At 42.4% G+C, this 144,179-nt stretch overlaps 1 protein-coding gene across 1 annotated transcript; it reads right to left on the bottom strand.

The window, feature by feature from the left end:
- Positions 1-73,451: 73,451 nt before the first annotated feature.
- Positions 73,452-143,330, bottom strand: SMARCA1 (SNF2 related chromatin remodeling ATPase 1). Its single transcript, XM_048863274.2, has 24 exons — positions 143,158-143,330; positions 133,643-133,729; positions 128,502-128,668; positions 127,667-127,767; positions 127,452-127,552; positions 125,848-126,027; positions 120,384-120,539; positions 119,967-120,098; positions 115,856-115,924; positions 108,553-108,662; positions 107,349-107,575; positions 106,126-106,247; positions 102,453-102,605; positions 100,362-100,494; positions 99,651-99,799; positions 98,684-98,803; positions 96,576-96,686; positions 96,308-96,421; positions 91,412-91,534; positions 87,915-88,047; positions 85,999-86,117; positions 85,426-85,638; positions 74,958-75,068; positions 73,452-74,158 (listed from the first exon to the last, which is right to left on the bottom strand). Exons 1-24 carry the CDS (start codon positions 143,236-143,238, stop codon positions 74,087-74,089), a joined length of 3,084 nt encoding a protein of 1,027 aa, XP_048719231.1. The 5' UTR covers positions 143,239-143,330; the 3' UTR covers positions 73,452-74,086.
- Positions 143,331-144,179: the final 849 nt, after the last annotated feature.

Here is a 144,179-nt window from a genome sequence, read left to right as displayed (position 1 = left end):
TGACTTAATACAGCTTTGAAACTTTACCATGCAGAAGAAAAACACTGTTTTCAACCATCTTCATTTAAATGAAACAAGCACAGAAACAGTTTCCTTACCTTGTCAAATCTTTTTTTAATCTTTCCCTTTTTTTTTTTTTTTTGGAGTAGTTTACATTTCATAGAATCATAGAATATCAGGGTTGGAAGGGACCTCAGGAGGTCATCTAGTCCAACCCCTGCTCAAAGCAGAACCAATCCCCAATTTTTGCCCCAGATCCCTAACTGGCCCCCTCAAGGATTGAGCTCACAACCCTGGGTTTAGCAGGCCCATGCTCAAACCACTAAGCTATCCCTCCCCGCCCCCACCAATTTAACATACATTTAACATATACTGTACAGTACAATATTTTGGTTTAATTTATTTATTTATTTTTGCATCTGCTGGCTGATTGTGTACTTCCAGTTCCAAATGAGGTGTGTGGTTGACCAGTCACTTCGTAACTCTCAGGTCCTACTGTAATTCTTTCTCTAGCTTTCTCTGTATTTGCCACATGAAACAGCAGTATTATTTATCCATAAATTCATCCCTGCCCCTATTTCTTGGCTTTTCTTACAGGGCCAAATCCTGCAGCTCTTATTCAATCAAAACTCAATGTGACAACAGTGCATTGTCTAAAGGTTGGTGGGATGAGATTAACCCTCTCCATGGGGCTACAGGAAGGTTCAAAGTTGCCTTCTCTGAGTGGAGATATTTGCAGGGTAGCAAACCTGGGTGAGATGCTGGGGAATAAAATTAATTCCCCAGCATTTTTTAAGAAGGATGTGCTGTGGAGAGTCACGATCTGAGGTTGCAGCGAGAATCATAGTTAGAACTGATGAAAAATCATTTTTATGGAAAATTGCTGAACAGTACATTCCATTTCTGTACAACTGAAATTTTCATGAGAGAATTTTGATTTTGATGACACTTTTCCATTTCCTGTTGCTAAAACTAAAAAAATCAAATATTTCATTTCAGGTTGATTTGACCCAAATTGAAGCATTTCAGTATGTTAAACTGACCCTGAAGCATTTTTTTTCAAGTCAGTTCAACCTTAAATGGCATCTCCCTATGCTGCCATATTGTCTCAAAGGAGCTGTAGCTTGAGTGCCTGATGCTTCCATTTTCTCCTGTGAGCTGGGCTCCCTGGCTGGACTACATCTTCCATGATGCAACATGATCTCCTTTCTAACTCCTGTGCTTGGTGCATCATGGGAGCTATAGTCCAGCCAGGGAGATTGGCCAGCAGGGGAGAATGGGAGCATCAGGTACCAACTACAACTACATGTGCTGCTGCGGCACCTCAGGGAAATGCAGTTTTATTATATATTTTGGGTCAGTGCAACAAACCAAATACTTCCATTCAGGAATAGTGTAATGTTTTGTTTCACAGTTTCCAAATTAAAATTTTTTGAATGTTTAATTCTGTGGCATATTAAATATTATAATTTTTCATTCCAATTTGGGATGAAAACAAATGTTGAAATATAGGAATTTCCCAGAGGAAGGAAATTCTGATTTGCATTTGGCTCTAGTTATGAGCTATAGGAAGAAGGGTTTGAAAGGTGAAGCAAAGAGTTTTCCTTTTCTTTTTCCTTTCTGGAAGTGGGCTGAAGTACACCCAACACTTTTAGACTCTTGATTCGGATCTGGCTGAAGTCGGCCGTCTCTTATACTGCACCTTTGATTTGGCAGAAGAAAGCCCAGTGGTATGTGAGTTTGGCCCTTAAAGAAGACCTACACATTTATTCACAACAACAACACACCACAAAATGGGTTTTAGTTCCCATGTGTGTGTGTGGACTACCCTGCTCTGACAGGCCTGTCCAACTCCCACTCATGTCAATGAGGATTTTAACTTGATGAAGACTGGAGAAGTTTGCCCACAACATCATGGAATATGGGCTCACTCCAGCTCCCACTTAAATCAGCGGAAATGTCTCAAATTGGATAGGTCTTTAAAATGTGTACCCAACAGTTCTCTCTAATCAGATTGAAAGTAACATAATAATGGTTCAAATGCAAATGGGTGGCACAAACAACAGAACAATGTAATAAATATTAGAGAGAGAAATGACTAGAGCAAAATAAAGACAGATGAAAGGGGATCCAAGACAAGGCCCAAACTTTTAAATCATAGAGGTAAGAAATCCACCTCCAGACTTTTAAATCATAGAGATGTGCAGAGCAAAAGCATATGCTTTAGTTTTGTATTCTGTTTGCTGAATGAACTCTGAAATTGCCATTTCCGCTAAATAATAATGCAGAAACTCTTATCTCCAAGCACAAAGGGAAATACCAAAGTTATAACACAACTAAGATAAAAGTTGATGATGGTGGGAGTGCCAACCCCTTTTCATTTGGCAGCATTTCAACAAGATATAAGGATATCAAAAATAATGAACACATAACTAAAGCAATGTCAGAAGAAATCAGAGGAAAATTTATTTTATTTGATTTATTTTGTTACCAACTGTAATTTCCTGCCCCTTGCTAATTTCTGTAGATTTGTGCTCCATAATGGACAAGAGGAGCAGGGGAGGGAACACTTTCATTTCAATGTTCATTTTAATACAGAGTGGCTTCACGCTGACACACATCTCTCAGGACACGAGGCACTACACTGTGTCAGGAAGGTATTAAATTTCTAGTCTTGCCTTCTATACAAGAAAGAAGGGGGGTGAAAACACTACTCCGAGCCAATGGATGCATTAGTTATTGTTAGTGTTTTCAGGTTTGAGTAATAATGATGGAATGTAAGTGCAGGATGCAGTCAAACCAAACGCCATTGGAGAGTGGATTAAGAGCAAGGTGCAGCAATGACTTTGTCTGATCAGGAAGGTTGGTAATGGGTTTGCAAGAGGCTGGGCCTAATGAGGTTATCAGAAAACTGTGTACAGAGAGAAATTCCAGACCAGTCCCTTTCTGAATAGTCTCTTTCTATTCAATATATAAATTAAATCTTTCTCCTGCACATAATGTCTGATTATGGTATTTTTTTACTCAAGCCAAGACCATACATATTCCTGTGGAAACTTAGATGGAGTAAGCAGTTGTAGCTGGACAGTGGTCCCACAGGAGTGTTTGCTGTAATACATTACAGTACAGATTGCTCTCTGTTGGGGTCCAACATGTCACCTGGAGCTTCATCTCTTTAGGAACCAGCTTTGATCCTAAAAATCTGATGTGAGGTGCAATATGGCAATTAGTAGCAAGGCAGATAAAAAGGGCCTCCACAGACTTGCTGTCCCACCAAACTTCATTCATGAGTCTTTTCTGCTAGGATTGTTGTCCTGCAATGCAATCATCTTCCAAAAGTGAACCTGCCTATTAGGCTGCTTAGCTTAGGAGAGATCATATGAATTTTCACCTGTTTCACTGTACTCTGCTCTCAACTGTTCTAATATTAGTTAGATAAGTAAATTCAGATTGCAGAGCCTTGCTTTGTTTCAATTAGCAATGCATTTGTTTCTTAACAAATTAGAGCATACATTTAGTTTGCCACATACTTTTCCTGTGCCCTCTGGCAAACAGCTGTTGAAGTTCTGTCTCACCAGTTGATTAGAGTGAACCAGTGTGTGTGGGTGGTGAAAGAGAGTGAGAGAGTGCAGAGGGGGGTCAGGAATCATCTAGTCTCCAAAACCTCATGAATAACCCTAACAGCTAACAGAACAACTTCAGAGCGTCTGTCCCACCAAATCTCATCAAGAAGAATGAACAAAGAGTGCTGAGGAAAGCACCTTTGGATCTTGTCATCATTATTATGTCAGATCCATTTCTTCCGTAGCTGTTCATGTCAAAAGTTTCAGAAGAAAATGGTGGTGTGACATTTGACAGACCCTAGAATATCTTTGATATTCTGATCAAACTCGACAGCTACGACTGTTTTCTCCAGAGTAAGTGATCTTTGGAGCTCAGATACACATCACCGTATGAATGTGTGCATATGCATATATGGAAAGCTACGTGCATCACTGTAAGACTGTTTTTAGCTTTTTATATGAGTACAAACACACGCACACATATTCCTACAATGATGCATATCTGAACTCCAAAAGATAATATATATATACACACATATCATCCTACTCCAAAACCACCCATTGACATTTATAGGCGTTCACCGATACAAGCAGCATCTGGGCACCACTTTTATCTCAAGAGCAAATGTAATATCATTCCACTGTCATAGCCAGTCGCAAGCCTGGTTGAAAAAGGAGGAGGGTTGCCATCAGGCTGTCAGCCGGCCAGAAAACTTTGCCAAAGGAATCCACGAAATGAGTCCTTTATACAACCTATAAGAACTAGGGCGTTCCCTGGAAGCAAGGCGTAGCACCCTCGTCTGAATGCTACTGCAAGGGCTACTGCATTATTCTGGACAGAAACCACCCAAGACGAGAGTCCAGAAAATAAGAATGGTATCTTGGAATACAGGGATGTGAATTGGAAAAAGCACAGAGTTGACTCAGACATTGCCTAAGAAAGGAAAGGAGAGTTAGCAAGGAGTTTAAAACAAAAAAGTGTTGGAGAAGATCTCTTTAGAAGAGCGAAGGAAAAAATTCAACTCACTGGTGGAATCATACTGCAAGCAAAATTCAAGAATGTGCAAAAAGCCTGCTTGGTGATTGCCCACTGAAAACTGAACTGAAACTACCAATGCATTTTACACAGGATCCAAAGCAGCATCCAGATGGCAACAAGGACTCTGTCATGGATTCACATCAGGAAACTACAGATGAAAGGCTCCATATAATGACAATCCTCAGAACCAGGCCCCTTCCCTTCCCCTACCAATGCCGCATTACTCACTACCCATGTGTTGTCTTAAGACCAGGAAAGGAATCTTTCTGGGGTTTACTGTCCACTAGTTTTAGATGTGGCAAACTCATCATCTTGCTTACATTACAAAACAAATTACAGACCTTCAAGCAGAGTGTGTTAATCCCATAATTATCATTGCAATAACAGGTTGTTTAATGAGCTTGATAATTCTCTATTCAGCAAGGCTGCATTTGAAAAACATTTTATGCTGTTCAAATCAGACCTTCTCTGTAAGTGAGAATTACAACCGTGTGCATCAGTCCTAGTTCTCCAAACTGATGCTTTACATTTGCTGCACACCTACCCTCGGGCTATTTTTAAATGGGACAATAACCAGTAACTAGTCTGCTATATATTAATTCAGGTAAGACTGCCAGGGGGAGTAAGAGGCAAAATAAAACATCTGAGGCCTGAAAATTTTGCTCACTGAGTAGCTAAGTGGCTTAAAATCATCAGCTGAAAGGTTGACTAAAAGTCTGTGCCCAGTCAATTCCATTCTCTGTTAATGCTATTCTGCTTGCACAGAAATCCCGATCAGTCTTCAGCTGGAACACACACCACCACAGCAGAAACCACACACATGTTCTTAGGGGCTTTCTAAATTCTAAAGATGACTCAACCAGAACCAGACAAAGGCATCAGCATAATAGGTCCATACATCGGACCCCAGCCCCTTCCGTCATGTGATTGTGTCAGAATCTCACCCTTGATTAGTAAAATGCGTTTAGGCCACATGGACGCAAAGAAACACTTGGTTCAAATTTTCAAGGTTAACGGGTGCGTTGATGTTTGCCTGTCTTCGAGCAGCCTGAACAACAGTGCTGAGGTGTGACCTGCAGTATGCATCTGAGGGTACATCTACAGCAGACATACCCTTAGTGGGGTAATAGCTTCAAGACCCAGCATTCCCCAGCAGAGTGTGTGATTGGAGGATGAGAGTGCAGCGTGCCTGATCCACTCATCCCAATGCATACATCCCCGGTACTGCCACCCCTCTCTCCCTGGGAGGAGAGAGAACCCCTGCTTCTGACCCTGCAGCTTCTAAGGGGAGGGGGCTCCAGCTGCCATCACTGGAAGCACAAAGTGTCCCCTTGTTGCTGCCCTTGCTTCTCTGGGGTGGAAGTGGGGGTGGGACTGCAGGGGCAGAGCATGGGGTGCCCAGGGCTCCTGATTGCTTTCATCTGGCCCTACACTCACCACATTGCATTTCATAGATTCATAGGCCAGAAGGGACTCTTGTCTGACCTATGTGACACAGGCCACAAAACTTCCCTGTCCTCTGCATGGTACTATGCTGCATTTCACTGCACTCTTCACGCCTGTAGTGCACCTGATGGGTGCCCAGCACTCCTTTACCACTGTTCCCCGTTGTACAGCAACATGTGCAACAATTAAAAACCCTGGGATTAGATCCTCATCTGGTGTAAATCAGCATAGCTCCACTGAAGTCAATGGACCTATGCCAATTTACATCAGCTGAAGATCTGGCCTGATGTCCAAATAAACACTACTAAGCCACATAGGTAGGTAGCCTCCTAGTATACTTAAGAGGTTAAAACGTACATGCTAGCACAGAACAGGCAAAAGATATGGTTACCACTTGCTGTGAATATACGTTCATCCCAATTACACCCAGAGACTATTTCTAGCGTACTTAAGATGCTACAGAAGTGACAAACAGTAACACCAAGGAAATAATCATTACTACTTCTGGAAGTGTTTTCAGTGTGATAAATAGGAACATTATCAATAGCATTCCATTGTTCAGTCTGTTGTGTCTGACACCGGCTGGTCTGGACACTAGTGCGGACTGAGTAGCAGACTCTCCACTTTCAGTCTGTGCAGGAAAGATTCAAACCTTCATCAGCTCTCCATCAAGTCAAGCAGCAGCCTCCTTGTGGCTGAGCAGGATGGAGAAGAGCTAGGCTTGCCTCAGCTGAAAACTGCTCTTTGTAGCTCCTAAAGAGGTATTGAGGAGCTGACAGGAAGAGAACATACAAGAATGAATGCATCCGATGAAGTGAGCTATAGCTCACAAACGCTTATGCTCAAATAAATTTGTTAGTCTCTAAGGTGCCACAAGTACTCCTTTTCTTTTTGCAAATACAGACTAACACGGCTGCTACTCTGAAACCATACAAGAATAGAACGTGGAGAGGTTTCTTTTTTCATTATGTTGGGCCTGATTTTGCTCTTAGTTACACCAACCTAAATCAGGAGTCTGACCCATCTAAGTCCATGGAATTACACTGGGAAAAATCCTGTGTCAATGAGATCAAAATCAGGCTCATATACTCTGGAGGGAGATAGCCAAAACCTACCAACAGAGTATCATTTCCTTCAGACCATCAGCAGCGTTTGTATTCTAGCCTCATACATACTGTTGTTCAATATGGGCCTGAGCCAAAGTCTGTTGGAGTCAATGGATAGATGTCAAGTGATTTCCAACCGGCTTTGGAATAGACTCCTCTGAGCCCTTCATAGTCAGATGTGTAGGAGTGCAGAGCAACTAATTTAGATAATTTACATACAGTAGCCACTTGAAAGTCATATGTAGTACCTCAAATATTGTTGTAGGTTAGGTTAAACCTTAGTGAAACTAGTAGATGTGACAGCCAACCTTCATTTAAGAGAGCCATAAGAAACATTTAAGCTCCTTCGTAGCAGCTACTATCTACAACAGAGACAGAGGCAAGTAAACCTAGGAATTATGATCATGTGACCGAGGGCTTCACTGGGTATTATTTTGGGTAAGGGTTTGTGGAGGCAAGATAAGCAGGCAGAAATACACAGAGAAAGAATACTCCAGACACAGCCAGGACAAGCCCAGTGTGTGGCACTGGGAAAACCCAGAGGGAGGTTTTGGATTGGGTGCTGGTTAAAAGAGGGTGTGGGCTGGGAGGAAGGATACTGTTTCCTACTGCTTGATCCCTCGTGTGCTCAGAAGAATCATCAGAACTTCATTCATTCTTTGTAAATAAACAGGATCAAAGATACCATCATCAGTTTCTCCTCCTAACTGGAACCACCTAAAAGAGCCTGAATTTTTGGCTAGTCATTCAAGTCAAGAAGGGTAGCACTATATATTGATTTATAGCCACCTGCCTCACAGCAAAGAAAGGGCTCGTGTAGGGGCAAGGTTGCGGAAGATTGGCGAGGAGCTAAGTGGTGGACTGAGTATGTGACTGGATGTAAGCGGAGGATGCAGGCAGTTTCAATTAGCTTTGTCTGACAGACCCTGCCAAAAGATATTGTAGCATAGCTCAGCATATTTTTGACTGTAAACAAGTCAGTTTATGTAATAAGCATAAATTGTACATATAAGAATGTAGCCAGCTGTTGACCCCATGTAACCCCGAGATAAGCGCGGAGAATATAGCGCCGCAGAGGACTCCTCCCCAGCACAGTCCTGCCTGGTCAGCTGTCCCGAACGGCCAGAGTCCCTGCAGCCCCTCCGCACGTCCTAGGGGCTCCCTGCGCGGATTGGAGCGCAAGTTCTTCCTTCCTTCAGTAAGCGTAGTTTACTATTCTTAGGCCTGAGTGTCCTCCTTTTGCTGGTTTTAGAGTAGCAGCCATGTTAGTCTGCATTCGCAAAAAGAAAAGGAGTACTTGTGGCACCTTAGAGACTAACCAATTTATCCCCCCCCCAGCCCTTGCAGGCACAGCTGGAGACACTGAGGGGACACATTGTCTTTTTAACAAGCTTACGAGAAGGATTGCCTGAAAACAAGCTGCCGTTTCTCAACGCCACGGACTGGGTGTCACATTATAAATAAAATCGTTATTTGTTTACCATCAGGCCTGCCTAATTAAAAGCTTCTTGATTTAAAGAAAAAAGAATAGCCTCAGCAATTCTAAAATGAAGACGTAGTGTTCTTGGCTGGAGCAGAGTGCCAGATGGATTGTTACCAGTGTCATATAATCATCAACAGAGAGAGGTTGAATATTTAGCCTACACCTACACGCAAGACAAAACTAACATACCTACTCATATGTGGTGCTTGACCAAAGTGAGATACTTCTGGCAAACCACTAATTACTATGTGATTAAACTGAACCCCCTATCCATCAATTGGGCTTCTTTTAATGGTAGTTACTGGTAATGAGGTATCAGTACAAATTTTCAAAAGACAGATTGAAATCATAATCAGTATTTATTCTGCAGACCGTCTGGCAGGCCCTATAATCTAGTCCATAACTCTTTATAATAAATCACTTGGGTTCTCCATGTGCTGCACTGAACTTGATACCAGCAGCACAGATCAGAATACACAGCTGTGTTGACGAGAAAGAGAAACCAATAAATGAAAAATTACTAGTGGAAATTGAATCTGCTAGACGAATGCTCAGCAATAGATTAACATATGCTGCATTTGCAAAAAAAAAAATAATACTTTAACCCAAGCTTATATTAAATACTGAAATTGCTGAGTTTTTCCTCAGTGTTCTTCCTCTCCTGATGTATTGTAAGTGTGTATATTTCATTAACTGCATATATCCATGTCTCTCTAATACCTTTCAAATTCCTGGAGTCCTGTCATTTGGATTTATATTTGAAGAGGCACTTGAGGCCTAAAAAAGCAAAGAAAAAAAACTCAAAAAACAATACTAAAAGCAATGCGCTTTCACTGCCTTTGTCAGTGGAAACTTTCCTTTGAGATAATCCAAAACATAATACACTGTTTATCACATATAATTGCAAACTTCCCATCCAATTTTAATCATTTTGTTACCTTTTAAACAAGCTCGGTCTCAATTTTTGAGGGCAGAAATAAGAAAAAACATTTGCATTTCCAAAGAAGATTCATTACTCAGGATAACAGAGAATATATTGGAACTTCAGCAGAAAACACCATCCTGCTTTAAGCAGCTGCCCTTTTCAGAGATAAGATACAAGCCAATGAACCATCACAATATAGTTGTACTTAGTTTTTAAAAGGCAAAAACTAACCCTTAAACTCCTCTGCCATGTTAAATTCCTTCAAAATACAAAAATAAAATAAAGCAAACTTGTATGTAAAAAAAAAAAGAAAAAAAAGCCACACCACTTTAAATTACAGAGAAAGGTGCTAAATTGCACATTCAATCTGATGAAGTGAGCTGTAGCTCACGAAAGCTCATGCTCAAATAAATTGGTTAGTCTCTAAGGTGCCACAAGTACTCCTTTTCTTTTTGCGAATACAGACTAACACGGCTGTTCCTCTGAAACATTCAAGAGATTTACACATTTAAAAACAAAAAAAAAAACCATAAGAGCTGGTCAAAAAGATTCAAATTTCAAAAAATTTTGACAAACAAAAAGAGAATGTTTCTGCGAAAAATATTCCCATTACCCAACCAGCTCTAAAAAACATTCATAGTCCACCCATTTAACAATAAATCCAAAGGAAGTTCCAAGCTTAGGTTGCATAAGCAATTCTGACACTAACTTTAAACTAATTCACACATACAGACCACTGAACAGAAAAATTCTTAATGGTCAGTAACCTGAGATAACGCAAATCTAGGGACAGAGTTAAGGTTACTATTTAAAGGCCCACTCAAACATTCACTGAAGTCAACATTAATCACTATTATGTATAATTTGCATTGATAGCACCAAACCCAGGCTCCCATTGTGATAGGGACCATCTTTTTGTTCTTTTGTGTGGCACCTATCTCCAAGAGTTTACAATCTAAGCCCATGTTTCTCAACTGTGGTCCACCGCTTGTTCAGGGAAGGGCTGGTTTGTTTACCTGCCGCGTCCGCAGGTTCGGCCGATTGTGACTCCCACTGGCCGCGGTTCGCCACTCCAGGCCAATGGGAGCTGCAGAAAGCAGAGTGGGCCGAGGGATGTGCTGGCCGCCGCTTCCAGCAGCCCCCATTGGCCTGGAGCGGCGAACTGCGGCCAGTGGGAGCTGCGATCAGCCGAACCTGCGGACACGGCAGGTAAACAAACCGGCCCGGCGCACCAGGGGCTTTCCCTGAACAAGCGGTGGACCACAGTTGAGAACCACTGACCTAAGCATAAGATTATAGACACTAGGGCACAAGGGAACAGTGAGATGACATTTACTGGTCAGCATGAAAAGCTGTGGTCATAGCACATCAGGTGGCTAACCACTGTTGAGATTTTTGTAGGCATCAGAGCAGCAAAGAGTTTTAAGAGGAATTTGAAGGAGGATAATGAGGTGGCTTCGATGAAGAACGAGTCAACATCCTTTCACATTCCAATGCATTCATTGCATTGGTGCATCATACTGCAACTCATGCACTGGATCAACTGTCATTTTCAGATGTTCAGTTTTATGACTTTTTCGATTTTATGAATTCCTCTGTCCTCAAGTAAATAGGGGGTCTTCTATAATTGTTCTGTGGTATCAAGTTTGATAGCTTACAATATAACAAGACCAGCGTTTTGAAGGTAAGGGTATAGTTTAATGGATTTGGTGAAAGGATTATGTTCAATCTGTATTCATACATAAGCATGGTCTCCAATGATATTTGTCTATGCATCTGACGAAGTGGGCATTCACCCACGAAAGCTTATGCTCCAATACGTCTGTTAGCCTACAAGGTGCCAGAGGACTCTTTGCCGCTTTTACAGATCCAGACTAACAAGGCTACCCTGCTGATACTTGTCTAATTAAGGTCGCATGGAATTATTTTGCTCAGTAGGAATGTGGAATTTCCCTGGAAAAAATTACTTTGGCCTAAAATGAGCACCTAAGGGCCAGATCCTGCAAACACTTACACACAGCAGACTCAAATCAGTTAACTATCAATATTCATATCCTGTGATCCATAATGAAAGAGTATGGTATATTGGATTATTGCTCAGATCTCTCATTAATATCGTATTATGGGGGAAAGGCTCCAATAAAAGAAGTTTATGGAGGAGATGGTATGATGGGATAACATGATTTTGGCAATTAATTGATCTTTAAAAATATTCATGGTAAATAGGTCCAATGGCCTGTGATGGGATGCTAGCTGGGGTGGGATCGGAGTTACTACAGAGAATTCTTTCCTGGGTATCTGGCTGGTGAATCTTGCCCATGTGCTCAGGGTTTAGCTGATCACCATATTTGGGGTTGGGAAGGAATTTTCCTCCAGGGCAGACTGGAAGAGGTTTTTCGCCTTCCTCTGTAGCGTGGGGCACGGGTCACTTGCTGGGGGATTCTCTGCACCTTGAAGTCTTTAAACCACGATTTGAGGACTTCAATAGCTCAGACATAGGTGAGAGGTTTTTCGTAGGAGTGGGTGGGTGAGATTCTGTGGCCTGCCTTGTGCAGGAGGTCGGACTAGATGATCATAATGGTCCCTTCTGACCTCAGTATATATCTATGCTTAACTTACTTTTGAATAGCCTCGCTGAGCCAATGGGACTACTCACATACTTTCAGCTAAGCACACATTTAAACTCCTGTGCTCAATCAGGGCTGGAGTGCTCAGCATGTTGCAGGATCTAAACCTACGTCAGCTACCCAAGGCACCTATAAAGTCTGAGCCTTAACTACAAAATCAACCATAAACCACTTCCACTAAAATTCTTCAATGCTGTTTTGGTGCATTATTTCTTGTAATAACATGGCCCAGCATAACTCAGTCCAACTTTATCAAAGTCAGACTACTTTCTTTGTCAGAGAATCATTAGCCATAGCTCATGCAGTGTTTGTCCTTGCAAAGTATCTGCTATAGCAAGGCTTGCAATGCATTTTTTAGAAGATTACTTTGTTAAAGTAATATCTGCTAACTACAACACATGCATTATACAGTGTAACAGCTATACAGATTTAATAAGACTATACAGATAAGCCGTTTAATGATCCATAGTGTTAAATGAAAACGACAGGTTTTCAAAATGCAAACCTTACGGCTCAAGGCACCTATTATTTACTCTCACATTTAGCAGCATCCTACCAAGAAGTACCAACATTCTCATTAGATTGTTTTATATTTATTTCTCTGCATCTGCAACTTCACTGAAGTAAAATTGCCTGGTTCTCCTAAGACTTTCATTACCTCAAAGAGAGAAAGAAGGAGAAAGATCAGCCCAGGCTGCAAAGTCTGGATCCAATCCGAACTTCCCCCAAAGTTCAGGGGTGGTTGAAAGACAGACCAGGAGATGAAAAAGCGCTATAAAATTGCAGTGTAGACATTCAGGGTGGGGCTGAAGCCCAGGCTCTGGGACCCTCCCACTTTGCACGGGTCTCAGAGCCCAGTCTCCAGCCCAAGTCTAATGTCTACACTGCAATTTTATAGCCCTGCATCCTGAGTGCTGCGAGTCAAAGTCAGCTGACAGGGGCTAAAAGAAGTTCCCCATAGAGTTGCTAACTTTCTAATCACACAAAACTGAACACCCTTGCCCTGTCCCCTGCTCTGAGGCCCTTCCTCTGCCCCACCCTTCTCTGAGGCCCTGCCCCCCTCACTCCAGCCCTCCTCCCTCTATCACTCGTTCTCCCCCACCCTCACTCACTTTCACTGGGCTGGGGAAGAGGTTTGGGGTGCGGGAGGGGGTGCGGGCTTCAGCTGAGGTTGCAGGCTCTAGGGTAGGGCCAGGGATGAGGGGTTTCAGGTACAGGAGGGAACTCCAGGCTGGGGCCGAGGGGTTTGGAGTACGGGAGGGGGCTCAAGGCTGGGGCAGGGGGTTGGGGTGAGGGCTCTGGGAGGGAATTAAGGTGCTAGAGGGGGTTCCAACCTGGAGCAGGGGGTTGGGGTGTGGAAGGGGGTTCAGGGTGTGGGTTCTTGCTGGTCAGCGATTACCTCAGGTGGCTCCCAAAAGTGGCCAGCATATCCGGCTCCTAGGCAGCGGAGCCAAGGGGCTCTGGGCGCTGCCTGTGCCCACAGGCGCCGCCCCCACAGTTCCCATTGGTCATGGTTCCCCAGCCAATGGGAGCTGCAGAGCTGGTGCTTGGGGCCGTGGCAGCCCCTGTGGCTGCCCCTGCGTCTAGGAGCTGGACATGCTGGCCACTTCCGGCAGTTCTGCTGTGCCGCCAACCGGACTTTTTGTGGCAGTGCTGAGTGGAGCCGTCAGCGTCCCTTTTCGACCAGGTGTTCCGATCGAAAACTGGATGCCTGACAACCCTAATTTCCCAATAGGCATTTAATCCAGTTGACTAGTTGCTTGACGCAGCTGGAGCAAGGCAAATAAGCCAGAGCAGGGACCAGTATCTGGCCCATATAATTTTTGTCTCCAACATAAGAGAGTTGCAAACATTTCTCTTGCTCCAACCGTCTGAACTTGGAAGTAGTGAGAGAGGATAGTAATTCCCACCGCAGCTGGATAAACCCTCCCTGTCGCAGCTGTAACCAGACATACACGAAGGAATAACATTGATCAAAGTGGAATAATATTTAGACCAGAATGTCAGTTTCAGGCACAAATAGACATAGTGTGGAAGCATCTGCTCCATCAGTTAGAATTTTCCAATAAACTATTATGAAGACTGACACCTTGGAAGTAATTAAGTATTAGATATTTGTAAGTAATTACCGCAGCAACAACATAAAACGTGCTCATTTTCAGAATGAGGAACTATCAGAAGCTCCTGTTGTTGTGCAAGGTTTAATGATTCATAACAGTTCTGACACCAATGATTATTTTGATTACTCGAGGTTTGCAACTTTCCAAACAAACTAATAGAGGCAAAAAAATTGTTTACAGTCTAGAGTAAATTCCATCATTTTAACTTTTCTCAAGTCACGTGGAACATCCTAGAGAGAGAGCGAAGTGGAAAAACACACTGATGATATAAGAGACTCAGATGAACAAGCATATTTCAGCAAAAGTCTATTCTAAATGTGCATTAAAGTGCAATTAGGCTCCAAACAAGTAGCTATGTAAAAATGTCACCTTTTTAAACAGACCTGTTCCCTGTGTGTGTTAGGAGCCCTATCTGCTGACTTTACAGGTGAAAACAAGCTTTTATTCCAGTTAACCCCAGAGACTGATCTGAATTTGGTTCCACCCCTCTCACCACATAAACGTCCAAACTGATCCAAGATTAGATTACAGAATCTTTTTGATTAAGTAAAGGATGTGCAGCTTGACGTTCACATCCCAGGGGGAGTTTGCAAGGCAAGCAGCTAGAAGTGGCAGGTGTAATTCCGTTCTCACTTACACGGCTGTCAATCAGGAATAGCCCCATTCAAGCCTTTGGAATGCCAGTGCCGTAAAACGAATGTGAGGTGATAATCTGGCCCATACTCCTTTGCACAAAAACAGGAAATGTTATCTGGAAGTCACCAAGAGAGAAACAATTGGACCCAGCAGTGTAATTTTTACAGGTGTCCTTTTTATTTTGTTGTATAATTGTCCTGCTAAGCGACTATAGATAATTTATGAGGTGGTTGCAGGACATCACAAACACATGGATTCTTCGGATTATGATTATACACTGATGAAGGGGTTTGCACAAAAAGCACGTCTGTGCCGGTGCCATTTGTGAGATGAATGGCCACACAGAATTTCAGCATTGCTGCACACTGTGACTATTCCAGAATTCAGAGCAGCAGCAGAGACCAAACTCAGATCTTCCATCTCCAAAAAGCACAGGCTTCTGCCATTGGAACTAAGGAGGACCTCCATCATGTCTAGCAGTATTAGCATTAAAGCAATTCTGATCCCTTCTAGTCAAGGATACCGGTTTGCGCACTGGTATATTACTGCACCTGGGGGGGAAATCCCTCCTGCACCAAACTAGTAGAAGGGAGAACATTAAGTTTAAAGAATCCTCTTGAATGACAGTGCAAAGGAATTAGCGGCTGTGCCCATGGGCATGAGCATGGCTTCATAACTAGAGCTGGGCAGGAAACATTTTACCCATCTAGCTCGAACTTTTAAGAGTTCAACAAATTTTTCCAGCCCTGAATTGGGAGGGCGGGGGGAGGAATGTCTAGATCTCAGAAATGTTCACAAACCAAAAAAGTCAGAAAACACTTCAGATTGGGTCACCTGAAAACTTTCCAGTTCAATAATTTCAAAATATGTTGATTTGGACTTTTTCATTTTAATTTTTACCTGTTATTATTAATTAAATTAGAACATGAAAAGTCATTTTGAACGGACAAATGGAACTTTTTCATTTCACTTAAAATTGTCAAAACAGGACAATTTCGAAATTTTCTCCAAAAGGAGAAATGTGTTGAATCTGACCCTTTCCTGCAAACAGTTTTGGTTTCAACAAATGGGCGTTTTCCAAAGGAAAAATGTTTTGTCAAAAAATTCCTGACCAGCTCCACTCAGAATGGTGCTTCCCCGAGGATACACGGAGAATCTTAACCACGTCAGTGGATCTCAGCGCATACTTTTGCGATACCTGCCCCTTTAAGTAATTAAGTAATGTGCAATTTGATGCCTGTTTTGCTGGCAGGTAATCATCATGAGATCTGAGCACCTCTTCCAAACTAGTATCATCATTCTTTTTCTCCCCCTTCCAAGTAATAGAGAGGAACATCCAGCCCCTATATAGCATCCTTCCATCCCCATTAGCAGACAATTACTATAGGCAGCAAATGAGAGAATAATGATTTGTCATTTATTTTAACATACTTCCTGGTAGTAGTTGGTTTTTTTTTTAAACTTACCATCTGTGCTTATGCCATGATAACAAGGCTGGTGTTCACAAAACACCGCTGTTTCTTTAAAGGCCCAGAACTGATTTAAAATCTAAGTTTATCTAAATTCATTCCCATAGCTGAGAATATCACCTCCAGCTACTGGTAAACATTCCTTGGGAGCTAGCAGGTGCTAGTGAGTTGGACTGCAATCTCTAAACCTGTAAAAGACAATCTCTCCAAGATTGCTGGGTGCATGAATGCTTTCTGCAGAAGTCTGTGTAAAATGCACCAGTAATACTGAGCTCCTTTTACAATTAAGACATAATGAGGCCCAAGGAGATTTTAGTATCAATAGATTAAAAGTAATGGCTGGATTCGAGACGCATTCTCAGGGAGAGTGCTCGTGTTTGTTTTAACCTTCTTTTTAAAATCCCCTGACTCTAATAATGGTGCATTTTTCCTTAGCTACTTTTTTATTTGCATTTACTCATGAAATGTGTTAGCATCTGCAATACAAGGCAAAAAATTATGAGAAAATGGATGAAAGTTTGGGATTAGGGTGGGAGTGAATTCTCTCTCGATAAACATTTGAAACCTGCAGCTAAACTCTGCTTAGGAGGGAAATTCAAAGTTTTTATTAAAGATCTGTTTGGTGCTCTTTGTCAGCACATACTCTAGACAGAAGTCTGAGATTACCATCATGCTGAAATAAGCAGTCTAGTCATTTAAAAGGGACCAGATGCCTCTCTTCAGAGAGGAACGCTAAGGACGTTTCCCAAATATATTTTCAGCAGAAACAAACCCAGATTACACTAGCAGGGGGTGGATTAATTTAGTCTTCTTCAAATGGAATCACCATTAAAGATAATGACTTTTAAAAATACATACAAAACTCAATGACATTTTCTTGGCTAGCGATAGCTCTCTGTGCTCAGAAATACGGAGGTTTTTTCTAATTCTGGAGTAGGCAGGGACTTGCATGCTAACTTTAAAAGTCATCATTCTTCAAGGACATGACAAACTAGGGCCTAATTTCCTACTTCTATCTCTGACTGATGAGGAGTTTCATTAATTAAACCCTTTGTGACCCTAAATGGAAAGGTTGGGTTATCACATGAGAGAGAGAAATAATAATATCTAGTGACCAGGTAGTGAATAAGAAACTCTGAATGAGATTTTTTTTTATTAATTCTGTGTTTGAAGTTTCATTCCATCCTAAAGTCAAACAGAAAACATGAACCTACCAAAATGTGGAAATAAGCTTGAATTATGTTTCAAACGGTTTTGTTCATATGCGGTGCAGTGTCCCCAAATTTCTTATTAAGCCACTGAGGCATTGTTCCATTTGTTAGATTATTTTAAATTACTCAGAATTGTTACATTTCTGGTGGAGTTATTTGGACTTGAAAAGGCACCTTTATTTACCTCATTTATCATGTACGGGAGCATTCTGCTGAAGTGTGGAGGTAAACAACTTTAAATAGCTTGTCTTTGCAGCTTGGAATGCAGTCATCTTGTCTATCTTGTCCACAAGTTTTGGGGAAAAAAGCAGATTTAAATGGTACCAATTACAGGTTTATCTGTATTTCAATCTGAATTAATAATTTACCATTAAGATCAGCAATAAAGAAATAGGGGGAAGATTATAAATATTCATTCATCTTCAGTGGCTTGCAGGTTTTTAGCAAAAACATTAATAGAGATCAAAAAAACAGAAAACAAAAATATAAATGATCCAGTCATCAGGAATGAAAAAAGCTGCTTTCCAAATACATCTGACAATACTGTACCCTCATTAGTCTGGTGTATTTACAGAAATTCTTACTGTGGAGAAAAATAATTTTCCTGGTGTTAAACAATAAATTTATGGCAGTGCCTTGCAGAACGAATAGTGTTTGCATGCTGCAGTATTTTTTTAAAAAGTCCTGGTCACATTCCCTCACTTTGCTACTCCAGTTTTAGGCTGGGGTAATTCCATTGATTTCAGTATGTAGCTTTTCCTTAAAATTCAGTCTGAGTGAAATTTCACTTCCATGCAGGCAGCAAACACAAGGCCTGTGTGTAATTCACTGTTCGGGCACTCAGATACTAGGGTGATGGGTGATTGGTGGTCGTATAAAATCCTTAGGATATTACCACCCTAGTATTTGAGTGCCTAATACAGTGAGTGTTGCTGGTTCCCTTCTGTACAGAGCCAGGGCCTTTAGCTCAAGCTGTAGAAACTCATGCTTCTAACTCCAAAGGTCCTTGGTTTCAACTCTCATCACTAAAGCTGGGTAGGAGGAACCAGATTTTCCACTGTGCAGGAAATTGTGCGATTTAGAAAAAAAAAATATCCATTCCAAAACAGAACAAAAACATTTGACATTTCTCACAGAATTAAATTCTGAAAAAGTTTCATTTTGAATCAACTGAAACATTTCATTAAAATCGAGATGTTTCATTCCAATTTCTACTTTTTTTTAAAACTTTCACATGTTTTATACAAAACAATGAATTTCATTTAGAAAGTCATTTTGAAAGAAAGACATGGAATTGTTCCATTCTGAAAATATCAAACTGTTACGTTATTGCAATGCTGCACCTGGAGGCTTGTTCAAAATGAAACTGTCCAAATCAAGATGGGTTTTAAATATTTCAATTCAAACAAAAATGACATTTTTCATCAAAAAATTGTGTAATCAAGACATTTCCAACCAGCTCTAATGGTCACAACCTTCATCATGGTCTCTATGGTACAGCCCCACTGCAATTTTATAGCCCCACCACCAGAGCCTCGTGAGCCTGATTCTGCTGACCTGGACCTGGCCTGGGTCTTTTACTGCAGCCTACACATACCCTAAGTCCTCTCCTCTGTTATCCAAGCACTGCCTTGTGCCATTTCTCTGCACAGGACTGAATTTCACCCTCTTTGCTGCAATGTACAAGGTGCTGCTAGAAGACACAGCTTTTTAAAACAAAAAACAAATTTTCCCCCAAATAATCCGTTAAACTGCATTATTATTGTTTGTGAGAAAATGTGTGTTCATGTAAGAGAAGGGCTAACTGGGACTAACGCTGCTATGAGTTGGGCTCAGGGCTGTCTCACCCCCTCCCCCCCACCCCCCGACCACCAACAGTTCTGCAATACTCCTCAATCCCTCCTAGTCCAGGTCTAGCCCTCCACACACTCAACCAGCAGCGTTCCCTGCTGTCCAATCCTGTCCCTCAAAAGTTGCCAAGGCAGCAAGTCTTCAGTTGTGGACCTCTCCTTAGCAGAAACTAAATCAAGCAATAGGGCTGCTATCACTTCCTTTGAGGAGTCTAGTTGATCTCACCATTAATAGTTCTTTCCTGATATTCAGCCGCTTCCTCACTTCCTTAAGTTTTATCCCATTAGTCATCATTATAACCCCTTGCACCACTCTAGACAATTCCTCACCCAGTTGCCTTTCTGTATTCCTGTTGCTTTTGATACCCCATTTCTACTCTCCAGGTTGCCCTCCTCCACCTTCACTTTTGTTTTTTTTCCCCGTACAAGTTCTGGACCTGATCCTGGTCCTGTGAACAAGGGATTCAGTGCAGTATAGCTAGTTCTGGTTTTGGTCCCGAGAAGACACATGCTTCAGATTCTCATCTGAAAGATGGCGTGTTTCTCTACGGCAGTGTTTCTCAACCAGTGGTTCGTGTACCCTGCGGGTATGAAGAGGTCTTCCGGGGGGCACAGCAACTCATCTAGACATTTGTCTAGTTTTACAACAGGCTACATAAAATGCACTAGCAAAGTAAGTACAAAATAAAATTTCATACAGACAACTTGTTTATACTGCTCTATATACACTGAAATGTAAATATAATATTTATATTCCAATTGATTTATTTTATAACTATATGGTAAAAATGAGAACATAAGCAATTTTTCAGTAATAGAGTGCTGTGACACTTCCGTATTTTTATGTCTGATTTTGTAAGCAAGTAGTTTTTAAGTGAGGTGAAACTTGGGGGGATGTAAGACAAATCAGACTCCTGAAAGGGGTACAGTGGTCCAGAAAAGTTGAGAGCCACTGATCTAAGGTACTTATATGGCCCCTGTTATTGTAATGTTAGAGCGTGACATAATCTTGAATGGATTTATCCTCAGAACATCCCTGTGAGATAGGGAAGTGCTATTATCACCATTTCACAGATGGAGAACTGAGGCTTGGAGCAGGAAGTGACTTGCCTGAAGTCACTCAGGAAATCTGTGGCAAAGTGGAGAACTGAACTTAGATCTCCAGAAACCCAGCACAGTGCCCTTAACTGGACCATCCTTCATGGGCCAGATCCCTCCAGACTTTTGGAAAATGCAGATCTAAAGTTCAGCTTGTACTCATATCTAATAATGTCCCTTTGCTGGGACTGAAATAAGGCAACAATACTGGAATGATTTAACCTGTGAGGAGAAACTGCTTTCCTGCTTCTGCACAAACTGCATTCTGCCCTCTGCATTGCAACAGTCCATCAGAGTTGACTGTCAGCCTTTAGATTATCATAGAATCATAGAAGATTAAGGCTGGAAGAGACTTCAGGAGGTCATCTAGTCCATCCCCTGCTCAAAGCAGGACCAACACCAACTAAACCATCCCAGCCAGGGCTTTGTCAAGCCGGGCCTTAAAAACTGCCAAGGATGGAGATTCCACCACCTCCCTAGGTGTAACCCATTCCAGTGCTTCACCACCTCCTAGCCCTGGTCTACACTAGGACTTTAGGTCGAATTTAGCAGTGTTAAATTGATGTAAACCTGCACCCGTCCACACGATGAAGCCCTTTATTTCGACTTAAAGGGCTCTTAAAATCTATTTCCTTACTCTACCCCTGACAAGTGGATTAGCACTTAAATCGGCCTTGCCAGCTTGAATTTGGGGTACTGTGGACACAATTCGACGGTATTGGCCTCCGGGAGCTATCCCAGAGTGCTCCATTGTGACCGCTTTGGACAGCACTCTCAACTCAGATGCACTGGCCAGGTAGACAGGAAAAGAACCGCGAACTTTTGAATCTCATTTCCTGTTTGGCCAGCGTGGCAAGCTGCAGGAGACCATGCAGAGCTCATCAGCATAGGTGACCATGATGGAGTCCCAGAATCGCAAAAGAGCTCCAGCATGGACCGAACGGGAGGTACGGGATCTGATCGCTGTTTGGGGAGAGGAATCCGGCTATTTTAGCCGTGTTGTTTGACTCCTTCAATGGAGATGGAGGCAACATGGAAGCAGGTTTTGGGGACGAAGAAGATGAGGAGGAGGAGGAGGAGGAGGAGGTTGTAGATAGCTCACAGCAAGCAAGCGGAGAAATCGGTTTTCCTGACAGCCAGGAACTGTTTCTCACACTGGACCTGGAGCCAGTACCCCAGAACCCACCCAAGGCTGCTTCCTGGACCCGGCAGGCGGAGAAGGGACCTCCGGTGAGTGTACCTTTTAAAATACTATACATGGTTTAAAAGCAAGCATGTGAAAGGATTACTTTGCCCTGGCATTCGCGGCTCTCCTGGATGTACTCCCAAAGCCTTTGCAAAAAGTTTCTGGGGAGGGCAGCCTTATTGCGTCCTTCATGGTAGGACACTTTACCACTCCAGGCCAGTAACACGTACTCGGGAATCATTGTAGAACAAAGCATTGCAGTGTATGTTTGCTGGCGTTCAAACAACATCCGTTCTTTATCTCTCTGTGTTATCCTCAAGAGAGTGAGATATAATTCATGGTCACCTGGTTGAAATAGAGTGCTTTTCTTCAGGGGACACTCAGAGGGGCCTGTTCCTGCTGGGCTGTTTGGCTGTGGCTAAACAGAAATGTTCCCCGCTGTTAGCCACGGGGAGGGGGGAGGGTTGAGGGGGTAGCCACGCGGTGGGGGGAGGCAAAATGTGACCTTGTAATGAAAGCACATGTGCTATGTATGTAATGTTAACAGCAAGGTTTACCCTGAAAGAGTGTAGCCACTGTTTTATAAAATGTGTCTTTTTAAATACCGCTGTCCCTTTTTTTTTCTCCACCAGCTGCATGTGTTTCAATGATCACAGGATCTTCTCCTTCCCAGAGGCTAGTGAAGATTAGAAAGAAAAAAAAACGCACTCGAGATGAAATGTTCTCTGAGCTCATGCTGTCCTCCCGCACTGACAGAGCACAGACGAATGCGTGGAGGCAGACAATGTCAGAGTGCAGGAAAGCACAGAATGACCGGGAGGAGAGGTGGCGGGCTGAAGAGAGTAAGTGGCGGGCTGAAGAGAGTAAGTGGCAGGCTGAAGACAGGGCTGAAGCTCAAATGTGGCGGCAGCGTGATGAGAGGAGGCAGGATTCAATGCTGAGGCTGCTGGAGGACCAAACCAGTATGCTCCAGTGTATGGTTGAGCTGCAGCAAAGGCAGCTGGAGCACAGACTGCCACTACAGCCCCTGTGTAACCAACCGCCCTCCTCCCCAAGTTCCATAGCCTCCACACCCAGACGCCCAAGAACGCAGTGGGGGGGGGCCACCGGCCAACCAGTCACTCCGCCACAGAGGATTGCCCAAAAAAAAAAAGGCTGGCATTCAATAAATTTTAAAGTTGTAAACTTTTAAAGTGCTGTGTGGCATTGTCCTTCCCTCCTCCACCACCCCTCCTGGGCTATCTTGGTAGTCATCCCCCTATTTGTGTGATGAATGACTAAAGAATGCATGAATGTGAAGCAACAATGACTTTATTGCCTCTGCAAGCGGTGATTGAAGGGAGGAGGGGAGGGTGGTTAGCTTACAGAGAAGTAGAGTGAACCAAGGGGCGGGGGATTTCATCAAGGAGAAACAAACAGAACTTTCACACCGTAGCCTGGCCAGTCATGAAACTGGTTTTCAAGGCTTCTCTGATGCGTACCGCGCCCTCCTGTGCTCTTCTAACCGCCCTGGTGTCTGGCTGCGCATAATCAGCAGCCAGGCGATTTGCCTCAACCTCCTACCCCGCCATAAACGTCTCCCCCTTACTCTCACAGATATTGTGGAAGACACAGCAAGCAGTAATAAAAGTGGGAATATTGGTTTCCCTGTGGTCTAAGCGAGTCAGTAAACTGCGCCAGCGTGCCTTTAAAAGTCCAAATGCACATTCTACCACCATTCTGCACTTGCTCAGCCTGTAGTTGAACAGCTCCTTACTACTGTCCAGGCTGCCTGTGTACGGCTTCATGAGCCATGGCATTAAGGAGTAGGCTGGGTCCCCAAGGATACATATAGGCATTTCAACATCCCCAACAGTTATTTTCTGGTCTGGGAATAAAGTCCCTTCCTGCAGCTTTTGAAACAGACCAGAGTTCCTGAAGATGCAAGCGTCATGTACCTTTCCCGGCCATCCCACGTTGATGTTGGTGAAACGTCCCTTGTGATCCACCAGAGCTTGCAGCACTATTGAAAAGTACCCCTTGCGGTTTATGTACTCGGCGGCTTGGTGCTCCGGTGCCAAGATAGGGATATGGGTTCCATCTATGGCCCCACCACAGTTAGGGAATCCCATTGCCGCAAAGCCATCCACTATGACCTACACATTTCCCAGGGTCACTACCCTTGATATCAGCAGATCTTTGATTGCGTGGGCTACTTCCATCACAGCAGCCCCAACAGTAGATTTGCCCACTCCAAATTGATTCCCAACTGACCGGTAGCTGTCTGGTGTTGCAAGCTTCCACAGGGCTATTGCCACTCGCTTCTCAACTGTGAGGGCTGCTCTCATCTTGGTATTCATGCGCTTCAGGGCAGGGGAAAGCAAGTCACAAAGTTCCATGAAAGTGCCCTTACGCATGCGAAAGTTTCGCAGCCACTGGGAATCGTCCCAGACCTGCAACACTATGCGGTCCCACCAGTCTGTGCTTGTTTCCCGAGCCCAGAATCGGCGTTCCACAGCATGAACCTGCCCCATTAGCACCATGATGCATGCACTGGCAGGGCCCATGCTTTCAGAGAAATCTGTGTCCATGTCCTGATCACTCATGTGACCGCGCTGACGTCGCCTCCTCGCCCGGTATCGCTTTGCCAGGTTCTGGTGCTGCATATATTGCTGGATAATGCGTGTGGTGTTTAATGTGCTCCTAATTGCCAAAGTGAGCTGAGCGGCCTCCATGCTTGCCTTGGTATGGCGTCTGCACAGAAAAAAGGCGCGGAACGATTGTCTGCCGTTGCTCTGATGGAGGGAGGGGCGACTGACGACACGGCTTACAGGGTTGGCTTCAGGGAGCTAAAATCAACAAAGGGGGTGGCTTTACATCAAGGAGTATTTCAGGCAGGACTTCACGGAGGGTTCCAATAAGAAATGGTGCACCTAAGTTATTTTTCTTATTGGAACAAGGAGGTTAGCCTGGCCTCTGATTGATACATGGCTAGATTTACCTCACTGCACCTTCTCTGTGAGTGACTACAGTGTGACCTAGAGGAATGAGTCCCCTAGACAGGGGAGGGGGGGAAGCAAATGAGTACAAAACAAATCTGGTCTATTTCTTGTTTTGATCCACTCCATCTATCTTTTACATCTTTGGCTGGCAGCAGAAGGCGCAGAAGGACTGCATGCCATCCACCTCTCATGGCTGCTCGGCAGAAGATGGTACAGTACGACTGCTAGCCATCCTCATCTCTTGCCTGCCCGGCAGAAGATGGTACAATACGACTGCTAGCCATCCTCATCTCTTGCCTGCCCGGCAGAAGATGGTACAGTACGACTGCTAGCAATCCGTATCGCCTGCCTGCTCACCATAAGACAGTTCAATAGGACTGACTGCAGGACTAAAGAAAATGACCTGGTCAAGTCACTCCAAATTTAGTCCCTGCGCCCATGTCTGCCCAGGTGCTCCCAGCCGACGTGGCCAGGAGCACCTCGGACACGACGATGACGGCTACCAGTCATATTGCACCGTCTGCTGCCAGAAGACAATGGGTTGCTGCTACTATGTAGCAATGCCGTACTGTGTCTGCCAGCACCCAGGAGACATACGGTGACGGTTACCTGAGCGGGCTCCATGCTTGCCGTGGTATGGCGTCTGCACAGGTAACTCAGGAAAAAAGGCGCGAAATGATTGTCTGCCCTTGCTTTCACGGAGGGAGGGAGGGAACGGGGGCCTGACGATATGTACCCAGAACCACCCGCGACAATGTTTTAGCCCCATCAGGCATTGGGATCTCAACCCAGAATTCCAATGGGCAGTGGAGACTGCGGGAACTGTGGGATAGCTACCCACAGTACAACACTCCGGAAGTCGACTCTAGCCTCGGTACTGTGGAAGCGCTCTGCCGAGTTAATGCACTTAATACACTTAGAGCATTTCCTGTGGGGACACACACACTCGAATATATAAAACCAATTTCTAAAAAACTGACTTCTATAAATTCGACCTTATTCTGTAGTGTAGACATACCCCTATTGAAATAGTGTTTCCCAATACCCAACCTAGACCTCCCCCACTGCAACTTGAGACCATTGCTCCTTGTTCCATCATCTGCCACCACTGAGAACAGCCGAGCTCCATCCTCTTTGGAACCCCCCTTCAGGTAGTTGAAGGCTGCTATCAAATCCCCCCTCACTCTTCTCTTCTGCAGATTAAACATGTAGCTCACTGTACTGGCGTTTCTACATTACACAGGACTATCGGAACTTAGCCTGCCTATTCAGTCAAATAATCATTACAACTTCCCTTCTGTACAACATGAGGCCAGCCAGCTCCATTCCAGTCCTCACCCTAATAGAAATACACTCATCACCAGACAGAAATTCCAGAGCAATCACAAACCTTCTAGCAGACCTTTGCTCCACACACATACTGCAGCAAGCTCATCTAAGGGTACACAACCTACAGATCAACATACCATCGATCTAGAGTCTTTAAAGATTTCAGTCTTTGCTAATATCTTTAGACTGAACATAGATTCTTTACTTAAAGAGCAAGGGTTATGAAAAAAATATTTTTTGCTAAACAATCTCTAGCACCATATTATTTTGGAGATTATATTATATGTTATACAAGATATTCCATTCTGCATCAGGGAATGCTTATTAATTTGGAAAAAGTAGTGACTTTGCTAAATATACTGCCAAACGACATATTCTAGCCCAGAACACTACCATATACCAATAAAAGCAATCTGTTGCCAGGATAAGAAGCATCTACACCAGGGGTCTCCAAACTACGGCCCACAGCTTTGATTTGTCCGGCCGCGCAACCAATATTGCATCGGGCGGCGGGACCCTGGAACAATGGAGTGTGGACTATTTCATTATCGATCAGGTAGTAAAGCATTGTATTTAATATGTAAAAAAACTATCACAGTGCTAAAAGAATACAACATTCGTAGACATTATGAAACCAAGCACTTGTCAAACTACTCTCAATTTACGGGAAAGCTACGTCCAGATAAATTAGAATCCATGAAACGTGGCTTATCGTCACAACAGTTTATATTTAAGAAGAAGAAAACCGAGAATGAAGCTGCAACAAGAGCCAGCTTCCGAGTGGCACACCTATTAGCAAAACGAGGAAAACCATTTACTGATAGCGAGCTAGTTAAAATATGTATGATTCAAGCAGCTGAAGAAATATGCCCAGGAAAAGTAGATTTACGTAAGACAATTAGTTTTTTGGCAAACACAGTTGCTCATAGAATCGAGGACATTGGCAGTAATATAATTTTCCAGATGAATGAAATGAATGAATGGGGTCTTTGAGAGAAAAGGTGGGGGAGTTGATATCTTCTATTGGACCAACTTCGGTTGGTGAAAGTGACAAGCTTTTGAGCCACACAGACCTGAAGAGTGGTTTTCCCTCGCACTTGATGAGTCAACCAATGTTTCCGATACTTCACAGCTGCTGTTGTTTATTCGCGGGGTTGGCAGTAATTTTGAAGTTCCGGAGGAACTAGTTTCTGTGCATAGTATGCATCGAACAACCACAGGTGAAGAGATTTTCAAAGAAGTTGAAGTGTCACTTTCTCAGTACAACCTGCAATGGAAACAACTGAAGTGCGTTACAACCGATGGAGGTAGAAACATGTGCGGTTCAAAAAAAAAAAAAAAAAAAGGGTTGGTTGGACAAATCTACAAAGCTTGTGAAAGTGCGGGCTGTCCCAAGCCTATGATTCTTCATTGCATTCTTCATCAGCAAGCATCATGCGGGAAATATTTGGATTTGTCGTGTGTTATGGAACCCGTAGTTTCAACAGTGAATTTCATTCGCTCGCATGTACTTAACCATCGTCAGTTCCAAGCATTTCTGGTGGAAATAGAATCAGATTTGCCCTACCACACTTCAGTTAAATGGCTTAGCTGTGGAAAGGTTTTGTCACAATTTTTCGAGCTTAGAACTGAAATTGAAATGTTCTTAAATAAAAAAACTTGACTTCTACCTTTACTCACAAACAGTGAATGGCTTTGGAAATTAGCTTTTTTAGTAGACTTGACCAAGCACATGAATGACTTCAATCAGACTACAAGGGGAAAATGGGCTTATCTGTGACATGTACACCCAGGTGAAAGCATTCAGGCAAAAACTAGTTATTTTTGAGTCCCAACTGATGAGGGACTGCTTTGCTCATTTTACATGTTGTGAAAAGTTCAACCAAGAAACTGAATCACGATTCCCAAATAGGTTTGCACAAGAAATCATTTCTGATCTGAAACTACAGTTCCAAGAGCGTTTCTCTGACCTTGATGTGAATGCAGGAGAAATACGGATCTTCCAAAACCCATTTGATTTCGATCTCCAAAAACTGCCACCTGAACTTCAAATGGAAGTGATTGACCTGCAATCCAATGACTTGTTGAAGGACAAATATAAGGAAAGGAGTACTTGTGGCACTTTAGAGACTAACCAATTTATTTGAGCATAAGCTTTCGTGAGCTACAGCTCACTTCATCGGTGAGCTGTAGCTCACGAAAGCTTATGCTCAAATAAATTGGTTAGTCTCTAAGGTGCCACAAGTACTCCTTTTCTTTTTGCGAATACAGACTAACACGGCTGTTACTCTGAAATATAAGGAAGGAAATCTGGTAGAGTTCTATAAATGCCTGCCAAGTAATCAATATGCTCATGTAAAAAACTTTGTCCGTGGATTAATGTCAGTGTTTGGCACTACTTATGTGTGTGAAAAAACATTTTCAGTGATGAAATATGTGAAATCCAATTGCAGATCGACCATGTCTGATGAACATGTACAATCAATTCTGATGATAGGGAACACTAACTTTGAACCACAGCTAAATGCAATTTTGTCAGAAAAACATCAGTACCATACTTCTCACTAATCCTAAAATAATATCTTTTTTTAACGATTTTGCATATATTTAATTTTTTCACAGTCACTTCGGCCCGCAAAGCCCCTTAAAAAAAATTCTAATATGGCCCTCATCTCATAAAGTTTGGAGACCCCTAGGTCTACACTAAGAGGGTTTGCCAATATAGCTCTACCAGCAAACCCTGTACAGTGCAGACAAGGCATGAGTCTTCAGGAGGGACTTGAATGCAGAAAGAACAAGAAAGAGGGGCAGACTGCAGAAAGCTACAAAAGGATCTCTCAAAACTGGGTGACTGGGCAACAAAATGGCAGATGAAATTCAATGTTGATAAATGCAAAGTAATGCACATTGGAAAACATAATCCCAACTATACATATAAAATGATAGGGTCTAAATTAGCTGTTACCACTCAAGAAAGAGATCTTGGAGTCATTGTGGATAGTTCTCTAAAAACATCCACTCAATGTCCAGCAGCAGTCAAAAAAGCAAACAAAATATTGGGAATCATTAAGAAAGGGATAGATAATAAGACAGAAAATATATTGCCTCTATATAAATCCATGGTACGCCCACATCTTGAATACTGCGTGCAGGTGGGGTCATCCCTTCTCAAAAAAGATCTACTGGATTTGGAAAAAGTTCAGAATAGGGCAACAAAAATTATTAGGGGTATGGAATGGCTGCCATATGAGGAGAGATTAATAAGATTGGGACTTTTCAGCTTGGAAAAGAGATGACTAAGGTGGGGGATATGATAGAGGTCTATAAAATCATGAGTGGTGTGGAGAAACTAAATAAGAAAGTGTTATTTACTCCTTCTCATAACACAAGAACTAGGGGCCACCAAATGAAATTAATAAGCAGCAGGTTTAAAACAAACAAAAGGAAGTATTTTTTCACACAACGCACAGTCAACCTGTGGAACTCCTTGCCAGAGGATGTTGTGAAGGCCAAGACTATAACAGAGTTTGAAAAAGATAAATTTTTTAGATAAATTCATGGAGGATAGGTCTATCAATGGCTATTAGCCAGGATGGGCAGCGATGGTGTCCCTTGCCTCTGTTTACCAGAAGCTGGGAGTGAGCAACAGGAGATTGATCACTTAATGATTACCTGTTCTGTTCATTCCCTCTGGGGCACCTGGCATTGGCCACTGTCAGAAGACAGGCTACCAGGCTAGATGGACATTTGGTCTGACCCAGTATGGCCGTTCTTATGAATTCATCACAGTTGCCTCAGTTGCAGTTTTTACTCACACTCACTCACAGAGACATCCATCCTGCGCTAGCTGGTCTATCCCAGCAGTACTGCTTACTTCTTCACACAGATTAGATGTAGCTCATATCAGTCATCCCAGCTACTAGGGGTGGACAGCAACCAATCATGCCTGCTTGTTAAAGCGGATCTGTACTAGTAGATGGTGGTGTTTATAGTAAGAGTTTGCAATTATTTCTGCAAGAAATAAAAGCTGTCTCTGGAAAGAAACTCAGAGGATCTTTACTGAAAGAGCTTATTATAAAGGCAACTTGTGTGGATGAGTAGGGAGAAAGGAAAAGACACCAGCTACTCTGGACCACAGCTGAAAATCAAAAGATTTTCAATCAAAAAGCTGGGATAAATTAAAAATAACCTCCACTTCACCCGGGTAAAATTTTATAACTCCCCCCAAAAGGTCAGTGTTTACATCACATATGTTCATTTCTTTAACAGGGACCACCATCAGCACTGCATTATAATGGCTATCAAGTACAGCAGACACTAAACTGAAGCTCAGACTTATTGCATTACAGTGGATTTTAAGTACCGCTGCTTTTCAAGGTCAGAGACGTAGGGTCAAGAACATAAAACCCACTCAACAGAAGTCTAATTCCTGAGCTGGAAAAGGCACAGATCTCTCTCCTCATCCCCAAAATAGATTCAGAAATTGAAATTAATCCCCTATTACAGCTCAGCTTCAATCAAAGTGGAAACTCTGACAGTTTTATTACCACCTTATCAAGTGACTTCATGGTAAAAACAAAACATATATATTCCTCTAAAATCCATTTATCCAGCTAGGATTCAATAGTTATATGGAGTATGTTCATTTAATTGAAACTTGTTTCCAGCGTATGATTCTAGGACTGTCTACTAATCCGGTATATTCACAGCACCACACTGAAGTGTGTGTCCTTTTATTAACACTGTCTACCTCCCACATTCACAGTCCCCGCTTCAGGTAATGTTCAGGCACTTTCCTTTACACTTTTACAAGCTCAGGAAATTACTTTTCTATTTGGTTTTGCTTCAATTTTAAACTTTATTTTTTTAGGAAATGATTCTCATCTGATGACATGTATACCTCTAGTTATGTGTCTCTGCTTCTGTATATGCTATTTAGGCCTTTTCTGTATTAGGAAAAAAATGTGCTAGCCAATAGTTTGTAAAATCCTAGTATAGACCAGGCAAGTTGTGGTTGTATCCTGGGTTCACCTCAATCAGATACACTGAGGTCAAACTACAGCTTGCCCTGTCTACACAAGGATTTTATAATGTGTTAGCAATCACACTGTAAAAACACACCTTTCGCCCTAGTGCAGACACACTCTTGGATACATTGCACCAACAGTATTTTGTTGCACCTTCCATCTGAGGATCTCAAAACACTTTACCAATATCAATTAGCTGATTAAAGAAGACACTCAGAGACCTTCTAAGAGATGTTAGTAAACCCATTGAGAAGAGTAAACAAATATTCCATCAAATTCTTTGAGTTACACTGGTGTAAATCTGGACCAGCTCATCTGATCTTTGAGACCTGTTCAGGTTTCTTTGTGATGGTGATACAGCTTTTTCCCAGACCCCATTCTCTGATGTGGGTTAGCTGGAGGTAAAAATAAAGGCGTCGGAGCCAGAAGATAACATGCTCCACCACTCCTCAGCTGATGGAAGAGAAGGGAAAATGGTCTAGTGGACAGGACACTGAACTGGGACTCAAAAGATGTGGATTCAAGTCCCAGCTCAGGCACAGACTCCCTGTATGACTGTGAACAACTCATTAGATCTTCCCTCTGCCTCAGTTTTCTATCTGTAATATGGGTATAGTGCTTCCCTATCTCAAAGGGTTTTGTGAGGCTAAATCCATTAGTGAGTGTGAGGTGCTCAGATAGTATTGTGACAAGGGACACTAAGTAAGTACCCCTAGAGATAGAACAATGCCTAGGGAACCAGCCAAACCAGTGCAAGTTACAGCAGCTTTGCCTTGCACTGACCACCTTTGCCCCCCCCCCCCCCCCACTTCACAATGCCAAGAATCCAGCTAGGGATTATGCCCACTGAGTAACTGAAAGAGTTTAACATGACTTGCTCAAGATCATGTAGTGACTGAGTCGGGGGCAGAACTGAGAACAGAACGCAGCCGCTGTAACTTTCAAATCACCTGTTCTAACCACATCTACCTCCTCTATCCTTGTCATTTTTAACATCAAAATCTGCAAGGCAACATCCTTTCTTGTTTCAGATTTGTGACAGGAACATATTTATTGCATGCAAACAACATGCACTAATTAGAGATTCTAAAAATCACACAAGTTAAAAAAGATCCTAAGGTAAATAAAATGAGGTTTTTACTAAAACCAAATTGCAAATGGAGTCACTGATGCTTATGCAAATCACTGAGCTGCTTTCCAGGTAACACTAGCCTCCAAAACATCTAGGGTACACATTTCACTTCTGAAAGCTAAGAAGCTTTTACTTTAGTATGTCGTTTCCACAATATATTATTAGTGTAAAGGATCTGATGTTTCATGTGTGTGTCTTTGTCCACTTTCAATAGCAGTGCCAAGTGCATTTATTTGGAGGACATTATTTTAATGAAGTCATTTATGCCCTTAAAATTAATATGTCAGAGCAGTTAAAGTCTAGTGACTGTAACCAAACCAAATAATGTATAATGGAGAAATGTAATGAGATAGAAAAAAATACAGCCAGAAGTCAAGGTTAAATAGCTAACTTGAAAAAAAGAGAGAGAGCGCAAAGACAACTTCAGTTATATGTCCCCTTGACATAACATAAAAGGAAACTACTATACTGTCATCATTATCCTATATACCACAGCCAGTTAGGATTTATAGCTGTCACTATACTGCACGCTGGAGGCATCCAGGAGTCACAATGATATAGGTGTAGATAAAACTTTGGCTGTTTAGTTCCAGAAGCGCAGTCCCCTAACGCTTGATCTGTAAGAGAATCCCTTTAACAGTGACAATAGTAGGGATTACATCACTGACTCTTGCCTAAGTCTGACATTACATCCAGTAACTAGATAGGGAACTCATCTAAATTCAACATGGTGCAAAGCTCATGCTTAACAGTGAGTTGTGAAGGAGTACATTTTACATACGAAGTTTATCAAGGTAAAAAATGCATTAATACTGCAGAAGTGTTCACTCTTTAGCCAATTCTCTCAGCCAATTAGAGAAGGAACAGCCCTTAATACAGCGAGTGGAAGAAAAATGTTTCATTCATCACAAAAGGAAATTATTTTTTGTTATAAGTCAGTGAAGGCTACTACTGCTTCATTTTCTTAAGCTAGGAGAGTTCTGCTTGAGCCAGTGTTTCCCAGCTTCTAATAATGGAGTGCTTCTTTCCCTCCCCCCTCAGAAAAAACTAAATCAGTCATGCCCCCTCCAGCCCTAAGTGGCAACAAAGTGAGTAACCAAAGTACATTGTGCAGATATTCATTGTGCTGTCCTCCCTTTTGCTTTGATAGCAGTGAAATAGTTAACCATGTTAACATTCAAATCAACAGCACCTGAGTTAATTCCTAGTAAAATAAATGAAGTATTTCACGCTTCAAAGCTAGTGTTTCAGGCACTCTGCAAACTCAGGTCATGCTCTGAAGGGCTTCTTTGCTACTGTAACAGCTAAAGACTAACAACAAAAAGAAAGCTGGGACCCTGGAGAACAACTGAAAACTATTCATGCCCCCTATTCCTGCTCCAGCAAACCATGCAGTCAGACTCCTCCTTTAATGCGTATAATAATATAATATGTTACTGAGCCACTAGCTGTCTCTGTGTGCTATACAGAGCTCTAGGCTGGGCATGGACCCTGGTAAATAAAAGAGACAATGCTGGGACTAAAGCTTTGTAGAAACCTGTTCTGGTCTGTAGTTGTATTTGTTTGGCTTTTAATAAATGCCTGCCTGTTTAAGAAAGCTTGATTCCACCTATCATGCCATGACAGACTCCCACTATAGTCTATGATGTTCTGTATATGTACATGATCTATTATCTATGCAAAGCATGTTATAGGATTAGGACCTATTCATCTGTTTGTGCAACTTATTTCCCTCTGTTTCTTAGACGATTTCTTCACCATTAACACAGGACCATGTTCATTTCATAAGCACTTCAAATAAAGATACAGGTAGGGCTGTTTGCATTTGCTGAACTGAAGGCCTGACAGATTTTCACATGGTCTGTTCCTTGGAACGTAGAGTTCACTAGTGTGATCAACCTCATCTCCAATCCAATGTTACTGACACTCTCAGAGGTCTCTCTTCAAACTGGGGTAATGGCCTCCTGAGCATTCATGAAGCAAGGAAATGTAATTTAATTTGTGATTGCATAACCCAGTCACGGAAGCCAGCAAGTAGCCTGAGTTTTCATTTCTTTCATAGTAGACATTTAATTATATGATAATTACTTACAGCTTGCTGTTCAGCTTCTATTTTTATGAAATATAAATTGCACTTCACTCAGAAGTGCAAGATGAGCATTTAAAAGACTTCATTAAGTAAGTTTTAAGATTTTTCTTATGACTTTCTCTAAACTATAGAATAGAAAGTAGATGTACCTGTAAACAGAAACTTGTTTCACAGAACAACAAAGCAGAATTCCTAATGAAACACAGAAACGTGAGCTTTACAAGAAAAAAAAATTAACTTTTAACATACACTTGCTTAACAAAGTATTGCTGTCCATTCTGGTTTATGGAAAGGATAATAAGCAGGGAAGCCAATGATGCTAACTCACAATTTTATTACCAGGCTCAATATATTTGTGATTTTTCTTGAAGTCCCAGCTCCTGGAATCATGTGATTAAATTAGCCTATACACTTTCATTTTACAAAACCAAATCTCACTCATGGTTGCACAGAAAAGTTTGAAAATGTGAACCCAAAAGACTCAAAAACAAGAAGGCAAATAGGAAGAACTCAATGTGTTTGGGGTTTTATTTTTTTTTTTAAAAAATACCTCTCTTTTTTGTGCTTGCCTTGTGATTTTTGCACATTTGGGGTTGGCAGTGATGGTACGGATTCCCTGTCAGATCTCTCCAGCTATCTAGGATTAGGCCAGGTTATCAGTGTGTGGCTCTGCAACCTCCAAGGAGGGAGCTCCAAAGTGCTGCAGAAAGTCACCTTGCAGATTAGTGTAGGCGACACTCTTCCCTCTTGAGCTGGTACTAATCCAATACCCCGATAGGATGCTATGGGGGGCACTGTGTTGCCACAGGAGCTGGGACAGATTGACAATCAAGCCATAAATATATCCAAAACCCCCTTTTACTGAAGTGTTTCAGTACTTGCCATCCCAGGCAGAACTGAAAAGTCCAGAGATGTGCCAAATGAATTTATTATGTGGGAAATCTATCTACAATATTCTGAAGATCAAACAGGGACGATTTTTTTAAAATTATATTTATTGCAAACTACTGCTGCATTCACTAAACATGAAAATACAATAAGATAATAAAGCTAATGCTCACAAGCTGCATGCAAAGTTCTTAGGGATTCTGCTCCTTGGGAAAAGAAGATACGCAAATTTGCAGTGTCTTCCTTTAATTGCATCAAGCTGCCCTACAAAAGGCAATTAAGCCATCGTTCTAGAGTGCCCTGTTATTTCTGAAGGTTTATGACAAACAATTTGTAAGTACACTGACATTTAAGCCACACTTGGAGAGAAAGGCAACAAACAATCATGGGAAGTGGGAGCACTAGCTCATTTCAAGAGTCTGCAAAACATATTAGTGAAAACCCTGCCCAGCAAGGGCCAGATTCTAGTCCACTATAGTAACAGGAGGTGAAATGACCTGGATTCATATCAGTGTAATCAGATCAGAATCTGCTCCATGGTGTCTGTTGACGGGCCCATCTACACGGCAAAGTGCGGGTGTGATCGGAGGGCGCGCGAGCAGGGTAGACCCATGCAAGCTTTTGTCTAGCTCGTGTGGGTAACAATAGCAGTGGCCCAGAATTCAGCAGGGGGTAGTCACCCAAGTTCATCCCCAGCAGGCTTGCACTGTGGCAGCTAGCCCACGCTGATGCCTGCGTCACTATGTCTTCACTGCTATTGTTACCCACGCTAGCTAGATTACAGCTAGCATGGGGATGCCTACCAGCACGACCATCACACCTTCCCTGGCGCTGTAGATGTACCCTTAGTCCAAGCACCTTGCGATAAGGAGCAGTATTCGTCCATCAGCTAATACTGTCTTTCCATCTTGAACTGTCTCCATCAGCTAAAACAGATTGCAGGGGCAAACGGAGTCTCTTATTTAGCTGAAGAGAATCACTTTCTCACATTAAATATCACTCATTAGCACCGGTTAATGGCATTAGGTCCAGGCACAGAAATCTGCATAGAAATTGGCATAGCCACTCCCAATGATCATATTGATTTCCCAGTGCTTTTGCAGCAAATGCTGCTGCCTCTAAATTGATTCCTTTGGAGGTGGCTATAGATAACACAACTGTTCAACTGTGACACCAGAATATACACAGATTGAGATTCCATGGGCTTGGGAGATCTATAAACACACACAGTCTTTCATGGTAGCAAAGTATGATAAGCAGTGCTGATATTTTAAGCTTAATATTTCATACGTTCTCAAAGTCAAAGTAGCTTTTCACTTTTCTATGTTCTACAGCCCAGTCTGAATAATTGCTTAAAATACGTCATCCAACTTTTTCATCTAGCCAGTGCACTTGAAGGTCAAATAAAATGAAGGTCAAACACCACTAATTTATTGCAAGAATTGTGGCTCAGCCATTATCTGCCACCTCCCTTTGAATCTTCTGGCCTTATGTTACAATGGAGAAGAGAGACAGCATCTATGAAATGGCAGAGCATTCATAAAACCGCCATAGATGCAGGGTTTGTGGTGTGCACTCTGCAGACAAGTGTGCCCCATTCATAAAATTAATCTGCAGCTATGATGGAGAGAGATTTTTTTTGTCCTTCATCCCACTGCCTGTACTGGCAGCAACAAGCAGACATTTCTGGAGATCACACAACTGTAACTTCTGAGGCATGCCCATCATCTCAGTCCCTGAGATCTGTAGCCATCTTCAGACAGTAGGTGAGTTCCATTTAGTTTTTCACCATGACAGATTGTGGAGATATATTTTTCAAGAAGTCCCTAACCAGTGCAGTGGCTGACTTAAGCAAAACCACTCAAGTTAATATCTGGGTACAGCACAAGCACAATGCTTCCCATTTACCACCATTTGAGGTCAACAATCAATCAGATCAGAAAAACAACAGCAGTGGGTGAGAGTACATGTGATGAAATGACATTCCTGCTGCTGGAATGGACAGGAAAGTTCATCTTTATTTTATCAAGTGCACGAAGGGCATCTTGCACAGTGGCTGTGGAATAGAGCGGGACCTCCTGCCATCTCTAAAGGGTGAGGAGCCCCGGTGGGCTAGCCTATACGCCACCCTGGTCCCAAGGCCCGCCAGGGATATCAGCTGGCAGCTCCTTCATGGGGCCATGAGCACAGGCATGTACTTGGCATGGTTTACCCCTGTCCCGGATACCTGCTCCTTCTGCGGTGTGAGGGAGACTCTGGCGCATGTTTACTTAGAGTGCGCCAGGTTGCAGCCCCTATTCCAGCTCCTAACGAATATTCTGTTAAGTTTTTGGCTGCACTTTTCCCCTCACCTCCTTCTCTATGCGCTCCGTATCCGTGGCCCCACAAAGTCACAGGGCCTCCTGGGCAACCTCTTCCTGGCCTGGCTAAAACGGCCATCTATAAAACCAGGGAGAGGAGGTTGGCAGATGGAGACTCCTGTGACTGTGGGGCCTGTTTCTGATCCTCTGTCCGTTCACGTATCTGGGCAGAGTTCCTCTGGGCAGCATCCACTGGCTCCCTTGATGCCTTTGAGGAGCAGTGGGCACTGTCCGGGGTTCTCTGCTCGGTGTCCCCTTTTTTTAGAAGGCTCCCTTCTTTTAACCCTTTGACCACACTCCTGTCCCTGTTATTTCATTAGTTGTCCCCCAGAATCATTTGGTTTCCAGGTCCTGTGGATCCTCCCCTTAGGCTGGGGGGTGGGGTGGGGTCCTATAGCAGTGGGCGGGCTTCCGCCTGCCCACTTCCCAGAACCCAATAGGTACAGGCTGCAACACAGAGCCTTAACACAGTTACATAACAGCAAAGGAGGAAATTAAGAGAAGGGAGAGCAATTATATTTTCAGTTGAGATTTGAAATTAATTGGGAGGAAGTAGAAAGCTGTTCTAGATGGCAGTGTTAGAGGAGCAGGCAGAAGAGTGAAGCAACTGAGGGCCTGATCCTGAAAATCCTTAGCCATGTGTATATATTCTATGGGGCCACATTCTGATACCTTTACTTATGTTGATCAGTACCTTGCTCCATCTGGGGTCCCGCTGAAATCAGCCTAATACAGGAACTACAGTTCCCAGTTAGCTACAAGCTTTTATTGTAAATGAGAAATTCCTGCAGTTTAGGTTTTGTTATAGAACAGTCAGCTCTTGAAACTTTGTCTCCTCATCGCCCCAAAACATTTAAACAATCCAGAAAGCAATAAACTGCAGTTACCTGGAGAAAAAATATCCACTAGAAATCCTAAAAGTGCCCTGACCCAGGCTCTGGGAAGCAGAAAGTGAGAATATCTGAAAGCCAATGGGACTGGTCAACATTCTTCAAATAGGCAACATACATTTTTGGTGATATCTTGCATTTTGACCACCAAAAAAAAAAAAAAAAAAAGGAAAAATGGTAAGACTATTTCTGTGATTATTTCTTCCTGCTTTTCACCCACATAGAAGGCTAGTTGAAATTTTGGGAATTCTGATCAAAATGGTCATCAAAATTCTAAATTTCAATCAAAAAATGGGGGGGAATTAAAATTTTCACAAAGTTCTCCACCCTCCCATTTTCCATCACCTCTGAAGGCCACATGGAAGTCCCCACAGAAAGTGTGATAGCTAGATGGATAATCATGATGCCAGAAGAGTTTTTAAAACTTGACCGTTGTGTTGTAGCAGGAAGGCATACAGATACAGATGACCACCGTGATCAGGACATTCTCTTATCTGAGTTCTAGACACCTGCATGTTACTTCCTTGAGTATGACATTTGGTATAACTTTATCTTTGCTGCATATAATCATGAGCCATTACTTCTCATTATTAACCGCAGAAGACTCTTCTGTTGAATTGTTTTTCAAGCTAAGAATGTATCCATGACCTGCAACCTATTAATTACTAATCACTATTTTTCTACTCTGCCAATGATTTCTGTACCTTCTGAAATAATTTGCGTACTAATAGCTACACCAGATCATAACAGTGATCTGACACTGAACCCATATGGAAGGGTAAACATAACAGGAGTAAGAATACTCACTGGCTGGGAAGAAAGAGATGCTGGTAGCAGCAACCACTTGCAAAATGGCCACTTCATGGCTGCAGCTGCTTTGGTCTTCCAAATGTAATCCCATTGGGGTTTAGAAAGCATGGCCCCCTTTAAGTCTTTTTCCTGAGGGGGCAAGTGTGGATTGTTCCAAAAGGAGGAAGTGCTGTTGGGGGGGGCGGGGGTGTCTGGAGCTCCAGACAGAAGGGTTGCAGGAAGCAGGCCCTCACAGAGTGAAGCAGCCAAGAACCTGCCAGAAGCCTGGGAGGGACAGAGCGGCCAATTGGGGACACCCAGGACAGGAGACAGGAGGAGCACGGTGCCAGTGAGGAATCACCTGAGAAGGACAAACCGGAGCTGGACCCAGTAGCACCGCTGCTCAGAGCTGTATGGGTTTGGGGCCGTGAATACTGGGTCTGGTGATTTTGCATTGGGAATAAGGAGGGAGGCTGTTAGCTGGTTAAGCGGGGAGGTTGTCGCTCTGTTTGGCTTTGTAGAGAGTGGCAGAAGAGGGCACCGGAGAGGTTTGCCGGGGAAAATTTACCCCTGCCAAAGATGACCAGGAGCACCCAAGACTCATCACTGGACTAGAACTTTGTCTAGGACCCCTGAATTCTGTGTGCAGACACGTTGCTCAGTGTCTGCCCTTTCAGAATGTGGTGCACTCGGCCTGTGGAGCCTTGTGTTTAATGCAACCCTGTTTTACCGCACCCCCATCTTTCCCTCCCTCTTGTTTTTCTCCTTTCATCCCTCCGTAAATAAATATTTCCCTTCCTTATATTCATTGTACTCATCCAGCAGGGGTGTAAGGTCACAGTGCAGGGTTTGGAACAGGTGCCCCTGGGGTGGAAGGTACTTTCCTTGCTGTGTTCCTGAGCGCACCTTCCCTTAGCCAGAGCAGACTCCATCTTGGCCACGAGGGCGCTAAAGTTACACAAACTTAAAGGCCCAGTACCCATAAAGGCATGCTGAAAAAATGTCCCCATAAGAGAGGAACCATGCAGTGGTACAATTAGTGCAGACCAAGCAATCGCTAGGGAAGGTCCTCACTGAGAGAAGGGAGGGCTGCATTGTATAGGTACATGCCATAGCATCCCACCATATCAGCAATAAATACATTTTTAACTTCTCCTGGGAAATGCTTATTGGTATGGAATTTTTTAAGGAAAAGAAAGAGAAACTAGTGGGTCCTGTCTTCTTCTTTATCTGTGGTGAAGATAGAGAACAAAACTCTGTAAACAGAGGTTTTGGGTCAGTGGTCTCCTCAAACCACCTTTCAATAAAGTTGGACACCATGAGAAATAAGCCTTATTTTTCAAGGACCAAATGTTAATGGTTAAAGCTGGCTATCTACAGTACTTATATGGCCCCCATCCCCCAGTATCTGATTGCCTAACAATCTTTAATGTTTTTATCCCCAAAACACCTCTGAGAGGTAGGGATGTCCCATCATCCCCATTTTATAGATAGGCACAGAGGCTAAGTGACTTGCCCAAGGTCATGCAAGAAATCTGTGGCAGAACAGGGAATGGAACCCAGACTACCCAAGTCCCAGGCTAGCTTCCTAACCATTAGATAATACTTCCTTTCTAAAAATGGGGGAATTTTTCATCACCATTTCTGTGAAAAATTCATCCCTCTCCCCCCTCAAAATTTTGACCAAAAGAAGATCGCCAAATAGTCAGAATTTAGAAAAATTTCAGCCAGCTCTCGGTTGAAAGGCCTGGCCCTGTAAACACTTCCACATGAGTAATTCTACTCAGTGACATCTCTAGGAATGTTTATATGAGAAAAAACTAAGGTCCTTATTTGAAACTGATCCTTCAAACCCTTATGTATGTGCTTAACTTGAGGTACATGAGTAATCCCATTCAATCACTGGCACCATTCATAAGCTTTAAAGTTAAGCATATATCCAAGTGAAACCTTGGCAAATGCAGCTACTTATTATTATAGCAGTGTCTAAGGGCCCATCTGTACAAAACATATAGTAAGAGACGGTCCCTGACCCAAGAAGTTTATTGCTCTATGCTGCAGTTTCCCCTCTCAGCTTTTATCCATTGGACAATAAAGCCCCTTACTTAAATTCACACATAGCTGGTGTATAGAACCAAGATCAGTGTGTTAGCCACTCAATTACAGTGCCTTTCACCCAATGGATTATCCCCACAGCTCTCACCTTCCACATTCATTCCTCCAGGATGGTCTCCTGGTTTAGAGAATACAAAGGCAGAGCACATATTTTGGTGATAACTGCAAGATTTTGCAGTCTTTTCTTTCCCAGCTTCTCGCTAGCATACTGCTTCTCGAAGACTAGTCCATGAATGACAGTGTTCTGTGGAGCCTGTCCTGGTGGTGTGTGAAATGAAACACTTTGAGAACCAAGTAGTGAGGATGTTCAAATAGAGTGAAAATCTTGCAACATGCATAAAAAGGCTGCAGAGCTGTTGCTTTAATGACACCTGATGCTGCAGTTCTATTGAATTCAGCTGCTGTTCTGTGTCCAGAACAACAGCCCAATCAGGACCTCAGAGGATATGCTGTAATTTAAATCTGTAATTAAAATAAAACTCCTAAACTGCAAACTTTTATACCTCTCAATCTGTGCTTCTACCTTTTTGTCAGGTAGAGGCATTTTTAAAGCCCAGTGGAAGACATAGCACTGCTCTCCTCCCAGGAAGTTAAGTGATAAGACCTCTGATAACATCTGTGATCAGACAGGTGTACTTTGTGCTCCACTGAAGAATGTCCCATTTTTCATAGTAGGATACTGCTTGGGAACCTCATTAGAAACCAAATTACAACCTGCATCAGATTTACACTAATGTATTGACATCTACAGCACTTGTTAAATGAACCGTAAATCCAATACTCTAAAGTCATTTTCAACTGAATCAAATCAGGTTCCAGTCAAAAGAATTGCAATTGTGATATACTTAATGCCTGGCACTTTTATGATGGCTCTAGCTAGAACATTTCAGACAGAGAGAAAAATTTAAACCCAGGAACAGTGCAAACTAAATTGGACACGCTGCATGCATACTAAAAATGGTGCCAGGAGTCTAAGGACAATAATTGACTCTAATTGACTAGTTGGTAAAGCAATCCAAGCATCCACAGTTCTCTATAGTAATCTGCTTTCAATATACTTTATTTCCTTCTCTCTTAGTTAATTTATACCTTCTTATTGTAAATAGCATTTGTTTTCATTTCCTAGAATCCATGCTTTTAGCCCTTTAACTCTCTATCCCCCCACAGAAGTAATAAATCATAGAATATCAGGGTTGGAAGGGACCTCAGGAGGTTATCTAGTCCAACCCCCTGCTCAAAGCAGGACCAATCCCCAACTAAATCATCCCAGCCAGGGCTTTGTCAAGCCTGACCTTAAAAACTTCAAATTGTGTAACAAATGCAGGTCTAGTTGTGTGACTAAAATGAGAGGGTGGGAGTCATCACTGTGTAGGGCTTGTTTGCATGGGGAGTTATTCCAGAATAGTTAGTCCTGATTAACTCCATGTGTGGATGCTCTTATTCCAAAATGAAAATGCCTTATTCCAAATTATCTTAATCCACTTGAATTAACCTAATTCAGAATAAGGCACTCTTATTCTGGAATAAGAGCATCCATACCTGTAGTTAATAAGGAATAATTAATCCACTTTAAATTCATACCCTAACTTATTCTGGATTAATTTTCATGTATAGACAAGACCATAGAGTGCTCCTTGTTATTTGCTTAGGTACGGATAGGCGTTAGAACATTTTCTGTGCCTCAAAAACATAATTGTGCTTAAATTTTGTTGTTTTTTCCCATTTAACTTCTTTTCAGCTTGGCCTACAAAACCCTGAGCATGCCTGTGAGTGAAGGCAGCATGCTGTGCTGCTTTCTCTTTCCCTCAGAGGGCAAATGATTTCGCAAGAAATCTATCATAAAAGTTGTGTCCCAGATTCTTGGCTGTGCCCAAGGAGTTGTATTAATTTTGATCAAATAAATGTGCCCCAAAGGGTCATGTTAACACCATTAACTTGTCACTGTCCACCATTAATCAGCTTTAAACAAGGTTTGGGGTTTCAGAGAGACCTCAGCTTGCTTAGTATCAGGGCAAACACAGAATTAAAACCTTTTATTAAAGATCCGGAAAAGAAGGGGGGCGGGGATTTGTTGAGGTGAGCTGGAGCTATTGCTGCCATTTTTCCGCTCTCCGAAGGCCCTATGTATTTTTACTAAAAAATATAGGAAAATGGAAATTTAATTGGAAATCTACATGGCTCAGATCTCCAGCGGGCATAAATTGGCCGATTTTCACTGGCTTGAGTGGAGCTACACTGCTTTACAGCCACTGAGGATCTGGAGTCTTGATCATGATTTCAAGGATAATAGTTCTGGGTCTGGTAAATAAACTGAAAGATCTTTCTCAAGTGTCTAGCTTTCTAAATCCTGGGCAGATTATCCATGTTGACACTCCTCCTCCTGGCTTTGATCTGTGCTGTCACCATGGCATTTGCTCTCCTAAAGAGGTCTTCATTGCAAAGGTGGATGTAAAAAGGAATAAAAGGCCATGTTAAATTTATGCAGCCTGCAAAGCAGTGATGTTGATCAGTCTGAAATCAATTGGTGAGCTTCTATTAGGTGTAGAAATATCTCAGCAAAGATGGGGGAACTATCCACTGCCATCTCTTGACAGGGACCACATTGTCTGAAGTGCTGAGGTATGCTCTTGGGCTGTGCTCTCTCACTTCAGTGGTCATTTCCCACTTGTGTTTGCTACTTTTCCACATTGTAATATTGCTCTCTGACTGTCCATTGTTCCATTCCCCAAAGGCCCTAGCAGGAGGTCACTCAGACGGTAGGATTCAATATATTTCTCAGCCTGCTGACAGTTACCTGAGCTAAGGATCTACCCCAGAATGTTCTTCAATGAGTGTAGAATATTCCACACACTATGGAGCACATGCCCGGTACAGGTGGGATCAGGTGCTCGACTAGACTGAAGATTAATGATAATTACATTCACCTTGTTTTTCAACTGCATTTTCCTGATACCCTCTGAACCCTTCCCCTTTGTCTTTCTCTGTCCCACTCACTTTCAGCACAGCCAGTGCCCTTCCTCTGGGCTGTTATCAGTTGTTCTCTCCCCTTCAAACCATCATGCCAAACTGTGTTAAGTCTTATTTCAGTTACATCCGTTTTACACTTGGGTACCTACTTTGACTTCAGTGGAGTTATTCCTGATTACACTCCTGATGGAAGCAAGATCGGAATGAGGCACTAGAAGTTCACCACTGTGCTGCCTGCAGAGAGTAATTCTCCGCAGTGAGCCTATCAGATGGGGTATACGGTGGTTTTCAACCTGGGTCTGTGGATCCCTGCAGATCCCTGAAGATTTCCAAAGGGGTCCGGCCACTCCATTTGAGGGGTCCACAAATGAAAAAAGGTTGAAAACCACTGGGGCAGTATATGGGAAGATTGTACTGCCTAAATTACAGTGGATACATTAAGGACATCACTCACTAGTTTTAAACATTTTACCAGCATTAAATTCACTTGGAAAAAATGTTTAAGGGAAAGAAATTGGGCCTGATGCTCTGTTGCCTGGCACTTTGTGGTAGCCAATTACACCACAGCAAAGTGGTCGTTCTACAGCCAAGTCAGCATGACAGCCACAGTCTTGGCTGGCACACCAGGGACTGAACTGGGGACCTTCTTAACTAAACCTATAAACTGCTACAGCTTGAGCTAAAGAGTCAGTAGCTAGGCTATAACAGACTCCTCTGTGGATCGGGGATAGAGGAGACCTGTCACACACATGTACCAGGGGGTTACAGAAGTATATTACACCCACTTAGCATTCACTTTGCACAGCGTAAAGGACCAAGAAGGTGAAAGGCCGTGGCATTCCAGGAAAGCTTGTTCCATAGCATAGAAGGAAAATAGCTAGAGATTCCGCTCAGCTGTGGAGAGAGAGATACAAAAGTTATAAAGTAGTTCTGAACCAGATGCAAAAGAGTTAAGAACGGTTGGAGTGCAGCTATGCAAGCATTCGAAAGCCAGCAGCAGATCCAAAAACAACGCCAATCTTAAACTGTACAAGAAGGAAACACACAAAATATATAACAATGAAACAGGAAGGTTGTTTCAGTACAGAACTCTCCCAAAATAACAGCAGCAAACAGGCTAGTAGAAAAATGTTCTCATGGAACAGAATGTGAATAGAATCATGGCAACAGTATCTGTGCCCAGTTAAAGAGCAAACCAAGCAAAAAGCCCAGGCAGTGCTAATGTATATAGCCATTTAATCGATGCATGAGGTCATGACCCCATCTCCAAATACCTTTGAGGGAATCTTCTGCCTTTCGAATTGAAGGCTGTGCTTCAATCTATCATTTCACCTAACAGCCTTTGGTCTTCACCCAACCTAATTATGCCCAAATCCATTGTGAGGGTGGATTTGACATTGATTAAGAAAAGTTCAACAGTGTCCACCAATGATAAACAGGTTCCAGTGCATGCAGATAATCCCCTCCACTATCTCCTTCCTGCACATTGACATAGGTATTTATTTTATTATTTTAATGCACCCACCATCGTGGACTCTGGGCACGTGACAAAATAGCACAGAGATACAAGCCGCTCCCAGTTCCCATACTGCCCCAAAACACCATAAGATAACCCTCCTTCGCAATGATCCACAGTCAAACAAATATTTGATTTAAAAGATATTGGGTCTCAAGATCAGTAAACTAGGGCTCTGTTCATGAGAGCAGGTTCTGCAGCCAAGAACACTCTACTGAATAGGATGACCAGATAGATCATAATTCAATAAAGACAAGTGCAAATTACTAAACTTAGGAAGAAAAAAAAATCAAATGCACATCTACAAAATGGGGAATCCCTGGCAAAGTGATAATAGTGCTGAAATTGGGAGTTATAATGGATCACGAATTGATATGAGTCAATAATGTGATACAGTTGTGAAAAAGGCTAGTATTTTGGGGTGTAACAGCAGTGCTCTTGGTAACATACGGGAGGTATTTGTCCCTCTCTCCTCAGCACTGGTGAGGCCTCAGTTGGAGTTCTGTGTCCAATTCTGGGTGCCACACTTTGCAAAAGCTGTGGACAAACTGGAGCGACTCTAAAATGATAAAGTATCAGCGGGATAGCCATGCTAGTCTGGATCTGTAAAAGCGGCAAAGAGTCCTGTGGCACTGTCATAAATATAAAGGGAAGGGTAAACCCCTTTGAAATCCCTCCTGGCCAGGGGAAAGCTCCTCTCACCTGTAAAGGGTTAAGAAGCTAAAGGTAACCTCGCTGGCACCTGACCAAAATGACCAATGAGGAGACAAGATACTTTCAAAAGCTGGGAGGAGGGAGAGGAACAAAGGGTCTGGGTCTGTCTGTAGTCGTCTTGGCCAGGGACAGAACAGGAATGGAGTCTTAGAACTTTTAGTAAGTAATCTAGCTAGGTATGTGTTAGATTATGATTTCTTTAAATGGCTGAGAAAAGAATTGTGCTGAATAGAATAACTATTTCTGTCTGTATATCTTTTTTGTAACTTAAGGTTTTGCCTAGAGGGGTTCTCTATGTTTTTGAATCTAATTACCCTGTAAGATATCTACCATCCTGATTTTACAGGGGGGATTTCTTTATTTCTATTTACTTCTATTTTTTATTAAAAGTCTTCTTGTAAAAAACTGAATGCTTTTTCATTGTTCTCAGATCCAAGGGTTTGGGTCTGTGGTCACCTATGCAAATTGGTGAGGCTTTTTATCCAACATTTCCCAGGAAAGGGGGGGTGCAAGTGTTGGGAGGATTGTTCATTGTTCTTAAGATCCAAGGGTCTGGGTCTGTAGTCACCTAGGCAAATTGGTGAGGCTTTTTACCAAACCTTGTCCAGGAAGTGGGGTGCAAGGTTTTGGGAAGTATTTTGGGGGGAAAGACGCGTCCAAACAGCTCTTCCCCAGTAACCAGTATTAGTTTGGTGGTGGTAGCGGCCATTCCAAGGATAACGGGTGTAATATTTTGTACCTTGGGGAAGTTTTGACCTAAGCTGGTAAAGATAAGCTTAGGGGGTTTTTTCATGCAGGTCCCCACATCTGTACCCTAGAGTTCAGAGTGGGGGAGGAACCTTGACATGGTGGCACAGTGGTGGGATTAACCTGAAATCATTTGAGATCCAGTTGAGATTTTTTGAACTAGAAATACAGATTTTAAAAAGGAAATTTTTTTTTCTTTGGAAAGAAAGTCCAGAAAGCAGCTTTGAAACTGAAAGCAGCTTGGTTTCTCTCTGCTTTGTGGCCAAGCAGAGACAAAAGGGGATTATCTTGTGAATTGCAGGTTTTCTTTGCCTGGAGGCAGGGTACTTAACTCCTGCAGGGAAATCTTCCAACCCAGTGGTTTTTTTTTCTTTTCTTCCTAAAAGTAAATAGGGGGTGTGTGTTCTACCCATTTGCTTTTTCTTTGGGCTGGGTAAGCAGGTTTCCAAGTAGTTGGAGGTTTTTTGCTTTAATTTGGGCCCAGAGCAGAGACAAGGGAATTGTTTTTTTCTGTAGGCTGACAGTCACTATCAGAGAATAGGTATTCTATTCCAGCACAGCAAAATTTTACAGCCAAGTTTTGTTTGTTTATTTCTAAACCTCGGGTGTAAAGTTAGTTAAAAACAGAGAGGTTAGAATGACCAAATCCGCAGCTCGACTACAGCTGGAATTAGCCAAATTTCAGGCTGAGGAAAGACAAAGGGAACATGAAAGACAGATAGAACTCATGCAGCTGAAGAAGGAACAAGAAAGGGAGGCAGAACAACACCAAGAGGCTGCCCACAAGAGGGAAATGGAGGCAAGGAAGCATGTGGAGGAGGAGAGGGAAAAAGAGAGGAAGCATGTGGAGGAGATGGAGAGGATAAAGGCCCAGCAGAATATACCAACAAACCCTAGCAATCCTTCTCCAGGTACCACTTCCCATCCCAGAAAGTTCCCCACCTACAAGGCAGGTGATGATACTGAGGCCTTCTTAGAGAACTTCGAAAGGGCCTGCCTTGGGTACAACATCTCTACTGACCAATACATGGTAGAGCTGAGGCCGCAGCTCAGTGGACCCTTAGCTGAGGTGGCAGCTGAAATGCCTAAAGAACACATGAACAAGTATGAACTGTTTAAATCCAAGGCGAGAGTCAGAATGGGGATAACACCCGAGCAGTCTCGTCGGAGGTTCAGAGCCCTAAGGTGGAAACCAGACATGTCATTTACCCGACATGCCTACCACATTGTGAAACATTGGGATGCCTGGATATCAGGAGCAAGTGTTGAATCTCCAGTAAGTTTGCCCTTCCTAATGCAAATGGAACAATTCTTAGAGGGTGTTCCTGAGGAAATAGAAAGATACATCCTAGATGGGAAACCCAAAACTGTAATTGAGGCAGGAGAGATTGGAGCCAGATGGGTGGAGGTGGCAGAGAAGAAGACAACTGGTCGCAGTTGGAGTAGAGACCAGAAGGGACCACCCCAGACCACACCCTATTACCGGGGGCCGCCCAAAGCCCCACCTACCTCCCAAAGAACCCTCCAGACCCCTTATCGTCCCACCACCCCGTTCTCCAGCAACCCTCCTCGCCCCAGTGACCCATCAGCTGGACGATGTTTTAAATGTAACGAGCTGGGGCATGTAAAGGCCAACTGCCCCAAGAACCCCAACAGATTACAGTTCATTGCACCGGAATCACACCAGAGGTCCACAGGCCCAGATACCTCCCAGATACCCTTGGAGCGGAGGGAAACTGTGAGTGTGGGCGGGAAGAAGGTCACCGCGTGGAGGGACACCGGAGCACAAGTGTCAGCTATCCATGCTTCCTTAGTGGACCCCAATTTAATCAACCCAGAGATCCAAGTGACGATTCAACCCTTCAAGTCCAACTCTTTCAATTTGCCTACAGCCAAGTTGCCTGTCCAGTACAAGGGCTGGTCAGGAATGTGGACTTTTGCAGTCTATGATGATTATCCCATCCCCATGCTGTTGGGGGAAGACTTGGCCAATCATGTGAAGCAGGCCAAGAGGGTGGGAATGGTCACCCGCAGCCAGGCTAAACAAGCCGTGAGGCCTGGCTCTGTTCCGGAAACTTCTATCAGGACCCAGTCAGAGGTGATTGGCCTGGGGTCCAGGTCCATGTCTGCAACAGCAGTAGTGGATCCAGTCCCAGAGACCCAGACGGAACCAGTCCCAGAACCGGAACCAGCCGAACAACCAACACCAGACCCCGTGTCAGCACTGAATCCAGTACTTGCAACCTCAACACCAGAGGGCCCCACAGAACCTGAACTGGCAGCAGCCGATAACCCTACACAAGAGGCTCAGCCAGAGCCTGAATCCCAACATAGTGCACCAGCGGAGAGTGGTTCACAGTCAACAGAAACAGCTCCATCCCCTATATCGCTTCCAGAGGGACCAAGCCTAGGTCCACAATCCCATGAGGAACTGATGTCTCCAGCATCAAGGGAACAGTTCCAGACCGAACAGGAAGCAGATGAAAGCCTCCAGAGAGCTTGGACGGCGGCACGGAGCAACCCACCGCCTCTCAGCTCTTCTAATCGATCCAGGTTTGTTGTAGAAAGAGGACTTTTATACAAGGAAACTCTTTCTGGTGGACACCAGGAAGACTGGCATCCTCAGAGACAGTTGGTAGTTCCAACTAAATACCGGGCCAAGCTCTTGAGCTTAGCCCATGATCACCCTAGTGGCCATGCTGGGGTGAACAGGACCAAAGACCGTTTGGGGGGGTCATTCCACTGGGAGGGAATGGGCAAGGATGTTTCTACCTATGTCCAGTCTTGTGAGGTGTGCCAAAGAGTGGGAAAACCCCAAGACCAGGTCAAAGCCCCCCTCCAGCCACTCCCCATCATTGAAGTTCCATTTCAGCGAGTAGCTGTGGATATTCTGGGTCCTTTTCCGAAAAAGACACCCAGAGGAAAGCAGTACATACTGACTTTCATGGATTTTGCCACCTGGTGGCCGGAAGCAGTAGCTCTAAGCAACACCAGGGCTAAAAGTGTGTGTCAGGCACTAGCAGACATTTTTGCCAGGGTAGGTTGGCCCTCCGACATCCTCACAGATGCAGGGACTAATTTCCTGGCAGGAACTATGAAAAACCTTTGGGAAGCTCATGGGGTAAATCACTTGGTTGCCACTCCTTACCACCATCAAACAAATGGCATGGTGGAGAAGTTTAATGGAACTTTGGGGGCCATGATACGTAAATTCGTAAATGAGCACTCCAATGATTGGGACCTAGTGTTGCAGCAGTTGCTCTTTGCCTACAGAGCTGTACCACATCCCAGTTTAGGGTTTTCCCCATTTGAACTTGTATATGGCCGTGAGGTTAAGGGGCCATTGCAGTTGGTGAAGTAGCAATGGGAGGGATTTACACCGTCTCCAGGAACTAACATTCTGGACTTTGTAACCAACCTACAGAACACCCTCCGAACCTCTTTAGCCCTTGCTGGAGAAAACTTACAGAATGCTCAAAAAGAGCAAAAAGCCTGGTATGATAAACATGCCAGAGAGCGTTCCTTCAAAGTAGGAGACCAGGTCATGGTCTTAAAGGCGCTCCAGGCCCATAAAATGGAAGCATCGTGGGAAGGGCCATTCACGGTCCAGGAGCGCCTGGGAGCTGTTAATTATCTCATAGCATTCCCCACCTCCAACCGAAAGCCTAAGGTGTACCATATTAATTCTCTAAAGCCCTTTTATTCCAGAGAATTAAAGGTTTGTCAGTTTACAGCCCAGGGAGGAGACGACGCTGAGTGGCCTGAAGGTGTTTACTACGAAGGGAAATGTGCTGGTGGTGTGGAAGAGGTGAACCTCTCCATGACCCTTGGGCGTATGCAGCGACAGCAGATCCAGGAGCTGTGCACTAGCTACGCGCCAACGTTCTCAGCCACCCCAGGACTGACTGAACGGGCATACCACTCCATTGACACAGGTAATGCTCACCCAATTAGGGTCCAACCTTACCGGGTGTCTCCTCAAGCTAAAACTGCTATAGAACGGGAGATCCAGGATATGTTACAGATGGGGGTAATCCGCCCCTCTGAAAGTGCATGGGCATCTCCAGTGGTTCTAGTTCCCAAACCAGATGGGGAAATACGTTTTTGCGTGGACTACCGTAAGCTAAATGCTGTAACTCGCCCAGACAACTATCCAATGCCACGCACAGATGAACTATTAGAGAAACTGGGACGGGCCCAGTTCATCTCTACCTTGGACTTAACCAAGGGGTACTGGCAGGTACCGCTAGATGAATCTGCCAAGGAAAGGTCAGCCTTCATCACACATCTCGGGCTGTATGAATTTAATGTACTCCCTTTCGGGCTGCGAAATGCACCCGCCACTTTCCAAAGACTTGTAGATGGTCTCCTAGCGGGATTAGGAGAATATGCAGTCGCCTACCTTGACGACGTGGCCATATTTTCGGATTCCTGGGCAGACCACCTGGAACATCTACAAAAAGTCCTTGAGCGCATAAGGGAGGCAGGACTAACTGTTAAGGCTAAGAAGTGTCAAATAGGCCTAAACAGAGTGACTTACCTTGGACACCAGGTGGGTCAAGGAACTATCAGCCCCCTACAGGCCAAAGTGGATGCTATCCAAAAGTGGCCTGTCCCAAAGTCAAAGAAACAGGTTCAATCCTTCTTAGGCTTGGCCGGTTATTACAGACGATTTGTACCGCACTACAGCCAAATCGCTGCCCCACTGACAGACCTAACCAAAAAGAAACAGCCAAATGCTGTTCAGTGGACCGGAAAGTGTCAGAAGGCCTTTAACAAGCTTAAAGCGACACTCATGTCTGACCCTGTACTAAGGGCCCCAGACTTTGACAAACCGTTCCTAGTAACCACAGATGCATCCGAGCGTGGTGTGGGAGCAGTTTTAATGCAGAAAGGACCTGATCAAGAATTCCACCCTGTAGTGTTTCTCAGCAAAAAACTGTCTGAGAGGGAAAGCAACTGGTCAGTCACTGAAAAAGAATGTTATGCCATTGTCTATGCTCTGGAAAAGCTACGCCCATATGTTTGGGGACGGCGTTTCCACCTGCAAACCGACCATGCTGCACTGAAGTGGCTTCACACCGTCAAGGAAACTAACAAAAAACTTCTTCGGTGGAGTTTAGCTCTCCAAGATTTTGATTTCGACGTCCAACACATCTCAGGAGCTACTAACAAAGTGGCTGATGCACTCTCCCGTGAAAGTTTCCCAGAATCAACTGGTTAAAATCGTCCTTGAGATGTGGAAAATATTGTTAGTCTTTATGTACTTGGTAGTATATTTAGAGATGCATGTGTCTTATTAACTCTGTTTTTCCTAGAGCTCCAGGAAGAAATCCCAGCCAGTGTTTCACCCTAGCTGAGATTTGGGGGGCGTGTCATAAATATAAAGGGAAGGGTAAACCCCTTTGAAATCCCTCCTGGCCAGGGGAAAGCTCCTCTCACCTGTAAAGGGTTAAGAAGCTAAAGGTAACCTCGCTGGCACCTGACCAAAATGACCAATGAGGAGACAAGATACTTTCAAAAGCTGGGAGGAGGGAGAGGAACAAAGGGTCTGGGTCTGTCTGTAGTCGTCTTGGCCAGGGACAGAACAGGAATGGAGTCTTAGAACTTTTAGTAAGTAATCTAGCTAGGTATGTGTTAGATTATGATTTCTTTAAATGGCTGAGAAAAGAATTGTGCTGAATAGAATAACTATTTCTGTCTGTATATCTTTTTTGTAACTTAAGGTTTTGCCTAGAGGGGTTCTCTATGTTTTTGAATCTAATTACCCTGTAAGATATCTACCATCCTGATTTTACAGGGGGGATTTCTTTATTTCTATTTACTTCTACTTTTTATTAAAAGTCTTCTTGTACAAACTGAATGCTTTTTCATTGTTCTCAGATCCAAGGGTTTGGGTCTGTGGTCACCTATGCAAATTGGTGAGGCTTTTTATCCAACATTTCCCAGGAAAGGGGGGGTGCAAGTGTTGGGAGGATTGTTCATTGTTCTTAAGATCCAAGGGTCTGGGTCTGTAGTCACCTAGGCAAATTGGTGAGGCTTTTTACCAAACCTTGTCCAGGAAGTGGGGTGCAAGGTTTTGGGAAGTATTTTGGGGGGAAAGACGCGTCCAAACAGCTCTTCCCCAGTAACCAGTATTAGTTTGGTGGTGGTAGCGGCCATTCCAAGGATAACGGGTGTAATATTTTGTACCTTGGGGAAGTTTTGACCTAAGCTGGTAAAGATAAGCTTAGGGGGTTTTTTCATGCAGGTCCCCACATCTGTACCCTAGAGTTCAGAGTGGGGGAGGAACCTTGACAGGCACCTTATAGACTAACAGACGTATTGGCGCATAAGCTTTCATGGGTGAATACCCACTGCATGCATCCGACGAAGCGGGCATTCACCCACAAAAGCTTATGCTCCAATACGTCTGTTAGTCTATCAGGTGCCATAGGACTCTTTGCCGTTTAAAATGATAAAAAGGTTTAAAAACTTGGCCTAAGAAGAAAGATTAAAAAAAAAACTTTGGATGTTTAGCCTTGAGAAAAGACCAAGGGGGAGCTAATCACAGCCATCAAATGTGTTAAAAGCTGTTACAAAAAGGACAATGATCAATTGTTCTCCATGTCCACCGGAGGTAGAACAAGAAGTAATTGGCTTAATCTGCAGCAAGAGAGATTTAGGTTAGATATTAGGAAAAAACTTTCTAAGTGTAAGGATAGTTAAGCACAGGAATAGGCTTCCAAGGGAGGTTGTGGAATCCCCGTCACTGGAAAATGTTTAAGAACAGGTTGGACATACACCCTCTGAGGAGATGACTTCTCAAGTTCTCTTCCAGCCCTATGATTCTATCATTTTTAGGACCTTACCAGCGTAGAACCAGATGTGTATCTGATATAATAAATTGATGTGGCTCCATTGACTTTAAAGGAGCTTTGGCAATTTACACCAGCTGAGAATCTGACTCTTAATGCTGAATATCAGTCTTCTGCTGTTTTGCAGACACTACTCGAATCAGCCCATTGTCTCTGTTTTTCTGAACTCTTCCCGGACTGAATACTGAACTGTGAACCAGAGATGAGCAGACTTTACAACGGTAAGGATTACTGATGAGGTTTACTAGATTCATGAGTGAATGTGTTTGTATAGTGTCTTGAGACTGTAAAGTCAGCCTGCTTGTTTACAAGGGGGCAGGTCTTTGAGGGAATTCCAGGTCCTATAGAGTCAGAGAGAATCCCTGCTTTCTATCTCTCAGACATTATATTTGTTATTTCTTTTTTTGTTTTCCTTCATTTAACTTAAAGTTACCTAGGCTGACAGTACATGTTTGGATCTTTGCATATGAAAAACGTAATTGTGTGAGTGCAAAGAATTATTCTTACTATCATTTGAAATGATGGGTGCAAAAAAAACATTCTCAAACATTCCTTCTACATTTGAAGATTGTGTTTGCTTATGAAACAGAACATTAGTCTCGGTGGAAGATAAATTTGCTCTTTGTTGAAAGAAAGTACTCTTCACGAAGAAAGTAAATGTTCTGGAGACAGAGCTCAAGGGAAGTGGTAATGAAATATTGTATAGTGCATTTCACCTCTAGGTCACTGGTTCAAATCCAGCCCAGGTTGGTAGTAACTGAAAACTGTTAACACCTAATGGCTGTTCAATGGTCTGTGTAATATGAGTTTCTGTTGCGTCTACATTGCAACAGGCAACCTTATTGAGCCTCTTAGCTGTTAGGCCAAGGACTGAATAAGTAATGTGAGTGATGAGTCTTCTCCATTTTAGAGAGATTCTTTTCAGGATAGCATTGAGGCACGTTGGCAGGTGGGGAAACTTCCCCTTCTGCTGGCAATATTGTACCTGATCCGTGGTTAAACAGATGATTTCAGGCTTCAGAGTTTGTCAACTCACCAGCATTAAATCCCTTTTAAAATGAATGTTCAAGTAGGCACCTACCACCCAAGAACACCTGCCAGAAACAAAGCCTGATTCACTGCCAACCAGTCTTTTCCATCTCAAATTACTGTAACACTTATATCTATAAATAACTGTGTTGTTTTAAAGAAACATGTATTGTAGACTGCAGACAAGTCTGGTCACTTTCCACATGAGCTAGAAAAGACAAATGCTACCTGAAAGGGTCAGCTACAGGTAGAAACCAGAAAACAAAAACAAACAAAAAAACCCTTACGTTTTTGCTTAACATATTCCTGCAACTAACAATAATGCTGCATTAACATCTGATTCTGCATCCCATTTCACATATTGAGTCACATTTACTCACATAAGTAATCCCATTTACTTCAATATTTAGTATATTTATTGTCTGAGGTTTCCCAATTTGAGCTGGAAACCATTTTTGAGGACAGAATTCACAGTTGTCCTAGCGACCCTAGGGGAAAATAGTTGCTCTTTGTCTGGGTCCCAGCAAGGTTCAGCAACAGCCCAAAGCAGATAAAAACACCGGAGCCAAATTCTCAGGCACAGCTATATGAAACCAAGTGCAGCTAGGAGGGGACAGAAAAGGAGAGAGATTGAGATCACTAAGGTAACTAAAATCCATCTTTGTGGCTCCCTAATTCTTGGGCCACCAGATGCCAGTCTGGTCCTGAGAACTAAGTAAGAGCAGTTCAAGGCTACTCTAATTTTTCCCTGCTGTAAGGGGGCATTCAAGCAGCTAGGGTGCCCTATGCCCTAGACCCTAGCAACACCCCTTTTCACTGTGTAGAGGGACTGGGAAAGGGGGGTGGAGAGCCAACTTTGCATCAGAACAGAAAGAAAAGGAGTACATGTGGCACCTTAGAGACTAACCCATTTATTTGAGTATAAGCTTTCGTGAGCTACAGCTCACTTCATCGGATGCATACTATGGAAAATACAGCAGATGTTTGAAGCAAATACTCACCAGCAACCACATACCACACAACAGAACCACTAACCCAGGAACCTATCCTTGCAACAAAGCCCGTTGCCAACTCTGTCCACTTATCTATTCAGGGGACACCATCACAGGGCCCAATAACATCAGCCACACTATCAGAGGCTCGTTCACCTGCACATCCACCAATGTGATATATGCCATCATGTGCCAGCAATGCCCCTCTGCCATGTACATTGGTCAAACTGGACAGTCTCTACGTAAAAGAATAAATGGACACAAATCAGATGTCAAGAATTATAACATTCATAAACCAGTCGGAGAACACTTCAATCTCTCTGGTCACGTGATTACAGACATGAAAGTTGTGATATTACAACAGAAAAACTTCAAATCCAGACTCCAGCGAGAGACTGCTGAATTGGAATTCATTTGCAAATTGGATACAATTAACTTAAGCTTGAATAGAGACTGGGAGTGGCTAAGTCATTATGCAAGGTAACCTGTTTCCCCTTGTTTTCCTAACACACACCCCCACCCCTTCCTCAGACGTTTTTGTTAAACCCTGGATTTGTGCTGGAAATGGCCCACCTTGATTATCATACACATTGTAAGGAGAGTGATCACTTTACATAAAAAGAAAAGGAGTACTTGTGGCACCTTAGAGACTAACCAATTTATTTGAGCATGAGCTTTCGTGAGCTACAGCTCACTTCATCAGATGCATACCGTGGAAACTGCAGCAGACTTTCTATACACACAGAGAATATGAAACAATACCTCCTCCCACCCCACTGTCCTGCTGGTAATAGCTTATCTAAAGTGATCAACAGGTGGGCCATTTCCAGCACAAATCCAGGTTTTCTCACCCTCCACCCCCCCACACAAATTCACTCTCCTGCTGGTGCTAGCCCATCCAAAGTGACAACTCTTTACATAATCAAGTCGGGCTATTTCCTGCATAGATCCAGGTTTTCTCACATCCCCCCCACCCCCATACACACACAAACTCACTCTCCTGCTGGTAATAGCTCATCTAAACTGACCACTCGCCAAGTTTAAATCCAAGTTAAACCAGAACATCTGGGGGGGGGGGTAGGAAAAAACAAGAGGAAACATAATGACTTAGCCACTCCCAGTCTCTATTTAAGCCTAAATTAATAGTATCCAATTTGCAAATGAATTCCAATTCAGCAGTTTCTCGCTGGAGTCTGGATTTGAAGTTTTTTTGTTTTAAGATAGCGACCTTCATGTCTGTGATTGCGTGACCAGAGAGATTGAAGTGTTCTCCGACTGGTTTATGAATGTTATAATTCTTGACATCTGATTTGTGTCCATTTATTCTTTTACGTAGAGACTGTCCAGTTTGACCAATGTACATGGCAGAGGGGCATTGCTGGCACATGATGGCATATATCACATTGGTGGATGTGCAGGTGAACGAGCCTCTGATAGTGTGGCTGATGTTATTAGGCCCTGTGATGGTGTCCCCTGAATAGATATGTGGGCACAATTGGCAACGGGCTTTGTTGCAAGGATAAGTTCCTGGGTTAGTGGTTCTGTTGTGTGGTATGTGGTTGTTGGTGAGTATTTGCTTCAGGTTGCGGGGCTGTCTGTAGGCAAGGACTGGCCTGTCTCCCAAGACTTGTGAGAGTGTTGGGTCATCCTTTAGGATAGGTTGTAGATCCTTAATAATGCATTGGAGGGGTTTTAGTTGGGGGCTGAAGGTGACCGCTAGTGGCGTTCTGTTATTTTCTTTGTTAGGCCTGTCCTGTAGTAGGTAACTTCTGGGAACTCTTCTGGCTCTATCAATCTGTTTCTTTACTTCTGCAGGTGGGTATTGTAGTTGTAAGAAAGCTTGACAGAGATCTTGTAGGTGTTTGTCTCTGTCTGAGGGGTTGGAGCAAATGCGGTTGTATCGCAGAGCTTGGCTGTAGACGATGGATCGTGTGGTGTGGTCAGGGTGAAAGCTGGAGGCATGCAGGTAGGAATAGTGGTCAGTAGGTTTCCGGTATAGGGTGGTGTTTATGTGGCCATTGTTTATTAGCACTGTAGTGTCCAGGAAGTGGATCTCTTGTGTGGACTGGACCAGGCTGAGGTTGGTGGTGGGATGGAAATTGTTGAAATCATGGTGGAATTCCTCAAGGGCAGCTATTACCAGCAGGAGAGTGGGGTGGGGGGAGAGAAAACCTTTTGTAGTGATAAACACCCACTTTTTCATGATTTGTGTGTATAAAAACAAACATCTTCCGTATTTTCCACAGTATGCATCCGATGAAGTGAGCTGTAGATCACAAAAGCTTATGCTCAAATAAATTGGTTAGTCTCTAAGGTGCCACAAGTACTCCTTTTCTTTTTGCGAATACAGACTAACACGGCTGTTACTCTGAAACCTGTCATCAGAACAGAGTAAAGCAGCCATAGCTGAGGGGAAAGGTGGGGCTGGATCTAGCCCTATGTGTTTTGATGACTTGTAAACAAACTGTGTGTGGTGGATTCTGCCCCAGTGTTTTATAAAATAGACACACAGAAGTAACCCGTTGGGGAACTGATTCTGTTCTGCACTATGGACCCATAGCAATTTGTGGGATTTTATTTGGGAGCATTAACCTATACACACAAAATATGTCCGTTCTTATTCTCTGTAAACTTGTCAGATATGTGTGAAAATATGCCCAGTTAAACTACAGAGACTGATATACTGCAGCAGTAAACAGGTCATTAAATAGAAACAATAAACTCTACCCTGTAAAAATTACACCAGAGCAACACAGCCACTAGTATTTAGCAATTCGCATCCAGAGCAAACCAGTGCTTGCCGCCAAAACAATGTCTGAGCTGGAAGACACTGAGAAGATAGGCAGGGGAATTGTTAAACTACAGTTAGAGAATACACCTGGGATGGGAGAGGGAAAAGTTATTATTTTTACTATATTATTAAGATGGAAGGCTGTGCTTAAAAGTACTCTTCCTGGTGCAAGTGGTCTAGTTGGAGTGGACACAGAGACAGTGCTGCCAGTTTAGATGGGAATGAATGTATATGGGCCAGATTCTACAGCAGCAGCATAAAGCAGCCCTGGGTGCAGCAGTAAGGATTCCCCTTACACCAGTGCAGAGTATTTACATTAGAGTTTGCACTATTGTAGTGTAGCTATACTGGTACAAATAACCAGAGCATAGTTAGGCCAATAGATCTACTCGTGTATCTCAGATCCACGTGCATAGGGACACCAAAGTATCAGAGTCTATCTGCCAGGTGGAAATGAGAGGGGTTTTTCATTTTAAGATTGAGCCTTTGCATCTCCTGGGAACAGAGCGGGCTTGGCCCCCTGCAGGAGGCAGTCAGCACCACACAGGATCTGGTCCTTGGTTTGTAGGACAATTTTGCTAACATCACAGCAAAACCAGATGCTGCATACAGATAGATAAACCCCTGCATCAATGTGGATGCAGTTACAGGAATGGGGCATAAGTCTTTTTTTCTTCCCAAATTGCACAAAGTTCCTGTCTCACATGGGTATTTTAGGTTCAAAAGCAGCCACAACTTATAGAAACTTCCACCACTGCCTAGGACAGCAGCCACATGCTTCTTTACCAGACTACAAAAGGTGATCTACTACCCTGATTGTGTTAGCCTATACGGAATAAAGTAACTTTTGATAAAGTGCACCGATGGCAAAGAAAAATTGATATGATCACAGAGCTGGTATAATAGGATTTAATTCTGCTTCAGATGTGCTAGTTTTAATAAAAAAGGATTGAGCAACTCTAAAATAAATTACACTGAAAGATCAGGCTTATTGCTTGTACAGTTATGTTAACTCTTCCACAGACATTTTTAGAGACTGTATTTATGAGACCTTATGATTTTTGGAAGAAAGGTATAAAATACATCTGCAATTTTTTCCATTATTTGCAACCTTGTTACATTTTTGAGTGTCAGTTCTCAGCATTTAAATACAGTGCTCTCTAACAGAAGTAATCTAAAATGATGAGTTGTTTATGGAGTGATTTTGTTAAGCAAATTAGTGAAACAATATTTCCTTCCCTTTGAAAAGCTATAAAATTCAACGAAGGGCTTTTTTTCACATGGAATGAGGATTCATTTGTGTCTTTTTGTGACATTCACTAATTCTTCATTTGGTTCTAATTCACTAATAATTCTACTGACACGTCATCTATTCAACAGGAAAAACTGTTAATTACCCCCCTTGGGATTAGTATCTCAGATCCCAATCCTGCAAATTGTTCAGTGCCAGATCTGCCTGCAGATAAGATTATTATATTATTAATATTCCAGTACAGCCTAGAGGCCCCCAATTAGATATGGGTCCCATTGTACAAGGCACAGTACAAACACATAGTGAGACTTAGTCTCTGCCCCAAGGAAACTGTAAACGAACAGGCAAGGGAGTTGAAGAGAAAACAGAGGAACAAACAGAGGAAGTAATTTATCAAGGTCATCCAGCAGCTCAGTTGCAGAGCTGGGAATATAACCCAGCTCCCTGATTGCCAGTGCAGCGTCCTGTACACTGGAACATGCTGCCTTTGGGCCCCATATGGGCATGAGGGTGGTAAAAGCAGCTTGCAGAATCAGAGCATAAGTAAAAACTGAGGGCCAAATCCTGCCATGCCATCACTAGGTGCAGCGCCATGGATTTCATTCATATAGTTCCTCACCTTTGCCAGGGCTGTGAGATTTTCCGTAACTACACCCACAGCCAGTTGCAACAAAACCCATTTCCTGTGCATCACCGAGGATACAGTGCCAATCTTGCACATCTGCAGCCCTATGTTCTTGCCTGCTTCCATGTGGTTTTATTCAACTCAGGTGCACATGGGCCCTGGCGCTAAGATGATGGATTAGCATGTAAAGTTTTTATTTGAAGTCAAGCCTGACAATTGTATCATTTAGAGGTGGGCCCAAGACACAAAGGGCCTAATTCTCCACTTCAATTATACCAGTTTTACTACAGTGGCACTCCACTGAACTCAGGCATAAAGCTAACACAACAGAGCAGGAAATCAGGCTCACACTTGGGATCTGCACTTTCCCGGGGGGTTGACTCCAAGGTTTTGGTTCAGGCCATCAGAAATGGGTCCAGCTGCAAAGTCTGGATTCACATGCTATATCATGCCATCAGATTTTAATCAAAATACACTACTGACTTCACTGAGAAGTTCTGCTTAAAATCTCATGGTATGACGATGCTCCAGGTTTGTATCCAATTCCAAATTTTCTCAAAGTAGAGATGTGTTAGGAGCTGGGGTTTTGCTTGGCTCCATCTCGGTTATAATTGTCTTAACCTCATATGCCACTAGATTTGATAATGTACCTGTAGCAGTTGACCATTGAAGATATTGGGCCCAGCTCTCTGGTATGTCAAGTCTGCTATGTGCTGCTCCAGAAGCGCAAACTTACTTAGGCAGGTCCGATAAGGGGCTCCAGGATGTTAAACAGCTACCATACTGGAACCTATGCCATCTCCTGTGCTGGGCACATGGCCAGGATATGGCTGGGGCATCCCGCACATCTCCAGTTGTCCGTATAATCTCTTGTGATCATTGGCAGCTGGAACAATTTACAGGAGCCTGGAGACTTCTCTAAGTTTCACTGGGAACTGGACCCGCCCATAGACAGCTCCTGGACTGGTACACGGAAAAGAGGTTAAACTCCACTTTTGCACACACCCCTCCTGAGTTGCACCAATCACTCCTTAGCTGAGGCACAGGATCCAGGCCTTAACTTATTCTGAGCCTCCTGGACTCTCCCCCTTAGCATTTATTATTATGTCTGCAACTTGCACATCTGCCTCTTCCACAGCATGAAGAGCACTGAAGACTCTTAAAATCCAGAAACCCAGCTCTGATTTTATTTCGATACAATCCACTGCAACATAAAACTATCTCCAGCTTTCATTATGAAGCAGGCAGAGGAATGAGCTTCCTTGCATGGTGCTGCAATACTGTGAGGGTGCAAGAAAAAGCTGCACATGAACCAGCCAACATAGAATCAAGATACAGAAGTGTATATTATACAGCTCCAAGGCAGTAGCATGATCATATGTACCAAGAGTAATGGGACAGTCCTGGATTTTTCTGTTATGTCCTATTATTCCAGGAACTTCATTTGAGACACCTGACATCACAGGTTTTCATTTTTATCAATCATCATGTTTGCCTTTTATAACTTAATATTTTTTTTTGTTTGAAATGGATTGCTGCACTGATTCAAATGCACTGTTTACTGTTTTCCAGTTCGGTATGAAAAGTGATTGCAACAAAGAAAAAAATTAAGCATGATTACAATAATGCCTAGGAACCAGCCAAGATTGGGGTCCTATGCTGGGAGGCACTGTGCAAACGGAGCAGCACACAGTCTCTGCCCCAAAGAGCTTACAATCCCAAAGCTGAATGGGTTCAGACACTATCAAAGCTGTTCTTTTGCACAAAGTGAAAGCTAACCCCAATACTAGTGCCGTGTTTCATGACAGTACTGCCAACAAGTTTAAGTTCCTGGAGGAGTTCTGTCACTGAGAAATGTGCCCGTGTTGCCACAGAATCAGAACCTGGCAGCAAAAACACCAACACCCTTCTCTTTTGTATGACTAGTGTGTGACCCTAAGAGGTGTCACCATAAACTGTCCCAGTTTTTCTATGTTGAAAATGTGGTCACCTTCACACTGAGCCATGTTTAGGAATTCCCATTGACCTGAATATTTTCATACTCCATTGGCTGGTTCACATACACTTTTCCCTTCGATACCACTGAATCTCTGACACACATCATGAGAGCTATCTATCTAGATCAGAGATTCAGTTACAAACAGACACAGCGAGCAGCCCTTTGTGTAGGACCTGCTATTTATAACCTGCACAGACTGCTGCTGTGATTGATGTGGAATCCTCTGATCTCCAGCAAGAACACGGTCCCCATCTGACAAAACTGACTCTTGTGCTTTGTCTTTTGTTTTGATAGGTTTCCTGCCAGCTGGGCTCTCTCTCTATTTGATCAAGGGCAATACATCTTCAATCAATTAGTCTCCTTATTTTGTTTTATTTTTAAGAGCACTGAGACAGGCCAATGAAAGGGGTAAAAATACTGTAATTCCTCAACTTTTCCTTTGGCATAATAAATCCACCTCCGTGAGAGGCAGTAGCTATGTCAGTGGGAGAGGTTCTCCTGCTGACATAGCACTGTCCACACTGGCGCTTAGGTTGGTGTAACTTACATCGCTCAAGGGGGTGGCTTTCTTCACGCTCCTGAGCAACGTACATTATACTGAAGTAAGTGGTCATGCAGACCTGGCCTAAGTCGCCTTTACGCTGCTCTGGAACCTTCTCTTTGTTATGCCTCTTACACTGGTCTAAATGAGTGACTCCGCTAAGAGAGCTACTCTAGCATAAAACAGGCATAAGAACCAGGTCCATTATCTTCAGGTTGCTGTCTTAGAGCTAGAAAGCCAGACTAACTGGTACGCTGTAGCTATGTTGTGCTGCTCCGGTGATGCGAAGCAGCCATAGACCTGGCTCCTCTGGCAGAGTGAGCTGGGCTTTACATCTGCTTTAGGTAACCACAGGGGTGCAAAGCAACTGCAACACGTTATTGAATCTGGCTCTGATTCCCCACTGCCCTGCATTTCCACCTGAGCACAGTGGATACCAAATGCTACCAAATCAGAATGCTATTACACACCTGTGCAAACAACAGGACCAAATCACTAGGTTTGAATCATTGGCATGGCCAGAGCATGGCCCAGGCTTGAGGCCACTTTACACTAGTGTAAATGCCTAGCTGCGGTGCAACGTGGAGCTAGTCACAACATTTTGCAGTGAAAAAAGGGGACTTTTTCACTAAAATGTTCCCATTTTTCACCCAGTTGTCGTGCAAGACAATGTAGAATCTGGTCCCGTGTCCATATAACGAACCTTTCAGCCTTCTAGGCCCCCTAAATTATTTTTCTAGGAGAGTTTCTAAACTTACAGGCATGCCAATGAGCAATCTAGGAAATCTTGCTTTCTAAGAAAATCTTATTATTGTACCAGAGGTAAATAAGCTAACTTTGGCCTTATGTTTATATTTCTACCTTTCAGGTTTATGAGCAAATAACTTGCCCTGAATAGGCTCTGTGATACGTTTTTATGCTATTAAAAAAAACCAGAGTCAGGAAAGACTCATTTTTTTCATTTTTTGCCTTGTGCAACTCAAATCAATAATTACACCTTATTGATTCAGGACATAAATTCAGAACACTAATTTACATTGAGTACCTTAACCTAATAAAAAGGCAACAACTGTATTTGCTGAAATTGATTTCCCTTTTGTTTTCAAGAGAAAATCTGCAGACCTGTGGAATAATGCATCAATAAGTCTCAGTGCAAAAAAAGCACTTAATTATCAGCAAATATCACAAAAACTAAAAAACCTCTGAATATGAAAATAAACTATAGTCTGACCAAATTCAATGGGGTTTTTTAACACCAGAATTTCTTGTACCTCTACTAGATGTGCATTTCTGCAATGTGAATCATAGTAAGGCGAATATAAGAGTCCAGTAAAATCGCTTTGTAAGGGAAACACAGGTAAAACTTTCATAATGACAGGTTTCAGAGTAGCAGCCGTTAGTTTGTATCCGTAAAAAGAAAAGGAGTACTTGTGGCACCTTAGAGATTAACAAATTTATTAGAGCATAAGCTTTCGTGAGCTACAGCTCACTTCATCGGATGCATACGATGAGGTGAGCTGTAGCTCACGAAAGCTTATGCTCTAATAAATGTGTTAGTCTCTAAGGTGCCATAAGTACGCCTTTTCTTTTTACAGGTAAAACTATTTCAGTGATAGCTGTTTATATGGGCTGCAAAGGGTTGCTGAAATATTTTGTTTTGAAAGGGTAACCTTTTTATTTATTCACACTTTTGCAGGATTCAGAGGACATAATTACAAAAATAAGTCTTAAAAACCCAAAATTCTATAGGGGCCAACATGTTCCGGTGATATTTGTATCAGCCTCTGCTGTTGTCAAGGTTCCTTCCCCACTCTGAACTCTAGGGTACAGCTGTGGGGACCTGCATGAAAAAACCCCTAAGCTTATTTTTACCAGTTTAGGTTAAAACTTCCCCAAGGTACAAACTATTTTACCTTTTGCCCCTGGACTTTATTGCTGCCACCACCAAGCGTCTAACAAATATGTAACAGGGAAAGAGCCCGCTTGGAAACGTCTTTCCCCCCAAAATCCCCCCAATCCCTACACCCCCTTTCCTGGGGAAGGCTTGATAAAAATCCTCACCAATTTGCATAGGTGAACACAGACCCAAACCCTTGGATCTTAAGAACAATGAAAAAGCAATCAGGATCTTAAAAGAAGAATTTTAATTGAAGAAAAAGTAAAAGAATGACCTCTGTAAAATCAGGATGATAAATACTTTACAGGGTAATCAGATTCAAAACATAGAGAATCCCTCTAGGCAAAACCTTAAGTTACAAAAAGACACAAAAACAGGAATATACATTCCATTCAGCACAACTTATTTCATCAGCCATTTAAAAACAGAACAGAATCTAACGCATATCTAACTAGATTGCTCACTGATTTTTTACAGGAGTTCTGACCTGCATTCCTGCTCTGGTCCCAGAAAAAGACACACAGAGACAGAGAGAACCCTTTGTTTTCCCCCTGCTCCAGCTTTGAAAGTATCTTGTCTGCTCATTGGTCATTTTGGTCAGGTGCCAGCAAGGTTATCTTTAGCTTCTTAACCCTTTACAAGTGAAAGGGTTTTTCCTCCAGCTAGGAGGGATTTAAAGGTGGTTAGCCTTCCCTGTATATTTATGACAGCTGTAGACACAGAATCCTACCGTCAAGTGTCAATTGAGCTGACATGAATATAGAGTGAGAGAAATCACTAGAGGCTGGCTGTGGAGAAGTTTGGAGCATTTTAGAGAGGCGCCGCATCAGCTAATAACTTGAAATTGAAACTATGCACAGATCTTTGTAACAAATGAAATGCGATTCAGATTTTTGGTACAACTGCCTAGAAGAGTCGGATTCACTCCTTATGTCACATCAATCTATTTTAGGGTTTTGTATGAGCTCTGGTAAGTAGACACTGGAAGTTAGCATTCCTTAGTGAAAGCGACTTGCAGATTTTGAGGAGAAATCTGCATTGTGCTATATAGTTGCCTAGACAGAGGAATCTAGGCAAATACACAGATTATTTTAGCATTGTTGTGATGTGATGTGGGTGTTGAACATATTCCCTATGCCCAAATGCAGCAATGTCTTGAAAACCAGCCACACCCTCAGGCCTGCACTGGTAAAAGAGAAACTATAGCAGTTTACCCAAAAAAGCAAAAATGTATTTAATTGTCTAAACAAACCACCCTGGTCTGGAAGTTTAAGGGCTAGATTCTGCCTTAAGATATGAATGGGCGCATCTCTCGGTGTCTTCAACAGTAGCTGCACTTATCTGAAGCAAAGTAAATTACTTTAAATTTCAGTTGAATTTAGTGCTCTTTAAAAATACACAGAGTGAGCTCCTCAATCCACAGACCAACTAGAGCATAGACAGTCACACAGCAAGTTTCCCCACGTGTGCCCCAGCCCCGGCCTGGGGGTCAGTAATTGTTTCACAGTTTCAACCTTTTGCCTTTCTGCTCAAAATGCCAACAAAGGTACCACTTGTGCTGGCTTCTGTGTAATGAACAGGACCTGCACTGAGACCAACCCATTATTTCAGATAGGCCTCCTGCTCCTTTTGTACTTAGTATTTAAAAACAAAAGAAAAGTTGGCATTTAGGGTCTGCTCTACAGCCTATTAAAGTAAATGGAGAAATTCCCACAGACTTTAATAGGCTAGATCAGGGTGCGCAAACTTTTGTGGCTTGAGGGCCACATCAGAATATGGAAATTGTATGGTGGGCCATGAATGCTCATGAAATTGGGGGTAGGGGTGCAGGCTCCGGCTGGGGGTACAGGCTCTGGGGTGGGGCCAGAAATGAGGAGTTCAGGGTGCGGTAGGGGGCTCCGGGTTGGCGTGCAGGGGGGTGGGGGTGAGGGCTCTGGGGTACAGGAGGAGGCTCCAGGCTGGGACCGAGGAGTTCAAAGGGTGGGAGAGGGATCAGGGATGGGGCACGCTGTTGCGGCATGGGGGGGAGGGGCTTAAGATACAAGAGGGGGCTCTGGGCTGAGATTGAGACGTTCGGAGGGGGATCAGGGCTGTGGCAGGTGATCAGGGTGGCAGGTGATCGGGGTGCAGGCTCTGGGTGGCGCTTACTGCAAGCAGCTCCCGGAAGCATGTCCCCCCTCTGGTTCCGAGGCATGGCCAGGCGGCTCTGCAAGCTGCCCCATCCGCAGGCGCCACCCCTGCCACTCCCATTGGCCAGGAACCATGGCCAATGGGAGCTGCAGGGGCGGTGCCTGCAGACAGGGCAGCATGCAGAGCCGCCTGGCCACACCTCACGTACTACGGCTGCTTCCTGGGAGCTGCGCAGAGCAGGTCAAGCCTCTAACCCAGCTCCCTGGCTGGAGCGCAGCAAACCCCCGACCTCGCTCCCCTGCAGGAGCTGAGGGACGTATATGGCCCACGGCCCGTAGTTTGCCCATCCGTGCACTAGATCATGCCCTAGGGACATAAATTTTCAAACCTGGGAGCATAAAGCCAATTTTAGCACTTGAAAACCTGGTCTGTTTTCACAGATGCATTTTGATAACTATTCTTCACTTGCATGGAAGCTAAGGGGGCTCTAAGTGTTCAACACCTCTGAAAATCTGGTCACCTGTTTATCAAAATATGGATTTAGGTGCCTAAACTTAAATACCCCACTTTGGCCTTGTGAAAGGTGCTAATCAGTAGCCCCAGTCACTAAGTATTCTCCTAATTTAACAAAAGAATATAGGGTAATACCAGCTAAATTGTCAAATTTTATACACAGTGCCTAGTGGAACTACCTATTGAAATACAGATAAATATATACAGAAAGCATATGGTTTACCAATACTATCATTTACTATGTTGACGATTTTACTATAAAATGAGAATACTTTATAACCAGTCCCTCACTTTGACTGACACCTAATTAAAAATTTACTAGATTAAACTTCTTCGAAGACCCCAAATTATGTTAGAGTCAGTGCTTCAGCAAGAGAGACTAAATGCTATGATTATTTAAAACCATAGACTGATAATTTATTAAAGACATGGAAATACCCTTGGAAATTGCAAACGCTGCATGAAATCTGATGGCCATCCGTGTGTGTCATATTTTGCCTCATCTTGATATGTGAACTCGACAGTTGACAACTTTGGCTGTGAGGATTTAAGGCCTAAACTTTAGGCAAAACTCCCATTGCTGTAAAGACTGAAAGGCCAGCCCCTACATAAAAAAATAGTGTGATATTCTTAGGATTACTTTAATGAATTAAAATATCCACTGATTCAAAATAAATAAGGGTATTTACAATTTATGTAGGGGAAACATTTCCAATAGCTGGAAGTAGCAAAAATAAAAATATATTTGTAAATCCAAAAAGGCACCATGTACTGTGTCATCTTCTAAAACCTGAGTCCTTCCTTTGATTCAATGAGCTTTGGGATCAGTCCTTGAATGAGTACGATTTGCTTTCCCCTGAAAAGGTATTACTGGAGGCTAAACATGGTGTATATAATGGAACTTCGGATTTCATATAAACAAACAATATAAGATACCATAAACATTTTAGGAGACAAACCTGAATTGGAACTACTCTGTACATAGAGATATATTTGTGTCAATATTGCAGCATACTCCTCCTATTAATTCTAATATGAAAGTCTGGACATTACACGTGTACTTAAAGAATATGGTGCACATCAGAACGTATAAACTGAGTTCAGCATAAGGGCTTATCTATATAGTGCAGCAGTGCACACCACAAGGGTGTCAACTGTAGAGCACTCCTAAGTTCTGCGCTCTGACTGCCCCATGTAGACCCTGGCACACTCTAAAGGTCCTAGCTGCATGTTAACATAGCACTGGACTACATCCAACTTGCACTAGGTACCTTTTAACATGTCAGCAGGGTCCAAAAGGGACAATTGGAGAGTAACACTTTACAGCGCTCTAAAATTTACACCCTTCTGGTGAGCATTACCACACCATGGAGACAACCCTTCTGTCTTTCATCAGGAATGGGTCCCTTCTTTAGAGTTTGACTCTGCAAAACACTGAACACTCTGGCCCCAATCTGGCAAAACACTTATGTACATGCTTACCTTTAAGCATGAGTAAATTCATTAATGTCATTGTGACTATTCACATGCTTCAGTGTTTTCCTGGATGGGGACCAGAGTGCTCAGCTCCTAGCAGGAGCAAGCCCATAGTCTGTGGAAAACCAGGACCAATGTCTGTACCAATATGTATCTGTGATTTTGCGTTCTGCAGAATCCACTGCAGGCTGCAAAATTTCAGATGCCTCATCAGCATGTAAGGTCCATGTCTTTTCTATAGCTTTAGGATTATTTAGTGATCACTGAATTTACTTAAACTTTTCATTGCACTTGGACAAGCAGCAGATATCTGCAGAAAGAGCCTTTGTACAATAGACACTGACCATCTTGACAAAGCACTGCGGGAAATGAAAAATTGCCACAGCATGTTGCCCAAAGGTTACTTCCATCATGGCACTGAAGGGCTTCTGATTAATTTGCTTATACTGTACCCACTCACTCCACATTTCAAAGAGAACTGGATTCGTATTTGTCCCTCTATGTAGCATTAACACCAAATCAGACAAGCAATGCTAATTCATCACAAGAGAAACTTCCTAGCTGATAGGTACATATACTAATGCAAATTGGGATAGCAGGAATTCACAATACTATAAAATAATTATCAGTACAGAAGGATTACTATATTTTCTCTTTGTTTTGTAGTAGTACAAAAGCTTGAATTTTCACATGATGTATTTATTGGTTGGGTGACATTTTTGTTGTTGAAATCCCTAACCTAAGACCAAAATCAAAACAAATTCAAGGATTCAGTATACTCAGTTTAAAACATTAGGTCTGTTCTTTTTCCTTCCAGATATAAGTGCTGGACCTTTTCCTGTGCTCCACTCTCCATGTCACATGCATAACCTGAGCTCTAGAAGGAGCTAAACAATTGCAGCATTTATATTCCTTTCCCAAAGGAACACACACACACACTCCAGATGCCTGCTGAGTGGGAGACCTGAAGTCATTCCTGAAACTCCTCTTATGGCACTGCATCATTTCTCTATTACACCACTTATTTAATCTTATCTTAGGGCTCGGAATTTTCTAATGCGCCTCGTTAGAGCTAGATGTAATACAAGCTATTCACATTCAGTATTTTTTTTCTAAGAAAATACTAGTTAAAAGTAGGAAGATTCCTTTAATTCAGTCCATCTACATTAGAGTCCTTGCAGCACATCATTTAGATATTACTAGGTGCATATTGTGTACATCTCTACAACTACAACAAAAGAAGGAAAAAAAAAAGGATCCATTTTACTTTAATCCTGACCAGCAGCTGTTAGCAATTTTCTTTAGTTATCACTGTAGGACATGATGGATGGGGAGACTCAATTTGCTGAGGAACTAGTTTATAATACACAAGTGTTCTCAAGGACTGTGGTTCAACAGCACATTTAGTCTAACCAGGAACTACAAAATACAATAGATAACAAAGGTCCTTCCTTGGAGCAACTATCATTCTTCAGAGAAACTGCTGTCTGATCAGGAAGATCATCTCCAGAACAACTGCACGATCTTGTGCCATTCAGCTTCCTACTTTCCCCCCCAGGCCAGTCCTGACACTCTGAGCGGCATGGTAAGGGGGCGGGGAGCGGGGGCACTGGATAAGAGGTAGGGGTCCCGGGGGGCAGTCAGGGGACAGGGAGCGGTTGGATGGGACAGAGGTTCTGGGGGGTGGGAGCAGTCAGGGGATGGGGAGGCTGGATAGGCGTGGGAGTCCCAGGGGGCCTGTCAGGGGGCAAGGGTGTGGACAGGGGTTGGGGCAGTCAGGGGACAGGGAGCGGGGTCCGGGGGGAGCGTGGTTAGGGGCAGGGGGGTCCCAGGAGGGGGCTGTCAGGGGACAAGGAGCGGGGGGGTTGGATGGGTTGAGGGTTCTGAGGGGGGCAGTCAGGGGGCAGGAAGTGGGAGGGGGTTGATTGGGGGCAGGGACTAGGCTGTTTGGGGAGGCACAGCCTTCCCTATCTGGCCCTCCATGCAGTTTTGCACCCGCGATGTGGCCCTCAGACCAAAAAGTTTGCCCACCCCTGCTCTAGCATGAAAAGGTTATTTGAAAAGCTGTTCTCCTCATCTTAGAGCACTCCTCTTTTGGGGCCCATTTGGGTTACATTAGAAATATAGATTGACAACCATCGCAAAGCTGTCTTTGTTATTAACTTCTCATCATAATAGTGAGGTGATGATCTGGGCATTTTAACATCAATAAATAGATTTAAAAAATGCAAATCTTACAACATACAAGACTCAGTAATTGACTCATGTCCTGCTCCCAAACATGAATCAAACCAATAAACTTCCAAAAGATTAACCAAAATAACACATTTTATCCTGAATCATCTCAAACTCAGGTTGTGGTGGAGAGAGGTGCCGTGCCTTTGCTGACAAGGCCTTGTCATCAGCCTTGGAGAGATGAACTGACAGCAAGGGCAACCCAGTTGATGGTAACTCCCACAAAGGCATATGGGTGGAGAATCAATATCTTCACATAACTGTGTCCTGTATATCAGAACTTTACAAACCCTGAATTTGTCCCATAACCAAAAACAGGCAGTGCAGAGCCCAGAGCAGAAGTCTTTCAGCTCCACCCACTGAAGAGAGAAGCTGCTGCATTCTACACTAGCGAGTACTTAGCCCTGGTCTACACTAGGACTTTAGGTCGAATTTAGCAGCGTTAAATCGATGTAAACCTGCACCCGTCCACATGATGAAGCCCTTTTTTTCGACTTAAAGGGCTCTTAAAATCAATTTCCTTACTCTACCCCTGACAAGTGGATTAGCGCTTAAATCGGCCTTGCCGGGTCGAATTTGGGGTTCTGTGGACACGATTCGATGGTATTGGCCTCCGGGAGCTATCCCAGAGTGCTCTATTGTGACCGCTCTGGACAGCACTCTCAACTCAGATGCACAGGCCAGGTAGACAGGAAAAGAACCGCGAACTTTTGAATCTCATTTCCGGAGACTGCGGGAACTGTGGGATAGCGACCCACAGTGCAACACTCCGGAAGTCGACGCTTGCCTCGGTACTGTGGAAGCACTCCGCCGAGTTCATGCACTTAATGCACTTAGAGCATTTTCTGTGGGGACACACACACTCGAATATATAAAACAGATTTCTAAAAAACCGACTTCTATAAATTCGACCTAATTTCGTAGTGTAGACATACCCTTAGTAGTCCTCTTCTACAGTAGAGCGGAGTAAAGTACATTGCCTTAATCTAGACTTAGTTATAAAGGCAGGCCTCACTACAGCGTGATCCATATTAGAAACCAAACAGTGACAGCCTTTGGGAAATTAAAGAAAGGCAGTAGGCCCAGATCCTCAAAGATCTTTAGGTGCCTAACTTCCATTGCTCTCTGCTAATCTAGGAATGGCAAAGGAATCCAATATGACCAGAGACTGTGAGCCATCTTGAAAAAGGCCAGGCATATACCCCACAGAAAGTGTGTTCAGGACTCTTGCCCATTCATCCAAATGGAAACGCTGAAAAGGAGCTTAACCACTATTGTTTCCTAGTGCCTGATGTGTAACTAGGATAGAGGGTGCAAGCAACTGTTTTATATCATAAACAGGGTTTTTCAGCTTGATTCTGCAGCTGGACAGTGAACCAGCCCACCAACATGCAGCTGAATTACTTCATTCCTGACCAAGTCTGTAATGTAGTAACCAGTACAGCTGAGTAGAAAAGAATTACTGCAATAGACCCTGATCCAGCAAAGCACATAAGCATGCTTGTAGTCCCACAGGAATCTGTGGGATTACTAACATGCTTAAAGTTATGCGTGCTCTTAAGTACCTTGCTGAATCAGGGCCCGAGCACACAGAAAAATATTTTTTCCACATATTTTTCTGCGATGTCTTCCCTCCTAAATATTTCAGACAATTTAAATGTAATGTTGACAGCAAGCATAGATGCTAGTTTTTATCATTTTTCCAGCTCTTGATCCTATCCTAATACTCTAGAAACAAGTATCTGTTATTATGCTAATGGTCACATACTACAGAGCAGGTAGAGCGGATACACAACACAAAACAAGAAGGGTAAGAGTATACTTCTCCTCAAATCACTTTAATTCAATTTATTTTCCCACAGCCATATAAATTTAAAGTATGAAACAACAATACAGCTATAGAATCTAAGTTTTCTTTTAAAGCAGCAGCATATAAAACATATAAAAGCTAAAACCTCAGCACGAGCTTCAAAGAACAAGGACTGAGTGAATTTTGCTGAAGACATGTAATTCACAAAATACGATACACTAAAGCAGTGATTTTCAACCTTTTTTCATTTGAGGACCCCTAACAAATTTCGAATGGAGGTGTGGACCCCTTTGGAAATCTTAGACATAGTCTGCGTACCCCCCCGAAGTCCGTGGACCACAGGTTGAAACCACTGTTCTATGGTAATGACAACCTTTAAAGGACCTCTTAGTCTGGAGACCCCAAGGGGCCGCAGACCACAGATTGAAAACCACAGGACTAACGTACTGGAATGCATAAAATATAAAGCTACACATTATTTAAGTGAAGAAAGGCATTGTGTAATATACAAAATTTGCAAAAATTAAACCATGAGATTTTTCTGAGAGTACCATGAACACACAGAAGCTGGCAATTAACATTTGTAGATAGAAAGAAAAAGTGGCAGTTTTATATTTAGCATTCAGTTTCTCCACTTTACGACTTCACTTTCTTAGCATCCTTCTTCCCAGAACTCTCTGTTGCTGAATCTGCTTTTCTTTTCTGTGACTAAAGAAATAAAAACAAACAGCTTATTGTTTTTCAAATGTTGAAAAATATGAGCACATATGGTCAAATGTACTGTGAATATATTAAAAACTAGAATGACATGCCTACTCAGTCCGAAGATAGAGGCTCTAATTTACTATGCAACATATATTTCAACCATTCATATTCATAGTGCACAACAGAGGGCAAAAGAGAACCCCCCCGAAAAAGTTAAAGTTAAAATAAGCACAAAGGGCCACACTTTTTCACGATGAGCAGTACTCCACAGAGAGTTTTATTGGTTCAGTATTACACATCATGAATAAGGGTAGCAGGATTAGGCCCCTGGTTTGTGTATGTGGCTTTGCTTGTTCTATTTAATTCATCTGAAGAACTATTTAATTCATTAAATATCTCCCTCCAGTAATTAGTATTTTAGAGACTGGATAACAATGTGACATTAAAGTTTATGTAATACTATCCACTTACATCTTGTTGGGGTGTCTGGAGGGGGAATATTTTCCTCAAGGAATGCATCGCACTCAGAAGACAGGTATCTCTATGCTACCTATATGGAAACCCTTTAAAGGGAATCAAAGACTTGAAGTTCTGATCTTCAGGAGTTATTACCCACACTTCCAGGGAGACACAGATGAACACCTATGGTATCCACATAACCTCTTTCTCAGCAAACTAACAGTTTTGTTTTGGAGAAACCTGAGGTTACAGTTACCTTATTTTGCACTTCATTTCAACTAGACAAATCAATAAATGTTGAATCATGCCCCATTAAGAGGTAAGTAAATGCTGATAAATTTACCGCTGGAACTTTTGTTCCCTTTTTCTTCTTTTCAGCTCTCTCTTTTTCCTCAATTTCCATATTTTCTTTTTCTATCAATGATATGAGAGTATTGCAGCGTCTTTGGAATTCCTAAGAAGGGTAATAATCAAACATTAAATTCTGCAGCAGAGACTGCATCACTATATACACTGAAAGTCACTAGGGATTTCAAAACATCCTGAGACATTTTCAAAGGTGCTTGATTCCAACAATATGAACCAGATTATCCAAAGTGCTCAGGTCCCATCAAGAATTATGGGAGTTGCAGGGTCCTGAGCATTCTTGAATATCTGGCCACTTCATTTAAGTGCCTAAATGGGAGTGAGCAATTTTGATAACCTGGCCCTTTATTCTTTATTTAAAAGCATCTTGATACAGCAAAACGTGCCAGCCACAGCTGTGATTTGAACAGTATTTCTATAGATACCAAAGAAGTAATGTCTCCCTATGTGTCTCACATACATGAATTTGGCCGTTTCTTGCGATGTGTTCCCATATCAGCAGTATGATGCTCTGTGAGCATTAGCACAAGGGGTTATGAAATGAAAAAAATTTACTGACTTAAGCCAGTGGTAGAATATCTGAGCATGAGTACTAATTGATTATTATTAAAAAGTTTATGTAATGCCATAAATATATATGATTCTGTGCCCCCTGCTCTAAAGGACTTACAGTTTAAAACAGAGGAGGTAAATAGGAGACAAGAAACAGGACTTCATTTACAACAGCAAAGAGATTTCTGGTAAGAAGAGCAAGGAATGAAGGATTCACGACAGAAATGGTTCCAAGGAGGGATATGAAGGAAGATTTGATGGGGTGCTTCCAAGATAGGAAGCGAGAGACTGTTCCAAACTGATGAAAAACATGACATGAGCTGAAAGATGCAGGAATGAGGAAATTATGTTTGTAGGTTTTTGAAAGTGAGGTGATATGGTAAGAGACAGGAAGCCAGCTAGTTAAGTGAAGTAAGGAAGGGGCTGTTGTGGCAAGAGATTACAGTCTAAATAGCCAAAGCACAGTATTACTATCCCCATTTTACAGATCAAAGTATTTATTTCTTTTTGGCCCCTTGTCCTGCGCAGGCATCTGGTTCATGGGGGTTCCCCATACAAAAGATACTGGGGTTAAAAGGTCAAATTGCGATCTGTTAGTGAAACTTCCTTGAGGAAGTGAGGAGGACTCACACCACAGATTTGCTGACATTCCAGGGAATGGAAAGCTAGGTTCTCCTGCAGAGCCAAGTTTGCTTTTTCTCTCCATTTTCACACTGAAACCAAAAGATTCACTAAGCTAGGACCAATGTACAAAATTTAGCAAAAGGAGCAATTAAGCCAAATAACTAAAGGATTTATCTGATTTAATCTCCTGTATGTCAAAGAACATTCTGATTGTTACTGCAAATTTTCTAAAGCTTTCTGTAGACAATCCACATAGCCTTCTCCAGTACTGAACTGGGCTCCCAGATGGACAAGTTCCAGATAGATCTACAGCACTCACGTGAAGATTTATGAGACGCTGCAACAGTAAACCCAGAGAGCACACACTGAAAGCCCAGATTGAGTCTCATCAGAGATTTGGATTTTACTAGCCAATTATCTAAATATAACAGATCATGAACCCCTTGAATCCTTATGAATGGTAGCTGCTACTTTGGTTAGAATCTTTAAATTCGCAGAGCTGTGGCCAGACTGAAAGGATGGTCTGTGTGCAAAAATGGATTGGCTGTTGATCAGAACTATCAAACACAAAAAAAGATATGAGGCAGGGTATATGGAGATGTGTCTAGAAGACCTATGGATGCTAAAAAAAGCTCCCTTTTTTATAGCTGCTACTCAGACTCAAACTATTCTAAATGGAATTGTTTGTTCTTCTAAAAGTAGTTTAGCCATTTGAGATGTAAGACTGCCCTGAAGCCTCTTGAATGCTTCGGCACTAAAAATAGACAAGAAATACCTGTCTACACTTTCTCGGAGGAGCTGGATGCTCTCATTTATTGCATTTGTGGGGGACGGGGAAGAATCCGACAGATAAAGTGAAAACATTTCTTAAGCTTCACAGAGGAGAGAGAAATTCTATACTAAAGATAGCAATAATCTATTTGCCTGATGTCTCGATTTGATGACTCAAAAAAAATAAATAAAAATAAAGGTGGGGTGAGGGAGGTCATTCTGTCCCCAATGAATAAGTGGGGTAAGGGCCAATCAGAGGTTTGCATGTGCTGGAATACAGGCCTCCCAAAGATCTTCCCAGCCCAATTAGTAATTATTGTAATACATAGACCCACAAAACTTAGATTTAAAAAATTATATATGATCTTCTGACACAGCCTAAAAGTCTTCCAGGTTGGGAGTCTTGCTTGGCTTTGCTTTTAGTTTTAATATTTACTGTTGGGTTTTTTTCATCTCATCACCAGGAAGTCTGCCTCCCTGATTGGGAGCCTGATAACCCAACGTTCAGAACAGAGTTCCTGAAGGCAGCCACTCCGTGGAAAGGGAGAAGGAAGCCCATCAAGTTTCTTAACATAAGAACAGGGCATTTCCCATGGTGAATAACAGTGGTTTTTGTCCTTCCAGTGTCTACAGGGGAATCGACTTCTGTGGTTAGGCCGAGTAGAAGGGGGCCGAGGCAAATAGCAACTGCAAAGGAAATTGCTTCACTGAAGATCTTGTTGAGGTAGCTTGCCAACTCCAGATGCAAAGCAACAAGGGATACTGTCAGATGGCAGAAGAGAGGCCAACAACATTTGAGCATATCTGTGGTAACACTGAGGGTTTTACCTTTTTCCTGTGGATACTGTCAGAAGTTTGTGGGAAGCTGCTGATTTATGAAAAAGGGAGGGGAAACCCCCATTTTAGCCTCGGCGGCAGAGTCCTGGCTCCCAGCACTTTCCAAGGCGTTCTGTATCCAATAGATGGCCATTTCAGACAGAGCAATTTGTAACAACCCTCCTATATTTCTGGTGGAGGAAGGTTCTCTGTACTTGGTGGTATCTTCTGAAGCAAAAAGATTCTCCTAAGAAGAGTGCTGCTGGTCAGCTTTCATTCCTCACAGAGGAGCAGTGACTGGATCCTGTGTGCACCAAAAGTAATTACTGCTTGTGACCAGAGAGTATTTTCTTCTTATTCATCTGTTTATCAATAATATGGTGGAGTAGGGGAGAGGAATCTCATTACCTCTTGCAGAAACTAGTACTTTCTCCAAGTCCTCATATTACAGCAATGCCAAATTACCTCCAGTGGCTTATACACTTGAAAAGAAGCAGAAGATTATTGTGCTAACTATTCTAAACCATAGGAAAACAATCCAGCGCTCAAGGGACACGAGGGTGGGAGGATACTACTATCATACAATTCCCAACTACAGATAATGTCAATTTCCCTATGATCCATATAGCCTCCATTGATTCACACTCTTGGAGACTACAGAACTAAAAAGATGTCTTTATAAAAAGGACTTTTTGGCTTTATATCTGACTAAAGCCTGAATCTATAATATGAATGAAAAAATGCACCACCACCAATGACATTATGAAACCCAGTAAAAGACTATTTTAAAGTGGGAAATGATCACAAAACATTTTATCATTAAAATAATACAAAAATACTTTCTAAATAACTTAGACTGAATAAAATAGATAACATGGCAATACTCAATACCACATACAGATAAAAAGTATTAAGAAAAAGCAAAGGAGCTACAGGGCACTGTACATTAGTCCACTAACCCTTCAAATCTGAGGACCTGGATTCAAGTCTGTACTTAGATCAAGAGTGAAAGTTTATTAGTCAAATCTCTGGATGTTCACATCACTAAACCACTAGATTTTACATGACTGGCACAGGAGTAGAATTGCAATGCTATGGTATATCTGGGGAGTGGGAATATTAGCTACGGATAATTATGCACAGTCCTGCCCATTCTATGCCTGCCTCAAACCAGCATGATGAATCCCTCATTTTGAGGGCATTAAGTTCATTCACAATTTTTAAATAATACAAAGTAAGAAAAATGGGAAAAGAACTGGATCCTCATCTTAGAAATAATGTACACAAAACAGATCTACCAATCTGGGAATCCTTCTGCAATGCAGTATCTATGTAGGTATTTTGAGTTATTTTTAAAAGTATGCCAGGATACTACATTGCTTTACTGCTCTCATATGGCTGAACTAACTGGAGTACCTGCAGACCTGTTCACATGGCTTTTATTAAACAAACTCCATCATCAAGCAGGAAATACATGAAGATGAGCATTTGGGAACGGGCTTGGACCACTAGTACTTTTTCTTTCACAGCCTCTTTTGCAGTTTCTTCAGTCTACCTAGAAAAGGCAGCTAAATAATCTTTTAACATGTACAGACAACAGGAAACTTAAAAAGACTGACACTTTCAGTGCATGCCACTATGCTTCGACTGAGTACTATTTATTGAACTGATGTTTCTAGTAGATGGGTGACTACTAATATACCCCCCTTTCTATATCTATCAGTCGTCATAAAGCTTCAATACAACAAGCACAGAAAATATCAATAAACTTGGGAGACTTATTCAGAGATTAAAGACTCCACATTACATTTCCTGTGCACTGAAAATCCTAGACACTAAGACTGCCTAAGTCTGAGTGACAGAAGGTCTGAATAACTTCTCTATGAAAGTCAGGGTCAGGTGAATGACAACAGGCAAAGGAATTGCCTACCACATTTGTGTGCCTGAACCTGACTTTAACAGACGGTACAACCTCAACGTCAGACACTGAATCAAGCTCCTGCTAAGAACTGCACTGAAGTGGGATACTTCAAAGCAAAGTTCATAATCCCAAGGAGAAATCACTTCATTTGGACTACTACCCTCTTTGATACTACAATGAAGAGTGACATTCTATGGAGCTGCCAACATTAAATTGTTACCATTTAATCACTTCTACTTTGTGGGTATCTTAAACACAAACATTTACTTAATATAAACTGTTCGTCTATAAAGGCTACAAGGGGGGGAAATTAAATATCTGACTAGAAAGATATGTCAAAAAACCAGCAGAATTCATGCAATCAGAAGAAAAATCTTCTGACCACCTGTTGTTTGTTATGTGCTATCTTTGGACTACCCAACAGGCCCTGTGGAGGCATCTCTGTGGGAAGGACAGAATGGAGGGTATAAGTTGCTGCCCTCTCAGCTACTGGAGGCAGGTGGCCAAGTGGGGGCACAGGAACACATGGGGATGGGGGCAGGAGGGTGGCTGAGTGGGGGCACAAAGCCACATGAAGACAGGGTGGTGCAGGGACACATGGGGACAGGGGCAGATGTGCCTGACTGAATGGGAGATGCTAGGGGTCAGGCAGGATCTGCATGGGGGAGGCTCCCTAACAACCCCATCTCCTCCCCCCCCGCCCCACACACTCAAAAACCATACCAAAAAACCCGTTCCATACCTTTCCCACCCAACAACCCTCCAAGTTCACATCCAGTCTCCTTCCCAGCAATTACTTCCCTCTCCCTCAGCTCCTCCATTACCCAAGTCCCCCAAGCCTTTGCACTGCTTCTGAGGGGTGCGGGAATAAGTTTCTGTACTGTAGTTTAAATGAATTATTACTTAAACTTCTGTATTAAGATGTAAGGAATCTGTCAAAACACATTTCCTGAATCTTTTTTGTTGTATGTGTTGTTACAGACCTACTTGCTGACAGGGTATTTTGAAATAAAATTACCAAAATAATTGAAACTGGTGTGATTATATTGTGTTATTTTGACAAATAAAATATGCAGAATTTTAAAAGTTTTTGGCACAGAATTCCCCCAAAAGTAATACACTGACCTGTGAAAGCCACAGGTTCTGTATGTGTATGTAAAATGTACATAAGAGTTTTCCCCTTGTTAAGTTCTGTTCTCTTCGTTTATTAAGTTTTTAAACTGCAGAGATTTTTCTTTGCACTCATTTTGTTACTGAATAAAAGTCTATTATTTGGAAAATAATTCATCTTTATGAATTCACAACATATGCTACAGGATGCCTAGCAGTTTTGAAAGCACCCACTGACTCCTTAATATATAGCGTGACAACTCATAGGATCAGTGACATTGTAATAATCATAAGTGTGTAGCAAACACATAAAATTAATAGGTGCATTGACAGTGTTATATTCATACACAGCACCACACAAATTCCTAACAGGCCCCAAAATAGCTGGGCCAGGTAGAGCACAGTCCATCAGAATACATTACTGTGGCTCACTGTTAAAGTGCTCTTTCAAAGCCTACCTGAGACAGATAGCTCTGTGTTAGTGCTTCTAATAGCCCTTGTGTCTGGCTTTTCAAACTCAGTAGACAGCCACTCCATCTCCACTCCAGCAGCAGCTTTTCCCCCTTTGCTTCTGGGATATTTTAACAGGCAGCTACAACTATTGGGATTTTTTCCTCCCACTGAGATCCAGTCTTGTGAGTAAACACCACCAGCATCCCTTCAATCTACCAAGAAGCACATTTAACTCTGATTCTGCCTCTGGTGAGAGGGAAGCTGAATCTTTCCTTGGTGCTGTTTAGATGTCTGGTGTACAGCTTCATGAGCCAGGGGAGCAAAGGGTCCCCCAGGTTCACTTCAACATCACCAATATTAATTCATCAGTCATGAAAGAAAGTCTCTGCTTGTAGCTTACTGAACATTTCTCTGTTCTTAAAGATGAGAGTGTCCCTGACCAGCCAACACCGATGTCGGTGAAGCGTCCCCAGTGTTCCAACGCCTGCATAACCATAGAAAAGTAGCCCTTTCTGTTGATGCACTACGTGGCAAGGTTGTCTGATGCCAAAATAGGGATATGTATGCCATCTATTGCTCCACCACAATTCAGGATCCCCACTACAGCAAATCCATCCACTATGTCCTGCACATTGCTGAGTCACAGTCCTGCACAGCAGAAGACACACTTGCATGGCAATGGTTCCAGCAATGGAATATCCAACTCCAAACTGATTTCCCACTGACCGGTGGCAATCTGGTGTTGCAAGTTTCCACTGTGCAATCGTCACTGGCTTCTCCACTGTCAGTGCAGCTCTCATCTTGGTGTCGCTGCACTGGACGGATGTGGTGAGCTCAGACAGATAGATCCAGGAATGTAGCCTTCCGCATCTGAAAGTTCTGCAGACACTGATCATCATCCCAAGCCTACATCACAATCCGATTCCACCAGTCAGCGCTCCTTTCTCATGCCCAGGAGCAGCACTCCATCTGCAGCTGCCCAGTGAATTCCACCAACCAACCTTGAACTGACTCTCACTGTGTCCCACAGTAATCTGTCCTCCAAGAAATCCTCATGTTCCCCACTGATTCACTTCTTCTTATGCCTTTTCAAATACTGGAGGATCGTGCGTCCTGTGTTTGCAATGCTTATGACAATAGTGCCAAGCTGTGCAGGCTCCACGTTTCTGACAGCGAAGAAGGCCATTCGGAATTTTTTTTTAAAGGCATGAAAATTATGGGATATAGATGACATTATGGGATGGACACAGTTGCACTCGTGGAAGTTAACCCCTTGCTCCCAGTTACCCCCTGTGTGACTCATTTCTCCCCCACCATATGTTGCCAAAACTTCGCAAAAAACAGTGTGCTGGAGGATGGCGCGTTGAATACTGGGATACTTACTCACGGTGCACTGCACATCAATATAGCACTCCTGGTGAGTATAGGCAGTGCCAACACAAGGCGTCAAGTATGCAGGTGCAAAAGAGTTATACTAACTGCAACAGCTTTACGCCAATGTAACTTGCATTGACAAAAGTTTGTAGTGTAGCTGTGGCCTTAGAAATTGCTGATGGGAGAATCTGATTGGTCCATGCAAATAAGCTTCTGCTGGGATATTAGATGCTTCTACTAGAAAATAGAATATCCATCATGAATTTTGTCTTCAACCTCAAGCGCTCTAATATGGAATAATCCATATATTTTTATTACAGGGAGTCAAGTCTTGATGGAAAGGATCTACTGCCCGTTGCTCATTTCTTTCAAGGTCGTTTGATACTTCTTGTCCAGGTTGGAAAGCGGAAAGAATTTTATTCGTTCTTGTCATAGCTACAAAAACTAGGATTGCAACAGAGAAAGGAGGAGCACTGAACCATCACCGTTTGCACCACTGAAGATAGAGAATCTATCATGAGAGTAAAAGGGCATAGTCAAGCCAGAAAGTGTGTGGATAAGTCTGGACTATCGCCAATATTTACAGAAAACAGGCACTCTGTCAGTCCAAAGGTCTTGGACTGGCAGAGAGCTCTTCCTCTGGAGAAATGCAGAAAAAGAGATTCAGAGAACAGGCACAAATTATGGCTTGGTGAGAATAACTATGATTCAGTAGGTCATAGTATTGTCCATTCCTGAAGCACGAACACAAATAAAATGAAGAGGAAGATAATAATTACTAATCCTGTACACTTAAATAAGTCTTTGTGCAGTTAAGAAAAACTATTGTTTTACAGAAGCTCTCACTCTGTTTGTGATCTTAACCTGGGTAGGCCATCTTTGGGAATAAAGAAATGCAGCAGAATTTATATTTGTTTTCTGAAGGAAATGAATAGGAAAGAGAAGATGGAGGAAAATTAGGCTATTTATATGGAATTCAAGAGACATCTAGTGGCTGGTAAGATACAGTGAAGTTTTTCTTGGACTGATATATAAACAAGTCCTTTTCAGAATTAAACTGCCTTGCCTACCCTATTTTACACAAGTTTGGCTATAAAATGCAAAATAAAAACAAACAACAACAACACTTCAACAAAAATCAGGATTTTCATATGCAAACAGAAACTACATCACTAATGAAAGCCTAAGCATATCATCATGAGTCTGACAGAGTTTTGAGAGATTAAGAAAAATGAAAGTAATAAACATTAGAAATAATAATTACCTCTTAAAAGGTTTAGTTTAAAAATATTAGAAATTATGAATTGTCTGTAACTGGAAGGGGGCTTGCAGCCCAAACATTATCTCTGATTTTCATCTGTGTTCACAATGTATTGTTACTACTCCTTTATAGCCTGTAAGTATTATAATAGTAGAATAATCAGTTTAATAAATAATTTTGAGTTTGAAAAAGACTACTTAAACCAAAATATTCACTACATTTTGGGTCCCTCAATTTCTAACAGATACCACTCACCACATTTCCACCCCCTTGTGTGGCCACTTACTCCTATCCCCTTGAGGAGAAGAACAACAACTATAATAATAAAACCTGTGAAGTTCTGGCCTCATGCTTTACCCTCATAAAATTTACTCACAGGAGATTAACAAGCACTTAGAAATAACTTAGCTGAATAAATTAGATACCATAGATGTGACCCTGTATGTTTATAGTTTTAAAATCCAACACTACCTGAAAAGGAAATTTAAGTTAGTAAAAATGGTATCTTCTACTAGTTAATAAGGGCAGATTTGGAAGGTAATCAAGGGGCAAGGGGGATGGTTGAGGGGATGGGGAATACATGGATAGGAAATGTGCTGCTAGTTGATATGTCAACCAGACCATCTTTGCTGTTATAAGCAGCTGGGGGAGTAGACAGGAGGCATTTATGGCCTTTTTCCTACTGAAACGTGCTGCTCATTTTTGGGAGGCCATGTTCAAAGTCTTGGATGGGTATTTTATAAATAAATAAACAAACCAATTAAATTCAGTTAGAATGGCTATATTATCCAGACTGAAGAAAGAATGCAGCTGAAATGCAGGGTATTAATTTGACCGATATCTTAGTCAAATTGGTACTGTGTTTTATTTATGATCCAACTGTTCACAAACTAGTCTACTGTAATATGAGCTAGGTAAAGTGTCATGACTTTTTAAAAATGACTACATTATACAGGAGAATTCTTCTTTAATTTTACGTTTTACCTACTATAACATACACTAAGTCACCTGCCACAATAACTGTTTTTTTGTAGAAACACTCAGCTACTAGACTTTTCATAATAGTCCTGAAATACAAATACAAGAGATAAAGTATTATTAACAAAAAAATAAAATGTTATTTTATGTGTAATCAAATCGTCTTCATCTTTTGATAGCCTGTCAGCTAAATCTGAAAAGTGATTCAATTTAAGACCAGTTACAGACACACAGTTTGGATTATTTATTTTTAGTGTGGAGTGAGCAAACAACAGATTTGTAAGGGCAGTCTATCTTTGCATTAAGCTCTTTGGCTGACATGAGACTCAGACTTGCCAGGTTTTGTAATCTGTTTGTTTCAATTTCATTGTAAAGCACTGTTTAGCTGTGCTGAGAAAAAGGCCACCACATCTTATGCTAGGAACTGGTGATGAGAACATAGACCAAAATGACCATTCTCATACCTAATTGTTTCCTACACTCCAGTGTTCTGGTACAGATCCAAATTCCACATAATTCTGCTTAAAGAAACATAAAACATTATCTACAAAATCTAAGCTTCATGTAATTGATGCTTGTACATACCATAGCAGTTCTAGATTTGATAAACCAGTCAAATCTGAACTGGGGAGCATTGCGCACACACTGCCTTAGTTCTTCATAGACATTTTCTTTGTCAAAGCCCATCTTGTGTAACATGCATATCAAGAATCTATCTTCTTCTTCTGTGTAGTTTTTGCCTTTGTTCGTTCCATACTGAATACGCAGCTGATGAAAAGGGGCTTTATACCTTGCAATCTGAATGCAAAACAAAAATAAGACTTATTGGTGGATGTACAACACTAAATTAAGGCTTTACCACTTAATTGTTACAAGCAGTATGAGTTGTTTATGACAAACAATATTTTATATTTTCATTCTGCTTTTCAACCAAAAGCATTTATAAATTTTAACCACTATTCAAACTATACACAGGGATCACTTCCTCTCCCACTGAAAACTAGCCAACTTTGGTGTGGAAAATACCAACGCTACCCAAGTGTTTTCTTTCTAAAGGGAATTGAAAGACACTTCATCCAATGTTAACGGTAGGCAGAACTTAGTACGAGAAAATTAATGGTAAGACTAATTAAAAGAACAAAATTTTGCAACTGTTACTTTGGCATCCAGAGCTTTCTTGATACTGATCCTTCGTTGGATTCTTGCCTCTCCTCGTTCAATCTGAGCCATAATCCTCTCAATGTCCTGCAGTTCATTGCAACGTTCCCAAAAAACGGCTAAAGGAACAAAATATTCAATCTGTAAAATAATCTTGTCATTATGTCCTTGTTTGGATGAAGAATTCTGTAGCAAAACAGTGTAATATTAAAGAATGCAGATTTTCTGTTCCTTGATATTTGAAGATTTACCAAACACTATTTCACTAGGCTATATGAAAAACAAATTCAGACACATTCATGTTTATCAGTATCTTTAGAGGTGAGCTACAAATAACTCAAAATTATACTGACTTCAGTTTATTTACTTTAATGAGGTCTGTATGGATAAAATCCTGCACAACTTTGTATATGTAAGGGAGTACATATTACATCAATAATAGTGGAGACAAGTCTAGTGTCAGTGCAACAGTCCGCCATGTGAAGGAACCAATTTTTGGTCTTTCACTTGACCTCTGTCTTAGGTCAGCAGGCTCATATGAACTCATTCTTGGAATCCTCTAAGTCAGTGCTTCTCACGCTATCTGATGTGGGGGACCAGCATTTTTTTTTCCCAATGTACGCGCAGACCGGCAGCCGATGGTCCACGGACCACCACTTTGAGTAGCACTGAACTAAGTGACATCCGCCAACCCCAAAAAATTTAAATAAGTTCTGGAGAGACTTGAGTCCAGCCTTCTTTGACTACAGGAAGAACACTCAAATGTAAGATGTTAGGAGAGGCTGCCTGGTGAAATCGAATGGAGGGAAGCTCAAGGAAATAAAGTCAAAAACTATTGTGTACTTCGCCACAAGCTGAGGGCCTGGTTTCGTACATCAATTTATGTGATATTGACATTTTGAGGAAAAATTTCACAGAGCTGTTGACCTGCATTTTCCTCAAAGCGCTCAGTTTACTTATTTCTACTGCATATTCACTCACGTTCTGATGTTAATACCACAAATATTTATTGTTATTAATGGCTACTATATACAAGTCCAGAAAGCTACTCCAAGTTACGGCCCCAATCCTGCAAAGAATTGTGCATGTGCTTAACTTTACACAAAATAAAGCATGTTTCTTCGCAGGATCAGGATGTAAAACCAGCAAAAATCCCAGAATAGAATAAAAAAGAAATCAGATCCATCTGTATTAGTATTGGACTGGACTGAGATGTGAAACTGTGTGTGTTAAATTCATCCCTGGTGTAACCCAGTGACTTCAAAAGACTTACACGAGGGATGGATCTGGCCCTCAGATTATTTTGAGGTTTCATAATACGGGTGTTTTTGCTCTTTAAATATTTGCATGATAGTTTGGTTTTATTCGTGTGTATTGTATGGGTTGAGTAATATTAAATAATCTGTTCTTTTTGGTTTGTTTCATCCAGTTCTGACATGTGCACCTACTTTGCTTACATCAGTGTTGAAAATGTCCTGTGGGCCAAATTCAACCTTGAAGTAAATGGGCACAATTTAATTTGCTTCAACAGAACAGCATTTGTTTACAGCCTTTGTATTCGGCTGTCTATTATGTCCATATACCAACAGTAGGCAATGTCAGCTCTGTAATCACTGCCAAGAAAACGGGAGTCCCACATTGAAAAATAAACAAGTCAGCCCCTTGTACAATGACACTGTCAAATTTAGATGAAGCAAGTCATGATCTAAAAATCAGCTAGTGCAGAATAAGAATACATAAAGGTGCTTTCACAGCATAATCTGCCCCAGGACTTCACGTTTTCTTAGAGGGAACACATTCTTTTAACCTTTCACATTCTTCCAAGCTCCGAACCTTGTAATTCCAAAAGTCATATGACAAAACAGAATGGTTATATAGATATGATTGTGAAAAGATATACTTGAATTTAAACAAACCTGAATACTCTATGACTTCCTCTGGTGACTTTCCTTCCACCTCACGGGCAATATTATCTATATCATCACGTCCATATTTCTCATTAGCTTTAATAAACTGATTAAAGTCTCTTTTGTTCCAGTTTGTAAAACCCTGCAAGCAGAGAGATAAAGACGTCACTATCAGGTACAGGTGGAAATATTTTGCTAGAACTTTTCTCTTAGAATGTACCATTTTCTCCAATTGTTAATGCTTCAGTACGGTGCCACATAATTACAGTGGTTAATGGTCTTTCAGGATTTCCATAAACTTCTATTATCCAGAGTTTATTACTCAGTCAAAGATCTCTAGTGAGTTTTTGTGCATAACCCCTCATGCATCAGTAAGAACAAATTTTTTTCTTACCTGAAAATGGTATTTCTCCAAAGAAACAAGCTCAATCCACATCCTAATGGATTTTCATTTAGCTCATACTTCAACAGGCACGAGCAACAAATAAAATGACTGGAGTTTGGGGAGCACCAGTCCTGGTGCCCTTGAAAGTCACCTAACCAACCAAACCCCAAATGCAATAGCACTTATTTAGAATACTTACAAACTATAAATAAGATACATCTGGATGGAAGCAGAACTGTACCAAGAAAAGATCTCTGTTCTGACACGATGCAATCAAATGACAGTGTTATTGAGAGTTTCCAAACAGCAAGCCAGTTATGCATTGTAGAAATGGAACCAAAACTACAAAAACAGCTAAATGAGATACAGTGCACAAGATCATCATCAAAGATGATGCATTGGTTTTAGGACAGGGGCAACAAAAAGAACCAAGAATAAGCAAAAAAAACCCCACAAGTCTGAAGGGTGGTTTGTACTGCACTGCACTTGTTTAACCAGAGAAATACCATTCAGAAGAAAAAATAAAAATAAATAAATAAATTGTGGATTCTCCAAGTGAACAGGCTCAGCCTACAACTTAATGGATCTGTATAAAAACAATCCTATGATCACAATACAGGATTCTTTTTTAATCAGTGAAGCTAGTACTGATGACTACATCAGCAGAGGCATAAGTTTTTACCCTGCTGTACCTGATGAAGTTGTGAGTAGTAAACAAAAAACTGTAGCCTTGCAAATCTTTTCTAAAAAAGGTAAAAGATAAATAATAAAAGATATTACCTTTCCCACCTTGTCTCTCTAATATCCTGGGACCACACATCTACACACTGCAAACAACTAAAGCAGCATTGTTTCTCTGTCCATTAGACTGCAGCACTTTTGGTACAATATGTCCATTTCTCTACAGAGGAAAGGTTTCTAGATTATAAAACTACTACTCTTTCAGTCAAGCTCTCCTCTTCAATAATTTATTGTTAATATGTCAAATCATCAAGACCAGCATTCAGATATTAGGGAATTGGTCTCATCCAATGACAGTGTCAGGCACCTGCAGAAGCCAAACCTATCCACTGACATTTGGTCAAGATGAATGAGATTTTAGATCATGTCTTATTCTTGCCATGTGATAACATTTGCCTGTCCTGTGTGACTTTTTAAAAAATATCTTTGGTAAGAGTGGGTAGGGTAGAAACATACTGGAAACCCGCAAGACTGGGAATGCATCCGCTATATAAGTTGTGGTACCACTTTCAGATATTTAAGAGAATGGCAGTTGGATAGGAGAATCCATTGAGACCTGAGGACCCAAAAAACTTGGGGAAAATACACCTCACAGTTTGTGGGATTGTGATCAAAGATCAGAGTACAGTATTTTCAGAGATGGTATATATCATAGTATCTGTATAACAGCATGGTTCAAATATGTTAATAACTAATCTTGGTCTATTATATACTTTTTAAAAGAATGTTACACTTCCTACCATAAATGTAATGAAAAAAAATATATTGTAAAATAAATAAATAAAATAATAAAAACAAAAACTGAAGAGAGTAACATAAGTTATTGTCTATGGGCCAAATCCAGCTTCTTTTACTCACACAAACAGTTCCACTGATTTCATCAACAGCACTGACGTGAATCAGGCAACCAGGATGGCCTTAATTTAATACATAAGGTATCACAGGCAAATTAAATTTGAGAATGGAATAACCATGGGAGACGACAGCTAGAGCCTCTAACTCAAACACAGCCCCTCCACACACATTTGACGTTGTAAGTAGTAAATACATAACGGGGGAAACAGAAATTCAATCAACAGCTCTTCAATCTAGCAGACAAAGGTATAACAAGATTCAATGGCTAGACAAATGCAGACTAGAAATAAAGTGCAATTTTTTTATTTTTATTTTATTTTTTATATATATTTTTTTTAATAGTGAGGGTAATTAACCATTGGAACAACTTCCAAGGGTTGTGGTGGATTCTCCATCACTGAACATTTTAAAATTAAGATTGGATGCTTTACTATAAAATATGCTCTAATTCAAGCTCAGCTACTGGGCTTTAAACAGTAATTAATTCATGGAAGTCCTATAGCTTGTGTTATGTACGAAGTCAACTAGACCACCAGAATGGTCCCTTCTGACCTTAATATAGGACTACATCAAGAAATCTTAGGGAAGAGAACCAAGGCCATCTTTTCCAAAACACAGGCATCTCCCTGATTCTAAGAGAGGTCACATAAAAATCCCATGGTATTTAGTCCTGTGCAGAAATTAGAAAGTATCTAAAGACATTGTAGATTGTGCTGCAACTCAGATATTAATTCATGGCATCACTACTGCATACATACACCAAACAGATTAAAAGCTAGAAACCTGCGCATTGAATTCCTGAAACACTTTCCTGGTATTTAATCAAGCAAAACTAAACACATTTTAATGACACCTTTGCTTCAGTAAGGGAAAAAGAGGCACTGAGTAAGGCAGATTTGGCCCCCGATAGGGACACAAAAGCTGATGTATGGTAAAGCTACAATATTAAAGGATTCTGATTTTATTTATACTATCAGAAACCCAAGTTGGAATTACAGATATACATTACACACACTTTGGAAGTGTATTACTTGTTTAAAAGAAATATAAAACGTGCTAAAAATGTCATTACATTGCTTAATTGGATGATCAGTTTGGACTCTTTCTTCTCACTCTTTACCCTGTTTCTCCTAGCCTCTCTCTCCTTCTCTATTCTGTGGATTTGGTTTTCTTTCTTGAGTCTTTAGTCTCCTTTCCCTCTCCCACACTTGATGAGTTTCTAGTCAAATACAACTGCCAAGATGGCTGGATAAAGCAAAGCACCATTTAAATGTCTTTAGTTTAAAGCATCGCTGCATTTAGACTGGAGGGATATTTTTCACTACACCTAAACATTTTGTGCATGTGGTGTTGTTTTTTTAATTTCATAACCTTTTAATAGTTTTGTTTTACTGTATACAATACTGAATGAAAAATGTGAACTGCCATTTTTATAAACACACTGCAGTCTTCCATGTATATTTTAATAGTCATCTTTTGATGAAACGCTGTGCACTAAATACTTCAGCTACTTTTATCATTTTACTTGTGTGAGCAGCTTTTCTTTTTCTTCACTTTCTTCTGGAGTATGAGGTGCAGAGTCATCAATCTTCTTTTGTTCTTCTTTTTGTACCTGAGCTGCATTTGGGAGGTCAGGATTCCTAGGGACCTAAGATCATCAATAAAAGGATGAGCAAGGAGTAAAAGAACAGTGTTATTAAGGGTACTGTGCATACTCATATCAATCTCACTTTACAATTTACTCTATAAACACAAGTTAAGTTTGACAGGATTGATGCAGTCCTCACCATTGAGCATTTGTTACAAAAGGAAATGTTTCTGACACCTTGATATACTGGTAGAAAAAAAATTTAAAACATGCCACATAGCTACTGGAACATTTTTTTTTTTTTCAGCTGGATTTACAGTTTACAGAAATGTTGAGGTTGAAAATAATATCCTTTCAGGCAAGGTGTATATATCAAACCATAAGTCATTCATCGACATTTGCTTTTTCTTGGCTTCCAGGCTCTTGTTTTATTGAAGTGTAATGTTAAACCTCACTGGTAAGCAACCAAAGGATCTCAGTTAATTAAGTTCCTTAAGGGTGAAGCAATTCCTCTCTATGATAAGTGCTGTTAGATCCCATAAAAATGATAAAGATATATTTCTCCAGTGATTAGGAACTAAAGCAGACAATGACTTTTATAACTATTATCTTTCCACTGTGAATAGAACAATTTAAACCTTATTTTTTCCCCTATTGTTGCCTAAGAGACAAGTGTTTAAAAAAAATGTTATCGCTCATCCCTCTCACACACGAAGTCCTAATCCTGGAAAATATTAGGTCTGCTTTGCACAGTGCCAGGTCCTGTGTCAAGCACATCTTGGGCATGAACTACAAACAAGGAAAGGCACAGCTCTTAGCTGGTGTAAATTGTCACACTTCCGTTCAAGTCAGTGGAACTATGACAACGTTAACCAGCTGCATGTCTGCCCCACTGTGTAGAACAGAGGTATACGCAATATAAATGTATACGGCACCCTATTTACAAAAAGAAGTTTTGCTGATTTAAAGACAGAAGATTACAGCATTAGGTAGAGCAAGGCAGGTATCTCTTTATGTCCCTGCCCAGACTGCAGCAAGTTTTGTATTTTGACCTCTGTACTGTGTATTACATTCTGAAGCACATCAGATTTGAAATCTGATTTGAATGTGAGTGTTGACCATGCAAGCAAGAGTTTCTTCCCTTCATACTCATCACCATCAAAAAGGAGTTACACATGAATGCAGGTGAAGTTCTTAAAACATGCCTATGTGGTGGAACAGCATCTACTACCCCGCCTACCTATTAAAAAGTTCCCACCTATTGGATCCACACATGTGGACTCAGGGGCTTGTTCCCTTCTCACTGCAACACTCCAGTGTGCCCCAGTGCATCTGAAGCCAGCACAAAATCTCTTTCCTGACACAAGGAAGATCTTTCACATCTCCTCTGCAGCCACTCTACCCATGTCTTTCCTGCACAGGGTACTGCTGGAGATCTAGGGCACAGAGAACTTTGTTCTGGGCCCTTCCCTCACTGCTAAATTCCAACTGTAAAGAACAGTGCCCAGTAGTGATCTTGCATACCACATATTCTGTGATGGCAAGACACAAAGGGATAAATAAAGAATTAAATTTAAGCCTTAGCTAAGAATTTTCTCTTTTGTTGTTTTTAAGTTGAACCATAACTGCTACAGTTTGTTGTGATTGAATATGAACTTTTCTCTGATCTAACATCTAGGCAGAAGGTTGTGGCATATGAGCAATTATGCCATCTCTATGTCACCAAAAGGACATCCCTCAATGCCGATCAAGTGGTCAGCTAAGGCAAGTACTGCCTCATATTAAGCCTGCCAAACACTTCCATTATAAGACCCTATTTTCTGTTGCTTATAACTTTGCCAAACTTAACCATTCATGTTCAAATCCTCTATGCCAGGGAGCTGCCCTGGGCTACATTTTTGGGGGAAACTTCAAACAAAACTGCTGTTTTTCAGAACAAGACTAACAAAAAAAAAAAAAAAAAAAACCCACCCACATTTTAGTTGTGTGAAATTCTGGTAACCTTGTCTTTGAAAAGCTCTAGTGTCCACATACTCTGGACCAGGGACTTGAAGTTTGTCAAGTGGGCTTTGTGTCAATGTTTTAAACCAGTGAGGTTTAACATTACACTTCAATAAAACAATGTGTCAATGATGTGCTTTTTTGCTGTCCCCATGAAAACCTGGCCAAAATTATAAGGCTTTGAAAAACTGCAATTTGCACATGCTCATTTGTAGATTTTAGTAGCTGAATTTCCCAAAGATTCCATTTACCCTGGGCATGCCCCAGCTCATGGCTAAGCAGGGCTTTCCCTACAATTGCAGCTCTGGGCTGCGACAAGTTTGGTTGTAGAAGATGGAGGCTGTGTAGTGGCAGAGAGAGAATATCACAGGGAGAGAAAGGACAGTCTCATGGCTAAGGAAATTGAATGCTGCCCTGGAGAACTGGATTCTATCCCTGCTTTTACCACAGAGTTCCTATGTGATACAAGGCAAGGTGTCACAGAGGTAAATGCTTGAATATCCGTGAAGCACTCAAACACTGTAGTACTGAGCATCACAGAAAAGCCCATAAGGAAATTAATAATTCTGCCCACTGAATTCCCACATCAGAGTTTATTATATCAAAAGAACAAAGGAATAAGAAATTGAAAGAAAACTTAAGGGGAGATATGATAAAGATGTCTTAAATTAAGAATGGCATACTAAGCAAATGGGCCACTCCTTTCTGACCTCTCCTATAATTCAAAGTAGAACTATGAAATTAAAGGCAATCAAGTTGAATGGACAAAGGCAAATTTTTTTTTAATTACACAAAATTCATAAATATGTAAAAGCCACTTCTATAGGACATTATTCAACTATAGCATTGTAAGAGTCAAAATGTGATTGCACTTACATATAACAGAAACAGTTGCACAAGCTATGACAAAATTACAAACTGTATCATCCTCATACTTCTGGGCATATGGTAAGACAATAACCAGCTGAAGTCAGCAAGACATTTCTTGCTGTGGCATATTACAGTATTGCAAAAATGGCAAATTGAAGTGCATGCTGGTAGTTTTCTCACCTTACTCTAAAGAGTCCAACATAGGCTGCTAAATCTGAACACAGGATAAAGGACTAAACCTATCTTCGCTGACCTGTTCCAGTAAGGTCTATTATTAAATAGAGAAAGCTGACAATGCGTTTCCCTCCCATTCAAGCAACCAACACTATAGTTATACCATTGTGCTCCAGGTGGTTAGTGTCTCTCAAACTGTGAGGTCCACTAATCTTGAGAGACATCAATCAGGCTTAGTAAACTGAAGAGATACACTGATATTTACCTACAATGCAATTGAAGCTGACTATATAATGAGCACATGGTTAGGAAGTTTCTAATTTGTTAAAATTGCTAGGCTCATTTTAGCTAAGAACTCCGCAAACTGCTCTCTGTCAGTAGTAAATAAAAATACTTTAATTATTGCTATTTATTTTACACGGTGTGTAACTGTGGTAGGTACTTCACAACAACGAGATGACATGGTCGCTGCCCTAAAAAGAGTTTACAATCTATGCCACCTAATGTATTTTTAATTTTATTTAAACTCTAGAGGAGACTCGCATCGTATCCCCTTTTTTAAATCATATACTCAGGGAGATACAATATTATAGGCCCTCTTTACCTCGTAAGTGGAATGTTAGGGCAAATTTTAGTACGTTACCAGTGTTAAGGTTAATATACACAACTCCTTTAAGTCTTTGTATTTTGCTGGAGCGTCATTTTTCTTTAATAACTGTTACTACATTTGCCTTTCACCTGTTCTCCATGAGTTCTCAAAAATGATTGCCAATGGCTGTGGTATCACCTCCTTCCTTTAGGAACTCAGATGAATTTAATCTAGTGCTACTGATTTAAATATATTTAAGTTACCTATGTGTTCTTTTACCTGCCTCTAGTTGATATTCTAGTTTATACGTATATCACCAGCCTCATGCTTCTTTCATTCTTTTTGCTGAAAGTGTTAAGCACATGCATTGGGAAATTACCTTTTCCTCTTCTAATTGTGCTCACTCCTTATTGAACACTAGTCCTACATTTTCCTCCATACTTTTTGCTCCTAAGTAGCTTCCCCTCTCCCTTCAAACATTTTTTTAATTAAAACCAAGTTTTGGCAATACTACATCATTTTGCCTTTGTCATGTCAACATCATATTTTTTGCTATGTAATCCCATCTTCTGATTTCTCCTGCATTACATTTTTTAGATCACTTCATAATTTCATGTTCCGACTATCTTTTTCTGGACAAATCCCTTTCCTGTGTGTCTCATTTTGTCACAACTGGCCTGATTTCTGCACTAAGTTATACCTGTGTAAATAAAAGAGTAACTCCACTGAAGTCAACGGAGTCACATCAGTATAAACTAGTTAGTGCAAGTGTAAGAGAGAAGAGAATTCAGCAGCTGAACAGGGGAGGTGAAAGTCCTGCATTAGACATGAATCCAGTTGTTAGGGCTCAATTAGGGGAATCAACATTGTTGGTGTCTGTTTTAGTCTTTTCTTAGTATTAATGAAGTGGGATGGGTTTTTTGTTGTTGTTGTTGTAAAACATGAGACTGTTCTCTTGGTTACGTTTCCTGGATCTTGTTAACTCCACATCACAAGAGATCCAAGAAAATACTGAGTAATCAAACCTACAAGTCAACACAAATACAAGATTCCTAGAAAGCCTCTAAATTACCTATTAACATGACTTTAGTACTTTCATTTTCCTTAAAAATTTAGCAATTCTCACTATTACAACAAATCTGGATACACTGATGCTAATATATTTAATTCATTTGAAATAAAAGAAAAGTCATTATTACCTTATAGCCTATAGTCTTGCGATAATAAAGAATTTCTTTTTCCAGAAGCTCAAACAATCGTGGTGGAAAAAACTGGAAATCTTGAATGTTTGGCTGTTTGGGGGGTCGTGGAGCCTTTAAAAATACATATATATTACCGTTACGCAATTTTCTATTACTTTCAGTTTCCATTGTCCAGACAGTAGCAACGTTTTACACTGTAAAACACATATTGATTTTACTACAAGTTGAAAAGAGTGGTACAGATTAAAAATCAATATTCTTTTACCTTGGGAACTTTTGGTTCACTAACACGCAGGGCTTCTCTAAAATATGCATCCACTGCATAGTTTGCTTTGCGCTCTCGTTTTGGAGGCTCTATCCATTCCATCATACTCAGCTACACACAAACAAACAAATGAAACAGTTTAAATAACTCCAAATATCTTTCTGAAATCACAAAAAAGCAATTAGTCAGTTTGGGTTGAACTAATTAAGATAGTGTCCACCGATAGATGAAAAGTATTTCTATTGTGAGCATTAGTTAAAGCTTATGGTTCAACAGAATTCATGCTACTACAAGGTTCATCACTAAGAGACAAATTCTGATGAAAGCATTTTAAACAAACATACAAAGAGGATTTCACAGGGATATGGAGGTGGGGAAGAATAGGTAAGTAGCCATGTGGAGAAGACAAGGGATGTGGCCCTTCATTCCACCACTACCTCTGCCAAGACATGCTAAAAAATCTACATGGAGGGCTGTACCTATGCTTTACTTCTGGGCCTACTCTTACCTCTGGCAGCATTACTCATGCACATGCTATATTCTAAGCAGTAGTAGCTATTGAATGGAAATTTGCCAGAAACACCACAGATATCCAGCAGATAATGCCATATACTAAGGCTACAGCTCAACTCCACCCACTATTGTCTGATACACCACAGGACATAGAGAAGAGAGGTGACAATGTTGTGCTGGCTTTGCTCCTCTCCCTGTGAGTTTTAAGGGACTTTCCAGCAGACATTGTTATTTATCCCCACTGCATATGCAACTGAGAGCACGACAGAACCTTATATTAGCAAGGTGCATTTTTCTACCATATTTTCAAAAAGTTGTCAACACGGCTTCAAAGAGATCTGAAATATTAATTACCATTTTAGGCTCTGAACCTTCAATGACATCTGCCTGGACAGACTCCTGCACTTTTACAAAGCTCCACCAACGTCAGTGAAGCTCTGTGAGAAAGCAAGATTCTACCCATACCGACATCTTTGCAGTACCAGAGCCTCAGGCTGCATTCAAGAATTTGTTAGTGTATATCTCCAAATATCTATCATGGCCAAGCTCTTCAGTAATCACCAGTTTTGGCAACAAATGTGTTTGACAATGGTGAATTAACCGTAATCATACAAACAGGTTCTACAAGATCAATACCACAATTGGTACTGGTTGAGCTGCCTTGTTCCAATTCAGAATAGAAGATACCATCAGGAGTAAAATATAATGCTGAAAAGATTTCCAAAATGGTTTCCCCCACCCCCACTGTTTGGATTTGAAGGTAAGCAAGGAAGCTTAAAGGTGAGAATAAATATATGACATTATTCAACCATGGGAAGAAACTGCCTTGCTATAAAAATATATTTCCTTTGGAGCATAATTTAAATAAGTCAAGGGCCCTTATTTTTGGTTCCTGCTAAGGAGCACTCAACAAAATTCGGTAAGGGGGCACAAAGGTGGCACAAAGCCACCTCAGTCTCATACCCAACCTGCACCGGATGCCTAAGAGGCTGTTAACAACAGATGGGATTTGTGGAGGTGCAGGGAAAATTCGGTCACCAGCCACAAGGAGGGAAGAGGCAGCTGCACACACCACTGGACAATACCCTTATCCTGGGGTGATCCTCTTGTAGCCTGCTAAACAGTTGCCGGAAACCTATACACCACTGGAGTGGTGCAAAACCACCCTAATGCCCGGGAGAATCTGGCCCATGTTCTTTTGAAGTCAATGGGTGTAATTTTTATCTCAGTTACACAGGAATAAAACCAATGTAACTCCAAAGACTTCCAAGAAGAATGAGGCATAATAGAAGTTGTGCCTTAGTCAGATCTACAAGATTTGGGAAATAGCAGCTTTCATCTTCTGCAACGGATGTTTGTAAAGAGTAAGTTTTTTGATAGATGAAACTAATCAATTTTTTTTACTTTTAATAGTACCATAGATAAAGCAAAATTTTAGAAGAGCAAAGTAAAAATTTTTAAGTGAATTCCTAGCCTCTTATTTACAGCTATGGCACTCCCAATGAAATGTTTTTATGCTTGTGAAAATCTGATTCACTCATCACAATTGTAATTAAAGTAAACAAATTGCTACATGTACAAGAAAACAAAGTCACCTTTTGTTTTTCTCTATAATCTTCACCTTCAAAGTTGTATAAACTCATCTCTGTGTCCATAGTGAAGTTCCTTAAAGAGCTCTCTCCCATTTTTTGCAAACGTTCATTCATTTCAGCTGTCTAAAATAAGGCACAGAGATAAAGTTACCTTTATCAACACGTCTGAGATACTCTAAATTCTGTGTTAAGTTTCTAAAAAAAAAAAATCAGCATCACTCAGTTAAGTTTTCTCCCTTCTTTTTTACTTTCATGCATATTAGTACTCATCTTTCATGAGTAGAAGTAACCATCTCCTTCATTAGGATCTGAAGCACACATTTTATTCCAGTCCTTTGCTCTCGTGCACCGAGACTTCCTATTAAGCTAAGTTTAGTATGCTGTTATGATGTGCCCCAACATCTCCTATACATTATGCTGGTACCAAATAATTTCAACAAAATTTATGTACAACTCTTCTGAGCTGAAAAGGTTGTTCATTAGCCCACTAAGCTACCTACTGACATATATAGTTTCAAAAAGCTCTTACATCTATTAAAAAACTGTCATAGGATTTCTGACCAAAAGTTTAACAATACTCACTTCTAAAAGCTTATTTAATGAAACAACAGCGCTAAAACTAACATTAATTTATTTGGACTTGAAAAAAATAACTGCTGCTTTTGGGAGACCTTAAAAATAAAAACTTATGAAATATTAGATTGTAACATATTTAGGTAACTTACTGAGAAGCAGGAAATGAGAGCACAACTAAACAGACCTATCGCTTTTTCCCTTCCAAGATGTTTCCTATTATATAGGAGAAGCGGCAGATAGCTGCTAGTTCAATAAATTCAAATTTTGTCAGATTTTTTTTTTTTTTTGTGGATGAGCAACAAAACAAAATTTACAATTTTAAACAGGTTTGGTGATTCCTAACTCTTTTCTCTTACAATTATGTTCCAAATTCCAAATGAAACTATGCTCTCACCTTCTTTTCACCTCTTTCCAAAATAGTGGTAATATCTTCCTCTGTCAGTTCACTGTCCTTGGAAGCAAAAACATGTGTGGCTCCATGCCGGATCATCTGCAGCATTTCATCTTTTGCTAGTTTGTTAGACTGCTGATCTATGAGTCTTCCTAGCATCAGAAATACATTGAATGCTTTAAACCAAAAAGGTTAACCCTTCCCATGCCAAGCCCAACCTGAAACACCCTTTCCATCTAGTGAGGATCAGCTTCCCATTTAGCAACACAGGAAGGACAGGGGAGTCGCACACTGAGCTTCAACTGAAATTGCAATGCAATTTTACAGTTCAATATATTACAGAAATGTAAATAAATACAGTACCTACTGAACTGTAACTGTCATGGAACACATCTTTTTTTATAGCATACATATTCAGAGAAGCACCATTCAATAGCTACTTTGCTTTTACTAATTCAGTTTCTTAGAAGTAGGTGCTCTGTCCTGCACTCTTTACTCAGGCAAAACTCCCATTAATGTCAAAGAAAGCTCCATCTGAGTAAGAAGTGAAGAATCAGGCCTTTAAATGAATGCTTGCTATTTTACGTTCAATTAATATTCCACTATTACAGACATCGGGCCTGATTCTTCAATGCCTTGCATTTTGTATGGTGAACTCTGTGCAAAGTGAAAGAACCAAATTCTGTCCTCAGATGTGTATACAGTATTTGATACCTTGCTGTATAACTATAGAGTCCAGTCTCAGTTTTATCTCAGCTCTTTCTACAATCCTGTCTTCAACAGTATTGTCAGTGATAAGTCGGAATACACGAACTGGCTTCTTTTGACCAATACGGTGCGCACGATCCTAAACAAAAAAAAATAAAATAAAAAACCTCTTAGGTAACAGGAACATAGCAGCAATTTGGCTGAAATATCTTAGCACAAGCACCAGAAGAAACTGTCTAACTTCAAATTATTCTAGATTATTTTCTTGGCTTCCTACTTACTATTGAATAAGTATTATGTTTACACAACTGATTTTTTTTTAAAAGCACTATTACTGTAATATTTCTACATACTGGGAAAGATTCTGACTGATCTCAGATACACCAGTGTAGATCTAGAGCAAATGAACGTAAATCCAGAGTAATTCTGATTTCAATCAGCGTAACTGAGTATTGTATTGTATCTAATCTAGCAAATATTGTGGTGATTCAATTGAGAAAATTTACACACCACAAACAAATACGACAAGAAAACAAATATGAAGGAATTTGTTCTTCTGTTCGATTTTAAAAAAATCTGCTTTCTAATGGTCCATAAGTCATTGGTACAAGAATTCTGGATTGTGTTACACTAAATCCCTGATACTGGGAGCTGTTCAATATTTTTTTTATTTTTTCCCCAAATGCAGAAAAGGGTTGTAATAAATAATAAATTAGAGCATCATACAATACAATAGAAAAATGGCAAATCCCAACTCCCAACGCCAGAGAGATTTAGACATGTTTTTTCTACTTGTGGTTAAATAGTAGAGTGATTAGAGAACTTACAAATACCTACGATAGACTAACATAATAATTCTTTGTTCCATTGTAATATTTTACATTTGATTCCTTTTAATGCCTCCATCTCCAGCTCTTATGCTGTCCTGCATAATACTAATATAGCAGCCTTCTTCCTAAAAAAAAAAAATCTCAGAATACCTCACAAACGATGCACACGTTGCACCACAGAAATTTAGCCTACATCTGCAGCACAATGTAGTAGTCAACATGCTTCACAACAACATGGTGAAAAAGATATTTTCATTAAGAACACCAAAACAAAATCATATAGACAGCGCTATATGATCTTTAACTTCCATGTGAAACAAACTAGAGGCCTTGGTTGTAATATATCACCCAAAAGAGGATAACTTTTTTTTTTTTAAGATCAGGCTTGATCTTTTTTCCACTGATAAGATTATTCCTGGATATCTTTGTGTCCCTATACAGGGGTGGGGCACAACCCAACTGGGTAATAGCGGAACTACCCTAGCCTAGTGCACCTATAGTACTACGTTCCCAGGAAGGGCAAAAAGAGGCCGTGCTGTCCTAGAACAGAGGTAAATGCTTCACTGCACCCTGTAAAAAGGTGGCGGAGATGTTGGTCCAGCACGTGATTTTCCTGGAACAAGTCAGAATTCTGGCTAAGCCTCTTCTGATGTGGCTCGAAGACAATCTGCCCCTAAAATTGTATATGCCTTTCATCCTTTATGGAGAAGTGTTTTTACAGTCATCGAATTTTGCATTTACTGGAATGACTATTGTCAGTGTTTGTGTGGCAAAACAATACTGCTGTACTATGGTGAGGAAAGTAATTTATGAGATACAATTTCAGTATTTTTTCTTAGATGGGTATTTTTGGGGGGCAAGGAATTTGCCATTTCTTCCATAATTCAGGTTACAACAACATTTTCATCAAACTGCACACTTTTTGGAATTACCTATAAATACTAAAGCGGAAAACTCTGCAAATAGCCATTTTTACAGAAGAAGATTATTTTTCCAAAACTGCACTTTCGAACCAGAATGAGGATTTAAGGGTTCCCTCTCCCTTTTGTTAACAGATACTTGAAAATGGCATAACTCAACATGGAACTTGCTTTTCTTCCCCCCAACCCCCCCTTTAATCCACTTTAACAAATCTGTAACGCTGGAAAAGTACTACCACTATATTCCTTCATAAGCCTTTGAGTTCTATCATATGTATTATTTTATATGGATAACTGGGCGGGGGAACGGGGACGGGGACCTTGAGATGCATTAAAAGATTACTCACCATAGCCTGCAGATCCACTTGTGGATTCCAGTCTGAATCATAGAGAATAACCACATCAGCAGTTGCCAGATTAATCCCCAGACCTCCTGCCCTGGTACTGAGCATAAAAATGAATTTGCTACTGTTGGGAGCATTAAAGGTGTCTATTGCTTCCTAAAAGAAAATAGAAACTCATTAAGATAGCAGAATCCTCAAATAAGTGATTTTATTAGTGACTTTCTTTGGTGTCTATATACTATACCAACAACTTTAAAAGGCCAGGTTTGCATAGGCAAGCCAAATAATTTCTCAGTCAATATAATGAAATGTTTCATCATCATAAAAAAGTAAAGCCCCACAAGTCCTACACTGTGGCCCTGACCTTGCAATTTACAATAGACAAGCACACCACTACACACAGATGGAGCCTGAAAAGTCAGCAGGGCTCTGCACAGCCACAATAGCCTACTGCATACTGTAAAATTATAGGATTCCCTTTATGACAGGTTTCAGAGTAGCAGCCGTGTTAGTCTGTATTCGCAAAAAGAAAAGGAGTACTTGTGGCACCTTAGACACTAACCAATTTATTTGAGCATGAGCTTTCGTGAGCTACAGCTCACTTCATCGGATGCATACCGTGGAAACTGCAGCAGACATTATATACACACAGAGATCATGAAACAATACCTCCTCCCACCCCACTGTCCTGCTGGTAATAGCTTATCTAAAGTGATCATCAAGTTGGGCCATTTCCTGCATAAATCCAGGTTCTCTCACTCCCCTCCAAAAACCACACACACAAACTCACTGTCCTGCTGGTAAAAGCTCATCCAAAGTGACCACTCTCCCTACAATGTGCATGGTAATCAAGGTGGGCCATGTCCAGCACAAATCCAGGCTCTCTCACCCCCCCCAACCCCTCCCCCTTTTTTTTTCCCGGGGACACACACACACACAAACTCACTCTCCTGCTGGCAATAGCTCATCCAAACTGACCACTCTCCAAGTTTAAATCCAAGTTAAACCAGAACGTCTGGGGGAGGTAGGAAAAAACAATGGGAAATAGCCACTCCCAGTCTCTATTTAAGCCTAAATTAATAGTATCCAATTTGCAAATGAATTCCAATTCAGCAGTTTCTCGCTGGAGTCTGGAGACACACCTCTGGAACCCCGACCTGGGATATTCTATGTACTACCCAAGATCCATAAACCTGGAAATCCTGGGCGCCCCATCATCTCAGGCATTGGCACCCTGACAGCAGGATTGTCTGGCTATGTAGACTCCCTCCTCAGGCCCTACGCTACCAGCACTCCCAGCTACCTTCGAGACACCACTGACTTCCTGAGGAAACTTCAATCCATCGGTGATCTTCCTGATAACACCATCCTGGCTACTATGGATGTAGAAGCCCTCTACACCAACATTCCACACAAAGATGGACTACAAGCCGTCAAGAACACTATCCCCGATAATGTCACGGCTAACCTGGTGGCTGAACTTTGTGACTTTGTCCTTACCCATAACTATTTTACATTTGGGGACAATGTATACCTTCAGATCAGCGGCACTGCTATGGGTACCCGCATGGCCCCACAGTATGCCAACATTTTTATGGCTGATTTAGAACAACGCTTTCTCAGCTCTCGTCCCCTAAAGCCCCTACTCTACTTGCGTTTCATTGATGACATCTTCATCATCTGGACCCATGGAAAAGAAGCCCTTGAGGAATTCCACCATGATTTCAACAATTTCCATCCCACCATCAACCTCAGCCTGGTCCAGTCCACACAAGAGATCCACTTCCTGGACACTACAGTGCTAATAAACAATGGTCACATAAACACCACCCTATACCGGAAACCTACTGACTGCTATTCCTACCTACATGCCTCCAGCTTTCACCCTGACTACACCACACGATCCATCGTCTACAGCCAAGCTCTGCGATACAACCGCATTTGCTCCAACCCCTCAGACAGAGACAATCACCTACAAGATCTCTGTCAAGCTTTCTTACAATACCCACCTGCGGAAGTGAAGAAACAGATTGATAGAGCCAGAAGAGTTCCCAGAAGTTACCTACTACAGGACAGGCCTAACAAAGAAAATAACAGAATGCCACTAGCCGTCACCTTCAGCCCAACTAAAACCCCTCCAACGCATTATTAAGGATCTACAACCTATCCTGAAGGATGACCCAACACTCTCACAAATCTTGGGAAACAGGCCAGTCCTTGCCTACAGACAGCCCTGCAACCTGAAGCAAATACTCACCAACAACCACATACCACACAACAGAACCACTAACCCAGGAACCTATCCTTGCAACAAAGCCCGTTGCCAACTGTGCCCACATATCTATTCAGGGGACACCATCACAGGGCCTAATAACATCAGCCACACTATCAGAGGCTCGTTCACCTGCACATCCACCAATGTGATATATGCCATCATGTGCCAGCAATGCCCCTCTGCCATGTACATTGGTCAAACTGGACAGTCTCTACGTAAAAGAATAAATGGACACAAATCAGATGTCAAGAATTATAACATTCATAAACCAGTCGGACAACACTTCAATCTCTCTGGTCACGCAATCACAGACATGAAGGTCGCTATCTTAAAACAAAAAAACTTCAAATCCAGACTCCAGCGAGAAACTGCTGAATTGGAATTCATTTGCAAATTGGATACTATTAATTTAGGCTTAAATAGAGACTGGGAGTGGCTAAGTCATTATGCAAGGTAGCCTATTTCCCCTTGTTTTTTCCTACCCCCCCCCCCCCCCAGACGTTCTGGTTTAACTTGGATTTAAACTTGGAGAGTGGTCAGTTTGGTTGAGCTATTGCCAGCAGGAGAGTGAGTTTGTGTGTATATGGGGGTGGGGGGGGGTGAGAAAACCTGGATTTGTGCTGGAAATGGCCCACCTTGATTATCATACACATTGTAGGGAGAGTCGTCACTTTGGATGAGCTATTTCCAGCAGGATAGTGAGTTTGTGTGTGTGGTTTTTGGAGGGGGGTGAGAGAACCTGGATTTATGCAGGAAATGGCCCACCTTGATTATCATGCACATTGTGAAGAGAGTTGTCACTTTGGATGGGCTATTACCAGCAGGAGAGTGAGTTTGGGGGGGGTGGGGGTGGAGGGTGAGAAAACCTGGATTTGTGCTGGAAATGGCCCAACTTGATGATCACTTTAGATAAGCTATTACCAGCAGGACAGTGGGGTGGGAGGAGGTATTGTTTCATGATCTCTGTGTGTATATAATGTCTGCTGCAGTTTCCACGGTATGCAACCGATGAAGTGAGCTGTAGCTCACGAAAGCTCATGCTCAAATAAATTGGTTAGTCTCTAAGGTGCCACAAGTACTCCTTTTCTTTTTGAGGATTCCCTTACCAATTCCTACATTCCCAACCAATTATTGTAAGTATGTACATCAGGTTACCTATTCATTTTCAGCCCACTTTTCTATTTTTCTAAAAGTTAAACATATTCAGAGTATATTAATATTTCCTCAGATTTTCCAAAAAAAAAAAAAAAAGAGTTAATAGTACTGTAGCAGACCTTACGTTTGTCCTTAGGCAAATCTAGACTTTACTTTCAAATTGCATGCAGGTATCCAATGACAGGATTTGCCCAACTCTAAATAACTAGCTTAAATAATGAAGCAGTCCTTGCTAACACATCTCACCTCTCTTTCTTCATGAGGCGTCTGTCCATCTAGTCGGCAGTACTCATAACCACGCCACATGCAATAATCCTCCAAAATATCCAGTAAGCGGGTCATCTGGCTAAAAATGAGAACTCTGGAGCCTGACAGATTGGTACAGAAAACAAAGTAATTTTAATATAAATCTTATCACAGAACCAAACAGGAATAGTTTAAGTGCACAGAAAGAATTAATGTGAAATACAGTACCAGGTTTACATAATATTCCTCCCTAACTGATGATCAGTTTATTCAAACGGTTCTATTTTTTTTTTTTTGATAAGTTTATTGTTCAATAATTGATTTTAAACTCCTATTATGCAATTTTTTCAATAAGGGTCATTTTTACATTTATACAACAGTATCCAGATAGCAACTGAAGAAATAAAAGAACATTCTTAAAGACTGTAACAGAAACACTAGATCCCCCATATAAGAACCATTTTTCAAAAAAAGATGGAGATTACTAGCCCCCCCCCCATGTATGCACTGTGGTGAATTTACGGTTTGTTTGGGTTTTTTTAAATAGGGCTTCTACCAAAAACTTAAAATCCATTAAATTCTGCATTCTCTGCCCCACATATTGTACCGACATTCCATCAGTTAAGTGATGTTTTTTAATCAGAAAAATATCAGGCAGCAAAAACATACAGCACAACAGCACACAAAATTCCACTGTCGATATATGTAAAAGCAGTGGTGGAAGAGACCCATTATGTTTGGAGCTTGAACAAAATCTAATATACAAAAGTTTATTCAAGCCTACTACGACTCCAGCCAGTCTATGCAACCACAAAAACCAGTACTCTGAACAGGACCTGGCTTTCCAATTCTTGTCAACTCCCATGGAAGCCTATTGGCCTACAAGCCATATCAAACATTAACCTGACAGGTGGTCAGAAAGTCTGGTCTCTCCTGACATATCCCTTCTCATCTCCCAAACTGCCCGGCTCTTCATGGCTTCCTATTCCACTCTTAATTTTCTTAACTATTTTCATTTCTTTCCCTCCCATCTTACCCCTCTTCATCATTTCCTAACTGAAGTTCTCCCTTCCTCTATGCCTTGCCTGCCACTTAGAAAGTCCACAAAACCCTTTTAGTTTGTAACAAATACGACTTTGTAAGTGGGAATGATTTTTAAACTGAGCCATTTTATTTGTTATTAATACTATTCATACAGCTATTGTCCTATGGCTTCCACTCACCCTGTTCTTTGAGTTTTGCCAGCAGTTTATCCAGAGCTACCATTTTACCACTGTTATTGACAAGATGCATGTCAGTAGTATAAGGAGGTCCAGGTTCAGCACCATCAAATAGGTATGGATGGTTGCAGCACTTTCGCAACTGCATCAAAATATTCAACAGCCGCATCTTATCCATTTTCCCAGCGGAATTTAGAATGTCAATATCTTTCATCAGGATCCTTGTATACCTGAAGTTTTACAGGCAATAAATAAGAAGTTTACAGCCTCTAGTTTGTGCACATTTAAAACACAAGTAAATCTCTAAAACGTCCTGGGGTTGCTACGCTTTTTTGTTTGTTTGTTTGTTTTTTAAGCTGGATAATGACAACATCCACTGTTACATTATGTAGGATTTGACAAAAATTAGAAGGGACATAAATTCTTATGCTCCAGTATGTAAGTCAACATCTGACTAAAAAAAGTTCCCCATACAAACAGGTTATTCCATAATTATTAGCCATGAGGTTTCTTGCATTTCTTCTGAGGCATCCAGTTAAGGCCACTGTCTGTCAGCTTTTGGATTAGATGGACAACTGGGTCTGATCTTGAGAAATTCCTGTTTTCCCATCACTATGTTTGAAAGCTACATAAAAAGAAATGGATGAAAAACTTCTTTTTAAAAAAACAAAAATAACCAAAACCCTTTCTCCATTTCACACCTCTGCACAATTGCATCATGCTTCTATTTTAGATCTAGTTCTACTCCTGTTACTGTAAATACACTTTTGGCAGGTACTGGGGGAAAACATTAATGTAAGCTGCCCCCTAAAAGAAGGGCAGGAGAATCAAGTCAGCATGTTAGCACATAATTAAGATAAGCCCACCCTGCATCAACAAAAGAGTGAAACTGACTAGACACACTTTATTAAATGCACAAGTTGTTGTTTTTTTTAAAAAAACCTTGACAAAAATAGAGAAAAAAAATTTTTTTTCTCTAGTTCCTTTTAGTTTCAGTAATATTGTGGGGGTTTTTTTAACTAGCAGATACAAATATTTCTGGTGGAAATGTGCTTTTCTAATTAACCAAGTCCCTTTATATGCTGACCATACCTGTGGTAGAGACATGGCTATAAAAAAATAAAAGAAAAATATACTGAATCTGATATAAAGTACTCTATTATTAGTTATAATTTAGAGCAATTTTACATTAACGTAAATAACTCACCATTCTCTCTGCATTTTACTGAGCCCAAGGTAAATCTTTACTTCCTTTTTCGGAGGCAAGCTCTTTTCTACTTCAGCTTTTATACGACGTAACAAAAAAGGCTTCAAAACCTACAAAATAAGATGTCTGTGCAAACTATTTATAAATACAAGACTGCTTCAAATGGGAGATTAATTGGCTTGATCCTGCAGCATTTGCTCAGCTCAAATTCTGAGCAACTCATATTGCTCCCACAGTGACCCCATCAGACCGGCTCTGATGCAGCCTCCATCTGAGTAAAAAAATTAAGCTGTCCACTGGGTTCCAACAGCTAGCTAAGTTCATGCAGGGAGTGGGAAGGACTTTAGAAAGGGTGCTGTAGATTTTCCCAGAGGTACTTATTCAGAAAACTGCCACCTACATGCTCCCTATGACATTTAGGCCAGCTGATGTAGGGCAGATGACTGTCCTATCTCTCCACAGAGCAGCAAAGTGGGAACCACCCCTCCTATATCTTCAGAGATAACTTAATCACCACACAAAGTATAGAAGCACAGGTGCTAACTGTCTTAAGAAATGCTGTTGAGCAGAAGAGAGAGCTACATCAAAGTCATTTCTATAGGCCTCTCTGGATCAAGTTGTTAGGCCTGGTCTACACTACGAGTTTATGTCTGATTGAGCAGCGTTAAATCAAATTAACCCTGCACCCGTCCACACAACGAAGCCATTTTTTTCAACATAAAAGACTCTTAAAACCCATTTCGGTACCCCTCCCCAACGAGGGGATTCGCGCTGAAATCGACATCGCCGTTTCGAATTAGGGTTAATGTGGATGCAATTCGAAGGTATTGGCCTCCAGGAGCTATCCCACAGTGCACGTGACCGCTCTGGACAGCACTCTGAACTCGGATGCACTGGCCAGGTGTACAGGAAAAGCCCCAGGAACTTTTGAATCTCATTTCCTGTTTGGCCAGGCGAGCTCATCAGCACAGGTGACCATGCAGTCCCAGAATCAAAAAGAGCTCCAGCATGGACCGAACGGGAGGTACTGGATCTGATCGCTGTATGGGGAGAGGAATCCGTGCTATCAGAACTACATTCCAAAAGACGAAATGCCAAAACATTTCAAAAAAATCTCCAAGGCCATGAGGTACAGAGACTACAGCAGGGGCGCAACACAGTGCCACGTGAAACTTAAGGAGCCCAGAAAAGCGTACCAGAAAACCAAAGAATCAAATGGACGCTCCGGGACAGAGCCCCAGACATGCTGCTTCTACGCTGAGCTGCATGCAATCCTATGGGGGGCCGCCACCACTACCCCACCCCTGTCTGTGGACTCCGATGATGGGGTACTCTCCACCATGCCTGAGGATTTTGTGGACAGAAAAGATGAGGAGGAGGACAAGCTTGAGGAGAGCACACAGCACACCTTTCTCCCCGACAGCCAGGATGTTTTTATCACCCTGACTGAAATACCCTCGCAACCCAACGAAGCCGGAGAAGGGACCTCTGGTGAGTGTACCTTTTTAAATATAATACATGTTATAAAAGCAAGCGTTTTTTAATTATTAAGTAGCCCTGAGGACTTGGGATGCATTCGTGGCCAGTACAGATACTGGAAAAGTCTTAACGTGTCATAGAATCATAGAATATCAGGGTTGGAAGGGACCTCAGGAGATCATCTAGTCCAACCCCCTGCTCAAAGCAGGACCACTCCCCAATTAAATCATCCCAGCCAGGGCTTTATCAAGCCTGACCTTAAAAACTTCTAAGGAAGGAGATTCCACCACCTCCCTAGGTAACGCATTCCAGTGTTTCACCACCCTCCTAGTGAAAAAGTTTTTCCTAATATCCAAACTAAACCTCCCCCACTGCAACTTGAGACCATTACTCCTTGTTCTGTCATCTGCTACCACTGAGAACAGTCAAGAGCCATCCTCTTTGGAACCCCCTTTCAGGTAGTTGAAAGCAGCTATCAAAATCCCCCCTCGTTCTTCTCTTCCGCAGACTAAACAATCCCAGTTCCCTCAGCCTCTCCTCATAACTCATGTGTTCCAGTCCCCTAATCATTTTTGTTGCCCTCCGCTGGACTCTTTCCAATTTTTCCACATCCTTCTTGTAGTGTGGGGCCCAAAACTGGACACAGTACTCCAGATGAGGCCTCAGCAGTGTCGAATAGAGGGGAACGATCACGTCCCTCGATCTGCTGGCAATGCCCCTACTTATACATCCCAAAATGCCATTGGCCTTCTTGGCAACAAGGGCACACTGTTGACTCATATGCAACTTCTCGTCCACTGTAACCCCTAGGTCCTTTTCTGCAGAACTGCTGCCGAGCCATTCAGTCCCTAGTCTGTTGTGGTGCATGGGATTCTTCCGTCCTAAATGCAGGACTCTGCACTTGTCCTTGTTGAACCTCATCAGATTTCTTTTGGCCCAATCCTCCAATTTGTCTAGGTCCCTCTGTATCCTATCCCTACCCTCCAGCGTATCTACCTCTCCTCCCAGTTTAGTGTCATCTGCAAACTCGCTGAGGGTGCAATCCACACCATCCTCCAGATCGTTTATGAAGATATTGAACAAAACCGGCCCCAGGACCGACCCCTGGGGTACTCCACTTGATACCGGCTGCCAACTAGACATGGGAATGGAGCGAAAATCCTCTAGGGACATCTCCATGGAGCGAAAATCCTCTAGGGACATCTCCATGGAGCGAAAATCCTCTAGGGACATCTCCATGGAGCTCTCCTGGAGGTACTCTAAAAACCTTTGCAGAAGGTTTCTGGGAAGAGCAGCCTTATTCCGTCTTCCATGGTAGGACACTTTACCACACCATGCTAGTAGCAAGTAATCTGGTATCATTGCATGACAAAGCCTGGCAGCGTATGGTGCTGGTGTTTGCTGGCATTCAAGCAACACCCATTCTTTATCTCTCTCTGTTCTCTTCAGGAGAGTGATATCGTTCATGGTAACCTGATTGAAATAGGGGAATTTAATTAAGGGGAGATTCAGAGGTGGCCATTTCTACTGGGCTGTTTGCCTGTGGCTGAAAAGAAATCCTCCCCGCAGTTAGCCACGGGGCGGGGGGGGGGGGGGGGGGAAATGGCACTGAGCTGTTCGTGTTTGGCTAGCGGGGATAGCGGGGAGGGGTAAAGTGATCATCCCAGAGAATTGGGGGGGGGTTACTTTGGTTTCTGCTGCTGCACGTTAACAGGAAACCCGCAGCACTGAATGGCCAACTCAACGTGCTTTGCTTAGTATGGGAGAGGAGGGCACTGCTGTTATGAAGGTTGCAGAAGCCGAAAGACTGTGGCTTATCATGGCTGCCTGCAAGCCGAATTCTGTTGCCCGGCAGTGCGTGTGTGATCTCTAACACCAAAGCCGCAGGCACTTAATGTAAGATGCAAAATGCGACCTTGTAACAAAATCACATGTGCTATGTAATGTGAATAGTGCTGTTCACCATGAAGGAGTATAGCCATTGTTCTGTAAAACGTATCTTTTTAAATACTTCACTCCCTTTTTTTCCTCCAGCAGCTGCAAATGTTTCAAGCCTCCATTCCAAAGGCTATCTCAGATAAGGCAGCAAAAAAACCGCACGCGCAATGAAATGTTCTTTGAGCTCATGCAGTTGCCCAGCACTGACAGAGCTCAGCAGAATGCGTGGAGGGACACAATGGCAGAGTACAGGAAAGTGGCCGATGAACATGAGGAGAGATGGCGGCAGGAAGATCAGAGGAGGCATGAGGCAACGCTGGGGCTATTGTGGGATCAAACGGACATGCTCCAGTGTCTGGTGGAGGTTCATGAACGGCAGCAGGATCACAGACTGCCGCTGCAGCCCCTGTTTAACTGCCCTCCCTCCTCCCCAAGTTCCATAGCGTCCTCATCAGACGCCCAAGAACGCGGGGAGGGAGGCTCTGGGCACCAACCACTCCACCCTAGTGGACAGCCCAAGCAACAGAAGGCTGTCATTCAAGAAGTTTTGAAGTGGCCTTTTCCTTCCCTCCTACCCTCCTCCCACACCCCACCTGGGCTACCTTGTGAGTTATCTCCCTATTTTTATAATCAATTAATAAAGAATACACTTTTTTAAAAGATAGTGACTTTATTTCCTTTGCAAGCCAGCTGTGATCTAAGGGGGGAGGACAGGTGGCTTACAAGGAATTTAGAGGCAACCAAGGGGGCAGGTTTTCATCAAGGAGAAACAAACAGAACTGTCACACAGTACCCTGGCCAGTCATGAAACAGGTTTTCAAAGCTTCTCTGATGTGCAGCACTTCCTGCTGTGCTCTTCTAACTGCCGTGGTGTCTGGTTGCGTGTAATCAGCGGCCAGGCGATTTGCATCAACCTCCCACCCCGCCATAAACGTCTCCCCTTTATTCTCACAGAGATTGTGGAGCACAGAGCAAGCAGCAATAACAATGGGAATATTGGTTTCGCTGAGGTCTGAGCGAGTCAGTAAACTGTGCCAGCGACCCTTTAAACGTCCAAATGCACACTCTACCACCATTCTGCACTTGCTCAGCCTATAGTTGAACAGCTCCTTACTACTGTCCAGGCTGCCTGTGTACAGTTTCACGAGCCAGGGCATTAAGGGGTAGGCTGGGTCCCCAAGGAAAACTATAGGCATTTCAACTTCCCCAACAGTTATTTTCTGGTCTGGGAAGTAAATCCCTTCCTGCAGCCATTTAAACAGACCAGAGTTCCTGAAGACGCGGGCGTCATGAACCTTTCCCGGCCATCCCACGTTGATGTTGGTGAAACGTTCCTTGTGATCCACCAGTGCTTGCAGCACCATTGAAAAGTACCCCTTGCAATTTATGTACTGGCAGCCCTGGTGGTCCGGTCCCAAGATAGGGATATGCGTTCCGTCTATAGCCCCACCACAGTTAGGGAATCCCATTGCAGCAAAGCCATCTAGTATGACCGGCACATTTCCCAGAGTCACTACCTTTGCTAGCAGCAGCTCAATGATTGCGTTGGCTACTTGCATCACAGCAACCCCAAGTCACAGCAAGTAGATTTGCCCACTCCAAATTGATTACCAACTGACCGGTAGCTGTCTGGCGTTGCAAGCTTCCACAGGGCTATTGCCGCTCGCTTGTGAACTGTGAGGGCTGCTCTCATCCTGGTATTCTTGCGCTTCAGGGCAGGGAAAAGCAAGTCAAAGTTCCAAGAAAGTGCCTTTACGCATGCGAAAGTTTCGGAGCCACTGGGAATCATCCCAAACCTGCAACACTATGTGGTCCCACCACTCTGTGCTTGTTTCCCGGGCCCACAATCGGCATTCCACGGCATGAGCCTGCCCCAGTAACACCATGATCTCCAAATTGCTGGGGACTGCAGTTTTAGAGAAATCTGTGTTCATGTCCTCATCACCGCGCTTCTGTCGCCTCCTTGCCTGGTTTTTCAAGTGCTCGTTCTGCATAAACTGCACGATAATGCGTGAGGGGTTTACAATGGTCATAACTGCTGCAGTGAGCTGAACGGGCTCCATGCTTGCTGTGCTATTGCGTCTGCTTGGGCAGTCCAGGGAAAAGGGCGCAAAATGATTGTCTGCTGTTGCTTTCATGGAGGGAGGGAGGGTTGACTGACGACATTTACCCATAACCACCCGCGACAAATTTTTGGCCCCATCAGACACTGGGAGCTCAGCCTAGAATTCCAATGGGCAGTGGGGACTGTGGGAACTGTGGGATAGCTACCTACAGTGCACCGCTCAAAATGTTGACGCTTGCCACGGTACTGTGGATGCACACCGCCGAATTAATGTGCTTCGTATGGACGCATGCACTCGACTTCATAAAATCTGTTCCCAAAAATCGACTTCCATAAAATCTGAGTACTTTCGTAGTGTAGATATGGCCTCAGTGAGATAGTTCCTCTTTACTCCCACAGCCACAGACGGAATCTGGCCCCACATCCATCCATGTAGCCACAGGCAGGAGAAAGAATAGCAGCAATTTAAGTAGCCTTTTCTCATGGCTTAGTCAACGAGAGGGACAGGGCCAAGGGTGGACTGCCCCACAATGATCACTCCAACATTCACAGACATGCTGATGTGACTAATTTATTCTGCTGGTTCCCTTCACTAGTGCTCACTGGTGAGGCTCTACTTTATTCAGAATTATGTATCTAAGGAGTGAATAAAATGTAACGAGGGGCTTCTCTTTTCAACTAAATAGGCACATCCAAAAATACACTATTCTAAATCAGAAATACATAAGTTACTACAGCCCAGGCATTACACTGGAACTTATGCTTCCTAACGTATCAGTTCAGATCATCCCCTCAGATCAACACTGCAGATGCTGCCTCTCTCTGGACTCAAGGTCTACATTTAGAGACAGAGTGGGAACTGGACAGGTCAGGGAGAAGAGCGGGTAGGATGAGGACAAGGACAGAGTTGAGGGAAGATGAACACGGTCCTCCTCATTTTGGCTCCCAAGAGAGCCCTCAGGTTATATTATTTCCCCCTCCTCCAGAGCCTCCCCTACAGACATTTGTGTCAACTGCAATCAGAGTGAGTCTTTGGTAACTCAGCTCCAACATCAGAGTGGGGAGAAGAGGGAGGGGCACCAAGGCCCTGAGCCAGTGAAGAAGCATAAGGCCTTTGAGCGGATGACCCTTCTTTCAATTATCTGAGCCATGGGTTTTTAAACATCTAGTTACTCAGATCTAATCAAATAAAAATACCATTGTAACTGTATTAGAGCTGAACAGCAAGATTTCTTACGATAGAATTTCAACAATAGAAGTGTTGTGAACAGGGCTTTGGAGCTGTGCTCCGCACTCTAGCTCCGGGCTCCGCTCCAAAGTCCCGGTTGTGAACTCTTCCTTTTTTTTTTTTAATATCCTCTATTAATACACTAAAGAAAATTATTAAAATCTTGATTCTAAACGAACCACAATATTCACAGATAAAACTGAAATTCTGTCTTGATTTCACCCTAGTGTCAATGCAGCACGTCAGTAATTCAACATGATTAATAGTTTCAAAACTCCTTGCAATTCTTAGTTTATTTATGGATTAATAAGCTTTGATGTTTCTATTGCAAACAGTAATGTTATAAAAGATAAAAATTTGGAAAAACTAACAGAAATGCTGATAAATATTTGACATAGAAATTATGGCAGATACTACTGTAAAAACAATATAAATATATGCTAATTCTAAAATTATTGAGAATACAAATATTTATATACATTTACCACAATGCATTTTATCATAATTTGAGGAGAAATAAGAGACAAGAATTTGACTTTTGTTTTAAAGTTATTTTGTAGCAATAATATATTACCATCGCTGCTATTACTTACTGCATGAAGTCTTTCTACAAGTTTTTGATCACCAAGACAATTTTTAGTATCAAACCATGAGTCAAAGTCCTGCAGGAAAAACAAATTATTGTTAGCATGTACAGTTTCATCTTTACTTTCAATAACAGACACACATGCGAACATAAGAACAGCCATACTCGGTCAGACCAATAGTCCATATAGACCAGTATCCTCTCTCTGACAGTGGCAAGATGCTTGAGACTGAGCAGAATAAGGACAATTTCAGCAATCCATCTCCAGTCGTCTAGTCCTAGCTCCTAGCACTTGAAGGTTTTGGGATACCCAGAGTCTGGGGTCGCGTCCCTGACCAGCTTAGTTAATAGTCATTGATGGACCTATCATCCATGAACTTATCCAATTCTTTTTTTAACCCAGTTAGGTTTTTGGCTTTCACAACATCCCATGGCCACAAGTTCCACAGATTGACTATGTGTTGTGTGAAGTAGTACTTCCTTATGTTCACTTTAAACCTGCTGCCTATTAATGTCATTGGGTGACACCTGGTTCTTGAGTTACATGAAGGGCCAAACAACACACTTCCCTATTCATTTTCTCCATGTCATTCATGATTTTATAGACCTCTACTATACCCTCCCCCCAGTCTCTTTTCAAGCAAATCTCCTTACATGGAAGCTGTTCCATGCCCCTAATAATTTTTGTTGCCCTTCTCTGCACCTTTTATGAGATAAGTCCATTAGAACTGCATGCAGTATTCAAGGTGTGGACATACCATGAATTTACATAGTGGTATTATATTTTCTGTTTTATTATCTATCCCTTTCTCAAAGGTTCCTAACATTGTTAGCTTTTTTGACTGCGGCTATACATTGAACAGATATTTTCAGGGAAGTATCCATGAAGACTCCAAGATCTGTCTTGAGTGGTAACAGCTAATTGGGCTTCATCATTTTGTACATATAGCCGGGAATATGGTTTTCCAATGTGCATTACTTTGCATTTATCAATACTGAATATCGTCTGCCATTTTCTTGACCAGTCACCCAGTTTTGTAATATCCCTTTGTAACTCTTCTCAGTCAGCTTTGGACTTAACTATCCTGAGTAATTTTATATCATCCACAAGTTTGGCCACATCACAGTTCACCCCTTTTTCCAGATCATTTTATGAATATATTGAACAGCACTGGTCCTACTACAGATCCCTGGGAGACCTTGCTATTTACCTCTTTCCCTTGTGAAAGCTGACCGTTTAGTCCTATCCCTTGCCCCCCCCCCTTTTAACCAATTACAAATCTATGACAGAACTTTCCCTCTTATTCCATGCCTACTTACTTCAATTAAGATCTTTTGGTGAGGGACCTTGTCAAAGGCTTTCTGGAAGTCCAAGTAAACTACATTCACTGGATCGTCTTTGTCTACATGCTTGTTGACTACTTCAAAGAATTCTAATACATTGATAAGGTATGATTTTCCTTTACAAAAGCTGTGTTGACTCTTCCCCAATATATCATGTTCATCTACATGTCCGAAAATTCAGTTCTGTAGTATTGTTTCAACCAGTTTGTCAGGTACTGAAGTTAGGCTTACTGGCCTGTAATTGTCAGGATCACCTCTGGAGACTTTTTTTAAATTGGCATAACACTAGCTACCCTCCAGTTATATGTGACAGAGGCAGATTTAAGTAGTAGATTAAATAACACAGTTAGTAGTTCTGCAATTTCATATTTGAGTTCCTTCAGAACTTTTGGGTGGATATCATCCAGTACTGGTGACATATCACTGTTACATTTATCAATTTGTTTCAAGACTGCCTCTATTGACACCTCAATCTGGGACAGTTCCTCAGATTTGTAACCTTAAAAGAATGGCACAGGTGTGGGGATCTCCCTCACATCCTTCGCAGCAAAGACTGATGCAAGAATTCATTTAGCTTCTCCGTAACAGCCTTGTCTTTCTTGAGTGCTCCTTTAACATCTCAATCGTCCAGTGGCCCCACTGACTGTTTGGCAAGCTTCCTGCTGATAATGTACTTAAAACGAAATTTGCTGTTAGTTTGTGTCTTTTGCTAGTTGCTCTTCCAATTCTGTTTGGCCTGCCTAATTAATTGGGATGGGACCTGCTTTTGAGCAGGGGGTTGGACTAGATGACCTCCTGAGGTCCCTTCCAACCCTGATATTCTATGATTCTACTTTTACACTTGCTTTCCAGAGTTTATGCTCCTTTCTATTTTCCGCATTAGGATTGGACTTCCAATTTTTAAAAATGCATTTTTGCTGCTCATCACCTGTTTTACTCTGCTGTTTAGCCATGATGGCATTTTTTGGGTCCTCTTACTGGTTTTTATTTGGGGTATATGTTTAAATTTGAGCCTTTTAGTGTTCTTAAATAGCCTCCTCACAGTTTGCAGACATATCGCCCTTGTGACGGTCTTTTAAATTTCTGTTTAACCAGCTTCCCCTTTTTGAAGTTCTATGGGGAGGGACGAGGGGGGGGGGTGTTCCCGTTAGCATTTTTCCCCTACAAGGGTGTTAAATCTCATTACATTATTGTTGACATTCTCTCGCTGTCATGTAAAAATGAAGTCAATGGAGTTACACCAGTGAGAGAAGACACAGGCCATTGCTCTCGGCAAGTTTAACAGCATCCATAAACTTTAAAGCCAATTGAATAACTTCACTGGTAAAACATAGAACCTCTTTTTAACAGAAGTGCCTACTCTGTTCCCTCCTGGATTTTATACCAGGCCTACCACTGTAACATCTGAGTGCCTATCATAGTGCATCAAGTCAGGTTGCATAATGAAAAGCAGGGGAAGAGACAAGGAAATTGGACCATAAAAAATGAGATCAGATAGAGACATGAAGCAAGAAGAATGGAAGTAACTGAATCAAAGCAACAAGATGAGTAGAGTGACAGAAAAAAAGCAAAGGGAAGAGGTGGTGAAAGGAAAAAGTGTAAATTCCAAGTGAAAAAGCATAAAGTTTACTGTGCAAATTATATGTTCAGCGTAGACTCACAACTTGGTTTAACTCACATTTATAAGTAACAGTGATATAAGTAAGGATTAAATCAGTTTAAGTTTATCCACTTTAATTTAGCAGCATTTTACACCCACTTTGCATGGTGTAAGTGTAGCACAAGAAGCAAAATCTTAGGAAAACAGGCCCTAAAGCCTTGTCCAGACTAGGATTTAAAGGTGTTAGCTAACACATGCTACCTGAAATGTCTTAAAAGTCTAGTGTAGACAAGACAGTTTTAAAATGTGCTGGTTCACATGTGTTAACCAACATCACACCTTTAAATCCTAGTCTAGCCAAAAGCTGAGCATTTGCAGAACTGGGCCCTCAGTTTGCAAATAAACTACCAAAATGTGGATTAAAGTATTAAACAGTATTAAACTGGCATGAAAAATTCAGTCTGTTCGCTCTAAGAATAAAGAGAGAACTGTATTTTACCATATGAAACCTTTCTGCAAGGAAGAATTTCAACTGGCTCTACCCAGAATTAAAATGATAGGTAGTAGAGACACACTGTATCCATGATTTTTAAAAATATTTATCTCATATTTATATGGCACCCACTACCATAGTGTCTGAGCACCTCGTAACCTTTAATGTATTTATCTTCTCAACACCACTGGGAATTAGGGAACTGAGGCACAAAAAGACTGAGGGCTTCTCTACACTACTGCGCAGGGTTGATCTAAGATACGCAACTTCAGCTATGTGAATAGCGTAGCTGAAGTCCATGTACTTAAATCTACTTACCACAGTGATTTCACTGCGGTAAGTTGACAGCAGACACTCTCCCGTCAACTCCACTTGCGCTTCTCATGCTGGTGGAGTACCAGACTTGACAGGAGAGCGCTCAGTGATCAATTTATTGCATCTATACTAGACGTGATAAATTGACCCCCCCACTGGATCGATCGCTGCCCGCCGATCCAGCAGGTAGTGTAGACAAGCCCTAAGATTTGCCCATGGTTACACAGGAAGCCTGTGATAAAATGAAGGGATTGAATCTGCGTATCTCAAGTCCAAGGCCACTCTAACCACTGGGTAATTCATCCTCTCTGCAGGATATATCATCAGAATTATGCTAGCAAAAATATATATCAGGCCCCAGCTTACATCTGCAGAATTGAAGACATCAGGTAAAAGAAAGTTGAGTAATGCCCACAGTTCATGGAGGTTGTTCTGTAAAGGAGTTCCTGTCAGCAGCAACCTATTTGTTGTCTTGAACTCACGTACAATCTCAGAGAGCTAGGAAAAATAACAAACAGCATTTGTTATCTGTGGCTTAAACACATAAGGGACAGATTTTCAAAAATCCTGAGCACCCATCACTTCAACTGAAGTCTTTGAGAGCGCCATGTGCTCAGTACCTCTGAAATTCAAGCCCCAGAAGATCAAACTATTATTTTCAAAAAACGACCTTCAGGAAGGATTTGAATAGGACTAGAATATAATCTAACATTTAAAATCTAAAAATATTTTGCTACAAAATGCTCAAGCAAAGGTTACGAAAATACTGAAATTGAAGTTTACCTTAGATTTTTCATTCTTTATTCTGTGGGCTTCATCTATCACCAAGTATCTCCAGTTAAACTTTTTGAAAACAGATTTCTCCTTAATTACCATTTCATATGAGGTAACGCAAACATCCCACTCTCCAGGCATCATAACATCACGGATAAAAGCAGCCTAATGTAAAATAATATTAATTAATAGATATTAAGTAACAACAGCGAGCATAAACTTATCTGGAGCTCTCTGCCCCTTATGTCTGCCAATATTATTGAAACAAAAGGTTAACGAGTAAAAAAAATAAAAGATTAACCACATATGAAAAAGAATACCTGGAGTTACACTAATTCAAGTCAACAACAAAGGCTTCCAATCTATGTTTCAGGGCATAAACTGATCAGCACTGGAGTTAAGACGAAAGGCATAAATCGTCCCCATTCACCTCAGTGGGTGTTTATTCTTAAGCATAACTATGTATTTTTAAAATAAATATTTCCTATTAAGTGATCAGCAATGAAACAGTTAAATAAGACATCCCCTTCAGTGACACGTGAAGGAGTGTTTTCAACCATGTTGTATATTAAATGCCCAAATATTGGGTTAATGTAGAGCTAAGGTTGCCCAGTAATGTCTTGTGCATTTCTAGAATGTGGATGCTAAACTTAAACCCCTGAAAACCAGGAAATAAAAAGAGGTAAAGCAACACAAATGTAAACCAGGACACACCGTTAAGATACATGACATCCTGCAATGCAACTTTAGCTACCTGCAGCTTTAACTGTATCCCATGCCCCCATACACACACTTGAGGGCTGGCAATAGCCACGGTTCCATTATAGAGGTGCAAAGATTAACAAATTGCCAAGGGAAATGGAGATTCTCTCTCTCTCGCAATCTTCAGATTAAGACTGGATGCCTTTCTGGAAGATCTGCTTTAATCGAACAAGTTATTAGACTCAATTCAGAAAGAGCTGGATGAAATTCTATGGCCTGTGTTAATAAGGTCAGACTAGAAGACCTAATGGTCCCCTGTATCCTTAAAATCTGTAATACACAGCCATTAGGAAGGACTAAACATGTGCTGTGTTTGTGTTATGTTCTAGAGATCTGAATTACGACACTGTCTGCACACACTCCACCTGCATTCGCTGTAGCTGCATTTAGTGGTGGAGCGATTGGTTGGAGCTAGTATGCAAAGCTGTGACTGGTTCATGACAAGAGACGCATGTGTACCTTAAGACACCAAGCATGCCCCATTGAATTTTGGAGGTTATATCTGCAGAGGTACACAGGGTCTTCTTGTCATGGGGACTGCCAGCAGTCTGGTAGCGTACAGGGTCTCCAGGGCTTAGCCAGAGTTAAGTGAAGGCAAGGCAAAATGAATATACTGTCTCAAAAGCAATCTGCAGGACAAGAGCAAAATGGTAGTAATATTGTACAAGCATGGAGTAGTTTGTGTGGGGTAGGCTCAGTACTGGAGTACAGGCAGCTTCTGTCTAATGTCAAGCATAGCAAACTTAGTCCTGCAGTGCTCATGTGCTCTATGCCCAAGGTTTTCCGTGACATTTGTAAAGGTAGGAGTGCTAGCATGTGTGTTAGTGGCATGTTGGGGCACTGCACAAAGAGGTTGCACTGCAGGGAAGGCATGTACCTTATCTTTGTATTTCCAGGCTTTCAGAGAATTAAGTTCAGTCACACTCCGTATTCTGGAGGGGCACCAGGCACCACTGGGCAACCTTAACACTGCACTAGTGAAACTTTGGAACATTTAATTTCTCAGCAGCCCATGCCCACCCATAATTCTCCCCCCTCCTCCCCACGGTCTTCAGCTCCTTGGCCACCATTAATCCTGCCACAGAATGCACTGGCTGCATGATAGCTCCTTCACTGCCTCTGCATCATCTAATCTTTCTACCTCTCCAGCATAGCTCAGTTCTTCCTTCTCAGCCCTCTTCCCCTCAGAGTCAGATTTCCACATGGGATCTGCTGGTTAAAGAGCTAGGGAAAGGATGCAGGTACAGTGCAGGGACACTAGCATGAATCCATGGGACTTTTTTTTTGAAAGGAGGGATAGCTACGGTAGGGCACACATGCAGCCGCCCCCCCCATCACTGATCAACTCAGACCCCCTCCTTCCCACCCCGCTCTACCTTGTGCTGCTACAACACTCCCCCAACCATCACACACGCTGTACTACGACTCTCCACGTCCCCCGCAACTTCTCAGATTCTCCTAGCACTACTCGGATGCTGCTCCATCTCCTCCATCGTATCCATTGCTCTGATCATCCCCACACCTCCTGCTGATCTGAGCACCCCTATTCCAAGACCCCCCACACCTAATCATCATTCTAGGTCCCTGGCAAGCTTGGAGGGGTGATGGGGAGGTGGCATGATAGTGAGGCTGTGAAGAGTGCCTGCAGCAGATGGAGGCAGGAAGGAGCCCAAAGGTGAAGATGCAGAGTCCCTACCCCAAATCTGGGCCTAATGTATGGGGAAGGGGCTGTCCACATGCATTTGCAGCACAGGAGGCAGAGACATATATGAAACAGTCCTTCCAGTCAGTGAAACATTCTCAGCCGAATAAGAACTTCTCATAGAAGTGAATACAACCTGCAACAATAGTTTTAGAGGTATGAATTGCTCCAATTCACGAGTGGGTATTCTCATCCCCTTTCCCACAGTTTCAGCACTTGTGGGCCTCTGCCCTGCACCGAGTTTGCCTGTTCTCAGCTCCCAAGCCCTGACTCTGGTCTTAGCAGTGTGTGCTTGGAGCATGTTCAAGCATGCCTGTTCTCAGCCCCCCATTCCACCTCAGTACTGATCACATGCCATGCACTCAACATGCTTATTCTCAGCTCCCCATTCCAGTCTAATCACTGTGGGTCACATTTTGAAGTGGGGGACAGAAATAGGTGATATGAATGTGTGAAGGGTTGGGAGATACCCCATACCCAGATATAAACTCTTCTCTTTTCTGCACAGCTCTGGCCTCTCCTTTTTCTCTAGAGACAATGGCATCGGGGGAAGGGTGAAGCTGATGCCCCTTCTCCACTGCTGGACGCAGCATAAAGAAAATGATGATTTCTGGGTTAATTTGCCAGTCGGGATGCAGTGGAGGAAAGGGGAGCCATAGAGGAGGAACTGTGGGGCAGGGACCAGGTGGCTCCACTTCCCTTCCCCTTAAGTATGTCACTATAGGAGAAAGTGCTTAAGTTCCCCAGTTATGGATCTACTTTGTCACTGCTTCTGAGCTTTCAGAGATCAAGGGTCCTTTTTTGAGGACAATCCTCTATTTATCGAGGGACCTTAAAAAAAAACCACCCACACAAAATCTCTTTTTTTAGAAATCCGATTCTTTATCAAAGCTCTGTCACAAGCACAATGGTTGTGAAGGGTCATTGTCTGGTGATGTCCTGGATCCTCAGTAGCTGTGCCAGAGCACAACCCTAAGGACCAAGGGTCGGCAATGATGTAAAGCCTCCACTCTGTAGACTGCCAAACCCCACATCCCCTGCACCACTTCAACAGCACCTCCACAGCTTCAACTCCCCATATTCCTCAGGCTCTGAACGAAAAAAACTTACAAGACTACGGAAGTATTATGAACAGCTCGTTAGGGGGCTGTGTATCAGGATGTCTCTGGAACAAGTGACCCAGGACTTACTTTACTCTGAGAGACAAGGTGGGTGAGGTAATAGCTTTTAATGGACCCACCTCTGTTGATGGAAAAGAAGTTTCGAAATGCACAGAGCTTTTCCACCAGCAGAAACTGATCCATTAAAAGCTATTATCTCACCCACCTTGTGTGTCTCATACCCTGGGACCAGTACAGCTACAACACTGCAAGCAACTTGTTTTTCTTGGATCTCGCTCAGAATGATTACATTATCCCAATTACTTCCCCATCTTTCATTTTCACTCTGGTTAACTAATGTTAGTTTCTTTGAAAATACTTCTAAAGTAAAATCCGAGTCTGTGTGTAGATTTTAGAGCACTTTAAAATATTGCCCTTTTCCAGTACATGTGGGCGAGTGGGCAACACCAACTGTCACTTGCCCACATCCTGAGGATGGACAGAGGGAGTTCAAAATTCAAGAGTGACCAAACAGACAATATTATCTTTTTTATGATTTCATGATATTTCTTGGTTCGCTCTCCATTACAAACCCAGGAGGCTCTCTGAGAGCGTGCTCGCAGATCAGAGCTCAAAAGAGAATGGGCTAACCCGAGCTGCTGCAGTTTGCCAAGGGGGGGTCGGGGGGAAAACAGACTTCCCTTTTCAACAAAGTGGACTGAAGATTGTTCGGACAGAGAGGACTAAAAGTGGTCACATGGAATTGTGAGATACTTCCAGATGACTCAGGACCTGAACCAAGCAGGGCTGTGCCTATATGCAAAGCAACAGAGGGTCAAACCCTGGGTCCCTGCTTAACTCAAGCCCAGACCTCTAGCCCTTCAGGTTCCTGGGATCCTGGGTCAAAGCCCTGGGTTAGTGCAATTGCAGTGTAGACACAAGGGGAGTTAGGCTTCAGCCCGGCTCCAGCACAGGGTTACAATGAAGTGCAGACATACCTGTAGTCACTGTGGTGACAGACTGCCTGGAAACCCATAGCTTGAGCCCCAGGTATCTGTCGGTGCACAAATTAGAAGAACCAGACAATTTTTAAAAATGGTAGTTTTTAAGAGTGATTCTATCTTGGGAACCCCTTGCTCAAATGTCCCCAAATTTGGAGCATTAACTAAGCCACGCCCCATGAAGCACAGTGAATTTCAAGACAAACTAAGTCAGCACATGGATTTTAGAGCACTTGTCTTTTAAACGGTAAGCAAACTCTTAATCTTAACTACAGCAGAGCTGCTGCTGTTATAATTCACTCAATTCACTCTGTCCAGTATAGTTTTAAATTACACAAATAATGGCTCTTCCACCAGTTCCCTTCAGAGATTCTACAATCTAAATGTTTCTACTGTGCCCATCACCATGTGTTGGGTACCAGTCAAACAGAAATAAGACATCTTTCCATCTTTATTAGCCAAAGTTTTCCTCTTGTCATCATCCCATTACAATTAGGATCAAGGAATAATGGAAGCCCAGAAAAGGTGGGGAGAGCAACCACTAGAGAAAGGAGACAAAGGGAAGGTGACAACAAGGCTGAGAAGTAAAGAATATAATCAGCTGAAGGGAAAAAGGGTGTACAGAAGTTCAGTAGTCACCAGAAAAAGGTGAAATCAACAGAGGAAGGAGTTTGGCAAGTGGGATACATTGTTCATCAATTTCTTTACAGTTAAATCCCTGTCTGTTATTCTACTTTAGCATTTCCTATAACACCTATTGGCATAGCGTCTAAACTCCTCCCCACAATAAGATGGTTAAAAGCTACAGTATTTTTTCACAAGCCAAAGAAACTACTTCAAACAATTGTATTTCCTGGAACACCACTTTCTGACATGCGAAGCATAATACGTTTCAGTTGTTCACTTACTCTGGCATCCTTGTCTCCAATAAGACAAACCGCACGTAAAGATGGAACCCAGCGTTTAAATTCATTCATCCAATTGTGTAAAGTTGATTTTGGAACCAGGACCATGTGTGGTCCAGGAATGTTTCGGTAATGCTTCAGATAGCCTAGCAATGCTATTGTTTGCAAAGTTTTACCAAGACCCTACATTAGCAAAGAAAAAAAATAAAATGAAGTGTCATCTTAACATTAAGGACATCAAAACTATTTTCCAGCTATTTAATGCTGCTGCTGAAACTGCTTATAGTGAAATGCATACAGTGCAAGTCTATTCTTGAGATGAATTAAAACCCATGTTGCTTCAATGTATTACAATATCCAAATTACAATTCTGAATACAGCCATTTTGTGCACAGAACAAAATAGTTTTACTGTAAGAGTTCCACTGTATATAAATGAATTATAGGGACTTCAATGTTAAATTACAAGATGGCTCAGAGCAAAGTTTAATAAAAAATTAAAGTCCCTATAATATTATGCATCTCTTGTTTGAATTACACAAAAAACTTATTTCACCGTCAATGAAACTGCATCTATTATGATCTTTTTACTTACACAAAAAGGGTACATTAACCACATAAAGGATGGAAAGAGTAAAAAATGACCCTTTTGCAGAAGCTAGAACATAACATATCCTCTCTCCTACAGCCCAATACAATTGCCATTTTAATCAATAGAAATACTTTAATGGGAGTCAGATCAGCACCAGAGAAATCTATTCTTTCTTCTATCCACATGTGTAATGCTAACTTTAGTAACTTATGCACTTGTTAATGGGAAAGCAGATCACTGGGATAGATGGCAAACTCCAAGAGGACCTATCCAGGAAAAATGTTTGCCTCTGTAGTCAATATCCAAAATGAAGCAAGAACCAAAACAGGCATATTACGGCCCAGATCCTGTTTGCCCTAATCACAGGAGAAACTCAGTTAATAGGGACATTCATGTGATTAAAGTGAGCTGGATTTGGCCCTATATTATACATAGACTTTTGTGGTATTAAACGTTTTCCTAGAAATTGACAACTTCTATGAGGACTTGTTTTTTTAAAGATATAGTATAAAAAAGTTAATTCCATTTCACAAAATAAAATATATCAAGCACAACAATTTTTCAATACTGAAATAGAGCATCAGAAATGTCAAATGCAGAGGAAAAAAAATATTTATTTATTTAGCAGCAACAGCAGAATCCTAAGTTAGCTAACAAATTCTGTATGGCATTTTCCTTCTGGAAAGCATGAGAGAATAATTTACATTTTCATTTTTTAAGACATATTAACTGTATATAGAATAAGAACCAGAGACAACTATGCATGTGTTATGCTCCAAAATAGGCATGAGCATATAACTATGTATGCAATAACTAGTCAAAAGGGTACAAAGCGATATCCTGCTTCAATAAGTTTATTATTCCATGTATTTCTTCCTGTTAGAGGAAATTGTGCACAGAGCATGCAATTTAAACCCATGAAGAAAGTCCTTGGGCTGATGAAGGTCACATATGTACACAAAAAAGATCAAAACAGAATGATTACTCTACATAAATTCCAAAATCTTGCTGCTTACCATTTCATCTGCCAGAATTCCATTAACGCCATTCTCATACAAGGAGATCATCCAGTTCAACCCTCTAACCTGGTAATCTCTTAGCGTTCCTCCTTTCACATCTGCAAATGTAAGATTCCTCTAACTAGAAATTTTTTAATTTTATTGTGATCTACTTATGAGATCTTACTTAAATCAATCAAAACAAATAGAAAACTTCCAACATGGATACTCACATGAGGGTGACTCCTCAAATCGAACACACACATTAGATGTTTTTCGACTCTCAGATAGCAGCTCTTCATCTTCCTCTTGCTCCGTGCGTCTGTGACGATAACTGAAGAAGGAAGAAAGTTTGCACGTGAGTTTGGATTCTAAAGCTTTTCAACAGAGCTAATGGAATATACCCTGACTACATTTTTGAGAAAACAGTAAATTAGGATAGAAATCACTGTTGACCCAGCAAATCTATATTCTATCACCTGCTCTTCCACAGAACCAGTTTACCATTAAGTAATTATTCCCAGATATCCATTCCAGCTCTGAATTATTTAGGCTAAAATCCAGCCCTTTCCTCCTCAGCCATGGTTGTACTGTGCAAGAAGGAAGCAAAAATTCTGCAGGTGGCTGTGCAGGGAGTGGGGCAGAGGGGCATAAGGTACACACGGACTATGGCCACACAATCTGCCACTTGATCGGTATACCATTCAATAGACCATTGATCAGTATACCACTCAGAAGGATAAGTGAAAAGTTTCAGTTGAATGTTCAATTCCATAAATATTTGCTTGGATGACTTCTAAAAATTATTCCAATTTTAAAAAAAGCAACTTTCAAAAATAATATTTAAGTGCCTCATATAAAAAAACACCCAAATCAGGGGGAAAAGTCTCTCTCTCACACACACACTTTCACCTGTTTAGTACTACAACTTTACTTTTTCAAGGAGTTCTGGCATACTTAAGCCATAATTTTTCAACTGCAATTTAAAAGATAGATAATAAAAATATATAATTTGTTTGAAAAAGTAACTTTGAACTTTGACATAAGAATAGAGATATGAAAACATACTCCCCAGCTGAAAGTAAACTCTGTTTTTCATCTTTCTTTATCCGTGGTCGTCCCAATTTGACTTTCAATGGTGATGTTGGAGATTTCTGTGCTGCAGGCTGAATAAAATGTGCAAAAAGTTCCGTCTGCTTCAGGAGAAATTCAAATCTTTTTGCCCGATCTGTTTTCTAAGTTACAAAACAAAAAAGAAGAAATGTGCATCTTTTCCCCACCAACAATAATTTTATTTTTGTTAAAACAAGCAACTTACATACCTCAGTGCTGATCTTGCAGAGCAATCTGAGCAAGTGAACTTTGCAGGAGAACTCCATACAAATGTTACATACATGAGTGACAAAAAATTACTTTTTTTTTTTATTTACACCCAGGGATGAAATCCTGGCTCCCCCTCAAGTCAATGGCAAAACTCCTCATTTAAGTTATTGTGGTCAAGATTCCACCTGAGAAAAGTGTTTGCATTGACTAGTAATATGTTGCTGTTTCAAAAACTAAAGCAACTAATACACAATCCTGCTCCCACTGAAGTGAATGAATTTTTCTGTTGGACTTCAGTTGGAGCAGGCTCAGGCTCCAAATGTTTCTTAAGTCCATGAGTCACACCTGCTACACTGTATTTAATAGACTATAAATAACAGCTGTAACAGTTTTTAAAGAAGACAGCAACTAACACCATGCTATTTTCCTGTCAGTTCTTAAACAGTGTTTACAAAATCTTATGCATTATGTAACTTAAAACAGTTTCGTTGTGAAATCCTTTAACCTCTCAATATGTGTTTGTTTCAAATACTAAAGTAAAAACATAAATTAGTATCATAACTTTCTTAAGCAATACGTAAACTACAGAAGATTCCTCTAAAGAAGAGCTGGGTAGCTGTTAGATGCAAACAGCAGCAGTATCGGTGGCAAGATAGCAATATTCACAAATGAAGCTGAAAAGATGCTGATACATCCTTTTTGCCACAGGAGGGCAATATAAGTTTCACACAAACTCTTCAAATCTTGATGGCAAGCACAGTTTAACAATCACATAAGAACAAGTCTTTCTAAAAAACTCAATACAGATACCACTATAGTCAGTTATTATTCCCCCTTGAATTTATAGCTACTGAATTGTTTTTGTATAAAGGTCTTCATTATTGCCGGCCTACACAATTTTAGCAGTTTTCATATACATATGGTTTACTCCATTTATTTTTTTTTTTTTAAAGAGGTTATATATAAAAACACATACAATATTATTCTGCACTGCATGAACAATGTGCAAGTAGCTAGAACGCCACTTTATAGTTATCCACAAGTATTCGTTCCCAACAAATAAAATAATCAAATTCAGGTTTTTAGATGTTTGTTCCTACAGTTTCTCTTACTCACTTTATGATTTCTTTCTAAAGAGGTATGTTCCATAAACAGTACATGACACACAAAAGGCATATAAATGTACTGACCCCAAATGTATGCTTCCATTCTCCTCTCCCCAGTTCAATGAAATGTCACATTTGTGGGAGGCTGGATAACTCAATGGATGAGAAATGGGATACAGAGTATTTGCTGCTTCAAATCCAGCACAGGTCAGCAGTGATATTAGCTTGGACATTTGGGATATGCCTACACAGCCTGGGGCAACAAGCCTCCCAGCAAGGGTCAACAGACTTGGGTTTGTTGGGCTCACAAGAGCGCTCTAAAAATAGCCGTGCAGTTAGTGAAGTCGTGGCTTGGGGTGAAGCTCAGCCTTCAAGACCGAAACCCTGCCTAGGCTTCAGGGCCCAAGCTCCAGCCCAAGCCACAACTTCAACGTGCAGTCAAAGTGGTTCACCCTCATCTCAAGCTGTTTTTAGACCAATAGCAAGAGCCCCACTAACCCAATGGATCCAGGCTGGGAGGCTTGCTACTGTTGGCTGCGTGGACATACCCTTGGTGGCTTTGGAAAAATGAGCTGGTGTCACGGTTCCTTCCCCACTCTGAACTCTAGGGTACAGATGTGGGGACCTGCATGAAAGACCCCCTAAGCTTATTCTTACCAGCTTAGGTTAAAAGCTGCCACCACCAAAATGTCACACAAAGAACAGGGGAAGCACCCACTTGGAAAAGCTGCCCTCCAAAATATCCCCCCAAGCCCTACACCCCCTTTCCTGGGGAAAGCTTGATAAAAATCCTCACCAATTTGCATAGGTGAACACAGACCCAAACCCTTGGATCTTAAGAACAATGAAAAAGCAATCAGGTTCTTAAAAGAAGAATTTTAATTAAAGAAAAAGGTAAGAGAATCACCTCTGTAAAATCAGGATGATAAATACCTTACAGGGTAATCAGATTCAAAACAGAGAATCCCTCTAGGCAAAACCTTAACTTACGAAAAGAGACAAACAGGAATATACATTCCATTCAGCACAGCTTATTTATCAGCCATTTAAACAAGAGGAAATCTAACACATTTCTAGCTAGATTGCTTACTAACTTTTTACAGGAGTTCTGAAGAGCATTCCTGATCTGTTCCCAGCAAAACGCATCACACAGACAGCCAAACCCTTTGTTCCCGCCCCCCCCTCCAGCTTTGAAAGTAACTTCTCTCCTCATTGGTCATTTTGGTCAGGTGCCAGCGAGGTTATCTTAGCTTCTTAACCCTTTACAGGTGAAAGGGTTTTGCCTCTGGTCAGGAGGACTTCATCTTTCTGTATACAGAAAGATGGTTACCCTTCCCTTTATATTTATGACAGCTGGTAACAAAAGGGATCAGCTGCCTTTATAACTGTAACAACTCTTGGCCTCCTTGTTGACAGTCTCAGAGAACAGGGCAGCACAACACAACTGCAGAGCAGATGGCAGAAGAGAGGAGCAGGGCAGCGGGGCTGAGGGACTAAGGGGCAACAGCATCTTCTGTGCATGCTGCCAATGAGACAGTGCAAGTGAGACACTGACAGCACTCACAGTGCAAGTGAGACACTGACAGCGGGCGTGGCCAGCAGCAGCAGGGCAGCAAAATAGCCCAAAATACCGCAACCCACAGCTGCAAAAATAACCTGAAACTGTCAGTTAGAAAAAGCCCAACTGGGCTGGGAAACTACATACTTGGCAACCGGAGCAAGCTAAAAACTGTACAGAGATTATATTACCATCTCAACCTCTAGAGGTGGTCTCTCCAGAACAGGGTTGGGGGAGTCTGTGAGGATGATGTGGATAAACTTGTATTATTGTTGCCCATGCCTGTCCTGTGAGTAAATAGAGGTATAAACTTCTAACATACCTGAAAACGTTGCCTAAGTAGAGATGAGAAAAATCTATTACTAAGGGCTAGATTCTGCCTGCCTCCTACCACAGGGGAGGACGACACAAGGATACTCCTCTCCAGCTCGTGCAGCCTACATAAAAGCTGATCAGAATGCCTGCCTGGGTTCAGGGATCTGAGACTGCTTCCTCCCTATTGTCTTTGGGGGAGCTGTAACATGGTGCTCCAAGGTGGGGGGGGGGGGGCACGACACGACAGGAAATGAGACAGGGCCATGGCTATGCATGTTCAGCCTAACACTAACCAGAAGAGCTGGTCAGACAGGCAGAGGGCAGTAAGCTGCACCATACTACAACCTCCAGTGGAGTACCCTTGTCTGAGGGGCCAAATGAACCGCCAACGAACTCAGATAACACCACCGACAGAAGAGAGGGAAATAAAGCAATCCAAGATCAGGAGGTCTAAATCAGACTGACAGATGATGATGCTGACTGGGAACAAAGCCAGCCACACCTGATTTATAGCCAACAATTTTACAGGTTAGAGGATATTAAGGGGTGAACCCTGGAAAATAATATCACACTTCCATTGCTTTATTGTCTGACTGCTGAAAATACAGGCTATTTGATGCATATACCCTCTCTGCTTCCAAGCAGCAGAAGGGTACTATTTACGGAAGACTGGATCCAAAATACATATCCTTGCAAAACACAGGTGCTACTTTTTGGGATCAGTTATTTGTATTACCATAGCGCATTGACTTTCTTTCTAACCATTGACCTGTGCTTAGCACTTAAAATGAAGTATTCACTCAGCCAAGCAATCATTTCCTTAAGCCTCTCTGGCAGCGGATCTCTGTCCCTGTTCCTATCTAATCTGGCATTTCCGTCAAATTCCACCACTCTCTAGAAGAGCACTAATGAAAATGTAGCAGGCCATTGGTCACTGGCATCCACCAAAATCTGACCCTGTGAGTGACATTCAAGAGTGGGCCTTGTGTGTTTTGCTATGGGTTTCTCCCTTAATGTCCTGATTAGCTCTACTTTCCTGTCCAGCATTCTCTGTTCCTTAAGCCTGACCTGATGGATCACAGTTTGCAGTGTTATGTTGTGGAGGGTGCCCAGATTTAGGATTCTGTGGTGTTTTCAGAGACGTAGTGTACAAACACCAGCTTCTTGTTTTTCTCCCATTTAAGAAGTGAAAACTCTCAATTTGTGTATAAAGAATGCAGAGCTATGAAGTTATTTCCTTTGCATTCTGAAATCTGTACAAAATTTTTGCATGGACTCAGGCCACACCAAAAAAAAAAAAATTATATATGCTACTAATATCTTTTCTCTCTCTCCCAAACCTAACTCCCCTTTGTCATGTGCATTTCAGATTCTGGACCTAGTTTAAAAGTGTGCCAAGCATTTCATTTGTCCTGTCCATCCTCCACGTGCCCTTGTTAGATTCTGGATGTTCATATCCTTGTGGGTGACTATGCCCATGTGTCTCCCTAGGTCACAACACACACTGGCTGCAATCTCATGTATCCCAGCTTTCTTTCAAAAAACCCTAAGGGCTGAATACATGTCCACGTACATAGGGGTAAACAAAGTATACAGAGAGGGCAATATCTTGGATAGATTTGTGGAAAGTTAAACCCCATCCACTTAGGCTTTCAAAGTGTATACCTCAACCCTCGGCAAACAAGTCAGTTTCATGATTCACTATCTCTCAGCTTTGAAAATTTCCCTGCACATAGAGATGTACTTCGAGATCAAGAATTGTATTTAATTAATATTGTTATTCTGATTCCATTTTCCTTCCCTCCCACTGACATCCTGTCTGCAATTTCTTGTTTCCTCCCATTGTCTCTACCTAGCTCAGTAAAACAAAAAGTTAGCCATCTGTTGTGCTATGAAACCACACTTACCATCTTCTCTTCATATTCTGGATCAATTTCTTTTTCAGGTCTAGATGCCTTGGGAGGAAGTTTGAGTTGAAATGGAGGATCATTTTTCTGAAATTCAAATTTTAAATATTTATTAATATCAATACAGTGAGCTACTGAAGCCAAATTGAAAAAAGCGTGCAAACTTCAAAAACAGTATCAGAATTCTTTGTTAAAAAAAAAAAAAATCAGATCACCCACATACCAAACAAAATGGAAAATAAGCACTGAAAGAAAATGTACCATCTCACCCTAATCGGAGCTGAAATCCGTGAAGAAATAGCCAATGAAGGGCAAATATAACCAAATAAAAACCTCAGATTAGCCTTATCACTTCCTATGTATCGCCTCACAAATAATCCCTCAGTTCATCCTGGGAGTGGGAGGTTTGTTTACCCATAGGAAAGGCCATGGCTTACAAAATTGTCAGCCTGTTCCTAAATATAAAATTCCTAACTATTTACATTTTTGGCAGCTGGATCCTGATCTCCTCCCCTACCCACCCAAAAGAACAATGCAAGGTCTGAGATAAAGGCTTAACTTCTCTCCACCACACACATCAAGAAAAAGATTAAATTTCATAGATCCCCCTCCAAGGGACACACTCAGCCATATAAGGGAAAAAAGTCTGTAATTCAGGGCAAATTGTTTAAGACATGGTGATCGCAACGGCTCATTTTCATGCTTTACACAATTTGTAGATATTCACAAAAATACTGGACAATCTTTACATACACAAAACTTCTACTAACTTCAGTGAGAGTTTTGCCTGAGTAAAGACTGCAGGTTTAGAAACTAGCATGGACTTTCAACCTATTATTCAGAAAGATACAAGAATTCTTATCTGGAAGGTTTTTTCCAATTGAATGTAATCGTTTTAAAAATATGTCTTTTGCTCCTGAAACATAAGGCTCACCTGCAAAAAAAAGTTTAAGTACTAGCCTTTTTGATATCTTAAAATTAGAAAAGGTGCTTTTGAAAGGGCGTGCATCATTTCAAATAATTGTTTTAAAAAAGACTTTTACAGAAGTTATCTAAAATATTCATACTTGATGCTATATGTCCTCCACACACAGTGATCCCATTTCCCATATGTTGTACAGCTCTTAGCACAATGGAGTCCTGACCTGATTGGCCTTAAAGCACTACTGCAATATAAATGTTAAAACAATATATCTGAAGGTTTATTGTTTTTTTTAAAAAGGCTGCCAAGGTGATCCCGGCAATTACAGACCAGTAAGCCTAACTTCAGTACCTGACAAATTGGTTGAAAAAATACTAAAGGACAGAATTATCAGATGCATGGATGAACACGATTTGTTGGGGAAGAGTCAACAAAGCTTTTGTAAAAGGAAATCATGCCTCACCAATCTATTAGAGCTTTTGAGGGGGGTCAAAAACACGTGGACAAGCGTGATTCAGTGGCTTGGACTTTCAGAAAGCCTTGGACAAGGTCCCTTACCAAAGGCTCTTAAGCAAAGTAAGCTGTCAAGGGGTAAGAGGAAAGGTCCTTTCATGGATTGGTAACTGGTTAAAACATAGGAAACAAAGGATAGGACTAAATGGTCAGTTTTCAGAAAGGAAAGAGGTAAACAATGATGTCCTCCAAGAAACTGCACTGGGACCAGTGCTGTTCAACTTATTCTTAAATGATCTGGAAAAAGGGATAAACAGAGAGGTGGCAAAATTTCTAGAGGATACAAAACTAATCACTATAGTTAAGTCCAAAGCTGTCTGTGAAGAGTTACAAAGGGATCTCACAAAACCGGGGTGACTGGGCAACAAAATGGCAAATGAAATTCAATGTTGATAAATGCAGAGTAACGAATATTTGAAAACATAATCCCAACTATACAAACAATATGACAGGCTCTAAATTAGCTGTTCCACTCAAGAAAGATCTTGGACTCATTGTGAACAATTCTCTGAAAAACATCCACTCAATGTGCAGCAGCAGTCAAAAAAGCTAACAGAATGTTAGAAACCATTAGGAAAGGGATCGGTAATAGACAGACAATATCATAATGCCTCTATATCGGGGTGGGCAAACTACGGCCCACGGGCCACTTCCGGCCCACCAGGCCTTTTAATCCAGCCCTCGAGCTCCCGTGGGGGAGCAGGACCATAGGCTTGCCCCGCTCCGGTGCTCCAGACTGGGAGCAGGGTCGAGGGCTTTCCGTGCAGCTCCCAGAAGAGTGGCACATCTCCCCTAGGCTCCGGCTCCTCGGCATAGGGGCAGCCGGGGTGGGAGGGGGGCTTAGCACGCTGCCCCCGCCCCAGGCCCCGACCCCACAGCTCCCATTGGCTGGGGACCGCGGCCAATGGGAGCTGCAGTGGTGGCAGATGGGGCAGCATGCAGAACCGCCTGGCCACACCTCCACGTAGGAGCTGGAGGGGGGACATGCCACTGCTCCCAGGAGCTGCTTGAGGTAAGCACCACCTAAAGCCTGCACCCCTGACCTCCTCCCACATCCCAACCCCCTGCCCCAGCCCTGATCCCACTCTCACCCTCCAAACCCCTCGATCCTATCCCGGAGCACCCTCCTGCACCCCAAACCCTTCATCCCCAGCCCCACCCCAGAGCCTGCACCCTCAGCCAGAGCCCTCCTCCGCCTCCCCCCCTTACCAGCACGGAGCCCCCTCCCACACCCTAACCCACAATTTCATGAGCATTCATGGCCCACCATACAATTTCCATACCCAGATGTGGCCCTCAGGCCACAAAGTTTGCCCACCCCTGCTCTATATAAATCCATGGTAAACCCACATCTTGAATACTGAATGCATATCAGGTTGCCTTATCTCAAAAGATGATGTACTGGAATTGGGAAAGGTACAGAGAAGGGCAACAAAAATGATTCAGAGTATAGAACAGCTTCTGTATGAAGAGAGATTTAAAAGACTGGGACTTTTCAGCTTGGAAAAGTGATGACTGAGGGGGATATATGATAGAGGTCTATAAAAATCATGACTGGTGTGGAGAAAGTGAATAAGGAAATGTTATTTACTCCTTCACATAACACAGGAACTAGGGGTCACCCAATTAAATTAATAGGTAGCAGCTTTAAAACAAACAAAAGGAACTACTTCTTCACACAACACACAGTCAATCTGTGGAACTCTTTGCCAGGAGATGTTATGAAGGCCAAAACTGTAACAGGGCTCAAAAAAGAACTAGATAAGTTCATGGAGGATAGGTCCATTGCTATTAGCCAGGATGGGCAGGGATGCAAACCCATGCTCTTAGTGTCCCTAGCCTCCGTTTGCCAGAAGCTGGGAGTGGACAACAGGGGATGGTTCATTTTCTCTGAAGCACCTGTCATTGGCCACTGTCGGAAGACAGGTTACTGGGCTAGATGGACCACTGGTCAGATCTTGTATAGCCATTCTTATAGGTTCAGGTACTAAAACTAGACAAAACTATGCCAACATTTTAAAAAAACGTAAAACTTGTAAATGGAACCAATTTAATACTGAAATCTGAGAGATGAAACATTGAACTCAATGAGCCATTTTCACTTGCTTTTGAGGTAGCTTGGTAATTTATTCAGCTCTTGAAAAACCTTAGCCAGCTAAACATGCCCACCTGTTTTTAGGGACACAAATCCGAGAATCATAATATTTATGCTAGAGGATGTCTTTTTCAGTTTGGGCATGAATGTAGGACTGACTGCTCTGTCTTGCTTCATTATACTTGAGTTCAGTATCTCAGCTACAGTACTTAGGAGAGTATATTATTGTTTTACAAAATTTACAAAAAATCCCATGAATGCAGAATGCCATAAGTATGTGTAGAGTGTGGCTAAGGAAGAGTTTAAATGCTGCTTCATAAACTACTAACACTTGACTTCTGCGCTGCAGGGCCCAGATAAACATGTTACAGAGAAGTAGCCTTAAATACTTATCTACCATAAAAGACCTAAGGTTTTCAGGGGGGCCGCCAAGCAGGGCCAGCACTGGATTCGCTGGGGCCCAGGGTAGAAAGCCAAAGCCCCACCACAAGGGGCTGAAGCCCAGGGCCCTGAGCCCCGCCATGCAGGGCTGAAGGTGCAGCCTGAGCAATGTGGCTTTGCAGGAGCCCATGTGGCATGGGGCCTCAAGCAACTGCTGTGCTTGCTTCCCCCAAACGTGGGCCCTGGCTTTTATATGCAGAAAACCAGTTTTTGTGGCACAGGTGGCCCGTGGAGTTTTTATAGCATGTTGGAGGGGGCCTCAGAAAGAAAAAGATAACTCAGTAGATAACTCAGTTGAACATCATAACAGCTCACTTAAGGAAAAGGAAATTAAAATAGAAATTATTATTATTAAAACACAAAGTGTAAATACAACATAACTCAACTCTACTTTGGTGAGAAGACCACTGTCAACACTAATATTGGACACAATCTTCTTGTTACAGAAGACGAGAAGACCACTGTCAACACTAATATTGGACACAATCTTCTTGTTACAGAAGAAGAGTACTCCTTCTAACAGACAAAAGTGAAAATGACACATCAAATGTCAGATGCTTCCTGCAATTCTTCTAGGAACACATGAAATGTGAAATACAAGTGACTTGTCTATCTACCTGCAGTGAGTAGGACACTTCTCCTGGAAAGGGAAGAATTCTGAAGAACTCAAGATCTTTGTTCGAAATAGCTTGTAGCCTTTATGGCTATAAAAGAGAACCGCACAAATGAAAACTAACGCAATATTGCCTTCCCAAATCTGAAGACAGATGGCTCCAGTACCTGCCTCTGCTGCTTCTCATAACTTTTCCACCAGGAGAGTGAAATTTGCCAAACTCATTTCATTGTCCCTTTGGATCCTTATGAGCAACAGCGAAAGTAGGCTTCAAAACAAGAGCAAATTGTTGCAAATGTGACAGACAAGAAATAATGGGGAGAACATATAAGGAGTGTAATTTGGGAAACACATTATGCCTTCTAGAAGCTGATATGGAAGATAGAGAACCCAAGCAGACTCATGGGACAAGTACCTGCTAACATTCCAACACCCTTTCCCTCCCTGGAAGCTTAAAAGGGGACAGAGAGTGCTGTACCTCTCATAAGGACATTGCTCCTTGTTTGTGGAAGCCAATGGAGAGTGGAGGTGAGAATCACGTTTGTACTTACCTCTGGGTAACATTAAGAGTTATACAAGTTTGTATTTTGCTATTTTACTGGAATACAAGTAAAAATACTTCCTCTTATACCACCAAGCAAAAGCACATACCCTAATCAGTCACTTAAACACATAAGCTTATATTCTTAAGTATAGAATGTATTCTTACAGGTCTTCACAGAAACTTTTGTTGCAACAGTAATGTAGATTACAGGTTTGATTTATTTAAAAAAAAAACCCACAAACATTTCTATACCAGCAGAAGTCCTAATGTAGACACAATTATATCAGCAAACAAGTGCTGTTCATTCAGGGAACTGGTATAAGCTACAGCAGAAAAAGAATCCCAATACAAGCACCTTCTACACAGAGGGTTTGCTGTATAGCATAGCAGTAAACTTTGTCTTGTAGACTAGCCTTAGAGCAGTGGTTCTCAACCACTTGCGGCCCAATCAGCACACAGCTGCGGCCCATGTGCCATCCTCAGGGACTATTCAAGTAGTATATATATTGTGTGCATGCGGCCCACATAATACACAGAGAGCTGCATATGCAGGCTACAATGGTAAACAGGTTAAGAAACACTGCCTTAGAGAATATAGTCAAAGCCTGTGTAGTTTAAGCATCCCATAACATGGAGGACTATCAAAGTATATAATAATTTTAACAGTATAGCTTGAGTAACCCCAGGGATCCAAAACATTTTCTCTGACAATCTCTGCTCACTAATTAAGCGGAGATGCTAACTTTAGGCTATGGGAAGGCATTCCAGCTAATGGGAAAGTGCAATGGTGCATCCTAAACTGAATCACTCACATGTCTGGCCACGCAATGGGTGGGAGTAAGAAGCACTGCTGCTTTTTGTGTTTTTTACTTAGTCTTTCCTATGTTGAGCTTTTGTATGTACGTATGTAAAGAGCATCCATCTAGGTAAAGAAAAAAATATATATTCCAAGTAACTAATGAAAATTGTATCAAATTAATACAAGCATTTAACTGGCTGTTTACAACAAAGCATTAAAGTAACACAAGGTGTAAACAGCATAATGACAAACTACAAAAACACAGTTTATCATTATCTAGGATTACCTGGGATTTCCAGACACGAACATGTACCTGTGCATTGTATAATATCACTTGTGCATCTGAATTGCAATTCGACCCTGGGGGGCACGTTGCTAAAGTGAAATCTATATGAGATGTAGCTTTGAATTTCTCAGCTATTCATGATTCCAGCTGAACTAGTACTATTAAATAGCAGCAACCAGCTTTCCTTTTGTTAGAAACGTGTGACCTTCTGACATATATACAATGCTAATACAATATTTAATCCACTTACTGGCATATGTCAACTTATCCTGTTCTGTCTAGACATTGTGTCAGGTTTTTTTTGCCAGTTGACAGATGGAAAACCTTATAGCACAAATTGTACCCTGTAGGTAATTCTTGCTCACATTTCTAACTCCTTTACTGTTCCTTAGTCTTAATGTTACTACACATTGCACAGTTCACAAACAACTAAATACTACATCATCATGTTTTTTCACTTCTCTCCATCAGCCTAATTCTTTCACCCAATATATCCAGAGGTGAAATTTCATCATTTGGATCTAAATTCTGGTCACAATGAAATCAAAACAGCTACCATTCAGTGGAACAGAGATTTGGCCCTTCAAAAGTCTTTTAGGATTACCCATGAAGGGATTCCTACTTATGACTAAACCTTGTTTTCCAGTGACACCTGACGATGTCACTTTTGACATTCCTAACGATCTCTCAAGAGTCCTGGCTTAGTATCTCTTCAGAAAACTGAAGGGAAGAGGAGAGAGACAGCCACACATGCTCTCTGGAGCATCTTGCTTTGGATCATGGAAACAATTTAAACTGCACGTGCAGAAGAGAGCAGCTCTGAGTGGAAGAAATAACTGAAAAACCTGAAAGTACCATGACACCAGCAAACAAACTCCCACCAGTCAGATATTGTTATTATCACCCCTCCAAACAGCATTTAGCCATTGGCAATCCACCCCCTATCCCTAGCCAGATACATTAAGCAGTTAGCGAGAGTGGATTGAAGTATCATACACTTTTGAAGGGGAGTGGGAAGCGTATCCCAACAGCTCAAATCTCCCCTCATCCCTAGCACCAACTGTTTACACAAGCTTAGCTAAATGGCTCTGCATACAGGTAACCTGCTCCCCACCAGGTGGGGCCAGCTAGGTCCCTTCTCCCTCACACCTTGGTGTATCACTATCATTGAGCACCTCCAATTAAACCCAAAGGTGCAGTTCACTCTCCCAACCACAACCCACCCACTCTCCAAATGTCCAGCTTTTGGTTATGCCACACAGCACCCTAACTACCTGCTACTGCTCCCCTCCCGCATGGGCAAACAGGCCCCCTCCCCAACTGCAGCTCTTCGCCTGGCTTTAAAGCAGGGAGGGTAGTACCCCAGGGACTGGTAGTACGCAAGGGGAAGGCTGACAGAGAGGGGCTGTAAGGGTGCATGGATGGACTGTGCACAGGGGGAGACAGAAGGGACTGACGGGCTGTGTGCAGGGGTAACAGATGGGTTGGGTAGGAGGTACAGAGGTGGGTGGCAGAGTGAACAAATAGGCTGGAAGTATGGGTGGGCTGTAGGGGGTGGGTTATGGATAGGGCTGAAGGTACAGTGGGTGCAGACAGACTAGGGGTACAACCAGGGCTGGTAGTACAGTGGAGTATGGACAGGCTGGGGTGTAGATGCAGCTGCCAGGTTATAGATGGGCTGTGAACAGGGAGTCGATAGGGCTGGCAGTATTGGGGAGGTGGGTAGATGGGGATATCTGGATGGAGCTGAGGATGCAGACACGCTGGGGGCACAGCCAGGGCTGCTGGCAGAGGGGGTGGGGGGGAACGGACAGATTGGTGTGTAGATGGGGCTGCTGGGTGGTAGATGGGCTGGAGACAGGCAATACCGGGGAGAAGGAGTGCAGACGGGTGGGGGATATTTGGATGGGGCTGAGGGATGCAGATGGGCTGGGGCACGGCTGGAGGCACAGGGGGCTACAGACAGGCTGGTGTGTAGATGGGCTGGGGACAGGCAGTACCGGGAAGGAGGTGTGCAGGCGGATGGGGGATCTCTGGATGGAGCTGAGGGATGCAGATGGGCTGGGGCATGGCCAGGGCTGGAGGCACAGGGGGGTACGGACAGGCCGGTGTGTAGATGGGCTGGGACAGGCAGTACCGGGAAGGAGGAGTGCAGACGGGTGGGGGATCTCTGGATGGGGCTGAGGGATGCAGATGGGCTTGGGCACGGCCAGGGCTGGGGGCACAGGGGGGTACAGACAGGCTGGTGTGTAGATGGGCTGGGGACAGGCAGTACCGGGAAGGAGGAGTGCAGACGGGTGGGGGAATCTCTGGATGGGGCTGAGGGATGTAGATGGGCTGGAGCATGGCCAGGGCTGGGGGCACAGGGGGGTTCGGACAGGCCGGTGTGTAGATGGGCTGGGGACAGGCAGTACCGGGAAGGAGGAGTGCAGACGGGTGGGGGATCTCTGGATGGGGCTGAGGGATGCAGATGGGCTGGGGCATGGCCAGGGCTGGAGGCACAGGGGGGTACGGACAGGCCGGTGTGTAGATGGGCTGGGGACAGGCAGTACCGGGAAGGAGGAGTGCAGACGGGTGGGGGATCTCTGGATGGGGCTGAGGGATGTAGATGGGCTGGGGCACGGCCAGGGCTGAGGGTACGGACAGGCCGGTGTGTAGATGGGCTGGGACAGGCAGTACCGGGAAGGAGGAGTGCAGACGGGTGGGGGATCTCTGGATGGGGCTGAGGGATGCAGATGGGCTGGGGCACGGCCAGGGCTGAGGGTACGGACAGGCCGGTGTGTAGATGGGCTGGGACAGGCAGTACCGGGAAGGAGGAGTGCAGGCGGATGGGGGATCTCTGGATGGGGCTGAGGGATGCAGATGGGCTGGGGCATGGCCAGGGCTGGAGGCACAGGGGGGTACGGACAGGCCGGTGTGTAGATGGGCTGGGGACAGGCAGTACCGGGAAGGAGGAGTGCAGACGAGTGGGGGATCTCTGGATGGGGCTGAGGGATGCAGATGGGCTTGGGCACGGCCGGCGCCGGGCACGGGCGGGGGAAGGCAGCTAGATCTGGAGATGGACTCGGGTTACAGGGAGGCTGGGGTGGGCAGAGCGGGAGGGGGCCCAAGGGGTCTGTCGCCGGGCGGGTGGGGGGAGAGAGGGGCCGGGGGCAGACAGGGCTGGGGACTGTAGCCGAGCGGGACAGGGGGCTGTAGCAGCCGGGCCGGGTACCGGCATGGGGTGGGGCTGGCAGCGGAGCAGGGCTCCGGCTCCGGCGCCCCCTCCCCGAGGACTTTGACGCCCGCGCCCCCGGCGGTACCTCCTCGGCGCCCGGCTCCCGCGAGGAGGCAGCGGAGGTGGAGGGCTCCTCGCCGTCCGAGCTGGCGGGGCCGGGGTCCATCTTGCGTCGGAACCGGCTCGGGGTGGGGGGGGGCCCGCCGCCCCCAAAACACCGCACGGCCCCGCCCCCTTCTCCCGCTCCCAGCCGAGCTCGCGAGATTTCCGAGGTAGCGGCTCCGCGAGAGCGGCGCAGAGCCCGGGAAAGGGAATCCGGCTAATCGGCTCCTACTGCGCATGCGCGGCCGTGCTCAGCGTGCATCGTGACGCTCGCTCAACCCGCTGCCCTCACCTGCGGCGGGGAGCGAACGGGAGCAGAAGGGTCGAAATACAGCGAAGGGGGGAGGAGCACGAGGGGCAAAAGCCGGCGGAGAACGGGGCAGAACCGAGCCCGGGCAGCGGGAGGAGCAGGTCCCGCTCGCCCGCCCTGGCCTTTCTGGAAAGGAGCGGGGGGGGGGGGAGCTGTTGTGTCCCAGCCAAAGAACAACTTCGCCCCAGCTTTGACGACACGCTCGAGCAGGGGCGTCCTTTCAGAGCGGGCGCGGGGGGGGGCCTCCTGGTGAGTCACCCAGTGTGGGGCCGGCGGGGACGCTCCGCCGCGATCTCGCCCCGCGCCTGCGCCCTCCCCTCTCACCTCAGCTGGGCGTGGCGTGCGGGCCGCCCGGCCCCGCGGCGTGACCCGGGCCGGCTCCTGCCTGGCAGCGCGCCAGCGGAGCCGCCTGCTGCGGGAAGCGGGGCGGGGACGGCGTCGGGGCCGAAGGGCCTGTAGCCCTCCGAGCACGTTCCCCTGCCGAACCTGAAAGAGAAGCGGGGCGCCTCTGTCTCTCCCTTCACTTGCCAGGAGCGTGAGGGTGGCCAGGCGAATCAGGACTGTCCCGCTTTTCAGTGCTTTGTCCCGCGTCCCGAGCGATGCACGGTCAGGACGCGCTTTGCCCCCCTACTGCGGCTTTGGCCGCTCCGGCCGCTTTTTCTTGCTTTGCTTCCCCCTTGCGTCCCGCTATTTTG

Source organism: Caretta caretta, chromosome 9 (genome assembly GCF_965140235.1).
Source record: "Caretta caretta isolate rCarCar2 chromosome 9, rCarCar1.hap1, whole genome shotgun sequence".
Taxonomy (NCBI): Eukaryota; Metazoa; Chordata; order Testudines; family Cheloniidae; genus Caretta; species Caretta caretta.
Note: the sequence above shows the minus strand (reverse complement) of the source record. Positions and strands in the feature narration are given on the sequence as shown.

Bases quoted from the DNA above. Each gene is read 5' to 3' on its own strand.
- SMARCA1 (XM_048863274.2), bottom strand. From the start codon at position 143,238: ATGGACCCCGGCCCCGCCAGCTCGGACGGCGAGGAGCCCTCCACCTCC. The intron at 115,925-119,966 runs GTAAGCTGGGGC...TTTTTCCTGCAG, and splicing joins ATGTCTTCAATTCTGCAGAT to GACTTTGACTCATGGTTTGA. The intron at 107,576-108,552 runs GTGAGTTATTTA...GTAAAACTTCAG, and splicing joins AGTAAAATGCAGAGAGAATG to GTATACAAGGATCCTGATGA.